This window comes from Onychostruthus taczanowskii, unplaced genomic scaffold (genome assembly GCF_017590055.1).
Source record: "Onychostruthus taczanowskii isolate IOZ18803 unplaced genomic scaffold, ASM1759005v1 scaffold1, whole genome shotgun sequence".
Classification (NCBI taxonomy): Eukaryota; Metazoa; Chordata; class Aves; order Passeriformes; family Passeridae; genus Onychostruthus; species Onychostruthus taczanowskii.
Window position 1 is genome coordinate 7533189 of NW_024496525.1, and position 140564 is coordinate 7673752.

General features: G+C 41.7%; 2 protein-coding genes and 1 pseudogene across 23 annotated transcripts; 1 reads left to right on the top strand and 2 right to left on the bottom strand.

The window, feature by feature from the left end:
- Nucleotides 1-5647: 5647 nt before the first annotated feature.
- On the bottom strand, nt 5648-37285 carry EXD2 (exonuclease 3'-5' domain containing 2). Of its 22 annotated transcripts, none has more exons than XM_041396069.1 (14): nt 36821-36954; nt 36277-36432; nt 33148-33205; nt 32804-32937; nt 25772-26177; nt 24609-24865; nt 23460-23586; nt 22389-22714; nt 19876-19982; nt 19535-19670; nt 18450-18806; nt 17556-17702; nt 13440-13574; nt 5670-5781 (listed from the first exon to the last, which is right to left on the bottom strand). In XM_041396069.1, exons 5-14 carry the CDS (start codon nt 26108-26110, stop codon nt 5748-5750), a joined length of 1965 nt encoding a protein of 654 aa, XP_041252003.1. In that variant the 5' UTR covers nt 26111-26177; nt 32804-32937; nt 33148-33205; nt 36277-36432; nt 36821-36954; the 3' UTR covers nt 5670-5747. The 22 variants fall into 22 exon arrangements, with proteins under 22 accessions (XP_041252046.1, XP_041252003.1, XP_041251983.1 ...); XM_041396049.1 differs by having other exon boundaries at nt 32804-33035; XM_041396042.1 differs by having other exon boundaries at nt 34530-36432.
- DCAF5 (DDB1 and CUL4 associated factor 5) lies at nt 37246-108189 on the top strand. Its single transcript, XM_041395949.1, has 9 exons — nt 37246-37835; nt 47553-47696; nt 51911-51947; nt 54137-54276; nt 56300-56429; nt 71692-71905; nt 89507-89573; nt 100348-100475; nt 106293-108189. The coding sequence occupies exons 1-9, from the start codon at nt 37250-37252 to the stop codon at nt 108099-108101; spliced, it is 3255 nt and encodes a 1084-aa protein (XP_041251883.1). The 5' UTR covers nt 37246-37249; the 3' UTR covers nt 108102-108189.
- On the bottom strand, nt 83480-84516 carry LOC121331588 (annotated as a pseudogene).
- Nucleotides 108190-140564: the final 32375 nt, after the last annotated feature.

The window sequence follows — 140564 nt, forward strand, 5'->3', positions numbered from 1 at the left end:
CAGGGATCTCTGACAATATAAATTGTCCTGTTCAGGTATAGCTATACTGTAAGCTGCAATGCTGCATGCAGATATTAGCACCCGCCCATCTGAGAAAAGAATGCCAGAAGCAGTCTGGCATGGAGATCTCTACATCATACAACTGGCAAAGTAGACACACAATGAATATTAACAGTGATAATAAATACTTCACTGACGATCATTGCAAAAGCATCAACTAATTCAAGAAATGCGCTAAGAGAAGTGACCTGAGAAACATAATAACATAAACTAAACAAATCAAGATTATTCGAACTCCATAGCAGAATTATGGGATCTTATCACCACATTTGTTCTTTTTCAGTTCCATTATAGAGATGTTAACTCTTTTCTTATTTTGTGACAAACTTCGTACAGTGGAATAAGGGACCTCGTGACAACCAGGTGGTTGCACTTTAGCATAAGCACAAACTAAGTATTTGGTGAATAAAAAAGAGAACAAGAGGAGGAGTATTACCAACTACAAGGAAAATTTTGTGTGGGGTTTGAGAACTTTTCTTTTTATAAACACCAAGGCCCTAACCAGCATTACCTTCAATGAAAAGAGATCTCCAAAGGCTATGAATATTAAAAGGTGCTCTTGAGAAGCCAGTTTTGTCTTTGGCTGACAGATTAGGTCACATCATCTAGGAGAACACACATGGTCTTTCAAATTGCCCAGATAAAATTGAGATGATCGTTATTGCAGGGGAAAGGACAAGCATCATCCAGATTTGTCTTCAGAAAAATGAAGTGTGGCTGCTTTATAGTTATGGTGAGACACAGTGCATGTTTTTGCAGTCATCTGACTTAAAACATGGCTTTCAACTATGAAACATCTGGAGAACACAGAAAGTGTTTTTCTTAGCACTACTCTGATCTGAGAAATCAGGTCTGCTAGATTTGTGGCCTCCAGGCAAGGAAGTGCCGTCTGAAACATGAACATAAGGTCTGTCTGGACTCTGGAAACTGTTTGAGTAAATTCATCCAGAGTCTAGCTAAGAACATTTGAAGAAAATTAGCATTAGAGTTCAGGGGCTGAAGCAGGTCATGCTCTAGAAAGAAATGAGAGTAGCATGTTATGATGATGAGGTGGGATGAGAAGACTTGTTCAGAGAGAGGCAGCTCTGCCTCCCCACAGCCAGCCAGGAGCTGAGCTCCACCTTGCATCTAGGGAAGAGTACTCCCAGTTCAGGGACTTTTCAGGGATTTTTCACAAAAGATCACTCTTCAGAGAGCTCCTCCTGCATGGGCAGAGCAGGGTGTAAAGGAGATGAGACATCTTAGGATGGTCTTCTCTGAACTTGCTGCTACCCAGTGACTCCTTCCTCTGGCCCACCCCTAGGCTGGACACACCCTCCCTGGTGAAGGTCCTGATCGTTTCCCAAGCAGGGGCAGTGGTTTGCTTCCAGGTCAGGAAGATGCTGGTAGGTGTAGGTGAAAGCAATTGAAGAGAGAGGACTCAAAACTCATTCCTGATTTCAATTAAAGAAAAAGAGGGAAAAGGGAAAATATTTGTTTCAATGGACAGAAAGAGCTGAAGCTCTTGCCCTGTAATAGAGGAGAAGCACCTCTGACAGTCTGACCATGACATCTCACCATGCTCTTCATCCAGATCCAGATCTTACCCCTATAAAACCTGAGACACATTCACCCATACTGTAATGCCAAGATGACAGTGTGTGCCATCATCCTCCACTACACTGCTGTTGAAGAGAAAAAGAAAAATGTAATCTTCATGACTCATCTACATTGGCCAAATTTCTAATGCCTGAAGTACTGCCTGAAGTACTCTCCTTGTCTGAAAAACCTTTCTTATAGTGGTCAGAGGGCATGGGTGTGTGTGTAGACTTTGGAAAATCCATATTGCTGTCATATATCACCCTCCACATCCCTGGCCTCAGACACCACTCGGAAACCACAAGGTGCACCAAAAGTCCAAAAGCTTGTCTTGATCATGTCCTGCCTAGAGCTAGACACTGTTCAAGTAATCTCCAGCCCTCTACTTCCACATGCACCATAAAAAGGCCAGTCAGATAAATTACTCCCCTAGGAGTGCCTCAATTTATCCTGATGCCCAGTCAGATAGATGCCAGTTAGTTCTGCATTTAAGAGAAGATAAGGTGTGTGGGGTGTCATATATGCTGACCAGGACACAAATGTCTTCTGGGCCCTTGTTTCTGGCCAGCATGTAAACAAGTAAGGTGGTGGAGGGTAGCAAAAGTTAAGGCAAGGAGCACAGAGTTAACTGGGAACCAGGATTTCAGTTGCTTTAAATTGTACAATTAAACATTGTCTTAAGTGCTGTTAAGGTCATTGTAATCTTAACAAACTTCTATGAGCATGTTTTTTAAAGGAAAATTAGAGCATAGAGAAGACTTCACAATAAGCTGCAATTAACAGTTTGTTGCACTCGTGCTCTTCAAGTATGAAGAGAAAAAATCTGCTAAAAGACTGATAGTGGCAAGATGAATCTGCTTTGACAGTGTGTAAGAGCCAGGAAAGCCTTCAGAGTGTTTGGCTGGGATTCAGGATGGGAGATGATGCCATTAATCCCCTCTAAGCCAGGTAACCCTCTGTCTGTCACCACAAGACAAGGGGGGGCCTTAGTAGAAGTGGAGTTATGGTAGAATCAGGCAGGAGTGATCAACAGCCCAGAAAAATGCTCGAAGTTCATATAACCTTTTAAAAGTGTAGAAACAAAATACATATTTAAGTCGTAATAATTACATCTTAATGCAACTTATTAATTTGAACATCCACATAGAATCAACCTGATTCATTTTAGGAGCCTGATACAAATTTTCGCTCTCCCTCCTACCTTTTTTATCTTCTTTTCTTACCTCAAGCCATTTGCTTCACTTTCTTGCTGCATCTTTTCTAGGACATAGATTTATTTCCCACCTTCATGGTAAAACACGTAGCACTTTTTCTGGTGCTCAGAATTAATTAACAATAAAAATCTTTTTATTACAATCTGAGGACAATTTGCTCTCCTTTACTGGCATCCCATCACAGCCCTGACTGTGACTTGAACTGCAATTTAATCCTCATAGAAATTCAAGGCTTTTACAGCTCAGTGCAGCTACCAGGTTAGTGCTTGTAACAGTCCTCTTGGCTGCAAAGGAGAAGCAGTTTGAAATGCTCATCTGGCAAAATGATGAAACTCCAGTCTTCCACTACAGAGGAATTTCATGTGAAAACACAACAATCTGGGAAATAACCTGTGAAAAACATCAAACCCAGTTTCTCACACATCCCATAAAAGGAGCTGGCACCCTGCACAGCAGACTGGGTTTGAATAGAGTGCAATGAGAAATGTTTAGCTTTCCTAAAAATCACAGCAATATATTTATTTTTGAAGCTCTATCACTGAAAATAGATTGGACAATTAATGGAAAAGTTTCCAAAACATTCCAGCCCTGGCACTAAGCATGAGAAACTCCAGGCTGAAGGATGGCCAGAAACAGGAGTCACGGATCGGTCAACTCCAGAGGCACTGCAGTGCTGTTTCAGTGAGCCTGATGCCATAATCTGCCTACTGGGATCCAGGTCCATCTCCAGGTGGAACCTGGAATGTGTAAAAAAGCCAGGAAAGGGGTTGGAGTTCAGAGGCCATCAGATATCCCTGAAATGTCAGGAGCACAGTCCAGGCAGATCAATGTAATATTAAATATTTATAAGTTTCTACCATTTCCATCTGTGTTCTGTTGGAACATCTTTACTTCCAGGAAGGTAGGTGAAGCAGACATCAAGGATGGCTAGAGTATTTATTGAAATGACAGCTGTGGTGGAATTGCAACCATTAAGAATGCTGACCTGCATCAGGCCAGCAAGCAGCTATGTCAATCTGGAAGGCCTCACAGGGCAGCACACAGACAGTGTGACACCACTTCTGGTTAAAGAATAAGGTACACAGTCTGAGCCTTGCAGCATTTCTCTCTATAAACAGCAATCCAGGTATTGGTAAGCTTCCACAAGTATGCTGCTGAATTCTTTTGAAGCTCATGCAGAAATGGAGCTGCTGTCCTTTTCCTGACTTTAGAAAATACTTCTTTAAATATTCACATTTTAGGACAAATATTTTTATCCCCCCCTAAAGGTAAATGCTTTAGATGTGCTGAACAAAATGGCCTCCACCATTTTGGCATAGAAGGGATGGCAATTATGAAGTAAAAAATTTTACTCTCTAAAAAATTACCCCTAATTTTTCCTTGTAATTATCTTCAGTACCTGAATGCATGGTTTGGCAATGAAGAGCTGTCACAGTGAAGCACAGCAGCCAGAAAAACGAGTGAAAAATGGCAGAAAATGCTTAAGCCACTGTGAATGGAAGTGGTACTCTGATTTGAATGAACACTTGCCTGTCTGCAGAGACCCTCAGCACATCCCTGCAGCATTTTCAGATGCAGAGATACATCCTGACATGCATATACAGACATGCATATGTGTTACACACCCTTAGATTTGTTTCAAGTCTAACTCAAGTTTGCAGCAGATACCACTTTCTCTGGTGCTGGCTGAAGACGAGGAAAATATCTCCCACAGGATTTAAGAGCCATTGCAAGCCTAACCATTTCTTTTTGAAGGTCACAGCAAGATCCAAGAAATGTGCCATATCTAGCAAACAAATAACTAATTCCTTTACAAATTTGGCCACTGCGGCATATCTTTCCCCACAGACAGAGGATGAAAAAGGCTCTGTGCAACAATTATAACCATATTGCTTAATGGCATACTGAAGTACACTTAATGGTTATTTTACTGCAGTAAAATCTATACAGACAAAAATAACCATATCAATATGTCCAAGTTTTAAATTCCCATGCACAGGACATGCAGTCTCAGCCTGCCAACAGTTATGCTGCCATGCATACATGTCATACTGGTCTTTCCTGCTTCACTGCCTGGCTTTGTTTCTGCTCCAAGCAGCCAGATCAGCCAGGCAGGCTTTGTCTGAACTCCAGCACAGAGCAAGCTCAGACTCCACCATCACAGCACTTCATGGGCTCTCTTATACACCGTGTTCCTGCCTCAGCTGGGCAGCATCAGCCCCTGCACCTGTGTCTCCAGAGAGGGAGGCAGCTGTTCTCTACTTGGCAGCCCCAGGGGCAGCTGAGTGCAGCAGACACAAGGAAGGAGGCACCAGGTTCTCTTTATCATCATGTACAGGGAGGAGCTCAACAGGACAGATGTGATTCACAGGGACGTTTGGCCCCCAACAAACTTTGAAGGATGAGTTTGCTTTGATACCTTTCCAGCCCTCAGGAACTTCTGCAACCTCCCTTAGCAGGGAGAAACACATGCTCCACATCTTTCCATCTCCCTCTGCCTGCCTTATCCTTCCTCATAGTCTTCATAAAAAAAAGCTTAGAATAATCCAATTGAGAGTGTGATCAACAGTGAAGGAAGAGATGTGTTTTCTGCTTGCTAGCAGAAAACCAGCCTCAGATAGAAAACTTACATATCACAGTTGAAGGCCCTCTGTGATGCAAGGAAGTGGGAAATCAAAGGTCTGAACCAGTAAAGCTGAGAATGTCAAATGGGAATCACAATGAAAAATATCAGTTGGATCTGGAAATTAAAGTCCAGCCTCACAGAGTCCCAGAGGGAGGTGCAAAAAGACACTGCTCACCAGAGGAGTGATTTTGGAGAAAACTAGGAATTCTTCAGTCAGATGTCCTGTAGCTTGCAAGGAAAATCTAGGAGGCTGTTCCTCTCCCAGGCACTCAGTACTGCATTGGCTGCTTCAGAACAAGTCTGCTGTAAAGAGGAAGGAGCCCAGTTACAAAAGCAAATAAATGTTAGTTGTATGGTAAGGAAGAAGAGGGAGAACAGAAAGTGGATTGCTCTTACTGCAAAAAAAAACCAGAATAAAGTGCCTTACAAAAACTTGGTGAATGTGGGGTCCCATGGAAGATGAAAAATAATGACAGACCACCTGATGTCTGGGGTACAACTAGCACCATATACATCTAAATCTGAAGTTGTTTTAAATCATCTGCAACAGAAATGATTTGTGATGACATCAGACTATTAGGTCATCGTCCATTCATCATGAGCTGGGGCTCACCCAAATTTCCATCCATAGTTAGACCACCAGCCACTACAGTATAAATAACAAAACCTGTAATTAATTTCTGGCTCATATGCAGTCCTTTCACTAATAAAACATTGATATCAGTGACCTAGCACTGTCTTCCATGAACTGAACTGAGGCAGACTGTGCATATTCATTTTTTGCCCCCAGACTGAGCAGAAGTCAATAAATGAGCTATAGCCAGTGCATTGAGATTTAGAAGGGTTTAATGGTACTTTTAATTTTACACCTTTGCTGAATTTGTAATTTATCGACCTCAGCCCATGCATCATGCTTTGGATGGAGATTTATTGAAGTCAAGATGTCACAGCTTTGAGCAAGATTCAGAATATAGTTTATGGATGCAAGAGAGGTCAGAAATGATGAAGTGGAGCACAAGAGGCACACCTTAAGGAAAGAATTTTCCTCCTGTCTCTGAAGACTGATCAGCTGTGGCTCCAAAAATTCTGTTCAGCAGCTTGGTCTCCTCAAAATGTCCCAATCTCACTCTATTTCTCCTTCCCAGCCCCTAAATATTCTGTTGCATTTGGGAATAATTTTTTCCAGGCCTGTTTCCAGCTGTGCTGCACTTGAGGTGCAATGCCCTACCACCACCCCACCTGCTGAAGTATGTGCTCAGCTACTGAGGCAGCACCCCTTTCCAAGAACTTGAGGTTTTAGAAATGACAAGAACAGCCTTCCCCATGGGAGCTTCCTGAAGGAGCAGTGATACATTTACTACATTCATTGTATGTGTTTCGGGCCTCCTTGATATGAAATTAACAGGGAACAGGAGCAACAGCTGAAATTTTGAGGTCTGCAATGATGGAAGTCAAGATGTCTATTCCCTGCTACTGCCTCTTACTCCTCTGCTCCTGCTGACCCCTGGTGATGTGACAACCTTCCACTTCAGTTCAGTGACACTCCAGTGCCCAATTCCCTAGCAGGCTCCTTTGTACCAGGCTGCTGTGTCTCAGCAGGAATCCAGGCTGCCAGCAGTGCATAAATGCACATAGCCCGGAGCCTGAGGTGGAGACACACAGATGTAATGCCTTTTATCCTCTTTTGTCAGAAAAATGTAATTTACTTACTACTGCTATTCACTGTTAATAGAGAGAGGAGCTTGTCGGTACAAAAGTAATACTGCTTTAGTATACTGATAGCATTAAACCAGCTTCCTCAGGACGGACCCAGCTGCTGGATTCAAGGTGTTTATAGCATGACATTGCCAGGGGAACGAGCTATAAACACCTAACAGGCCTTTGCACCCCTCTTGACAGCATCAGGTCACATTTCAGTTAGATAAACAAAAAGACCATCCAGAAATACACCTCCAATCAAAATAATAATGCTATGCAAGCAAGGTCTGAATTTCTGGCTATCATGGCAGAGACAGATGCATCCAGAGGATCCTCTCCAGAGGGTCTGTACTGGCTCAGAAAATAGGTCCCTTGGTGCATCTCAGTGAGCATTAACAGGCCATAGCCAGTGAAGACCATTGACATTCAGTATTTCACTGCTGAAGACACAGCCAGGATTTCCTCAAGCCTGAACAAATGGTACCTGTTCATCTGTCTCCTTGCCACTAATGTCCACTCAGAAAATAGGTCCCTTGATGCATCTCAGTGAGCATTAACAGGCCATAGCCAGTGAAGACCATTGACATTCAGTATTTCACTGCTGAAGACACAGCCAGGATTTCCTCAAGCCTGAACAAATGGTACCTGTTCATCTGTCTCCTTGCCACTAATGTCCATCTCCCCAGCTGGCTCATCATCCAGCTACCTTGTAAATGTCTCTTTCACACAGTGCTGCTGTTGATAGGCAGGCAGTTTCAGCAGGGGCCACAAAAGCAGATCTAATGCCTTTTTTGTCTCCTTCACGTCGAATCTGCAGAGCAGTGAGTTTAGCACACAGAGAATGAGTTTCTACTCCTTTGCCACACACTGAAATTGGGAAGTCTGGCTATGGGTTTCTGACAATGTTCCCCAACATCTTTTTATGTCACATCACCACAATTCACTGACAAATACAGGAGGGAGGGTGGAGAAGCCCTTCTCTTCCTTATCAAATCAACACACCTCGAGCACTGAATCTTTGGGATTAAAACATGCAGAATAGCTTGTTACCACCAAATCTGCCTGAACACCATAATTTCATCCACAGACTGTACATTTACTAATACTCTCTGCATCCACCCATCCTTAAAAGAAACAAAGTGTCAGCTAGAGCATAGAATACTTCAAAGTTCGCTCTGCGTGAAGACTTTGAAGTTCTTCCCTGTAAAACGCTCTGTTAACTCACCGACGGTTCCTCTGTGCAGGAGCCTTTCTGAAGCAAACTGAAGCAGTATTGTATCATCAAGGACTTTCTCCTCCCTCATCAAACCCTAAATGCAGATTGGGAATTTGTCTTGGCAGAAACAGTGCAGTCACTTTAGCTGACATTTTTCAGACAGGCAACTCATTGAGAGTCTGCTCACTACTGGGTATTTAGAGAGGGGAAGGTGAAATTAAATCCTGCTGGCCATACAGCTCAGCCCCAGCAAAGCAGGGACTGCCCCATGTCTTGGTGACTTGTTAAAAAAATTCTGCCTAGCTGTCCTCAAACTACCACAGGAACTATCCGTCAGTTTTCACACTGCAAACATGAAGTGTGAAAAACAAACTATCTGTGGAAAACTAAGCTCACACTACTGACTAGTAAGCTCAGTGAAACTGTCTTGAACTAACTAGACTTTGGGTTCAGTCCAGCACAGCAATTCCTACATGTCTATCCTTGCCCTCCTGGATCATATGGGATACTTTTCCTGTAGTGTGCCTAACACACCCCTTGGCTTTTGGAATTCTCTTCAAATTGATTGTATTTTTCAGGCTTTCCCCTTCATCTTTGTTCGGGATGCAAGTGAGAAAATCATGCTGGTTTTACTGGCATGTATTTCCCATCTTTATTCCAGTTCAACTTGTTTCTTTGTACAGCAGTTCCATTTAACTTCATGGGGTGGGGGTGGTTGTGAAATCTCCCCAGCAAACACTCAGGAATTTTATAGAAAAATAAGGCTGGTGAGGTTACTGACTCCATTGTCTCCCCTAAGTGAAGTTCTGAGATTTTAAAAAAATTAGCACATACTTGGGAAGAGGAAGTTCATTTAGGTCTGGAGGTCTGTTTTTGTAATTTTTCTCAAGGAAGCAGCGACTAAATTGCATTTAAAAAAAAATCCTCATTTGGCTTCCGTGTCCTTTTTTGAAGCATTTGACTGGAAGTGCCAAGTGTGGTGTTAACACAGTGTGAGGAGCGAAAGGGAGGGAACACGTGCCAAGGTCACCTCCACAGCAGTAGCCATGGCAAGCTTCACAGCAGTGATATAAAACCTCCCTCTGACACAAGATACCATTCACAGCTACTTTTTAAGAGCTATAAAAATACAGAGCAGGGACATATTAATTAAAGTAGTTCAGAGAGAAGCTCTGCGTGTCTATCTTGGCAGTGGATGACTGAAGGGCACATAGCATGTAGGGGAGCAGGACATCCATACACAGAGTTAGCAAAAATATTTTAGTTTTTATCACCTCTGGGTCTGTCAGTGGGCAGCACAGATGGTTTGCAGCTGGGGAGCCAGTCAGTGTGCTGCTAAGAAAGCAATGTGACCTGTGTTGTGAAGCAGTGCATACTGTAAGGAAGCTTTTCTTCATGACCAGCACAAATCTCCTTTGCTGCCATTTAAGTCCCTAACCTCCTGTCCTAGCTAGACTAGAAAGCACACCACAAAAATTCCCCTCCGCTTCAACACGTTTCTTATTCACCTCTTTGTCCCTCCATTGTTTTCCCTAAAAAAGACAAACTCAGTTCTTCAAGACTTTGCTCATTTCCACACTGATGTTCCCTGCAGAGCACTGGACTCACCTTCCAGAGTGATGAGTTTTCAGCAAAAGAGGCAGTGATGAGAGCAAGAACCCATTCAGGCTTCCCTCTGCTCCTTTCCCTTCCAGGTTAGGGCAATGCAGGCCAAGAAACAATCAAGGTTAGTAGCTGAGTGCCAACCCACTAGCTATGGCTATTTCTCTTCCTTGTCCCCTACTACAGCCCACCATGAGAATAAGCTTTTGCTGTGAACTCACTGACTGGACACAGCTGGCAGTGAAACACATCCAGCAAAATGTTGGTGGCTAGCAGGAAGTCTTTCTGGTTTTAATTGGTGATTACTCCAATTGAGTGAAATACAGATAACCCACCTTTTTTAGCTCTTGTGTTTATCTACTTGTATTTACCTCACCTCCTGCCTTCTTTATCCAAAATTGGAGCAGGCCTTACACTCTCCAATATTTCACTATACACTGGAAACCTTGAAAGCAGCAGAGCATAATTGGCATGGAGCCAATGTGGCCAGAACCTAGTGACATTAAGAGTCCCAATGCCCATCTGCAAGGCAGGGAAAAAAGGGGTATTTGGGTATTCTTGAGGATCTAACATTCACCATCACTACAGTGCACAGAAGATGCACTCAAAGGCAGTTTTCTCCCCCGTAAACACTTTGTCAAGAGACAGGCAGTCTAGTCTAATGTTTTCCAGAGCTCTGTAAGGATTTCTTAAGTTCCAGTTTTACTGCTTGGACCGGCTCTACTTCTAGTGTGGAGAAAATATCTGTAAAATGGAGCTGGTCTTTAAAACATCAGCACAGCGCTTTGAGAAATGCAGCTGAACAACATCTAGTCTTGCTACTCATATATCACAGGACAACCAGAGGGGGACAGGAGATAGCATAAAGCTTTTAAAACATATGGAAAACATTATCTAAATAGCAAAAATATGACATAAAACTATATACACATGCTTACAGCTCATATTTGAACTCTCCACAGCCCTTGCTAGATAAGTAGGGATAATGATTTTTTTATTCATAGCACACTGAAAAGGAGTCCCACTCATATTTTCACACGCCCCAGCAGTCAGACAGTCTCTCTGCTTTTATTTACAGCTAGAAGTCCTGGACAAAGTCATGGCACAGAGGAAAAAGGAAAAGCAACTGGCAGATCTCAGCTAATGCAAAGTACTGCCTGACATTTTTCAAAGAACAATCAATTGCAGAGGACTTGCTGTTAATCACTGTGAAACAGATACATTTCAGATCCCCACAGAGCATGATACAATGTGAAGCAGCTTCTTAGAGCAGCAGGGTTTTTTGTGAAGGGAGTTTGGACAGGCAGTTTTTCTTTTAAGCCTACATTTCTGACAGCTGCCTAGTACCCTTTTCACAGGCTTGTCACATTTGTACCGAGATATATAAATGCCTTCTCCTTTTTTCCTTCTTTTTTTGCACAATCTTTCACTTTTTTTAAGAAAAGAAAGATAGAAGCCGTATTTCCTATCATCTATAGATGAAGCCAAAATTTTTCCTGCCCAAGGAAATGGCTTCTTGTTATCTGAAGACGACATCTCTATTTTACAGTAAAAGCCTCCATCCTATTTTTTTTTCTGTTCTCCTTACTCCCTCCTCTCTCAAAGCTGAACTTATCCAATAGCTTGCAAAGGAAAGTAATAAGAGAAAGATGGTTTTGCTTTGTTTCCTGGCGACCAACACCACTGAGACCCCAGGTAGCATCACACTGGCTAATTCAAGATAGAAGCAAGTTCCATTACAGTTAAGTGGCAAGAGAGGATGCAGCAGTAACCTTGGCAGAGAAAATCCTTGCCAGAGCTGCCTGCTCTTCATGGTAGAATTCACAGTGATAGAGGAATATGTTTTGATTAAGAGAAATTATGTTCCATGTATGTTTATTTGGCTTTTGGGTTTTCTTTTCTCCCTCTATTAAGCTTAACCATGTTGGCTCACTTGCATTACCCTCTTTACCTGTAAAAGCCTTGAACAAAATCCCCTTGATGCAGGGCTAATACAAGAGGGCTCACTGTGGCTCCTTTAATAAGTCCCAGGGAAAGCTGGATCTATCTTCTTTGCATTTAGCTCAAACTGCCTCTGTCTTTCTCCAGAACAATGTACCCCTCAGGGTGAGGAAAAGTCCTTATACCAACAGTATGGCACTAAGTAGAAGAAAGTTCTTTGTAATGGCCCCTACTCCCAAAGAACATCAAAGGGGATAGCAGCCTGTGGGAATGAAGATCTTACAGGTCTGGACAATTGTGGGGGCTCAAAAGAAGGAGATCAAGGAGAGGTGATGAGAATTGACTTTCTGGTTCAGCCTAGAGGTTCCTCTAAACCCGTACAGAACATTGCAGACAGGCAGGTGACTCCTTGTTACAGAGGCTCCCTTTGAATGTGAAAAGATCTAGTTCCTCCAAGACATTCAGGCATGGGGCCAAGGCAGTGAGGTGCTTCTCAAGGCAACCACATTGCCTTCATGGAAAAACTCCCACCAAAACCATGTTACAGACTGTGCTGAGATCAGATACTCCCTAAGGAGCCAGAGCAATAGAAATGCAACAGGAAGAGAGCTTCCCATGCCTGCCATTACTGAACACCAAAGAGAGAATGCAAGCCCACAGGGATATGTTGTCTTCTGTCCTGTCAGTCACAGGTGTGACAGCTGGGACCTTTAGCAACTGTCAAAGGAGGAAAACCAAGGCACTCCAAATGCCAAGACCGTCAGCAGCATAATTAACATGTCATGTATGGTCTGCTCAAAAGAGCAACACCTACTGCACCTCCAACAGACAATGCTGCCCAGCTGGTAAATAATGTCTAAGTGACTGAAAAAATTAAGAAAAAACACAAACTGTAGAGTTTAGAAAGACAGAAATCAGTTTGTAGCCCATGGAGGAAGGGGCTTCAAGGGCATTGCTTCTCCCACTCCTGAGGCATGTCTCCGGAAATTCGTACCCAGTTGTATTCTTAAAGAACATCTGTTTCACATGGGCAGAACATATGAAACAAAAAGGATGGAAGTAAGTTCTGCAGGGAATTCAAAAGCCAATACAGGTTTGGGGATCTCAGCAGATGTGGTGTGCTCCCCACTAACCTGCAAGAACCAGTTTGAGGCAGGCGGCACCAAGCACCAGGTAAAAGGGAAAATTTCTCTCCCCCATCTCTGGCAGCATACTTTGGACAATCTTACCAATGTGAAGTGACAAGCAACAGAAAGAAAAACCCCATGTTGTGAAAGCCAGCCCATACAGAGAGCATTGCCAATTCTCCCCCTGCACAGATAAAATGGATGAGTGTGGTTAAGTGTAGGACTGTCCCAGTTAAGATAAAATACTTGGACAACCTAGATGAATGCTCAGGCTGAGGAAAATCTAAGATTTCATTTGAAAAAATGTAGATCTGTAGCCATGACTGACCAAAATGACCAGGCCAAGGACAGCACCTGAATCCACTGTTCAAACATACCTGAGCAAGCTCACTATCCCATTGCTTAGAAGTACAGGATTGGTGCCAGCATGGGCTCTTCCACAGCTGATCTCTGACACACAAATCAGGGAAGGCACTGGAAAGGGAAACTCGGAGGGTGAGGTCCAGGTGTTACTGTAGGGAACAATGGACCTGTAAGGACTGGGTAAGACACAAGGAAAGAAGAGAAAAAGCAAGCATGCAAGAAAGGAACAAGAGAACTTCAAAAGTGGTAAGTCTGGTAAAAGAGTAAATTTTTATGGAATGTAACAATTAGCAACGGAGACATACAAAGAAGTTTTATCTATAGACTAGTAGAAAATTTAAAATTATAATAAAATAAAGCCAATCTATTTCTGCATAATAAATATATTGCTTCCCCTCTTCTTTCAGATTGAATTAAAATTATGCAGGTTAAGGATATCTTACAAACAACAAAGAATCTTAGTTTAGAAAATATTTGTGAAGGAAGTTCTCCTTGCTAGTTTCTATTTCTGAACAAGTGACTTGGAAAAAATCCTCTTCAATGATACCACTGGCTCCACAAAAATAGAGGATGTGCAGTCCAGTTCTTGTCTCCACATTACTTTCTTGTCTCACAAACAGAAAAGACCTGACCCTGTGATCAGCCAATCGGTTCCATTTAAGAGTTTGATCAGGAGTTCCTATATCAGAACAAAGGGAGAAAAAACAAAGCAGAACAAAGAGGTGAAATGGACACCTTGTACTCCTGATGACAGAAAAGGAGTTTCTGAGTCATGCAGAGAGCTCTCAACACCTCGATCAGATGGAGACAGGATATAGCACTATCTGAACACATGCTCAAAATGCTTTGGAGAGAAAAAGTTATATCCAAACTGCTGCTGTAGGCAGGAAGGTCATGCTGGGATTATAATCAGCTGTGTGAATGAGCACAGAGACATATCACATTTGGCTAGATGATTTTTTCGTTAAGACTTGCCAGTGGTACAGGGAAAAAAAATTGCCCTTATAATGAAAATTATCTCATTTGCAGCTCTGTGATAAATAGTATTTATCATGAATCTTTGATTCCTCATGCTGCTATTGCAGCTCCTCTGGGATGGCATTAATGTACCATTTCTCTCCATGGCTCCTACTTATCTCAAACAGTCTCTGCTACAATCAGGGTTTTTACCCCTGGCCTGTGAAATTTCTTGAATTATCTGATAAGGGCCAGTTTCAGCCACAATCACAGCAGGTCCAGGATTCTGCCCAAATGTTATAAAAAAAATGTGGGTCAACTGCACTATACACAGCAGTGTGAAGATAAGGGTTTTACTGAAACTTCTTTACAGAGTCGCATAAAAGTTGAGCATAGCTTCATCATTCAGTAGAAGCACGCTCATCTCATGCAATCAAAATCATCAAAAGGGATTGTACAGAAAGGAGTGTGTATTTTTAAAAAGTTATCTTTAACTAAGGTCTAGCACCAGACAAAAAACGTGAATATTTAAGTAAGTTAGACAGCAGCACATTTTAAAAAACAACAATAATTAGCACACACTAGCTTATATTTTCAAAGCATTTTACAAAAACTTGAATTAATTAAGCCTCACAACATCCTTGTGAGATAGTTAAGTATTATTAGTCCCATTCTAGAGACAGAGAAACAGGTATGAAGAGAGTATAACCTGCTCACCACCACACATGTCAAATCCAAGTACAGAAGATCAGATTTTCCATTTTTTGCCATGTGTGGTCAGATCACTTAAAAGCTTCTCAAATTTAAATTGTTTCCTCTCATCCTTTTTAAGACCTGTCCTTATTTCAGTCTGATTTGAAAAGGTACTCACCAAGTGCTATTTAAAGAATCACTGAATGGTTTGGGTTGGAAGGGCCTCTAAAGAACATGCAGTTCCAACATCCCTGCCATGGACTGGGACACCTTCCACTAGACCAGGCTGTTCATAGCTCCATCCAACCTGGCTTTGAACACTTGCAGGGATGAGGCATACACAGCTTCTCTGGCAAGCTGTTCCAGTGCCTCACCCCCCTCACAGTAAAGAAGTTCTTCCCAATACCTAATTTAAATCCCAATACCTAGCCTCTTCCAGTTTAAAGCCATTAACCCTTGTTCTATCACTACATACTCTTGTAAAAAGTCATAAGAGAGGCGCTCCAGCCGTCTGATAATCTTTGTAGTCCTCCTCTGGACTTGCTCTATTATGTTGGGGGCCACAGAGCTGGACATAGTACTCTAGGTGGTCTCACAAGAGCAGAATAGAGGGGAAGAATCACCTCCCTTGACCTGCTGGTCGTGCCTCTTTTGATGCAGCCCATGATGCAGTTGGCTTTCTAGAAAAGTAATCAACGCATTCCAGGAACCTTCTGAATTGCTTACGCCCTGCTGTGCTGCCTCTCCAACAGGTATGAGCTGGCTCAAGTACCCCATGAAGACTAGGCCTTGTGAACACAAGGTTGCTCGAATCTATAGAGGGCTTCATCCACTCAGTCTTCCTGGCTGGGTTACCTGTAGCAGATCCCCTCTGTCACCTGTCCCTGCCCTCCCTTTAATCCTGACCCATAAGCTCTTGATGGACTCCTCCTCCATCCCTAGGCTGAGCTCCATGCGCTCCAGATGGAGCTCCGTGCACTCCAACCAATCATTGACACAGAAGGTGACACCTCCTCCTTGCCTGCAGTGCCTGTTCTTCCCAAAGGGCCTGCATCCTTCCATTCCAACACTCCAGTCACAGGAGTTATGCCACTCCATATCTGTAACAGCTCTGCACACGTGAGCACACTTGCAACAAACAAGCAGAATTAGGAAAAACATTTTTTATAAACTCTGTGTTAATGGAAGCTGTTTAACCACAGACTTGACATGGGTATTTCCATACTGCCAGTGTCACTTCTCATCAGGCACCTGCCACCAGGAAACTTGCTGAGGCCTATCTGCAATGCTGGGACAGCTCAGAATCTTCAAAAAAATAAGGTTTCTTTGCTTCTTCCAAATAAGGAATCTCTCTCTGTGGCAAGGGGTCTTCTTTAGAAAGAACTCTTATGAATACAACTGCACTGAAAACAAAGAAAGATTTTTATCAAGAAGACCCTCACTGAGACCTTCAAGATCATCATGTCCAACACAGCCCTAACACCTCAACTACACCATGGCACTGAGTGCCACATCCATCTTTTTTTAAACATATCCAGGGATGGTGACTCCACCACCACCCCAGGCAAACTATTCCAATACTTTATCACCATTTCTGTAAAAAACTTTTTCCCAATATCCAACCTACATTTCCCTTGGCACAGCTTAGGACTGTGACCTCTTGTTCTGTTGGTTGCTGCCTGGAGAAAGAGACCAACCCCCACCAGACTACAACCACCTTTCAGGGAGTTGCAGAGAAGTTGTAAGGTCACCTCTGAGACTCCTTTTCTCCAGGCTAAACACCCCCAGCTCCCTCAGTGGTTCCTCACAGGGCTTGTGTCCCCAGCCCCTCACCAGCCTCGTTGCCTCCTCTGGATGTGCTCCAGCGTCTCAAGGTTCTTCCCAAACTGAGGGGCCAGAATTGGACACAGCACTCAAGGTGCAGCCTCACCAGTGCTGAGTACATGGGAAGAATGACCTCCCTGCTACTGCTGGCCTAAAGGTAAAGCCAAGGGCACAAATTTATGTCAGAAAAATCTAAAAACTTTTATCTATTGTGCTTTTGTTGCCTTTCTCTGAACTCACTTTATTGTAAGAGATGGTCTGGAGGCATCAGACATCCTGGGAGCAAGAAAACAATTCTTCATAGTCACTCTGACAAGACCAGCTCCCTTATCATAAATCACTCTTGCCCTGAACTAGTAAGTGACAGACTAGGATTAAACTTCCAAACTACCTGAAAGTTCAAGTCAATGGATTTAATTCTATAAACTGCCAAATTAAACTTTAACTAGCAAATCTGGCAGATCTACTGCTGCCTTTTTACAAACCCAGGCCCCAGGTGTTAGTGGAGACATAGAAATAAAAACAGTCTTTCCATCTTCAGTTACACATGTCCATCAGACACTATCCAGAGTCCAGGAAGTTAGTTTCATGACAGCTTGATCTGAAGATCCTCCCCATATTTTTGGATCAACTTCACATGGTTATGGTCCACTGACCATTGCTCTGGGAGGTGTTTGGGCTTCATGCTGTCCAAGAAATGCTGCCTCCAGCGTCTTTCCAGCTGCATGAGAGAGCGCAGGCCTCCTTGAGCACAACACTGCACCACCTTCAGTCCATGTGGCACGTAGCTCTCATTGCAGATCCTGCCAGGACACAAGCACAATTTATTTTCACACAAGCCCGCTATCAGACTCCAGATCTGTCTCCAGTGAACAGCAAGACACTGAAGATACTTTCAGCTGCAGAGTTTAATTACAGACAAAGGGTAAGCTAACCAAGAGGGAGAGTTTTAAGCTTTGCTTCAGTGCCAGACTGTTTTCTGGAACATACTTATGCTGTAGAGCTGGTTTCTCTGAACGGAGAAAGTGTTCTTCTTTACAGCAACACTGAACAAAGCTCTTAAGGTCCATTACAAGCTCCTCAAGAAACTGCAAATTTCTCAAGGTAAGAATTATATGACCCTTCAGACTGCTGAGCCTGTCACTGAATTCCCTGCCTGGATGGGTTCTGTGTTACAACATCTGCACTTTGCAAACAACAGCGAGCATAACAAGGAGAAGATACTCATTTCAAGCAGAGATGAGACACTTATTAAGAAAAGATATTTGGGGAGACTTTGAGAAAGTGAAGAAGACGACTTCCAATATGACTATCCTTCAGACTCTTTTCCTGACCTGTCCTTCAGAAGTATAAAAATGTTGGAGGGGAAGATGGACAGCAAGAACAGAAGACTGGTGAGGAGGAAGAGAAAGAGGAAAAGAAACAAAAGCTGCAGTTCAGAGAGCAGTGGTGGGTTGAGGGGAGATGGGTATAAACAAAAACAAAACCAGTAAGAAATACAATATAAACAACCAAAAACCTTACATCCAACCTACGTGGGCTTGCTATACCTGGTTTCCAGACCAGCTGCTGCCTGGAGCATCTCTGGAGTGACTGTGTCTGTGTTATAGAAGTCCTTGATGCCTTGCAGCAGCTCTGCCCTGCGGGGGTCGGGCAGGCTGTCTGCATTCAGCAGGGCGCGCGCCCCCGAGCGCACTTGCCTGCGCAGAGGGTCCTCCAGGAGACGCACACCTTCCTCGGAGCCGATCGGAGCCCCAAACTCCTGGGCCAGCTGCTGCTTGAGGTGGTTGTCATAGTAATTGGAGATGGCATGGCAGGATGTGCAGAGTAGGAGCACATCATGTGAGTTGTGGTCCTTCATCTGGATGGGGAAGTGTCTTCTGTATTCATGAGGAACAACATTCTTCCTAGAGAAGACAAAACACACAGCTCACTGCATTTGTCTGGAGCTGCTGCTCCCCACTTCCTCCTCTTCCTGCCCCAGAAAGGGTCAGCTAAAACTAAAAGTCCAGGTGAGCAAAGATTACCAGGACAACACATAGTACAGAAAGTGATTATTTTTATTCTTTTCACTTGTAGTTCTCTCGCCAGATTTTCTGCATTTCTCTATTTTCCTTTACAAAAATTCACCACTTTCAATTAAAGATTCATACTGTAAAGAAAAAAAAAAATCAAGTAATGCGCTATGAGAAGTATACTTCTCAACTAATCAAAAAGAAAAAGAGAAAAATCTTGTTCTTTATGACCTCATGAGCTTTAGGCTCAACTAAACCTTTCAAAAATAAAGGATTAAGTAGTGGAAGGAACAGTACAGCTCTTTTTGGAAGGGTATGCCACCCACCCAGTGTGTGTCAGCACACTGCTGCCCCTGCCACTCAAACTGCAGCACATACATGTTCCATATGCTTTGGTCTCTCCTAGGATCAATATCTCCTGCCTCTGTAAGAGGAAAGGTTGGTCTCTTCAGTGCCTCACGCAGCCAAACAACTGCAGAGCACTCAAACAGTGTCCTATCCAGGACATGAACAAGCACAATGTTTCAGGTCACTAACCAAGCTTCTGGATGCTAAGCTTGATGCAGACCTCAGCCCTGTTTTAGAAGACGCATTTTTCTCCTACCCACTAAACAACTCACCGGATATAGGATTCTCGCTTGCCACATACAACACAGAGGTTTTCTTTGACTGTCAGATAATAATCAACCTGAGACTCGGGACGTCCTGAAGGCTCAAAACGCAGCTTCACAACAAAAGGGTCTGTGCTAACTAGCTCTAAAAGGATAAAGGCAAAGAGAAAATATTACAGACAAATTGTATTGGAGAGCGAAAATAACAATGCTACAATGTAAGAATCATCCTAGTGAATTCCCAACAGTACTTCCAATAAGAAAGGATACCAAAAAAATCATGCTCCGTTAGGAACAGGAGAGAGAGAGAGGAGCATTTCAAATACCAACAGGAAAACTGGTATGCCTACCTCCAATCCCCTTGTCCAAATACCACTGAGCCTTCTTGCGATCACAAGTGCACAGGGGCTGTCCATCTGGTGCATGCAGGAAGCAGTTGTCATACAGTGGAGATTTTCTATGAAACAAGGCCAGTATTACAGCAGCTACAATAGCATGCAAAAAAGCCCAGAGCTTTCCATAGCCCTGTGTGCCACACTGCAGTTCAGGCAGCTTCCTCCGAATCACAGGAGTACCCCTAGACACAAACTTGAGGCTGCTGAGTCTCCACAGTCTGCTGCTTAGGGTAACAACATATCTGAAAATTTATCCAGGGTTCACCAACTGACTCTAAGGAATCTTTGCTCTCCTGCTGTCAACAGAATTGTAACTCTTGAATCCCAATTTTGAAGAGATGCCATCACTGAAGACAGCATTTAAAAAAAAAATGAAATAGAAAACAAAAGAGAATTGAAGTCACAAAGGATGATGAGCTAAGAGTAAGCTCAAAGAGAGCATGAACTTACAGCAAGGTAGTTTCAAGAATTAGCTGCCTAAGCCTGGATTTTAATGATTTTTATGAAAGCTTTTCTAAAATTTAGTGTGAATAGCAATTACTTTATTCACCCAAGAGAAATGGTCCAAAACCACTCCTCCACTGGGAACTTGAACACATGAGTTCAGCACTGGGAACTTGAACAGATGAGTTCAGGAGAACAACAAAGCTGAGCTGACACCCTCAAACACAGGTCCCAACGTTTGGCAGTGACAAGAAGTCCTGTGTGAGCAGTCTCTGGCAGTTTTTGGCAGTGTGTGGAAGGGCTCTGTTTTGCAGAAAACATTTCTTTACTCTGCCAACCTCCTTCAAACAAAATTGAAGCATGGAGCAGGCTGGGCTCAGAGAGGACGTGGGAGGAGCTGGCCAGACATGGCACAATACACTGCAGGAAAGTTTCCTTTCCTCTCTGCAGTGAGATTGTACAAATTAGTTCTCAGCAGAGCTCTACCAGCTAAAAAGGTTGATTCATAGGCTATCTCCTTCCACTGAGCATCCACAGTTCAACTCAGCTACCATGATAATTTCAGTACTTCCCAACTCTAAATGAATAAACATTAAAACTAAACAGACTTAAACAGAAAGGAAAAGTGAAAAAGAACTTTTGAAACCACATCCAGTGTTACCACAGACCAGAGCCACACTGCAGGAAATACTGTAAAAAGCAGTGAGTCTACAGACCTGTCATGAAGTCAAGCACAGTTAAAAACAAAAAATAAATAAACAATTATGGGGAGATCTTATTTTATCTTGGAATGTAATTTTGTTTAAATTTTAACACCCATGAGATGCAGTCCTCCTGTTTTGTATTATACAGCCTCCAAAAAAAATTAAAGAGAAATATGAGGGACGTGCTCTGTAAAATATAATACTGTTAATCACTGCTAATGAACTCAATACTATTGACTACACTAAAATTTCTCCATTGCCAATCCAATAAACCTAAAAAGAAGAAAACAAATATAAACATTTATTTCTTTCCCAATTATATTTACATGTAATTTTAGTTATGTCCAATGACAAATTTTATTAGATTTTATCCTAACAAAAGCGAACATACAGATATCCCACACCTTCCATTGCACTGAGCCTAAAGCAACTTTTCAAACTTGTATTCCATTTAAAAACAACTGAACTCAGAAACAACTCAACTGAACAACAGAAAAGTGTAGAAATTAAGATACTGACAAACAAAAGCTAGCAAAAGCTCATAAGAATTTAGGATTCACTCCAAAAAATCGCCTGCAAGGATGGTAATCCTGAATCCAGCAATAGCTGCCTCTGCAAGGCTAAAGCAGCACTATTCTTTCCTCTCACCCCCTGGCCAACAAAGAAGGGCACTGCTTTGCTGCTACCACAGGCTGTTCCTTCCTGTGCCCTCTGGCACCTCACATAACATGTCTTACCCCTGCTAATCTCAGCTTTCAGCCTTGCCATCTCTGTGGCCATGGTGACATGGGACAGCAAAGGAAAAACAACAGTCCATGAGGCAGATCCTGATGAAAGGACAAGCTCTGTGCAGTTGCCCCTTTTCCTTGGAGAAGACAGGGCACAGCTGTTTGAGCAGCAGAATCACAGAATCATAGAACATGCCAAGTTGGAAGGGACCCTTCCAGGACCATTGAGTCCAACTCTTAGCCCTGCTCAGGACACCCTGGACACCCAAAAATTACACCTGGAAAGCCAACTGCCTCCTGCTAGGACTCTGCTCTCTGGCTAATGCTTCCACAGGGGAAGGAAGGGTAAAACTTAAAAGACAACACCTCAACTTGCTCATGATCTAAGCAGAGATCTAAGTGCTGCCCCTGCTTTCAATACTGCCTAGAGGAAAATGAGAAAACAGAAATAGGATCTGACCCCCATGACTGTTAGGTCCTGTGTTCCCTTTCTGAGCTCATATGAGCTACTTTGTTTAATGACTAGAGCATGAGGCAACACTCAGGGCTTTCCACATGAAATGCAAAGAGTAAGATGTGCTCATATACTCACCTTGCAGAATATCCCACACCCAGAGGCTTTCGCTTCTGCCTCCGTGGATCTCTCATCTGCTGATTGCCAGAGGGCTGGCCATTCACCCAAGATTTCCGATTCTTTGTTTTCTGAGGGGAACGCCCCTCTCCACTCTTCTCCTCTCCTATGCTGCCACTCTTTCTTCCTCTAAATGGGATATCCACCAAGCCCTGGCATTTACCCCGTGCTTTCTCCCAAGCAGTGACAGAGTTTTCACCTTCAGATGTAGCAGGGAGGCTGGTAAATCCCAGCAAATGGAAGAACAGAGCCACTGAGACCTGGGCATCCCTAGCAGCATAGAGAACCTGCAGAAAAGCACAGAAATTAAGATACTGACAAACAGCAAATACTCCCAACATCATCAGTCTTTAGCACATGGTACAGTAAAACCAGAAGCTGGATTCATTTCCTTTTGAAGTTCACATGAAGTTTTGCCAGTTGAGTGGCACTTTGATAACAACACCACATTCCACTACCTTGGTGTAGTGCCCCCAGGAACTGCAAGGGACTGAAAATATATTTAGGTTAGACATCCTCATATCCCACCAATCCCTCCCTCATAAAAAGTTCCCTTTTGGCCACTGGCTAAGAGTTTTCAGCATGGGGTTTTTTTGTCCTGTCACTCCCTCTGCTGGTCATTGCTTCTGCAGGCATGTGCAGTGTGACTAAAGAAACTCAGCGCTCTAAAGAAGGTGAACAAGATTTCTAGTGTCTCTCTAATATTGCACTGACTACTACAGACTGAAGAAAATAATAAAAAGGCGATGTTTTGGAAACACTTTTTCAAGGGATCTTGCCTCATAGATCTTTCAGGACTAAAACAAAACAAGGGTAAAGAATCCAAGGAGAATAGCAGAAAATTATCTTCAAGGAAAAGGAGGGAGATTAAATTAACTTTAACTTTTAACTGAAATTAACTTTAGGCCCTGTCACACATAAGATTTTGAGGTATAATCTGAAAAGGCTCAGATCTCCCTATAGTAAAGCCTCTTTGCAATGAAGAAGGTTCACTTTTCCTCCCAAAACAGTAAGTTGAAGTGGAGAACACACCTGATCTTGTGTCAGTTCTTCTGCTTCCCAGTTGCTGCAACGCACATGAGGAGATTTGTCAAGCGGGAAGTTCAGGACTTTTTCAGCTAAAGACTTAAGGCTAAGGCAGTTGTGAAGTAGATCCTTCCTTCAATTCAACAAAGTGAAACAAATATATTAAAAATGAAACTACACACTCATGCAAATTCAGATGGCCTCATACAGCCTGAACCTGCGAGAACACAATGCAAGACTCTAACAGCACACAGCTGTTTGCCTGTCAGCTTTACAGGCCCTCTCCTCCCCTATACTAAAATGTCCCTTCTAGATTTAGTAATTATCTCGTGTCTGCAATATGCAAAGCAGGCGAGGCTGGGAGTTAGTAACATTTAAGGCTGAAGTGTTTGGCTCTGAACTACTCCCTTCTGAACTAAAGAGGTCCATCATACAGTGATGGACTACTTGTCCGAGGGATTCAGGAGAAGCCCAAGAACCAGGAATGACTCAGAAGAATCCTGGCCACTAGAGACAAGAAGTCCATCCTCAGTGCTAAAAAGGCACTAATAGGTCAGCAAATGCACAGCCCAGATCCCTAACACCACACCCAGGCACACATATAATTGTACATGAGAATATTTGCAAGTAAAACATCTTGTTTCAGGAAGAGTGAAAGATAAGAAAATGGCATCACAAGTGTAACTATTCCATAGAAGAATTGTTATTAAAAGAGAAAACTGGAACTGGTTTATTTAGTAATTTTTCAAGAAATCTTGAAATTCAACAGTTCCACTTGCATGTCCTGTGCACACTTAACTCACACTTCTTGGCAGTGTATTCAAACACCTGCTGACACAGTGTTCATTCTTACTGCATTACATCACTGTGCCTGGACTTCTTAAAAGCTGAAGCATGGTACACAGAGAAGTCCACAAAGGTATCAGTCTGTGAGAGAAGACTAACGGACACAATTAGCAAACGAAATCCTCATTAAGATTTCATTTCCATTAAGATCACAGAATAGAAGCATGACATGCTCCCGGGCTGCAGCTATCAATGCCCATTTTCTAAAGCCACCCTAAGAATTCCAGACATACCAGCGTGATAGCATTCAGCTTATGCAAATCACCTAAGATATATTTCCAACTCAAATGATGCCTCAAAAGGACCTACCGCTGTCTCATGGCTAAATACCGAAGATCCATGCTCCCTTTGACTGGAAGACCATAATCATGAAGCAATTTGCAAGCATCTTCCCAGCATCCTACACCAACTTTGAACACAGCACTATCTGCCATGATGTCCACCAGGGTCTTTGGAAGAGTCTGGCCACTGGCAACAAGCCTGGGCAACCGAACAAGAATGCAGAGGCCACTGGAAGAAGCCATCTGTAACAGGGACACAGGATTTGCTTTTCCCTCCATAGATACCTGTAATGAAGTAAAAAATGAGAGTCCAGGTTACTGTATTATTAGTAATACCGGACCTGAAGCAAATTGCAAAAAAGGCCACTGAAAGCAAGGAATACTTATCAGTTTACACGGTCAAGTATTGTTACAAGTCTCTAAAAATTCACGGCAAATTACGTGGTCTTTTTCACAGTATTACTGTGCCCAAGCGACTTCTTGCCCCATTCCCACATGACAATCTTTCCCCTTTTCACCCTTCCCCTTCATAGCTGAGCTGGTGGAAGAAATCAGAACATTTTTGAATCCACATCAACACAAAGCCAGCCACTATATAAATGTGTATGGCAAATATATTGTTTAGCTGTGGCTTATACTGTGGGGTGAATAAATTTCCAGTCAAAACAATGGCAAAGCCAGGCTTTATAAATTACTTTAAGACTGTTTGAGATATCACACATGCAAATGTACAAGCAGAAGAGGAACACTTTGTTTTCTCATTTTCCCAGTGAATTTTATCTATGTATTAGTATTATCCTCCTTTTTGGACTTAACATTCTTAAGATATTGTTTCTTAAATGTAGCTGGACTTAAAATAGTGTAAGCCCAAGCTACTTCTAGTAAATCACCTTTAAAGAGATATTACACGAAACACATAGTGTTATATTTAGCCATACAACTGTTACTATATTTAGTAAAGTCGATTTATCACAGAAACTCAGTAAGCAAATACATCTAGTGAATTAAAAACCTAGCATATTTAAACGTAAGAGGAATCAAAATTAGCATCTGCTTCACTGCCATCATGACAATCACAGTTTCAATAGTCAACCCCTGGTATCTGTTTAAGCAACAAATTGCTCCACCCTCAATGATTTCCCCATGCAATTTGCAATCTAAAGGAAGGAGAGGCGCTTCTTGATCACTCACCCACTCACAATCAATTCCAAGAACCGGCCACTTCTCCAGCTCCTTCTTCAGCAATGGTTCAACATGATCCCACTCCTCCTGCTCTGAAACTATCACTATGTTTGCACCAAGGGTCCTCTCTATCCAGAAGAAGGTGGGAGATCCGAAGAAGGAAAGCACCTTCTTATCCTCTGCCTTAACGAGTTTCTCATCTCCTGACTTTACTGCTGCTTCCTCTTGCTGACTACGACAGCGTGTTTTTCCTTTCCGATGCTGGGTCGCTTTCCACAAAACCAGGCCCCCCAATGCAACACCCAGCAGGGTCGCCAAAGTAATCGTCACAGCTGTTTGCTTGGCCATTTTTTGTTGCCCTTTCTCCCCCTTCACCTCATCCTCTCAAAACGGCACTGTGGGATTTCATCATGGCCTGTGGAGAAAAATAAGAGGAAGAAATTAAAGACAACTTAATAAAATGTGTTTAGAGATATTAAATACATGCTATGCTATCATAACAAGGTTCTAGCCATAACTTGTAATCCTGACAGAAAAAAGGTCCGGGTCCCACTTTGATAGACTGGGGGCCTGGGTACAGACAGCTGCAGTGATGGATTGGGCAGGAAGAGGAGACTGAATGCTGCTGTTGATCACACCACTGAAAACCTTAAAGGAAAGCCATCCAGTTAAACTGGTGCAACTCGGTGCTTCCAAAAACCCTGCGATTCCAAAAAGAAACTAGTCACAGTTATTATCAACACCTTTTAGTTCGGTTTGTAACTAGATCAACCTAAACAAGGCTAAAATGAAATTGCTGCAGAATAAGCATGTCTGTTCACGCATTAGTAAACAACAGGCATTTATTTGTCCATTACATTCACATCCATACTAGGGTCAAATGGCCCTTCAGGCACTGGAAAGCCCTAGAACAGCAGCATCTTATTTTTAACACAGCTGTCCCTCTCTCATACAGAAGCTGAGTACCTCTTCAATAAACTGAAATCAATCCTGCTCCTCCATCCCAACCCACCGCGTTGTTTCTAAAGGGCTGTCCTTGCGCACACTTCCCCACCAGGAAAAGTTCGGGTGTGGATGTTACTCCAGCATGGATGCTGCACAGCCGCTCCCAACACCCCGAGCACAGCCGGGGCACCTGCCTGAGCACCCCCGAAGCAACAGGTCCTTCGCTGCCACCCCGTAAACTGAGCGCGAACGGGCCCGCCGGCAGCGACGGCCTCTCCCTAGGTCCAACAGCCACCACCTCTCTGGGAACCGGGGTGCCTGTGATCCCTGTGGGATCCCCCGCCGGGGCAGCATAAGCCCCGGTAAGGCACGCCGGCCCGGCTCAGCCCCGGCGGCAGCGGCGCGCCAAGGCCCGGGGGCGGGCCCGGGATGGATCCCAGCCGAGCGCTCCTCCGGGCCGCTGCCAGGCCCGCCGGGATGGGGGCAGGCGGGGGCGTCCGCGGCTCCGCTGGGCAGCAGGGGGAACGCGCTGCCCGCTTTCGGTTCGGTCGCGATTGTCTACCCTGGGAAGAGGCCCGAACGCCGGGAGCGAGCACGCGGGAGGCTGCGGGAGCACCGGCCCGCGCACCGGCCCGCCTGCAGCCCAGCCGCGGCCTCGTCGGGATGCGCGCAGCAGCCTCTCCCCCGCGCCCGGCCCCGCCGCCCGCCCGCGGCCCCGCCGGGCGCCCACCGATCCGCCCGCTGCCTGCGTCCCGCGGAACGGCTGCGTCCGGCTGCAGGAACGCCCCGCGGGGCAGTCGCCACACACACCGGGAGTCTTAGAGTGGCGGACGCTTCCTCTGTGCCGGCGGTGCGAGTGGGCGATGGGCGCCGCCATGTTGTACGGCAGCTAGTGGCGGGGCGGCTGTGTCGCTGGGCGAGCTCCAACGTGCCTTCAGCCGGGGCAAAATGCTGCCAAGAATACTGATGAGCTAGCTCTTTTTAAAGGAGATTTTTGGAGTGAAAAGTGCGGTTTGTTGTCTGCGACTAGGGAGGGCTTGAGGAGCGAGCCGCAGCGGGCGTGAAGTCACCCACACGCGGAGTACCGGGAGCCCCTAGGGCAGGAGAGACCAGACAGAATGGGAAGTAAAGAACAAAGGCAGCCGGGAAAATAAACAGCAAATCGCAGCCACCTACAAAGTGGCAAACTGGAAGAAAACAAAGAGGGAACTCATCAAGTGGAGAGTGTTAAGAAATTAACAGAGGAACATGTCTATCATAACAAGAGATTGCTCCCCCTGTGTGTGGGGAGAAATACGAACGTTAGAAGAGTGTGACACCACAAAACCTGGACAGTGAGTATGCAGGCAGCTGCTGTATCCAGAGCATCATCAAGGTGTGAGGTCATCAGTGTTAAAAATCAAACGCATTTCCAGCCCAAACTCTATTGCAAATGAGAGGATCTGAGCACTGAATTTCTTCAAATTCCTTTGTAATTCCCAGTATCTCCAAGATTTTGTGCTGTTAGCTTTCCACCTAGCTGCATCTATTTGAAGTAGAGACTCAACCCCCAGAAAATACTGTGTTAAATCAATTTAACAATTTGACAGTATCAAATTTTGTTTTGTTTTCTCTTTGCCACTTGTAGTCATCAGGGTAGGAGGATCTCCCTAGCAGAGATGTGGTATTTAGCAGACACATTGTCCAAAGAGTCTAACAAAGAGGCTAATGGATGGCACTGGCAAAAATCTTCTATAGAAGCAGTATTTTTTTCGGTCTGTAACTCATCTTTATTGTCCCCCTTCTTTTTTTCTTAACTCATGAATGAGGTACAGACATCTTGATAGCTCACAAAGAAAATAGGTGATTTCTAGAACAGTTTTTTTGAGCAAATAAGGCCCTCTCCTTATCAGAAATAAGATGACAAGGTTATTAATGGTTAAGCAGCTACTTGTTCTAATGACCTGATCTATGCCAGCATGGTGAGGCCATATCAGGGGTCACCGGTGCTGGGGTAGGATCAGAGTTGTTTTCCATTGACTTGCATATGTATTTTGAATGTACAAATGCTTTATACCTTATAGTTACAGCTTCTGTATCATAAGTGTTTCTGCAAGGCCTCTCAGTCTTGCTGTACAGTGATGAGACTTTTATCCATTTTTATATTAATTCACTGAGTTACGAAGCATTGCAATCTCACTGCAGTAACTCACACCTTGTCTCTGCTTCCTTCTCCTCTAGAGGGAAGGTCTGCATCTCCATTTCAGTCACAGCCTGGCCCCAGCTTCTCCATCCATCCCCTGTGCTCCAAGGCACCAGACACAGCTGACCAGCTGAATTGCAGGTCTCCAAGCAGGAGCTAGCACTGCTCTGAAGTTTCTCACATGACTTGTGCTCAGAGGAAAGGTGCATCAAGTGCATGCTCAGGGGAGAAACCTGGAGGGTTTCTGAGTTCCCACAGTCAGATGGACATGTTCTGCCTGTTTCTCTCCCTCTCTCTTCCCTTCACACATATGCCTCAAGGTATAGTGCTTTGTTTTGTATGGTCATTGGAATCTAGCATAAATCTGGGTTGCTACTTGGATGGATAGTCCCACATTTCCTGTTGTAGCTGTGACTGACTGCTCATTCCCTGCTTCCTTGCTCCAGCACCCACATATCTGTAATGACAGGGTCAGAAAATCATGGAACCGATCATGTAAACTAATTCAAGGACAAAAGGTAACACCTGGGGACACAACAGACATTTCAAGGCCCAAGAGATTAGAAAAAGAGCCAAGAAGATGATACAGCTGGGCTCCAGGATCCAGCTGCCCTACTGTAAGGTAGGCAAGGCATCCTTAAGAGAACTCTGTCAGAGCTCAAGATAACCACAAAATACTGAACAAATCTGCAAATGAATTGTTTCTTTTAGTTTCTAAAGTAATAGAAGTGTAAAGTTACCATAGAGAAAAATGCAATAAAATACCCCAATATTTACTTCACAGTGAAAATCTCACAGAGAAGATGCTAGCTTTTTACCAAGTAAGAGGATTTTATCCCTGCTTGCATTTAAAACCTTTATTTTTCATGGCATCACTGAAATTACAGAGTCCTGTAAGCCACAAGTCTCTTTAACAGCTTGTCTTATACCTACCTAGCCATTTATTCAACTATAAGGATTAAATTAAAAATAAATGAAATCAACTTATGCATGAATGCATTCTGGCAAAAAACAACAACAACAACAACAAACAAACAAAAAAAAACCAAACCAACAAACAAACACTCAAAAAACCAAAACAAAATGAAAAAGCCAAACCAAAACCAAACAAACCACAAGTTCCCAAAACCTGATAGGGACATTGCTGAAGATGAGAAGATAACCAAGTGAGTAAACACCAAGTGCTGGCTTAGCCTTACTTATAAGAAACCTGTTACAGCAGGTAACTGGAAGCATGGTAAATAGCAACATTTACTTTCTGTGTCTGTAGCCTGACATGAGATCTCTGCAGAGGTCTCTGTCAAAAGACTAATTTTTAGCCTGATTTCCCAAGGAAAGAAGGCTTATGAAATTACTCTATGTTGGTGTTGCTGCCTCTGGGTCCCATTACTTCCCCTGCTTTCCTTGCCAAAAAAGCATGTTTAAACCATTGCTAAATTCCATCTAAATTTGTACAAAGGTAACAAGTGAAATGCAAAGCCAAATGGACGAAACAGGTCCTGATAAAGCTGTCACTGATAAAATGCAGACACTGCTTAGTATACATATGAGAATCCACACAGCAATACCACATCAGGACAAATCCATAGGAAACCAGGCTTCACTTGTTCTGCTGATCACAGAAAAAAGAATTATTTTTATAATGACATTAGCTCATCCTTTAGGAGGGAGAAGACTAGGGTAAATGAGTCAGTGTTCAAAGGAAAATCAATGATTGTGGAATATCAAAGGAGAGAGGCTCCAGTGAAGACTTAAATTGCTGGTAGCAGACAATGAGCAGAGAGCTGCATGTAGTCCCCACTAGCTCATTAATAACACTCTCCTTGGGGCCCATCCCAAGCTACAGAAAAAAGCAAAACTCACATTTCAACTCCTAATGTGATTTATCTTCCTTCTGTCGGTGCTGGTAACACCATGACTACATATGCAAACAAGCCATTTTGAGCAGGGTTTGTTTCAACAGGGTTGATATCAGGAAGGCAGTAGAGTTTCTTTCCTCAAGAAGTCAGAATGAGAGCAGTTTCAATCTACTGAAGCCTCATCCTAAAGATGGGGTCTCACACTGCAACAAGGTGGATGGAAGGTTTAGCTTCTGTTGAAAAGGCAACTCTGCTTCCTCCTTCTCCCTGTCTGCATTCTTCTTCAGTCTCAATTCTGCAAATACTGGTGCCTGCTTGATTCAAGGAATTAAGTGAGCAGAAAGCTAGCACAGCAAAAAACTGGGTTTTCTTCTGGTTTAACTCCTGGTACTAACTCATCATACAGCCAGATCTCAGTGAAACTACATCTTAAGCCAAAAGATGAGTCAGTGGTAGCTCAGTGAAGGGATCTGACAGAGTTTGCAGGTTTTGCAAAGAATCTGAAAAAAACTCAGAGGTGTAAAATGCCAGATAATCCCATGAGGATGAGTTGTATTAACATCAATCATCATCAATGTAACCAACAAACAAACACTCAAAAAACCAAAACAAAATGAAAAAGCCAAACCAAAACCAAACAAACCACAAGTTCCCAAAACCTGATAGGGACATTGCTGAAGATGAGAAGATAACCAAGTGAGTAAACACCAAGTGCTGGCTTAGCCTTACTTATAAGAAACCTGTTACAGCAGGTAACTGGAAGCATGGTAAATAGCAACATTTACTTTCTGTGTCTGTAGCCTGACATGAGATCTCTGCAGAGGTCTCTGTCAAAAGACTAATTTTTAGCCTGATTTCCCAAGGAAAGAAGGCTTATGAAATTACTCTATGTTGGTGTTGCTGCCTCTGGGTCCCATTACTTCCCCTGCTTTCCTTGCCAAAAAAGCATGTTTAAACCATTGCTAAATTCCATCTAAATTTGTACAAAGGTAACAAGTGAAATGCAAAGCCAAATGGACGAAACAGGTCCTGATAAAATGGTAAGCATGTGCAGACACTGCTTAGTATACATATGAGAATCCACACAGCAATACCACATCAGGACAAATCCATAGGAAACCAGGCTTCACTTGTTCTGCTGATCACAGAAAAAAGAATTATTTTTATAATGACATTAGCTCATCCTTTAGGAGGGAGAAGACTAGGGTAAATGAGTCAGTGTTCAAAGGAAAATCAATGATTGTGGAATATCAAAGGAGAGAGGCTCCAGTGAAGACTTAAATTGCTGGTAGCAGACAATGAGCAGAGAGCTGCATGTAGTCCCCACTAGCTCATTAATAACACTCTCCTTGGGGCCCATCCCAAGCTACAGAAAAAAGCAAAACTCACATTTCAACTCCTAATGTGATTTATCTTCCTTCTGTCGGTGCTGGTAACACCATGACTACATATGCAAACAAGCCATTTTGAGCAGGGTTTGTTTCAAGAGGGTTGATATCAGGAAGGCAGTAGAGTTTCTTTCCTCAAGAAGTCAGAATGAGAGCATTTTCAATCTACTGAAGCCTCATCCTAAAGATGGGGTCTCACACTGCAACAAGGTGGATGGAAGGTTTAGCTTCTGTTGAAAAGGCAACTCTGCTTCCTCCTTCTCCCTGTCTGCATTCTTCTTCAGTCTCAATTCTGCAAATACTGGTGCCTGCTTGATTCAAGGAATTAAGTGAGCAGAAAGCTAGCACAGCAAAAAACTGGGTTTTCTTCTGGTTTAACTCCTGGTACTAACTCATCATACAGCCAGATCTCAGTGAAACTACATCTTAAGCCAAAAGATGAGTCAGTGGTAGCTCAGTGAAGGGATCTGACAGAGTTTGCAGGTTTTGCAAAGAATCTGAAAAAAACTCAGAGGTGTAAAATGCCAGATAATCCCATGAGGATGAGTTGTATTAACATCAATCATCATCAATGTATTTCTTCCTTAATTGCCAACTCTTTTCATTGCTTATATAGAAATAGAGATGAATTTCACAATTCCATTTCTTGGAGAGCTGCTTAGCTTACCCCGGTAGTTCAGTCCAGAAGGCACTCTGAGTCAGCCTCACTGTTTATGGCTGCTAAGAATATGACATCCCCCATCTCCAAAACTCATCTCCCAGCTGGGCACTCCAGACTAGCTTGTGCTGATTTTGGCATTCCTTGGGACATTTCCATGAGCCAAATAAACACATGGCAGACAAGCAGGTCCAGTAAGTAGCAGCATCAGCACAAAGAAAGGGACAGAACACAGAGCCACCTTTCAGTGGTCACAAATCATTAGATTGGCTTATCTGCATGTTAAACCTGCATAGCAGAACAGCAAGCCCCAAGGGGAGATATTTGAGAAAAAAAATCCTTGGTTTTCCTACCTTTCTGGTCCATTAAAGTAAGCAAAAGAAGAAAAGCCCAGCAGCCACCAAATTTTCACTAAAGCGAATAAATTACACAAGCAAAATTATTTTTTAAAAAATGATATGGCCAAAATATTATGTAGTCTTCTTGGTTTCCCCTTTCTATTGCCCCTCAAAAATAAAAAATATTGGTATAAATAAACAAATTAATAAAAGCCTTGACTCAGCTCCACTTTCCTAATTACACATTCACTCTCTCTGACTCACTCCATAGACATCCAACTACCAGTGTCCAAACTTCTCAGTTTCCACTCTGGATTAACCAAAGCCAATCAAAGGTTCAACAGTACCCCAAAAAGAGTGTTTAAATGTCATCCTTTCTCGCCTGACACAATCAATCATGCTTCACTTAAATACTTTTTACCTATTTAAGACTTCCTAGTGTTTGACAGACTCTCAGAGAACTGTATCCTTGGTCTTCTGTTACCCTCCTACATTATCTCTGAATTAGCACTCGGGAAGGAGCAGATCCATAAATCATCTGCAGAGAGATATTAATTTATTTGTATTTCAGATGAGATACCTCCCCCTGTCCAAACTCAAAACAGTCTTCTCTCTTCTGTGAATGACTAGCAGGAAATTAGAGCTCAGCAGAGCTAGAACTCTTCCCTGAAAGCCCTCTTATTATCTTCTTTGTGAGTATCCGTGGATAGCATCACCAGTTTATCTGCCACTCAAGCTTGTTTGTCAACCGTCAGGTCTGACTGAAATGTCTTTGTAGATCCTAGCACCTAGGGTATATACTTCCATGTGGCAGCTCCAAAACAGCCCTCCAAAACATCCTTGCAGCTAAGACCCTTGTTCTCTTGCTGATATATAAAGACTGCCCTAATACCTCTCCCTCCAGTATTAATCAACACAGCTCCTAACACAACAGCCATTGACCAATGGAAATGCCAAAGTCTGACAACAGAGCAAAGCTGACTGTAGGCCTCATATTAATGATCAAATTAATGACCACAGCCATCAAATGGAAACAACAAATGCAATTTAACTGATTCTCCCAATTCAATTTTTTTCACAAAAATGTTGAAGGGATAACTTTGTACCAGTAGACAGTAAACCCCAATCAGTTATTGTCAGTCCTTCCAGAGGCAGAACAAAAAATCTGTAGCATGGACAGAAGCTAATATGAGAGTAATGTGACACCATGGCCATATCTCATCCAGATCAATTTAGTACTGCTGAGAGACTGAGCTCTGCACAACCTTGGAATTAAGAACTCTGAAACTGCAACCCAAGATTGTTTACATAGATCATTACTCTAACCACATCGCTTCTCTATTTTAAGGATTCTTCTAGTTCCCTCTTCTGTATTGCATCAAACATTATTTACTTACCTTCATTTCCAAGGGCATCTACAGCAAGTCACTCCCCTGTTCATTATCTCCATTTCCTTTCCACTTAACTCCTCCACTCTGTTGCTTACTTGTTGAAATTCCAGGTAAAACATTTGTTGTGCTTGATTTCATGCTGCTTTTGAGACATGGAGGAGACTGTGAACACGCTACAGAATTAGGCAGCTCAAGCAGTGTGTGCAGACAGACTCTGGCTGCCTGTGCCCTTTGAGTCTGGCCAGGCTCGATCCAATTTGGTCTGTGACAACCAGTCTCGGTACAGCACCCCCATGCTAACATGTCCCCCAGAACAGCAACCTGATGAAGTTTGATCTGTTTGACTAACTACTGCCAGTACATCGATTCCATTGCAAGCTGCAGAATGTTCCCATTAAAGGAGACAAAGATGCTTCACTGATGCTACTTCAGTATGACTCAGGACAAGAGTGCATGTGCTTTGGAGAGATAACAGCACTCTGGCTTTATTAACATAGACACTGGTCATTTTCCAGGAAGATATTACCTGTACAGGCTATGGTAACTTCCTTAGGTGTTATACTCAAAATTAGTTGAAAGAAAGGAATCAAGAGAGTGAAAAGAATGCTTACCAGTACTGTTTTTTAACCTATATGGTCATGTCATTGAACAGAACAGATTGACAGTCTGCTATTATTTTTCTTTTAAATTCTGACTGCTTAGAAATGTGATTTTAAAAACACCACAAAAACAAACAAGCAGAAAAACCCCAACAAAACAAAAACAAACTCAGTTAAATATTTCTGAAAAATCCTGGAACTGGGGGCTTAGGAAATAGTTTTATTTCTATGCAAAACCATTTAAGTACACAGCTTTCCTAGAGACTGGATCCAGAATGTGAAGAAAAAGCAGTGGAGATTTATTATATTGCATAATTATTTCAGTACAGAAACAAAAGGTACTCAAAGGTATTCAACCTGAACAATATTTTAGGAAAGGGGAAAAAGTGAAATCTTGCTGAGTGAGCAACAGTTTCTGATATAATTGTAATAGTGCAGAATGTCATGGCATGCAAACAACAAAGATATAAAATATGATTTTATAGCAATGTCTGAAGCTTACCTGTGTCTGAATCTAAGACAATAAACACAAACCATGATGGACAGAGTCGTTGCCTCTCTATATTGGGGGTAACTAGATATGTTACATTGCAGTAGTTGGCCATCAACAACTCTAACTAGAAAACATCCTTATGTACAGTTCAGATGAGAAGAGATTAATTGCTTTGTTTTCACTTCAGTTGTGAAGCATTGTTAATTGCAAATGTTAATGATGTTAATGTAACTTTTTACATTCTTTTTTTATTCCCAATTAGAAGAGAAAGTTTTTATTTACTTTTGTTATATGTTAAAATTCAGGCTATATTGTTGTCAAATAAAAAGCTTGGTCTATGCAGGATTTGGTGCTCTTCCTATAATCTTAACCAAGAAGAAGCCCAAAGTACTTAACTGACTTTTTATAATGAAATAATTTCTATTTCTATGGAAAAGTGCCACCGGAATATGGCAGCAGTCTATGAGTACTCAGTCACCTTGCCACAGCACAGTTTATGTCAGGGAGGGTTTTCCTCCCCAGCTTATTTTAAAGTTTCAAGACTCCTAATTCCCAGCAGATGCAGTGCTACACAAAGATGGCCAGGATGGTCAGGCTAATTCCTCTCACCTTCTGAAAACTGTATCTTCCCTAGGTACTGATGCCATGAGGAAATACAGACCTGAAAGTTTCAAGCTGCTCATTTTGTGCACAGGCAGCATGCAGTCAGCTGCAAGGTGGCACTGGGGGTCTGTGCAGCACCTCAGGGACATCACCCTTTGAATGGCACTCCTGTCACCTGATGTGGTATCAGATGTTACCTGAGATGTACAGGGTCCTGTGAAAGAGAAAAGATATTCTTATTCCAGTAAGGTAAATGCTGGGGTATTGTTAAACAGTGAAAGACAACACAGGTCACTTCCACCTGGTTAGCCAGCAATGTTTTGGAGTTGACACTGCAGGGTAAGAGAAGAAAATTAATTTGTACTTTGAGCAGTCTTCCAAGGGCTGCAGAAGGGTCTACTGGCTCCCTTGTGATGGGGCAACCCTCCTGTTTTCAGTGTTACTCGGGAAGGAGCAGGAGAGAGGAAGCTATGAAACCCATAATAACTATCATAGAGAAAACAACCACAACAATAACAAAAAAAAAAAAAAAAAAAAAAAAAAAAAAAAAAAAAAAAAAAAAAAAAAAAAAAAAAAAAAACAACAACAAAAAACAAACAAACCCAAACTAAATTCTAAAGCCATAATGCTTTGAATTCCCGTAGAAATCACTCAGCATTTACAGAGGACAAGCCCCACTGCAAAACGCCCTCGCACTTGGGCTGTTTTTCCTCTCATCTTCCCTCCGGTGCGTCGCCCGTTGCCTCAAGGCGGGCCGGCCGCGGCTCCGGAGCGCTGCCTTCCCACTCACCGCTCCGCGGGAGCACCTGCCCGCCCGCCGCCGCCTCCCCGCCGGCCGCGGGGCTGCAGGCGGCACAGGCCACTCAGCCGGGCCGGCCGAGCGGTGGCGGGACGCGTCCTCCCGCGGCTCCTCCGAGTCACGGGCGTACCCGTTCCCCGGCAGGTCCTCCGAGTGGCGACCGTATCCTTCCCCCAAAAGGTCCCCGGAGCGGCGAGTGTGTCCGGCCCCCTGCAAGTTCCCGCGGCGGCGAATGTGTCCTTGCCCCAGGAAGTCTTTGGAGTGGCGAACGCGTCCGTCGGTCCCCGGAGTGGCGAACGTTACCGTCCCCGCAGGGGCGAGTGTGCCTGTCCCCCCGCGCCGCTCCAGCGGCGAGTTAACCGGCGGCGGCGCCACGCTAGAGCCGGGCCGGGAGGCGCGGGCTGCAGCTGAGGATCAGCTGCTGAGGGAAGCGGGGAGGAGCCAGCGGGATCAGGAAGCGGCGGAGTGTCTAACACCTCTCTGCCATGGCTGGCTAAAGAAAAATCATCATAACCATAACAAGGGGGGAAGCGGGGGAGGGGAGGCGGCGGCGGGGGAAGGGGCGGCGGGGGAAGGAGCGGCGGGGGGCGGCGCAGGCGGCAGCATGAGGAGGAGAGGCAGCCGGGGGGGCAGCATGCGGTCGGTGGTGGGGTTCCTGTCCCAGCGGGGCTTGGAGGGGGACCCCCTGCTCACCCAAGACTTCCAACGAAGACGCCTGCGGGGCTGCAGGAACCTCTACAAGAAGGACCTCCTGGGCCACTTCGGCTGTGTCAATGCCATTGAATTCTCCAACAATGGAGGCCAGTGGCTGGTCTCAGGTAAAGCGAACGCTCCCGTCCCTCGCCCCCTCCCGCCACCCCCTCCCCAGGAAGCATCTGCCTCCCCGGCCGCCTCCCCTGCGGCCCGGGGGAGGGAAGCCGCGGCAGCGCTGCTCAGAGCCGTTTGCCAAATCCACCGGTGCCCGGGAATGATGTTTTCTCAAGTAGGGATCTAAAATGGTTGACAGGTTTTAAATTCTACTATTATCGGGGGGGGGGAGCCTTGGTCAAAGTTTTTACGAGAGTGTTTCCCGGGCGCTGGGGGTGGGAGCTAGGGGTGCCCTTTTATTTGATGGCTCGCGTGTCTTTCCTCTTAAAAGAGGATTTTCTTATTTTGGGGGGACGACGAGGGGAGAAGAAGCATCCCCGCGGCGCTCATTGTGGGCACCGGGTGACATTTGTCAGCGCCTTGCCCCGGGCCGGGGGTCAGCAATCGCTGCCGGGGGCGGGCGGCGGCCCCGAGTTTGGCCGGGGGGGCTGCACTACCGCTCGGCATCGGGCGGGAACCGGATCGGTTTAATCGAGGGACTGGTCACTTTGGGGCCACCCCCGCCCCATCTTCTTTTGGGGGAGGGGAGTCGGGTTTTGTTTTGTTCCTCCTCCCTCCCCTTGTAGGGCGCGTTTGTGAAAGAGGGGGATATATTTGTGGTGACGGTTTTTGGCTTAAGGTCCCCTCTGTTGCCTGCCCGGGGCTGAGGGAGCCATAGGGGTGGGGGATGCTGTCAGGTGGGCGGGAGGCGAGGGCTTGACATCAGCTGCGACACCGAGGACGGGGAAAGGTTCTGCACCCCCAGCCAGGGAGGGGCTGCGGGGCTCGGCGGCCGGCTGACCGCCTCCCCCCACCCCAGCAGCGCTTGGCGCAGGTGCCTCTTCCTGCTTCCCCGCCTCCGGGCTCCGAGGGGTGGCAGGGGAAGGAGGCAACTTGAGGCCGGGGCCTGGCCGGGCGCTGCAGGCCGCGGTCTCCTCGGGCGGCTCTTAGCGACAGGCCGGGGAATCGCGGGCCGATCCCGCCCGCGGCGCCCCGGGGGCTCGGGCGCTGAGGGGTCGCGGCGCTCTTCTCCCGCCAAGCCCTGGGACCCCGCGCTCCTCTGCGAGGGGGCAGAGACCTTGGAGCGGCGAGGAGGGAGCTGCCGGCCCCGGAGGGACCGCTCGCATCGCGCCGCCCCGGGCCGGGCAGGGCCGCCGAGCGCGGTGTCCATTGCAGGCCGCGGTCGGGGGGCGTTGTGTCCCGGCCGCCCCTCGCCCCCGGGGAAAGGGGCTGGAGGGAGCGGTCCCCCCTTCCCGCGGCTGGGGCTGCCGACAGGGCCCTCCCCAGGGGCCGGGCAGCAGCGGGAAAAGCCCGTTCCCTCTCGTGTGGGGCAGCTGCCCTCGGGGGAATCGCAGAGGTCCTTGGAAGCTTTGTGGAGAGTGGTCTCGCTTGCCGGGGGGTTGCTGACCTGGTTATTAACCGAGGGCCTCGATTTTGCCTGTCCACCTCGTTAAGCAGCGATAGGGACTACCGAGGAATGTGATGGGGGCATGGCTGAGCAATGTACTGCCTTGCCGTGGTGTCTGGGCAGAGGTGAACTGTATCACACAATGGTATCAGTAATAACTTCAAAGGGAATTCAATAAAAAGTTTTTGTGACTGGTTACTTTTAAACAAGGGCAGAATAGAAACCCTGTATAAACATGGAGTGGAAGCCGATACACTGAAACCTTCCTAAATTTAACATTCTTACCTGAAGAAACTTCAAGCATATTTCCAGTGATTTCTGAAGTGTCAATGAAGGATCTCAGTGTTGCTGTTAGGGATTCTTGTATCTTTGTGCACATGCAGCTTCTGAGATATGCATCCATTTAGCTTATGAATATATGTGTGTATACCTACATACATACACACACATGTATATAAACATGAGTGTGTATTGGAAGGGAATGCTGATTCACCCATTCTGAAGTTCCTGTTTGTCCCACTTGTTAATTATACTGGTTTGTATTGGTCCTTCTCCAGTAGAAAGTAGAGGGATGTATTTTTACTTACAAAGTGCTACAGAGAGCTCAAGTGTGTCTGCTTTTTTTTATTTTCCATAATAAGTGATGGAAGCACCACTAGTATTTTCTGTTGTTCTTGCTCAAGAAGGCCTCAGGATATACTTTATGTCTTGCCATATCATCAATGCACTTACCTATGTTGACATCCATTCTTTAGGTGTAAGCATAAACAGTCCAGGACTGGAATGGACTTTTAATTCTTAATTTATTTAATTCTTAATTTAATATTATTCTTAATTTAATTAATTCTGTCCAAACTGCCTGAATCAAGGTAGGTGCAGTGAGAAAATGAAGGCAGAGTTCACATCTAGTGGATATCTAAAAAGTGCATGTAAAAGGAATGCTTTCAAGCAATGTCCAGTTTTCAATTTCCTAACTTGTTATAGAGCTTCAGAATGTTCAGGGAGAGGTGGCACTGTCACCCTCCAATCCACTGTCACCTTTGGAAAACTATAAATGTTGGAGTCAGAAAATAAAGTTATTCTTCTTCTTCCTTTTTGTTCCCCTCGAGAGCAGCAGTGTCTGTGTCATCATTTCGTGCCGTATCACAACAAGGGTAAGGTTTTCCTCCATTTACATGCTAATAGAGTTCTACCCTCCCAAAAAATATATTACATGTGCTAGGAGTGCACAACTTTGGGACAACCAAGAACAGATTACCTTAAGTCTGACCTTCTGCTGATGCCCTGAGAAAATGAAGAGCTCTAATTATGCTTTCTTCTTAAAAATTTTCATTTTTAAGGCCCATAATATCCAGAATGCTTTATGGGCCATAGCAACAGCTATGTGCTTCAGTCAAAAACAAGAAATTAAAAGTACAAATATTTATGGATACTCTGTTAATTTGCATGCCATTATAAGACTAAGGTTCATTAAAATTATACTCAAAGCACTCCTCTTAAAGGCCACACTTGATCCTAAAGCTCTGAGAAATAGCAACAGCAGGAAGAAAAGCAATGAGGAAAGGTAAAGGAAAGGTGGAAGTGGCCTCTACTCTGAAGTTTTGTAGAAAACTTGCTTCAAAAGACTTCCAAATGCAGATAAAGCCTTAGAATTGGTGGCATGAGGGTCTGTCATCCCTCAAAATAGTCAGTGTAGAGAAGGATGAGCTGTTGGGTGTTTCTAACTGCATGTATAGCACTAGGAGAGTTAACAGCTATTCTGGAGTGCATGAAAAGGGAGAGTGTGAGCAGTCTTTTCAGTTGTTCAGTCTTAAGTAATATGTATATTCTTAACCTAGAGAAGTCTGCTTTTGCTGATTGACTTGTTAACAACTTAAATATTGTTAAAACAGTTTTAAGTACAGCTGGTACAGTGCATTCATAGTGGCTACACCAACGCCATTGAAATACTAGCCTGCATCCAGGTTAGTGCTGTTCCCATCACTTGGCTGGAATACTTTCCTTGGGTATGTGTCCCACTTTTTTCTTTTTTTTTTTTTTTTTTTTTTAATGTGTCTCACAGAAGCAAGTCTGTTAAGGCTAATGATTACTGTTTCAGTAAACAATTCAAACTGCTTAAACAGGCTTTGTATTGCAGTTACAGATAATTTTCCTGTTAGGATTTTGGAGAGAACTTTGGTGTGGACAAGCCTCAGCAGGCCCTCCGAAAGCATGTTTGAAACTTTTTGGTATCTTAACTTCTTTAAATCTTGTGTTGGAAAGTACATGTTTAATAGTATTTATTTTTGTTCTTAAACATGTTTCAAAGTTAAAAAGTTGAGGTCCACAAATTGAATTGGAGGACAGTCTAGAGGTTCTTTCTGTGCCTGTGTGACACCTCAACAGTGTCACTTTATAGAGGGGAAGAAGGGCAGAGATTAATCTTTTGGAGCATGGCTGCTAGAAGAAGGGACTGACATAAGAACAAGAATTTTAAAAATTGACGTAATTGGAAGGAGGAGGTGGACACTCAGGAGAAGATGTAATGTGACAAGCATAAAAAAACTACCTGTAGAATGACACAAGGGAAGAGGAAATCTTAACATATAAAAATGTTTTAGTGGGTTGAAATTGGTTAAAACTTGCTTCTGGATGGAGTTGAAAGGTTCTATTGGGCAGAATGTGTCTTTGCAACACTTTATGTACTAGATAGTGGTTTTTTCTTTTAACAGTTTGAGAAACACGTGACTGTCCATGCATGGAAATTAAAATCACCATGCAATGGTATGCAACCAACTGCTTCCCTCACATTTGCCGAGTATCTCCTGCACTTTGACTTCTTAAAACTCAGCTTTACTTGGTCTGTGTAATAGACTTTCTCCATCCTTAGGTTTGGTGGATATGTTTTCCTGTTTGTTTATCTGACTGTCATTTTTCATGCCTGCTATCTTTTACAAACATGAGTATCTTTATCAGAACCTCCCACTTTTTTCTTTTTTTTTTTTTTTTTTCCCCATATTTTAATCTGCATGTTCCAGATAACTTCTGGGAAGTACTGTAATTTTCTCTTGGCTTTTTTTTTTTACCTCCTACCAGATAATGCAAGAGTTAATAGCTGCTCTAAGATCCTAAATTTCTGAGGGTGATAGAAAGTATTGGAAATGCATCTGTCATTCAGTTTTTACATAAATGTGAAGGAGCATGAGCGTAAAACAGGGGAATGAGGTGGCTTTAGCAAAAGTTGTGGAGCATTACTTCTGAATAAGGGGATTGTTTATTAAGTATGTTTTAAGGAGGGATGCTCTGATCTTAGTCTGTTTGTATCAAGTAGAATTCTGTGTGAGAAGGGATATTAGGTTCAGTTACTACACCATGTTTTAATTGTTTTAATTAATGTCTGAGAAATTATAAAATTTCTCAGGAAAGATAGGATCAGGCAGCAATAATTTCAGGGAATAGGAGTAGAATTTCAAGTTAATTAAGATATATTACATGGGAAAAAATGTCGTGTTTTGAGAGGGACAAGTACAATCTAAAGCACGTGAATAAAAATGGTTGACTGTACAAATACACCATGGAGACTAGCCCGTAGTCATGTAGAAAAGGATCCAAATCCATAAATATCATAACATAAACATGATCAGACATGACATAGCGTGTGACATCAACCTGCTGTGGTGCTGTTGGGGCCTCAAATGGAGTGCTGTGCTCAGTTTTGGTTGAGAAAGATGTGCCCAAATTTCTGAGAACATTCAGAGGAGGACATGAAGAATGATCAGAGGCCTAGAAAAATGAAATGGTGAAAGAAAGGGGTCCATTTAGTCTATAGAAAAAACAGCTGAGTAGAAATGCAAGTCCTGAGCTGCATAAAGGTGGTTTCAGTTATTATTATGTGAAGTTGTAAACTCTTTTTGTCTACTGGGAATAGGATGAAGAAATGGTCTCAAATTATAGGAAGAAAGATTTTAGGGTGCTGTTTGATCTTGCACATTCTTTTCATCCCGCAACTCATTCACTTATTTCTCTTCTCCATTGTTTGCACAGTGGCACTTTCGTTATTTAAAGCCTGAAACTGGTATGATGGAAGCATTTGATATGGGGGACAGAATAGGTGGAGAGGGGTTGTTTGTCTGTCAGGTGATTTTCTGTCAGGTCAACTTCTTTAATTTACCCTGTGCATAAACAGCCACTGAATCCAATGGAAGGAAAGTAGCAGGAGCACGTGGCAAGGGGGAGTGGGATTACATGTCATGTCAAACTGCACCCTCAGGCTTGGTATAATAGGGTAATCTGCCTAATGGCAAGGATAATGAAAAACTGAAATTGGCTGTCTTAGACAGGTATGAAATCTACCTCAGCAGTGTTTTTTTAAGAGCAAACTAGAGACTTGTCTTCTGGGAATAATTCTGACAGAGCCTGGCCTTTTGCCTTTGGCCAAGGCCAACTAAGTGATCAGCTTGAAATACCATCCAATCCTGCTTTCTGTGGTTCATGCAACTTTTGAAGTAGATACAAGCGATAAGACTGATCTTTCATATTATGATTTAGAAGTATTGCCCTCTTGCCATGGAAGTTCTTTTAGCAATGGACCTGGTATATGGGAGATAAAGGGGAATTGTGGTCTTGAGCTTTGTCCACAACCAGCAAGGTTAATGCACTTTAAAACTGTAGTTTTTCAGTACTGACTGGTATGAATTTGAAGTGCTTCTGTTAGTACACAGGAGCCTCAAGTGTGATGCATGAACTATACAGATACTGTTTGGACTAGATTTACTTTTGGCAAGTGTATGTTTTGGCCCCCTTCAAACTATTTTAGGTCTAAAACAAATAAATTTCTCTTACTGTGTCTCTTTGATTTTGAATGTTTCTACAGGTTTGACCCTGCTCCTTTAACAAGTACTGAAGTACTTGACTAATTAAATCTTTTTAAATGTGATTCCTTTCTGAAAAATAATTGTAGAATGGCATTGTGTAGTTCTAAGCTGGGTCACACAAACTTTTACTTTTCAAATTGTCAGTCATAAACAGAATCTGCAGAATAAGATGAAAGTGAAGCTATTTCCTCATTGTAGGTGTCAAACTTACTGTTTCTGACATCATGGACTGAAAAATTACAAATTCTCTGTGGATCTTCAATTTCCAGAAAATCCACATGTAGAGCTTTGCTAAGGTATTTGAATATTAAGCCATGTATCCAGGTTTTCCAGATATGATGAACCTGTTGCTGTTGGTATATGCTCTATATTATTTTAAGAATGTGGCTTCCGCTTCAGTTGTAGAGTTGATGTACATGCACAATGAATTCACCATAGCTTCAGAGCATTTTAATTAGTCTGCATTTGCCAATCTACTGCACAGAACAAATCCTACAGACCTGAAGTTTCCTGTAATTCTCAGACTTGTAACTTATGTTGCGTAATGTGTATGCAGTTTGTGTCTGATGAATCATTGTTCCTTTCTACAGAGCACAAAAACTATATATTCACATTTTCTTTACTTTCCCCCTGTATACCTGCTCATACATGTGCACCTCCTTCCTTTCTTCCCTCTTATGGTAAGAGTCAGGTTTGGGTGATGGAGATTGCATTTGCTGGTTTCTGTCACTTAAGATTTGCCTTTTCTTGGGTATTATTTTCCTGTGACTTAACACTGCTCACTGCTTGTTCTCTTGTGTGAGGGAGTAGGGATTGCTGAAGTGTCTTGTTTGCCACAAATCCTCTGTGGCTCAACACATTGGGTAACTTTTTCTTTCTGGTAGAACTGGCCTTGAGTTAGAAGCATTTCTAGAATAGCTAAATTGGAATTAGAAGGGAACACACTTTCAACACAGTAAAGTTATTATTTTGTTAAACTATTATGTCTCAGTGGGATATGACAGGAATAAAACTGAGGAGTGAGCAGGTGTAGAAGTTCCCAAAGACAATACATAGAGAATACATAGATGGAGGAGGGACAGCACTGCATGAGTGTGAGGAGCATTTAAAAGCTCCTAAGATATGGAATGTGCCACCACCAAAGTTTCATGGAAATCTAGGTGTCTGGGAAGAGGGAGACATTTGTATTCAATAGTAAAAGTAGTTTTGAAGGCAAACAGGCACTAAGGTATAGGAACTTATAAAATAGAAGGTCGTGGTAACAAATAAAATAGAAGGTCGTGGTAACAAATAAAATAGAAGGTAGTGGTAACAAATAAAATAGAAGGTAGTGGTAACAAATAAAATAGAAGGTAGTGGTAACAAATGTTTCACACTATCAAACATTTTCGGCCCAGGCTGCAAATTATCCTACTCCTACCATGCTGTATGTGTGTTGGGAACCACGGTAATGCTTGTTTTATATAGATTTTTTTTTTTTTTTTAATCTGGACAGTGGCTGGTGTAAATGATTATGAGTTTACTGTTAAAGTGAGACGCCTAGATGGCTGTGCTGTTAGGTAGGAGGATGTGTAGACTTTCTGCAGTGGTTTTGCAAATTACTTTGCTATGGTAACAAATAACAACAATATGTTACTATGTTTTGCCCTGAAATGTCTTTTACAGTAGGCAATAAACGAAGTCTGATAGAAGCAATGTTGGCATTCACCTGTGTTAAATGTTGCTTAAATTGTTTTTCAGGTAGTGATAACATTATGACATGGTGGTTGGCAGCTTTGGGAAGTAGTTATGCTCAGTGTGACAGTTACTTCTTAATCTTAACTTGCATCATGTGGTCATATGTTTCAACACTCATGTATTTCTATGCCTCCTTATTACAAGTTCATCTCTCCTATTTCTAGACAGAAAGGAATATAAGTTTCCATCAGTTTAGTTGACCATAAATTACTGTGAGATTTTGGATCCATCAAATTTGACTTGTTCTTAGTAGCTATCAAATGCATCACAAATCTTTGTATCATGTACTCTTGTTTGATGTGTGAAGCACAAAATCAGGAGGAGGAATGCGCAATTTCATGGAGCATGGGTAATCATAACATGCTGTTGTACTGTCTATCAAAGTGTCATAAAATCTGTTAGGAGACTCAAGGCCTGAGACACTGTTTACTTGTAGGATGTTGGACATAACTCAGTTCCACGGGAAAATTTCTTAATAGCAGCACGTGATGTGAAAATTCTAAGAAATCTGATTAACAGTAGTAATGAAATCTATTCATGCATTTACCTTTTTTGTAAGTAAACAGCAGGCAAAGTAATTTTGGTTTCTTTTTTTTTTTTTTTTTTTTTTTGTCTTTTGATGCCTTTGTCCTCTGGATAGCAGCTCAAAAGGCTCTGAGTTTAGGCTTTTGCTTGTGCAAAGAATAAGTAAAATGTTTTAACTGTAATCAGCATGTTTCTGGTGTCACTTTTCAATTGTGATGCCATTCTCTTTCATTTGTTATTAAAGACAGATACCAAAAATATTTTGAGTCTGACTTGGAGAAACCTTATTCAGATTTTGGTATTTAAAATTGCTGCTGAGAATGCTGACCAGTACAATAGTATCTTGATTTTTTTCTTTTACTAATAAATAATAACTTAATGCAGTTGAAGCACAAACAGTTTAACATTTATTTTATATATAGCTGTTTGCCATACAGAGAAGGAAACACTTAGAGCTCTGAACTGAGAACTGCATGTAGGCAAACAATTAGGAGTACAGCAAGATGTAAAGCAATAGATTTGAACCTCCTTTCTCCAGGTAGTGTCTTTGACAGCACTTCACATCACAGAAATATCTGTCTTAACCTTTACAGGTCAGGACACCTGGCATAACTGTGTGTGCTGAGACTTCTGAATGCTTCAGGAAAATTTTTTTATCTTTATCAGTCCTGAGCCAACCTATGCTATGAAGGCTTTGCAAAGACTACTGGAGGATATATAGTTGTCAGTGAAATGGGGAAGAAGTTCATGTTTCATGAATAACATAAGCAATGCTGGCAACAAGGAGTTCATGTAGAAGCATTTTGTTAACATGCATATGTGGTTTGGCATGTAATTCATCTACAGCTTGCCATGGAATTTTATGTAGCAGTAAATTTCTGAGTTTCCAGGTTGCTATAGGTTGTCACTATGTGTTGGCAGAATGGCAACTGTTTAATTCAGACTTTTCCTGCTGATTGCTCTGTTGTCATTAGTTTTAATTGAATGCCTGACTGCATGACATCTTAATGTAAATGTGTCTATATATCCAAGAAGGCATACATTGTTTTATGCTAATTAAGGTTTTAGCAAAGCTTTCTATGAATAGCTGCAGAGTTAAATAATTTGTCTATAATCAATTTACACATGGCTCAGGCAGTAATGTACATTTCCTTTATTTCTTCTAGGAGGAGATGACCGTCGAGTCTTACTTTGGCATATGGAAGAAGCCATCCACTCAAGAGTCAAACCAGTTCAGCTGAAAGGGGAGCATCACTCTAACATCTTCTGCCTAGCTTTTAACAGTGGCAATACAAAAGTGTTCTCTGGAGGTAAGGAAGGAAGAGCATCCTGATTTCACATGAATATGTATTGTGAATGCCTTGGAGTAGATGCCATGAGTGAGTGAGTGAGTGAGATCCTGCCCCACATGAGATCTGAAAGGTGTTCTTAATCAGCAATTGTAATTTTTTTTTGGAACAGGGAATCCTTTAGCTAGCACAACATTTTCAATTTTGTCATGCCTTTTTCCAAACCCTGGTGTAATCTCATCATGTCTCTTACCATCATGAGGATCCTGGGTCCAGTCTGCCTCTACTTGTGCTAAAGACTGTGGAAAACATTGTCTTTATTATTCCCTCTTAACTGTGCTAAGAGCAGACCCTGCATTCTCTCTGATGCTTGAAAATCTTTTCTGCTACTATCTGATTTCAATGCACCTTTAGAAGGCTCATGAAGGACTATTGCCATCTATTGGTGGATGATGTTTTCTTAGATCACGTTTCAGTTCTTACTGGTAAGGCTCTGCCTTTTAGAGCTGTTGGCACATTGGGCTCTGATAACCCTTGATGCTCTCATTTCTTTTTAATATAAATCTACTTTTTGATAGAAAGTTTAATTCGGTCTTAAAACTAAGGTAAGGGAAATGGACATTTACTTGTTCTGGGATAATAGTTTCTGTAATTTAGGTCCATTTCACCACTTGATTTTTGAAGTACTGAGGTAGGCAGGAAAATTGAATTGAGGGAAAAAAAGGCACAAAAGTGTCAGTGCCGTCAAGTGCCATTTTCTGCTGTACTTCATTTCCACGATCTAACGTGGTCACAGAATAGGTGAGAATTTGTGTCTTTCATCAGTATGTCCATTAACATACAGCTAGACTTATTTTAGGGTACTATGAGACTCCCAGGTCAAAGCCCTCCATTACCTTTTTGACCCAAGATTTGTGAACTGTAAATCAACGCTAGAGATTGATCCTGAGTGCATGTGAATGGTGGAAGCTTCTCATCCTTCAATGTTGTGTTAAAATGATAATGTCCCTTAGAAAAAAAGACATGACAAAGCTTAAGCTGGTGTCAAATTTCAAGGATGAAATGATTCAGTTATACTTCTCAGGTGGAGTAAACCCCTAGACTGACAAATAGCAATTCCTGTCTTCTTATTCTGGGGACTGCTATTTGTTTTATGAGAAAACTAACAGCACATGCTGTCTTCAAATGAATATATCTGCACAAGTGATTCTGGGGAATTTTGGGCCAGAGTCTCTTTTACTTTAGTTTGAATTCAGATGAAGAAACCTTACATGAATATTCAAGAAATTAAGTGTGCCAAATCTTGCTTGACCAGCTGGAATGGTATTTTCTCATGTCCAACTCGCTCTCTGTCCACTGGGATTTACTGTCAGAGGCTGCTGTTTTCACAGGAAAAGCAGAAGAGTGTCTTGATTGTACCTTGTTGCTGAAGTTAACACCTGCAGTTAAAGATTTATATAATCGATTATGGTGGATTTTTGCTAAGATGCCAGGTTAGATGAGCTGTGACAGTTGATGCACAGAAAACTGGCCATTCTCATATCTTTTTCCTCCTCCAGTTTGCATAAAAACACTGTGCCTCTGCCAGAAATTATTTCCATTGGAGGAGTCAGGAACCCTTTCAGTTCCTCCATCAAGATTCAGTGAGCTCATCTGCAAAGGCTATGAGTCTGACTCTTGGATCCCTTGTAGAGTCATTTTGCTGCATGGCCTAGATGTACCATCTGTTTTATCTCTGCTGGTAAAATGGGGCTAGCTATATTTATTCACTCAATGATGTTCTGGGAGATTCTTAAAAAGTCTGAAAGAATTGTGGGTTCTAAGATCTACTGGTTGTCACACAGTCACCCACACCTGAGTTTGGAGTTGTATTTAAATCACAGAAGTTGGAATACTTAAAAAATAATACTTTTAAAAACACCAAACCTAAAAATTAGCATATGTAGACTAGCACAAGTCACATGGAACTCAATTTTTTCTGTAAATAAGTGACTGCCAATGACTAATGACTTAGGATCTGATGACCTTTCTCTAAAGCAACTCTTGATAATAGAGGAGAAAGGATTTTCCACTTCAGTACAAATTGGATTGTATCCAAGGAATTTCAGAGCTCTTTGCTTTGAAGGAGCAAGCACCCCATGTAACCATTACAAAAATGGAAGGCAGGAACTGAGTGGACAATGTTTTGTGTGTAATCTCTGGAAGAAAAAAGCTGTCCCAGAAAAGTTCCCATCTCTGAAGAATATTTTTGCCCTTCTCTGTCAACACACACTGAGAGAACAGCAGCATTTGAAATGCAAGATCCCATCCTAGTAATCTTCATGTACTTTTTTTTTTGATTTGCACTTAATGTTATGTATATGAAAAGCTGAAATAAACCTACAGGAAATTGAATTTGTTTTTTTAGTGCTTATATGACAGATATGGGGTTTAAGCCACCTTAACTGTGCTCCCCTGTATGTGCTCTGTGGTATTTCATCTTAGAAGTTTAACTGAAGGGAATGGCAGATTCTTCCTGTCTTTCTGATTGTTGTGACTGCAGTTATCAAAACGAGAGCTTATAAAAGGCACAGTTGTGTACACAATTATGACCCAGTAAGTCTCAATGAAGAATGAAGTCTCCAGTGTTAAAGTAAAAACAGTTTAAGTGGGAATCCCCCTCTGGGCTGAACACCAGTGGTGTATTCTGCAGGGATGAATCCTTACCAGAAGCATCCAGTTTGTGGTTAAATTTTTGTCACCATTTTCTCCTCCCACACACAGAGCAGAGGAAAACAGTGGTTACTCCACTCTCATTCTTTCTTTCCCATTTTGGAGCTTGTGATGGAAGGGAATTTGATCCCATGATGACTAGATGCCTGAAATCAAGCAACTGGAATGATTCTTTTGTTCCTACTGGATGGAGACTGAAGAGCCAGGAGTGTCCGCTGGAGGAGGTTTTGTCATTGGAGAAACTGGGCTGTGTTTTTCATTGGTGAAATACGTAGGCACTAGAGTTGTTTACTAGGTATAAACAGTGTGTAATATATAATGGACAGTTCCAAATACAATTAATGACCAAAGGACACTTACACTTAAATGGCTTGTTTATTGTACCATGGAAAAGATGAGCTACTGCAGTAATCTGAGGCTGGCATGATTTTACTGGGGGTCTGGGCAAAGAGGAAATGGTTGTAGAAGATCTCATACCTCATTAGTCAAAGAGAAACTTTCTCATATTTCTCTGTTGAGACAGAATACAACTGAAATATGTATGGGACAAATGAAAACTGAGTCAATTGAACATTTAAGAATGTTCATAACATGAAACCCTGCTCCTTCTGAACCTCTGTCTTTAGTGTACATTAGGAAAGCGTCGCAACTCTACATCACAACTACAAAGATAGGCAGAGCATAATAACTTTGCTTTCTGGTTATGGTGGTTTTTTTTTTCTGAATTAAATATAAAAGTGTGTGTGTGTGTGTCCTTAAATATTTCTAAAGAGGAGGTGCCATATTTAGGTAATAAAATATTCAGCACATAGACAAAAAAATGATGTATTGTTATAGCTTGAAAAACTCTGCATGAGCTATTGGAATTACCTGGTGGCTGTGACCCTCTTAGCCTGTGCACATGTGGTTAGTTTCCATTGCATTCAATTGGTGTGATCAAAGAAAAGTGACATGATTGTCTGGTTACTTGTTTTGGTTTTTGTTAATACAGAAAAAATTACATTGGCTGCCACGTTCATGCCTTCTCAGTGGCTGCAAAACCTGGAGTGCTGACAGTGTTATCTGGCAGTAATTGATCAGGGAGCCACATGCATTTCATTTATGACATCTCTTTTCACCTTTCACAATCTTTTTATAGAGTATCCTTTGAGCTGGAAGAAAGATGTATTTTCATCAGAGTTTAAAGTGTTCTGCTGCTTTGTGTAATAGTCTCTATTGCAAATCTCCCAAAACTTAAGCTTAAACTGGACAAAGAATGATAAGTAGCATATTTAAATAGAATTATTTGTTGAGCAGTAGCAGATGAAACAGTTGGTGCATTTGGTCGTGACTGGTGATATCGCATGGAACCTTTCATATAACTGAGCAGAGGGTAACCACATAGCAACTGAGCTGGTCTTCTCTGTTTCAATATTGGTTTTGAAATTCTAAATTTTTTTTTAAAAAGTGGTTTGGGGTTTTTTCACAATAATGCTTTTTAACCACTAGAACATGGTGTTAATTGCTTATATTTCTCTTTTTAGGCAATGATGAGCAAGTTATACTTCATGATGTTGAAAGGTAAATACACTGTGTTTCCACTGCTTCAAGAACTCCTTTAATGTCAACTCACAGGAGTCATTTTCTGTTTTAAATTAATGGTTTAGGAGAACAGTGTTTTAATACTGAAATTTGTTTTTTATTTATCTAAATTCATAACTGGAATGAAGTATTTCCTCTCATCCCATTTTCTTTTTCAGCACTTAGGTTCTGTATTGTTTTGACCTCAGGAAAAGAATGGTTATTAAATATATATGTTCTCCTGCAGACAGCGCAGTAGGTTCTGAGTAGATTATTCTGGCACATAAACAACTGTTGGCACATGCAGACTCCTTGTTTTTCAGCAGACTCACCTGACCTGTGTTTAAGATGGCTAGTGCTTGGCCTACCTAACTTCCTTTTTAAACTTTGGATGCAGCTGCCTGATTCTCCATACTAACATGAAGAGTATTGCTTTTGGCACTTAACTTTCTACCAAAGCTGCAAAACAGTTGGGAATTGGGCTTTGTTGTGCTACATCAAGATTAGGCAGTTAGTCAAAGTATAATTAACACAGTAGCGGTAATATATTGAAATGGGCTTCTCTAGACATGATGTCTACTGAGCTTACTGCTTTTGAAGTAAAAAAACTTTAGAATTTTGGTCTGTACTAATAACTTCTACAGATTTAAGTGTTGACCATTCATTTAACATGACTCAAGAAAATTTGAAAAAAAGCAGGAAGAGATAAGTGTAAGAATGGAGAAATATAAAACCTTATATTTCTTTGAGTTTCCTGAATAACATATGGACATATTTCAGGATGTGTTTGTACAAAGCCCCTTGCATTGAATTGTTCAGTGTATATGTGTCTTCCATCATACCTTATGTCTGCTTCTTGCATAAATCATACATGCAACCTGGGTAAAGTAACTTTGTCTTCTGTTCTGATGGTTTCTCAGGAATATTGTGTTGCTTAATGATTGGAGTTTTTTGTTTTGGTTTGCTTTTTTGGTGTTTTTTTGTTTGTTTGTTTCTTGGGTTTTTGGTGTTTTTTTGTTTGGTTTGTTTTTTTGGTTTTTTTTTTTTTTTTTTTTTTTTTTTTTTTTTTTTTTTTTTTTTGTTTCTTGGTTTGTTTTTTTTGCATTTTTTTTTTCTTTTTTTGTTGGTTTTAACATTTTAGGCCTTTTGGGAGGGGTGTTTTGTTTGTTTTTTTTGCGGGGTGGGATGTGTGTGTGTGTGTTTGGTTTTGGGAGAGTTTTTTTTGTGTGGTGTTCTGTTTATCTTGTTTTAATTAAATGTGGGAATGTCAGTTTTAGAAGCTGATGTTTATTGTGTTCTGACTTTTCAAGATTCTACAAAATCTTTGTAATTGTTGCTTTTCTATATAACACATTTTTTCTTGCTGTGTCTTGTTTAGATGCTTTGACAAAATTCCTTCCTCTAAGGCTATTTTTTATGATCTTCTAAAAGAAACCTTAGTAGACCAAATTCTGATTGATTTCTATGGAAAGTTAATCTCTTTTTAATGATAACACTTGATCTGTCAACTGCTTTTTTGTAACTTTAAGTGACTTTTTCTATACTGCTTTTGTCCCCCTTTTTATTAATGATCCCTGAGACAGAGTTAGTAGATCTGCCACTAAGAACGTAATTTGCCATATGAGCAAAATGCTGATTTTATGTGGGATCTCTTTGGTGCTGCTTCCATGAGATATAGGGATTGTATATATAAAGTTTTTTTTTTCCCTAAAGAAATAAAGGGGCTTTTTAAAAGAAATAAAGCAATACCAGGATCTACTGATTTTCTGATTTAGTATTTCAGTTTTTGACCACCTGTATTAAAGAATGAACTTTTGTCTTGTTTTCCTTTTTACATTAAATAGTAAAAATTGACTCCAGAGGTCCCAAGGCTTCTTTCCCTTCTTTCCCTTTCCTATTACACCCTCCCAAACTTAAATCTAATGCATCATGTGTTCTCTAGCATCTTACAGCATCTGAAGTTTTTAATGCTTGGGTTTTATATTGAGATTTTTTAATTTCCTCATAGCATGATGCCACTGTACGTGGGTATTTTGTTTGGTTTTTACTCTAATTAAACACAAGGGTCTTCTTATGAAATTACAGAAACTTTGTCACAAAGTATTACTAGGTAGATAAGCAGTAAATACTTCAGTTTAAAAAACAATAGCAAAAGAAGGAAGAATGATAATGCTGTGTCTCTCTTCCAGCACCGAGACCTTGGATGTGTTTGCCCATGAAGATGCAGTGTATGGCCTTTCAGTGAGCCCAGTAAATGACAACATCTTTGCTAGCTCATCAGATGATGGCCGGGTTCTGATCTGGGACATCCGAGAGTCTTCCCATGGCGGTAAGATCTCTAGAAGGAAAATATAATTGACTTAGGAAGAATCCATTAAGGCAAGGAAGAAAAAAGTTATGTTTATCTGGGACAGTCGATACAGTGAGTCTTGGAGAAAGGTGAAAGTGAGGCACAATTCTTTTGGCCAATGATTGGCAAGGCCTGGTCTTTACAGTTCTGTTACTGTCTTAAATGACTAATAATTTTTATTGGTGTTGAGCTGCTCACTTCAGAAACACGTTCATACTCCAGTGTATAAGAGCTACAATTGTGAATGAGCATAAGGAACAATAGAAAAGTAATCCCCCTACTTTTCATTAAAATGACTTAGTGCCTCATTAGTTTAGCTCCTCTAATCTCTTTGACAGGCTGAAAGGCAACTTTTGATACCTTAGAAGAAAACCGTGATGCCAATCTATTTATAATAAAGGTAGGAAGGAAAGCACCAGTAATTAGTGACTGATTAGTGAATGATTTGACTAAGGAAATATACACAAATTTAAAGTTTATTTTAAAACCCAGCCCTTTGGCAATCTGATGTTTGTCTCCACTCAGCTGATGCAGGCCTTTGCTTCTCAGTGGGGGCTGCTGCCATTTTAATAACACAGCCTTTTATGTCCCAGCAGGATTCTGATTTGATGATGCAAACATAGAAGGTCAGTTTTGGTGTTAAACCTTATTTGGAGGCAGACTAGCAGAAAAAAAGTCTGCTTCTTTTCTTGTTTTTACTTTTGACTTATGACAATGAATAGCACCATGGAGCTTCATCTGTGGTCAGAGACCTTTCTTTTCATCACTGCTAAAGAAACACCAAAAAGGAAAATGACTGATGAAAAAACTTGTAATAGAGCATGGAAGGAGGGTACAGACAAGACAAATAAATGTTAATTCTGTCTCATTTGCTTGATAGGCAGTGGTTTATAAGGTATTGAGAATTTGAGAGGGTTGCCTGCTTAACCCTGTTTTATATGTGGTGATGAGGGAAGTGAGGAAAGAAAATGACATAGCTCTGGAGGTGCTTGTGGGGCTATAGGTGCTGCACTCGGTGGCTCAGATAGGGACAATAGCTGTCCCCCTAGCACGTGAGTGACACAGGAAAGCAAAGTGAATGGGAAAGCAAACAGTGAATGGGAAAGTCTGGCCGAATCCTTGGCTCAAAATAGAGATTGATTCTGGTTTCTTAGTTGATTTAAGGAGTGGCAGCATGCCACAAAAGATGCAAACAAGGAAGAGAAATATACTATGCTTAAAGCTGTAAAGCTCACAGAAGCAGAGAGAAGGTAACAGAGTCAAGGCTTTTCACCACTCTTCATGGAGACAGTATTTTGATGGAATAAATAAGGCACAGTAGCAGCCCAAACATAGTCTCAGTCTTATGAGATGGAGTCTGAGCATGTTTTCTACTCTGTGTGTGAGCAGCAAGAGCTAACTGTTAACTTTTTTTTTATGCAAGAGGAGCACCCTTCTTGTCTGCTAGTACAGCACTTAAGATGTGGTAAGCTTCTTTTCCCCAGAGTTAGCAGTTTGCTTTAAGCTGAGTTTCATACAAATTTATTTCATTCCTTGTAATATTATTTTCCCTTAGAGGCAATTGTTGCTACATTTATGGTTTGGGTAATCAGCAGAGGCTGTGGAAACTCTCAGGCATATAGTACTAGGAAGCTTTCAGAAGCTCCTCCATGTATAGCCCTTATCAGATGAGCATTTGGTCATGAACCTTAAAAAAATTCAAGTATTTGATCTTTGAATAGCTAGTTTTAAACTCTGATAACCTTCCATAAAGAAAATGGTGTCTTGAAATTCAGTGTGTGTCCTTTTCCATGTTTAGACAGAATTAATATACATGTGGGTGGATTTTAAAACTTCAGGTTTTATATTGCTTTGGATGTGTCAGCTTGAGAAGTGGTTTGAACATGTCTCCATATCTTCAGATCTTGTTATGCTGCTTCCATATTCAGCTGCCAAACTCCTTGCGTTGAACAGTTGAATGCATTGTTTGTTCTTATGTCTGAAATTTCAACTTTTTCAACAGAGCCCTTCTGCTTGGCACACTACCCATCAGCCTTTCACAGTGTGATGTTTAATCCAGTAGAACCCAGATTACTGGCTACTGCCAACTCGAAAGAAGGTGTGGGACTCTGGGATATTCGTAAGCCTCAGAGGTATGAGCTGGCTGTCCTTGTTTTATACTGTGTTATTTCTTTCCCTTGGGAGGTGATGGCGTGCTGCTTTTTTTGTTTTTTGTTTTTTGTTTTTTTTTAAATTTAAGTCAGTACATATGGTAGTAAGAAAAGATGCAGAACAAAGTTAATAGCAGTGTTGTTAATAGATTATTTTGCATAATTAATATTCTTCTTCATACTTATGATCTAATTTGATTTAAAATGGGGCTAGATCTTCAGTGTTAAGGTGAGTGATTTTTAAGGTAAGTCAAGATTCCAAAGCCTGCCTGGCCTCACCACTGCAGATAAGATTGGATTGTTGTGTCAAGTTCTCATCATTATATTTAACACTCTCTTGATACTACTGGAAGAATCTGTGGTGGGCACTGCCTGGTTTACAGTCTGTTTTTCCTGCCCAGCTCAGTTTTTATTGGCTGACTAGAGAGTGTGGTCAAGGCAGCTTTTTCCTCAGTGCTTATGAGTTTAACATGGCTTCCTAAGTAATACAGACATCTGTATAATCATTTGGCTGTCTAATGTGCTTCCAGATTTGCATAGAGTTAAAAGCAAGTTAAGAGAATTAGGTTGCAGTTTGAAATATGATTAGACTGGGTTCTAAAGTGGATGTATGCAATGTCTGGTACCAGACTTTGGCATGCACGAGAGATTAAGATTTTTCAGTCTTTCAGATTGTGAATGTTCATTTTTCCATGATAAAAATCTGTGGTGGGTTAAGTCTGGCTGCCTGTCAGCTGTAACATAAATGAATGCAGGTGTTAAGTCTGCTTTCAGCTACCATTTTTCTGGGACAGCCATTAGCTCTCCTCCTTTGCTTGATCAGAGATGTGTCCAAAACACAGTAAGAAGGGTGTATGCTTGGTTTAGGAAAAGAAAATGGCTCTAAAACACTCTGCTGCCACTGCAGATTTTTTCCCATGAAACTCTCAGGAAAGAGAACTCTTCAGAATGATATGTGTCCTGCTAGTGGGCTGCCAAAGTCAGAGTCTCTCATATTTAAATAAATTACACTGGATTTTTAGTCTATTTAAAGTAACAGAGCATTTGACAAAACTTCTACTTGTCTCCGTAGATCTAATTTGCTAATCTAGAAAGCTGGAACTTGTTTTTTAATGTATTTGTGGCCAATTCACTTTGTCATATGACAAAAAAAAAAATTAATTTCAGATCAGTAAAGATACAATCCTCACTCTGGCGAGGAAGTGGAAGCCAGAATTTACACATCTCTCTGTGTATTTCAGTTTGTTACAGTCTCTTCTGGGAAAATACACTTAATTATCAGGAGGTAAAAATTGTTCTTGTTAAAGATAAGTAAATCCACATAATGCTGTAAATACTTGTGGTAGACTGCATAAAACTGAAGTTGCTATGTGTGGGAGTGTGTGAATATTTTCCATATTCTTATTAATAATAAAGGAAGCTGTAGTTACAGGTAAGATCTGCCAAAAACACTTTGGTTGGTGAGTATTATAGGCCAAATTGGTTAAAGAGCCCTGAAATTCTCCATAATCTAGGGATAAACAGGATGCTGCCTGTGTAAGCATGCCACTAGCACAGCAAAGGAAGGCTACTGCACCAGATACTTTCCTCACTGTCAAAAAAGTTTGCTAACAGTAAAAATTCTTGCTTCCCTACATGTCCGTAGCTCTCTTTTATACTGTCTTTGGCATCCAAGAGAACGTATTACTTCCTGAAGTGTAGGTAGGGTGAAGGAATTGAGGTATTTGAGGGACAAGTATTGGTTTGATTGTTGAATTTTTGCTGGGATTGTTGAATAGCATAATGTATAAATAACAACAGTAAAAATTTGCTAGATCTGTCTTTTCTTCCCTAGTCTACATTTTTATTTACATTGCTGCACATGACATTCACCCGTGAGGGATTTTTATGCCTTAAGCCATCAAGGGAAATTCCTCCTTTCCTTCAGTATTGATGTAGTCCATCATAACACTGAGGCCACTGTGGAAGGTTTTCAGTCCTGTCATTCCACCCGTGGTGCCAATAGAAAATACTCAATCAGTTCAACTTCGGCTGCTTTGTCACATTGTGTGCTAGTGTGGTTTTGATTAGAGGTTGAATGGGTAGAAAGAAGGGGAAGAAGTGTAGATACTTTTAAATGTTCACTGTGGGTTGCTAAAATTTTAACTCCCAGTGGGGTAGGCTGGACCACAGCACTCTTCCAATGTGGGACATGGGAAATGGTTACATGTAGTTAATAATTTGCTGCTGGTATAACACTTGTTGTAAAACTGACTTCCCCAACTCCTGTCTGTTCTCAGAAGGAGGCAGAATTATATAATGCAGGCACTGGTTTTTGCTTCATAACTGGAGGCTGCTCTGGGGAACCTTGCTGCTGCTTGTCTGCAAAATCCAGCAAATGAGAAGCTTGGAATTCCAAAGACTAGCTGTTTGTGGCCAGTAGCAGTACTGTAGTTAGCAATACCTTCACACAGCACATATTGCAGCCAACAGCACTATGTGTGTTGAGACTTTTTACAGATATAGGTGAGGTTTGATAAAACTGACAGGAGTTGGCTGGCCTTTATTCATTTGAAGGGGATCAGGCTTGATGCTGAATTTCTTGTTTTAATAAGCAAAGGCTCCTCAGGGGAAGTATAGTTTTTCTTTGATGCTGTTCAGCTTGATAATGGACTATCAGAAAAGGGGAGATTTGCTGTGAACGTCTAAACTTGTATGTCAATCAGTGGAATAATGGCTAATTGTATAGTTTTAAACACATAGCTCTACATTTTCAAAACATTGAATAGAGCAGTAATGTCCTTGTAGGTTCGAGAATTCAGATATAGATTCCATTGCTTGACAGGAACAAATGAGCTGTGTCTACTTATTTATCCTGAAAATCCGAGGAGCTTTACAGCAGTGTATTTTTCTCCAAAATACATGGCTCTTCTCCAATTGAGTTATGGGAGAATTTGTCTCAGCTTGCTGTTGTATGCCTCCAGCCAGGAAAGTTGGTTTTGTCCACTTCTTTAGTCAGGCAACATTAATCTTCCCTAAAAATTTTAAATTGAATATTTTTGGGGCTAGGAAAGAAGTCCTGATTTTGAGTAGATTTTATTAATATACCATGGAATTGGTTAACTTTCTAATAGGAAGCTGGGAGTGCTTTATGCTTGGCTGCTATGGTGAAGGAGGTGATTGAAAAGCCAGCATTTCTTGGCATGCATGGAGAAATTTAGAGACAGTTGCACAGCTCTGGATTGTGGAAAGTTTAGCTCACTTCAAATGATTATAATTTGATTAGTCTTGCTGACTGAGTCAGGATACAGAGGCGGATTCATTTTGCTTTTTCCCAAAGTTCATTCACAGCTTGATATCTCTGCTGTCTCAGATTTACTGCAGCAATTGAGATTCTTTCCTTCTATCCCAGTATAGTAATAAGATCTGGATATGGTGGGTTGGCTCCTCAAAATAGCATATGAAGTGTTATAAATATAGAACTAATATAATTCTACAATTATAAGCTGACTAGTGAGTCTGCAAATCTTATTTTTCTATTTTTAGAATGTGTAAGTATTTCTATTCCTTCAGGTGGACGTTAAACTGAAATCATCTGTATTGTTTCTTTTTTAAAAAGAGGGCTTTTTGATTGAAAAGCTTTAAATGTGGTTTTGATTGGGGAGGCTGCTGTAAGGCATTCACACCACTAGATGGGGTCTGGAAGCTGTGCCTTTTTAAAAGAAAGTTCAAAAAGGGAGGTCTGTGCTTCTTCAACTATTTACAATAAAATATGTATTACAAATATTGTTACAGAATTGCTGGGGGAAACTCAGCAAGCCAGAGTACCTATATATTTCAAACAAAGACTACGTTACTTCAGCTGTTGTTAGGTACTCATGTTCTCCCTTCTCTTTTTCCACGCAGATCCTCCATGATCATCTCCTTTTTACTGAAATAAAAAGATTGCTTTTTGCCTTAAGAAAATATTATCATTGTCTCCTTAGTGCTTTCTTTTCCTATGTTCCCTCTGACCCACCACTTATGTCAACATATGTGGAAGTTTTTGAGATAAAAATTATATTGGTTTGTCCTATTAATGACCATCACATATTTTTAAACTGATCTTCATGCTGCAAAAAGGCTGTTCACAGAAGTGTGTCCTGCTTGTGATGGGAGCATTGAGCCAGTACTTTATGCACACTGGGATCCATTGGTGTGTCCAGTTCAAGGGTTAAGGTGCTTAGTCTTGTGTCATAAATATATATCTTGGGATATTTTAGGTGAGTCTGGGAGGGCTTATCTAAAAACTACCAGGCTCTCATTCCTATGTCTGTTGCATAGTTTTGTGTTTGACCTGTTTTTTGAGCCAGCTCATCATGTTTAGAAATTAGAAAAATAAGCTGGAAAGACTTTGTAGCTTTCTTATGCCCTAGCAAATTGAACTCTGTTCAGGGAGGCAACTGTAAACCATTGAGAAGAGGGCGTAAGGCCTGTAAGGCTGACAAGGGAACACAAGAAGGAAACATGTCCTCTTTTGAGGAGCAGTGAACAATTAGATATGTTCAGCTGTTTGTGGCATTCTGCTCATTCTGTTTTACTTGCTTTGGTTTCTTTTGCTGCACTAACCTTCCCCTTTTTTGCCTCCTCAGCATGTTCTTTACAAGATTTTTACAAAGTAGAAGTGGAACCTGACCAAAGCTGGGGATGATTTACCTTCCAAGTCTGCAAGTTTCAGAAGCATAAACTATAAGCAGGGAGTTTTTCTTTTTGTCATTTGACTTTTTGTGCTCCTGGAGTAAAACACTGTTCCAGAGCCTCAGACTTAGTTTTGGGATCTGGAAATGCATTTGTCCCCCTAATTCAATACTGCATTCAACTCGGAGTGAGGTAGAAATGCTTACACACAACAGACCTTTTTAAGATTCTTCTGAACGTTGAGGAGAGTTGTGCTGTCTGCATAGTTACAAGTCCATGTACTCAAAAAGCCCAATGATAAGTTAAAAAAATCCTTGAGCAACAGGGCAAACGTGGTATTCCTTGGTCATTGTAATCCTTATAGCATATTTCAAAAGCTAATTTTTTTTGGACCATAAAAATCATAATAAGCCTAAGTTAAAGGAATGTCAGTTTTGGTGTTTTCCATCAAGTCTTTACAGATAAATCCAAAAGGAACATTATTTCAGCTTTGAGTTCTTTCTTTGTCTTGGCTGACAGGTAACTGCAGTTCAGAGCTCACTGCAACAGACTTTTTTAGTTCACATGAAATGAATATTTGTGTATCAAAAAACACCAATCAAGAAGTCTTTCTTAGTGTACTCTAAACTAACATTAAATTTTCCTCCTTATCTGAGAATATGGAGAAGCAAACTCCTAAGCCGTGGACAAGTAACACATGTTGTTAGATAGTAGTGAATCATCTAGTGATCAGCTCATTAAACAGTAAGCAAAATATAGAGATATAGAAATTTTTTCCCTGTAGTAAACAAATTAGATTCAGGGGCATCTTGAGAGAGGACTCTTCTTAGCAGGTTTATGAATGTTGAGGTGTGTTGATCTTGCCAGTGTGTGGAGGACTTTGAAGATGTGGCTGCACTGTGCTGCTGGTCTTGAACTGACTGTATTTCCTAAAGTCTTTGTCTTGAACAGAGCTTTTCTGCCAAATGCTAATTACTAGGTGTTCAACTTAGCCATTGTACTGCAAGCAAACATGATGCAACTCTTAAAACAATCTATTACATACATAACTTCTGGTCCACATGTATTGGAGATCACAGGTACTTTTGCAAATCCAGTTCTTGACTCATGATTGTTTTGACTTGTAGTTTATCTTACTTCATTTAGTTCCCAGCCTTAAGTAATACTGATGAGTATTACTTTTTTTGGTTTTGTATCAGTGGCCTGATAGCAAGAGGGAAACAGTGTTGGACATAGAAATCTTGGAGGTTGTATTAAATTGACATGTAGCTGGAAAAGCTAGGTTTCAGGTTTAGGAGGCCTCTCTCAATATCAAAATAGGAGTGGTAGCTACCAGAACTACAGGAAATTTGAGAGCACTTCTTCATAGTTTGCTTAAATGCATGTCAAATAGACCAGCTTTGCAAGAGAGGACTGAATATTACCTCTGAATAAAGGCATGGTTAATTCTGTTGGGTTTTTTTGATGAGTGGATGTGCAATGGATAGGGAGGAAAGGGAGATGATGAGTATTTGCAGCTCTGTACCATAGGTGATATTTGTGGCCTGTTGCATAGAGAGGACTTTAGAAAATCTGTGTGGTGTTGTTGAAGGTATTCTAAGGTCATAAACACAGCATCATAACTGAGTACAAGCCCATAGATTGAGGTCTCCAATGGTTGCCAATTTTAGTTTCTAGGGTCATACCTTCAAGGTGTTTGATCCTTAGAGATCACAGAAGAAGAACAGAGATGGCAGTTATTTTCTGAGTAATGATTGCACATGTGCTGAATTTTTATCCTTTCTAGCTTTCCTTCCTGAGCTCACTCTACAAAGTAACTGTTGCCCTTTTTTATCTGTGTGTTACCAAGATGTCTGGTATGTTGGATGAAATACTGAGCTTCTGCAAGAGTGAGGGATCAGTATTGTTGGTGATTGTGTTGGGGATATTAATTCAGGGACCAGCCACAGGGTTTACTTCTGACCCTGAGCTTACCGAGGTTCAGGGCTCTTTCTTGAAAAGCTAGTGCTGGTGAACTGAGAATTTTCTTCATGTAGAATCTGTAGGTGATACATGATGGCAGGAATAGTATGAGGATATTTAAAATTTTACTTTAACTGTTTTACATTTTGACTTTTCATGTGAAGGAAAGAAGCTTCTGATTGTCATAATTTCCAGTGTGAATGCTTTGGGATTCCCAAAGCCCCTGCAGGTGGAACAGCTCACTACATCATTGAATTGACAAATACCTGTTTCAATTATTTCAGGGCAATAGAAGTGTTCTGCATGTTTCTGTTTGGAGAACTTTGTCAGTCCTGCTTTGAGCAGAGCACTGTATTAAGGACTGCAGGAGAAATGTGTGTATCTTGGCAACCACTTGTTCGTTGTCAGGTTTATAATTTCTTTCTCTTCCCAGTGGAATAATTTGTTGTGAATTTTGACTGACTTGATGTTACTTAAAGGAATCCACTTAGGCTACAGTTTAACAAATTTTAAGTGCTGTTTTGGAGCTCACCAATATGGGTCAACCATACCACCTCAAATAGTTCAAATAGCTATTTGTCTTCTCTTGCAGTTCAGGAAATAGAACTCATCCCACACATGTACCATCTTCATATGTTACACTTCTGTGCTACTGAGGCAGCTCAACTGATCAGTTTCTCGACCTAGAATTTAAAGATCTAACCAGATCCAACTTGGCATACTAGCCCTAAATTACACAGAACCTAAATGTAGATACTTTCCCTCCTATTTGTCTTCCATTATTTCTCAAGAGTTCCCTTTAGAACTTTTAGAAAGTGAACTGAATATTGCTTAAGTTCATGGGGATTGAATTTTTCTGAGAATCTTTGGGATGCATTGAAGGAACATTTGAATAGTAATGGCATCTGGGGGAGTAGTACTTTTCAGATGGCTTTTGGCCTTGATTTCCGTATTGTAAACATAAGTCTCAAAAATATTTGCCACAAACTTAGCCAAAATCAAGTACTTATTTAGAGTTAGAAATATCTAAGGTAGTTTACTCAGCCTTTCCCCCTTTCTTCTCACTGAGGGGAAAAAAGTGAGTACTTGCAAATGAGTCTTTTTTTTACTTTGGACAAGGAGAGATGGTGACAAGGCTTTAGTCATGTTGATGGCTTTCCTGCCTGAGGAGACTTTTTTTGGTCATTGCCAGCTTCAGTCATTTGATGCTTTTTTTTTTTTTACCTTTTTTTTTTCTTTAAAGACAGGAGTGCAGCCTAAAGTTTTGAAATATGTAAATCAGTGAATTTATTGTTAAACAATTTTTTTTTATTCTGAAGCAGTCATTTCTGTTGCTGGTGTGAACATTACCTGAGAGATAGTCTGGAAATACTTAAGTTTGCAAGTCTACCAAATACTGCCTGGTATTTACGTGTGTGAAACAGGTACTGTAGTCTCTTCTCACCCTTATGCCTTGTCCTTATTGTGGAGTTTACTGGGACGGTACTGTAGGAAGGACCCTCTCACTTAGCTTCTGTTCTAGATGTACACACTCCATATTTCATTTGCAGTCTTGCTTTATGCATGATCTTGTCAGGCCTCTTGGGATAGAGGGTTTAGCTTAGCTCTCTCTGTGTTTAGTCTGGTGTCCTTCTTGGAGTGGAGTGTATTTATAAAGATTTTTAACTTTCCTGTAGGATCCCTGGATTTGTTGAACAGACACAACTGAATTGTGGAGAAATGAGGTTCAAATTGTTTAACAGAGTGTTCTTTGTAGCTCAGCTTTTAATTCTTTGCTGTTCTCAGATAGGGTTTTGGTCATTCTTCTGTTCGGCCTCTCCTGTCTTGATTGTTCTCCATCATATGCACGGGGATTTTCTGATTTGAAGATGAAACTTCTTCACACCTATCAGCATCCTCACATTAGCACTCTTGGTTCTGGCAGGCACTTTAAGCTCAATGCTGTCCCTTTCCTCAGTGGGATCCAGCTTGCTCCTACAAGCAGAGGTGCTATTCAGGTTTTAGATATTCAGCACTGTGTTTAACTGTAAACAAGAAGTCAGGAAACCTGGTTTTGTTTCACAGTGTTGGTTAGGTCTGCTCGTTGACCTTTCTTGCCCTCAGTTTTTCCTGTACCAAGAAAAGGGAAAACTGCCTACTTCAAAACCTCATGGTGCTTAATCTTTTTGTTAGCTTTGAAGTACTTTAGCACCCAGGTCTTTCTAAAGCAAGAGCTTAAAGTGCAAAGCATTGTCCTTGTCCTTGTAATGCAAATTTTAAAAGCATAATCTGTTGCTCAAAAGAAGCTCAGATTGAATGGGTTTTTGTAGACTGCTTTCTTAAGGCAGTAATCATTGTAAATCTTGCCCTAATCACATCTATACCTCAGTTTAATATGGAGGAAATTAAAAAAGAAACTTTTTTTTTGTCTAAAAAGGGAGAAAGGAAAATTTTTAAAAATATTGGTGACTGAAATCAAAGGAGAAAGCCTCTTAGTGCATTTACTAGGAGAACATATGAAAAATTAGTTTAACCCTATTTTAAGAGAAGGGAATTAGTCTTTGAAACATCAGTCCAGGGGAAATTGTGATAGAACCTGATGAGTCCAAAGTTACGTCTGCAGTTGTATTCACTCAGCTTTAGGTGAAAATTGATGTTCATCTTTTACCTACTAGAGGCAAAATCTTTGCTAGTTCAAGACTGGACTCTTCTACTGCAGGAGCATTTTGGATCTTGGCAATTTTCCTGTCAAAAGAAAGGCCTACTTTCTTCTTGCTGCTATTTTCTTTAAAAGCTATTTGTGTAGTTTTTGTAAATTAAAAATTCTTGTAACTTAACTAGAGAAAAGCAGGGAAGTGAGTGTGTATATATATATATGTATATATATACATATAATGGGATAAGAGAATAAATGTGGGGCTGATGTTACTCATAAGCTTTCCTAATGCAAGACAACAATTGCAGCACAGAAATGTGCAGGAAAAATGTATTGTGGGACTGCAGCATTGACACGAGACTCATTTTGCATAAGGTATGAAAATGGCTTCATTCTTCAGGAGGAACTGCCAACTTTTACACTGAGAATATTTTTCTAAGGTAGCATTCTCTGATATCCATGTTCTTTGTGCTGTAAGGACTTTGGTGAAGGCTTGGTTTTGGGAACACATCCTTCTCCTTTATTTGGGCTAGAGGTCATCTTCCCATGCCATGTCTGGCTGTATTTGTATCTTCTCTGTCTGGTTATCTGATGGAACCTGCTCCTTTGTGTTTTGCTGGATTTAGCTGAGCAGTGTTCCCTGTCACAGTCTGTACTCCATCCTACAAGGTGCTATTTCTGAACAGACTGCATAATGGACTCTGATCAGAGAATTTGGGGATTAGAAAAGGATGGAAAAGATCAGTTGTTTCAGCTAGTTTGTTTGTGGCTGTTGGACAGTTGCTTTTTATGTTGTATTCTCAAGTTTCTTTTTTTTAAAATCAAGCTAAATTTTATAATTGTTTGGTTAGGTTTTCGGGGTATTTTTTCCCTGAAAAACTAATTGTCTACTTACTAGATCTCGTTTATTACTTACATTAGAGTAACACCTACATGATTCAAGCAGAGAGTGAGAATAGGACACTCTTGTGCCAGGTGACCCACAGAATGTTTGTGAATGAGTCTGTAATAAGACCTAAACAAATCTTGGCTAGAGCTGGAGGAGGATGTGAAGCATCCAAACAAAGAGGATCGTTTTGTTTTGTTTGCTGTCATTTGCTACTGTTCAGTCTTTGTAATGGCAGAGGTAACCTTAAATCCTGAAAGGATAAAAATAATACAGATGAGGGGAGAATTTAGTAAACTTTCCACCTCTGCTCTTGCCGTCTTCCTCAGAATACTGAAATTCCTGAGATATTTTCCTGTGAATAAAGGCAGAATACAGGAAATCATAATGCATTCTGGAGAGCTGCCTGAGATTACTGATGTAGCAACATTTTCATTCAGTGATGCAGTTGGGTTGTAAAGGCCAAACTAGGCAAGCCTTTGCTGTTACATTGTTGGGTTGCTGTGGGTACATAAATGGTTATGTTTGATGTTTTTAAGGCTCCAGTTTCTGAAGTCTGTTATCAGGTAAGAATCTCAGTTATTTTAAAAAAAAATTAAAATATTGCCCTTATGGTTTGGAGGGAACAGCAAAGCTTCTGTTCACCTTTGAGGTTGCCATGCATGAAAGTTCATTAATGATAGGGAGATTCCATTTTGAACTAGTTGATATGTTTCTGACCCTAACAGTAAAGAGCAAAGAAATGTCATGTTCTTGAACATGCTGAATCTTCACTCTGAATTCTGTACTTTTCATATCTTGGTGGATGGAATTGATTTTAATTGTACTTTCTTTTTGAAGGAGAGCAAAACTATTAGTTTTGCCAATAATGCACAGCCTTTATTTTATTTGGTTATTGTTTAATGTCCAAGCAAATACCCCTCACTTCTTGGTAAGGATTCTTGGAGACAGTTCTTGTGAGGGTAGTAACATAATAGTGATGACAGAATTTAGAAAAATGAGCTTGTTTCTGAAAAATTATAAAATCTTGAGTATGGCTTGTATACCTTCAGACATGGATGGACTTCCTTCACATTTGTTATCACTTATAATACTTATAGTGAAATGTCGTACTCTTAGACACAATTTATCTGCTTTTCAAAGAAACTATCTTGAGATTTCTGAGACTTATAATCTACTTTAAAAAGGTCTGCACGATCATTGAGCAGACTGTGCTCAATATTGTGCTGACTTTTCTGTTGTTGGTTAATTTGGCTCTTAAGTGTTTGCTTCAGACTCTGTATGAATTGTGTCCTTTTAAGCACGCAGTATTTTTCTTGAAAATAAACCCCCAAACTTTTCTGCAGTTTTCCAGGCCAAAGTTCTGTTTGCCAAGTTTCATTCCAGTTATTTTTTTGCACAGTTAGAAGTTTCTCAATTTTGTGGTTACAGAATTGCTAACAAACACAGTTGTATGCAATGGTGTGTATTAGTTACAAGCATTCAGTTCATTCTTTCCTTTTAAGGTCATTCTTTCATTAACTTAGTCTCACTCACTGCTGTTTATGACACCAACACTTTTCCCTTGCTTAATTAATTTCTTTTCTTAAATGACAGCCCTGTCCCAAGGACAGTGTCTGTACTGCAATGCAGTGATACTGCTCCTTCCTTTGCTGCACTAACTGCCAGTTAACCGAATTATTTAGGTTAGTGGTGCTGCTCGTGGCTTGAAAGCCTTCCATTGTTTGGCTGAGCTGTATTTAGTTAGCCCTTGCCCGCTGCCTGCGTATCCAGCTACGGAAATGACCATATTGCATAGAATCGTCCTTTCTCTCCCTCCTCAGCCTCCCTCCAGCTCCAGCATGTGTGTTTGGATTGCAATGTTCCATCTGTGGACTAAATATTTCTCTTAATCATACGATATGACTTTTTAAAAAACTCAGGAGTGCATGTGTCTCTCTCTATATTGCTTCCAGAGCTGGTAGGCAACATCAGCATTCCACAGCTGTCTGGGTGAGCCAAATTTGGAAGCAGAGTAAATCCGAGTAGTCTGGCTTTGGATTCATAAAAATAATGCCTCTGGCAGAAAGAGCAATCATCTTGTTCAGAAGTGTCCTTTTAATATTGCCTTCAGATTTCTCACTAGCTGTCATGGTCTGTGTCAAGATGAGAGTATTGTTTCTGGTGTGATGCATCAGTAAACTTTTAGTAACTGCAACAAGGTGTTGCCTCTGAAACTCCTTTGTTAGTGCATGCAGTAAGTGGCAGTTCTAACATGAGCAACGTATCCAAACATGTCTACCCTGCCCCACATAATCCTGTGAAAAAGTCCAAAAGTAACACTGACTAAAAGGACAGCACAACACCCTGGTGCAACTGAGAAAGGGAGTATAGTCATTTGAACATGCTTTAAACAGCACTTCTCTTCCCCTTCCCTCCCAACTCCTCAAAAAAAAGAAAGTACAAAAGCTCTCATTCTGATTAATTTGAAGGTCTTTAGAGCATCAGACATCCTTCATGTCCGTCACATGTGTGGCTGAATTGTGTGGAGTGAGGGTCAAAGGCAGGCAAAGCTGTAGATATTTTGAGAAGTATTAGCTGTGCAGCTCCTTAATTCTAGACTTTTCATGTGTGGATTTTTTTTCTGAAGTTCTAGTCTCTCTTGCTTCCTTTAATCTCTGAAGTAAAACATTCTTTTGGAGCTTTGTGACACTGAAGTTACTGCAACACAATACAGAATTCAATTCCAAGTGTTTGCTTTGGTACCTTTGACTGCTATAGGAGCTTAATGAAACATCTGTAAGCAGAATGGAAGCCAGTTTAATATTGCACTCCTATTGCTATAAAATATAATCTCAAATGATCTCAGGCAGGGTATAATACTAGTAACAATGAAAATTTTGCTTGAAGACTTGAAAGGATGGGGCATCTGGTAGGCTCACTCACTTGCAGGCAGGAGAGAATTCTGGGCTGTGATTTGGATTAAGGGGGAGACCTGGTAATGAGGAGAGAAGCTTGATCTTGGTGCAGCAGTGTTTGCACCTAAACATTAAGTCTGGTTGGTGCATATTTCTTATGACCTTCTTAATCATGTTGGACAACACATATATTTTTTATTAAAAATTAACTTTTCTTAGCCAAAAAAAATCTGGAATTGTTTCTTCTTCCTGTTTTTGTTTTGTTTTCGGGGTTTTTTTTTTTGTGTTGAGTTCTTCGTTGGGTTGGGGTTTTGGTGGGTTTAAGATGTTTTAACTTGTTTGTCCTTTTTGAAGAAAGTGGAAAATTCCATAGAAAAATAAATGGCTTGCTAAGACCTATCAGAAGAGGGAAGGCAAAAATATCATATGTGTTTTGGTTATCTTGTTTTGTTTTGATTTTTAATGACTGACTGAGTATTTTGAGGTGAGTGCTTTATTGATCTCAATTAACAGAAATTAACTGAGGCTCATGGGAGGGATCCTAAATCCTTGTCTCTAATCTTACAGTTTCTAGTATTAAATTCTCTCATGTTTTAATTAAATACCTTGAACATGATTAATAAAAGCTTGGCAACTTTGCCTTGGAGGAGGAGAACATGAGACACCAGGACTGTTCACGCTGATAGAAGTGTTCTGAAGTTTTGGTGCCCAGCCTTAAGAACTTACTAGTTAGTTGGCTTTGAAAATGTGACTTTTGGTGCCTTTGTGGCACCCTGGCTTTGACTGTTCAGTGCACAAAGAGTGTGTGTGTGAGAGAGCAGCATATTGCTAGGGCATTCATTATGTCTTATAGAGTCTTATATTTTGTGTTGGTTTTGTTTAACTCTGGCTTAGGAACAATGGTTTTTTTAACTTTACGGTATCTCAGGCAATGATGCATGTTTCGACCTGCATGGAATGTGGCTTCCCATCCATGTGGAGTGACTCATTCTTCACAGTTGTTGGGGCAAAGGGTTATATCAGAAGGTGGTATGCATTAAAATCTGTGAGTAAGCTTCCCTCTAGAATTTACAAATTCTTAGCTGGCATGCTTTTTCTGGTCCAGAAGGGCATAAAAGTCACAGCTCTCAACAAGATTTGATGGTTATTGCTCAAAACAGAAGTGTTAACAAAAAATTGAGCTTTAGTCCTGTTTAGGAAGGTTTCAGTGATCACTGAACAAAAAAGAGAAAAAATGTCTTCCATCTTTGTCTCGCTTTCCATATACATAATCACTTCAAGTACACAGATTGAATTAAGTCTTTGAAAAGAACAAAAAATCTGTACAAGTTGCATTTAAGGTGTGCTTTGATTAACTTTAGGTTCCTTTATGGAACAAATTCCATTTCTGTTACTTTTTTAAAGAGAGTATGGAAACGTGTGAACCTTTGGGTTTGTTTTGTGTATGTCAATAAGAATGGATACAAATACTCCAGCTCTGAATATACAGCCTTATATGGGACAAGGAAACCAGCTAATCCTGCCACATGAGAGTTTTAGGTAATAATGTCATGTGATAACATAATTGTCTTGCCTACTTGGCAGTATTTTTAGATGAAGCTAGTTCAAGATTAGCTAAGTGACTTATTTTAGCATTTCTTGCAATAACATGTTAGTAAGATGTCCTTTTATTTAAGACATCTGGAACTGATTGTGGAGTTTAAACATCCTCTGATGCCCTGTAGAGATATAAATAGAAGCAGAAGAGAGAGAACGGCCAGCCTGTCTACATTTGGAGAAAATGCCATCTGGTGCCAGAGCAAGGGTAAAAGACTGCTTGGTTCAAGAACCAGCTAACGAAAAGGGCTGAATGCTGGTAGGGTCAGTCTCAAAGGCAGACATCCCAGAAATAAAAGGACAGCCTTTTTAAGGCTAAGTGCTCTGCCCCACTTGGCTCCTATGCAGGAAATGTACTTTTTATTAACAAAACTATTTACAGTCTTTAACTTCTCTGTTCTGAAGACTTTAAAAACATAGCATTTTGATAGCTTGTCATTCAGGTTTCATATTAAGATTTTTCAGGAATTGAAAGCAGAAACTAAATAAGATTCTAGTTTTCTGGGCTTGTTTGTTTGAAAAGCCTCAGTAAGGTTAAAGAGTGTTCTGTCTTCAAGTAGTTGAGTTGGTTTGTGCAGCCCATCTCACCGACTCCCACTTGTCTTTCCCCAGTTCCCTGCTCCGCTATGGTGGGAACCTTTCCCTTCAGAGTGCCATGAGCGTGCGGTTCAACAGCAATGGCACCCAGCTGCTGGCCCTGCGGCGGCGCCTGCCCCCCGTGCTCTACGACATCCACTGCCGCCTGCCCGTCTTCCAGTTTGACAACCAGGGCTACTTCAACTCCTGCACCATGAAGAGCTGCTGTTTTGCAGGTGATCGTGATCAGGTAATAAGCAAGCAGTGCTGCCCGGAGTCTCCAGGGTTTCCATGACTGTTTGAGAACACCTTTGTGAGGGTGGCTTCTTTCTGAATCAGCAGATAACACAGGAAGCAGGACACGTACAGGCTTATTCAGAACTGTTTTGCAATGTGGGCTCTGAAAGAAGGAAAACATATACCAAAACACATGAGAGGTTTTACCTGTTGTTTGATGTGATCTAATACTTACTTGGAAGATTATATGCAGAAGAAAATATTTGCTGTCTTTTTAGGTCCAGTTAATACAATGTTATCTACTCACCTACATATGATAAGGAAGCATCTTCCTTGCATTTCAATTTTGTTACAGAGTGGTGTAGAGGCAACCCCACAAAATTTAAATATTGTGTATTTATGGGGTTATGAATTCTTATTTCAAATTATAGTGTTTCTCTTTCAATACTCGACTACTAGATCAGGTAGAATAAGGTATTGGTAGGTCAGTGTTCTGTAAATGGTGATGGCAGCTGGTTAGGAAGGGATAGTCTGTTACTTCACTGAGGCAGGGCTCTGTCCCTACTACTGATCACAAAGAAATAGGTCACACATAAAGTGGCTAACGGAAGTTCATATGATTCTAGAGCCAGATATTGTCTTTGGACAGCTGTATTTAATAACCAAAGGCGCTGTTTGAGGGCAAAAGATGTACTTTCAAGCTATGATAGTATCAAACTATGATCTGAAAATTTCTTAACTGTCATCAGCAAAATTCTTGCAGCCAGAATTTCATCACTAATTCTAATGCTGCTGCTGCAGGAGGCAGAGTTGAGCTTCTTTCAGATTGCAAGTAGGAAATACATTCATGTCATTGAACTTGAGCAGTCTTCCTTAGTTCTGAATATTATTTGACAAAAATGTGAAAATGTGATAATGAAACTCATTTAAAACAATTGAGTGGCTTACTATAAAGCATGGGAAAACACATGTGTTGGTTAAGAAGAAAACCACTGATAATTTGTGGTCCATTATTTAGTCAGCCTAAAGATAACACACTTTTCTCCTCTGGAACTCAGTGTAGAGCTTAAATTTTGTGTACACTCTGACACATAATTTAGCTTCTCATTTGTTACTAAAGATGTAGAGAAAAGTCTAAGTATATGTTGCTCTGCTTTCTAAGGCATTTTCTTCTGGGTATAGCAGGAGGAGTATGTCTGTTCTGTATAAGGCAGATTCGATACTTCAGGAGCCTGCATTTTTTAAAAACTTTATATTCTTGTGGCTTGACAGACTTTCTGTTTGGATAAGTAGCAGCAGGTAATGCTGCTAATAAGTTAGAAATCAGCAAAAGACAGTTATAGTCTCTCATAAAACTATACAGAGCTAATAGAGAAGATGAACTTTTCTGTGGAATGTTAGAGAGATGTGGAATTTGACATTTAGATACAAGCTCATAGCCATCTTCCAACTGGAAGGAAAAATGATAATGAATGCAGAAAATGCCAACACATGCTCCAGCTCTGTGTCTGAAACTGTCCAGTAATGTTCAAATTCAGTGGCTAAGATTGTCAACACTAGGGATAGCCCTTAGGGACTGCCTTTTACAGGGAACCCAATTCCAGTTGCAGGTGTATCTAGAAAAGAAGATTGGAGTTGGAACCTACTGTAAGATAGACAAGGTGAATAAAAAAACCAATTTTTTTGAGTTTTGCCCTTCTATACAACGAGTATGCTTTGTATAATGTATACAAGTCTTCACCCCTGCAAATCAGAATTCATCAAAAGAAGAAATAATTCTGTATCCAATTTAATCTAGCTCCAGTTGCCTCTCCCTTTTAATATTGCTGTTCTTAGCCTTTATAAAGAATGTCTTTCATTTGAGATCCATGCAAAGTAAGCATCACAGAACACCTTGCTTGTATTTCCTCATAGGATCAAAATTTTGTGTGGGCTAAGGCTCATTTGAAAGGACTTCATTTGAAAGTGGATAAGAAAGTTGCTTTCAAATTGTGGTAGGAAGGCTTCTTCAGCAGTTTTTTCACATTGAACCTCTGATTTTCTCTGTCTTCAATTCTTCTTTTCATCTTTATTAAACTGCCAACTTGATATTTTTTTCTTTTTTAATCTGAGGTTGTACCTTTCTTACAGAGCACAGTAAATTAAAAATGGAATCTCTTGTGTTCAGAAACTATTATTTGTTGTCTGCACAGGTAGTTCACTTCATAAAGTTGCATTTCTATACTACATTTTAATTCAAATAAGAGTTAAAGTTAAGGATAATAAGGATTATCCTTAGCTCATCACTGTTTAGAATGCAATTACATTGGGAAAAAAGTGAGCTGCTGAAAGGGGGAGGCCTTTCTTGTCCAGCAGAGGTAATGCAAGACCTTTCACTGCTACCACTTCCTAACTTGGCAGCAGCATTTACATATTTCCCTGGGTTAATGACTTGTACTGACACTCAGACAGCTCTGACAAGCATTTGGATGTGATATAGGGATCAGAAGATAGATGGGAGATGGAGAGATGGCCTTTCGGCTCTGTTAGACTCAGCTTCTCACAGAACTGTAGCCTTTGCTAATCTTCCTCTGAAGTTTGTACATAGCAAATGGTTTGCTCACAGGAAGTTTTCTTGTAAATTATGGCCACCAGGGTTTAAAACGCCATAACTGTTAGTTTTGGGTGGCCTTTGGAAATTTGTTTTAATACAGTGGTGAAAATCCACAGTAAAGGTAAATAGCACCCTGTTCCATATGGATTGCATTCTGGTATGGCAGAAATGAGCACATTCTGAGCTGCAAGCACACAAGAGTTCTCTTGAAGATTGCCCTTATATCTTAAGAACCCAAATGCTTGAGTTCCCAAAATGACCAGAAGTGTTGTTCTTACTTTGACAAGGTATGTGTGTTAAATCGATGAAATTTCTTTACAGAAACAAAACACAGACTACTAGCTAGGGAACAGTTTGATTGGTTTGTCTGTTGATGGGAGTTAGACTTTCTAATATTTTCTCAGTATTGCTTTTTTAGTGCTCACAGATTTTGATAGGTACTCAAAAGGACTTGGAGCCAGAACTCATGATGTGTCACTCTAGAGGGAAACCTCCTACCAGCAGGTGTGCAGTGATCTGTATACCCCCTTTTACTGGAGCATCTGAGATTGAAACCTCTTAGCAAAGAATGATATATCATTAATGATTTAAGATACCAAATCTGGGAAGATTTCCTTGTTAACTACAATGGGGTTTTTTTTGTTTTTTGGGGTTTTTTTAAGAACACATTCTGAAATGCTTATGTGATTTTGAATCATTGCAGGTATTGTGTGTTGCAGCACAAGCTAAGTGATGGGGATCTTAGAGGATGAACTGCTTTGTTTCTCTTTGTGGCCTTGCAAACTGTTGTTTGCCTCCAAAAGCATTATTGTCCTAGTCCTTGTGAGCCTGACTTCACAGTCAATGAGGAATGTGTGTACATATACACATAAAAATATATTTTTTTTAAATATACATGAGCATTTTTCCTAGAAATGCCACAATCATGCTTTTTTTGTTTCTTGCAACTACCAAAGTTTGAGAGGCATTGTTTAGCTGATATTTTATTTGCACCCATTTAAACTTACCTTCATGTGATCCTCTCAGAATTTTTTCTTTTGTCCTTGTCATTGGTGTAATGACCTATTCACGTGACACCCATTTTTCTACTTTTTGAGGAAGAGCTCTGATGTTGGTTGATGAACAGGCTCAAAGTGGTAAGGCGTTTGCATTATCCAGGAGCTCACTTGAGTCACACAGCTGTGAAAGAGAGGAAGGGTAATGTAGGCTGGATGGATTGAGCATGACTCTCAGCTTCCCATTGCCTTTGTTGGCTATAGAGATTTGTGTAAGAACATAATTTATCCATTCTTCTGGGCATCCAGGTCCACAATTTTAAAAACAGTTTTTTATACACCCAAGTCCCACTAACTTTAGTGTGCACAAGTGTTTGCTTATATACAAATAATAAATGTGTGACACTGTCTAGTCATGTCACGGTGCTGGGTGAGTTTCTATTCTTCTTGTCAGCATTAGAATTTGGGAAATGTTGATTAAATACTAAGGATTTTTAGTTGCTTGACTGGTATAGAGAAAATATTTTATATCTGAGGATACAGAAAGTATTGCAGGACTTTAGGTACACAACCAAATGTGTATTTAAGTGTAGGAGCCTCAGGGGCTATAGTGATGGGCAACAGCAAAAAAAAGGCCCAGAAAGAAACCACAAAACACAACCACTCTCCAAACTAAAATAGTCCAAAAAGTTTTCTTGCTTAAGAATTGTTGCCTGTGTCACAATGATGAATGCTATCAGTTCATTCCTGTTTTTCCCTGTGTAGATAATGTGAGGCTCTATAAGGCTTGTGGTTGTAAAATCAACTGCGTATTGCCTGTTTTAAAAAGGCGGGGGTGGGGAGAAATAACTTGTACCCTGTGAATCAAACAAAAAGTGTCTTGACTCTGGCATGCCCTCAGACATTACATCACCACTCAGCCTTTTCTGTTGACATTACACTGGTATAGGAGAGTTTCAGGAATGCACTGCTTACGGTACTGCAAGGCTGCTCCAACTCCCTATAAAGTTACAGCCCTCATTATGTTGACATTCGTGTTCTGAATAGCCCTGGTTAGGGACAAGCCAGCTTTTGCAGGACACAATTATTTCATTAATGTAACTCTTCCAAAAACAAAGTTAGCTGTATAGGTGCCAGGGGTCTTGTATGGTTGTATATTGTCTTTGTAAAGAAAGAGAACTTTTCTTCAGTGGTGTTCTTTGTGTCATCTAATTTGAAGGTCATTTATCACAGGAAGTAATGCTTATCAATGTCTAGGTTTAAGAACCAGCAAGATGAAAGGGAATTATTATTTTAGAGAATGCATTTTAAGTTTCCTGTGCACGGAAGACTTCCTAATGAATAGTAGCTTATTGCAGTCAGCATTTCTTATTATATGAAAAGCATTCAGTGTGCAAATATGTTGCTGTGTTTGGATAAAAAGAAAATCAATGTATGACTCTCTCTTAAATTTGGTTTCTTCCAAGAATTATTGATGACACTGTATTTTGGTTTTTGCTTTATCTAAATAGCAGTTTAAATTCTATCTATATACATACTACATACATATAAAGTCCATGCAAGAGATGTATCTAGCAGTGAAATTATTTATTAATTTTCCCCCATTATTTTTGGTAATTGACATTGGGAGAGTCATACTCAAAATGCCTCTTCCGAGTCAAGGTCTCAACAGCAGGAGCCATGAGTTTTCTTTAACCAGTTCTGATTGCCTCTTCCCCCATTCCTGGTGCATCCTGCCAGCCCCATTTCCTGTCTCCCTTTTCTGACTTCCTATAAGCCCTTGGGGGAGGATTTTGGACATCTGCACAGCAATACATAAGCCCAAAAGGACACATACTGAAATTAAATTCTGGTGGAGTGGAACTCAGACTCAGGAGACTTTGAATATTTCAGGCTTTGCGTTCCTCATAGTACATCATGGGAGATCTGTAGTTAGTAGCACCTCTCATATGCTCAGATAAACTTGTTGATTTCTTTGTAATGTAATAAAGATGTTTTCCCTGCCATAGAAATCCTCAGTAAGGATTTTTAAGTTGCTTTTGATCATTAATAGAATTCCTGTTATGGCCTTTCTGCATTACAAAAAGGCAGCTGTAAAAATGTTGATGGATTATCCTCAATGATGCTTCTGTAAGCATTTGAAACTGTCCCACACAGAGTTGGCTGCTTCTAGGAGTAGGGATTTAGGGAGTGGGAATACAAATTTTTGGCTTTGAAATTTATGTACTAGAAGGAATTTGTATTTCTCCAGTCTGCTGTGTCTCACAGCTTTACTTTTTCCAGTTCATGAGATAGGCATGCTTCTTACTGAGGAACAAAGCTTCTGTTGTTAAAAAGCCTTTTGGACTCACCTGTTTGAGTCTCTGGCTGAGATGGAAAACATTTAAGCTCTTTTTTGTGCCAGTTTCAGCCTCTTGAAAAACGGTCTCAAGGAGTACAGCGTAGTATGTGAAGAGTACAGGCTGTCCTGGCCGGTGTGAAAAACGATGTCTGTTTTCACAGTGCTGTGAGCTCTCTTTGAATTTGTTAAGTATTGAAAAAAAAAACCAAAACCAAACCATAATTTGTGCCCCAAAATTTATTATCAAGTAGAAGATAAAAGGTTGTCTGTGTAGATACCTTGTAGACAAATTCTTTTCTTAGCCGTAAGTTCTCCAAAACATATCTTAGAGAGAACTTCCTCAGTTATGTCTCCTCTTACTTTAAGTTTTTTCTTTGAAACACAGGAATAAGAGGTTAGTGGCTGACCCTATAGAATTTGGCTGAAATACAAAAATGGCAATACCATATTGATTGACTCATGACAATTTGTGTGAGGTTTTACTGCTGTAATTACTGAATCAGACCACTGCTGTTAGGGGTTCCAGTGTTAGCAGAAGACATGTGGGTGGGAACAGACCTGCTGGGGAAGTCAGCCAGTGATGATTACAGCAGTCTTTCAAGCTTTACTCAGTGGAAACTATACTAAAAATCTAGATTCATCAACACCTAGGTTCATCAACATAAAGGTACCAGCCTGACAGATCAAGAATTGCAAATAAATGGAAATACTTGACTAATTGGCTGTTGTACTTACTTGTTTTTCCTTGTTGTTTCCTTGCTTGTTTGTTTCTTGATTATTTTGGAAAATGTCTTTTCCTCCTCCATAGTTGTGTCCTTACTTTGTTTCCTGTCTGGTTAGTAGATAATCTAACAATAACAATGGATTGAAAGTAAATCTGTGGGTTTCCTACCTACAGAAAATGCAGACAACATGAAATTATGATCAAATTGTAAATTATCAGTCATTTTTAAAAATGGAAAAATAGCAGGGGAAGCTTTTTTTCATAAGATGTGTAGAGCAGTCTTGACACCACAAAAGGTCTAGAAGAAGCTCTAAAAAAATTTTGTTTCTCTTTTGTCAAATACTTCTCATACAAAATGTAATATATAACAAGGCTGGTGTTCATGGTTGTGGTTTTTATATACATACATTTATACATACACACATACACAATCACATACAGTGTGTATGAGGGCAGCTTTCTTACAGTTTGCTTCTTTTTGTTTATAGCTTGCTTATCCCCCTTGAAATAGCTCCATGAGAAGCAGATTGTCATGTTCACCCTGGGATTTTGTTGGGTTCAACCCTTTGGGGTTTCCTGATGTTTAGTTAGTAGGATGTACCTATGGTACTGCTTTGATTTCAGTGGCTACTTACAGGGTATCTCTCTCCTGTCTGTGTGACAGCTGCCCTTTTGTAAAAGAATATTTCTGTACAGTCCGTAATTCCAGAATCCTCAGCTTCTTTGTTAAATTTGAAATTGGCTGTTAGGCTTAGAAGTTCTCGGAGATCGAGAGCTGTCACAAAGAACAAAATGGCATAAACCTTGTTTACTTAGGAAACCTTTCCTCCTTGGATAAATATACAGTTTTTATATTCTTAATGTAAATGGGTTCCTTTTCCACAGCTGATTGCTGTCAATTCTAGTCTATTTTGGACAAACAATGTTTTTCAGACTTCAGTGATGCTTCATGTCAAGCTGTGTTTTCCTCAATGCTTATCAGTGCATATTCCACCACAGAAATGATGTGTGAGTCTCCAGGAATTACGACTTGAGCCTAGCAGACTGCCCCAAACCAGATTCTTTATCTGTTATCATAGGAAAAGAACCAAAAGTCTACACCACACCAATTAATTATGTTGTGTTACAGGTAAAATAAAGGGCCTGTACATCCTGTCTCTTAAAGGACGTATGCAAAGCACCACCAGCCTGTTTCAAATTTGAGTGCTTCTGTGCTTCTCTCCCAGCATGTGGGTTTTGCACTACTTGATGAAGCCAAGGGACAGCTCACTAAAACCCTGAGAGAAATTCTGTCTGCTCTGATCTTTTCTGCACCAAGTTCCATTGGCCCCTCTGAAGAAAGGGCAGACATGCCCAAGTGAGTGGGAATTGAGATTTAAGAAGTTTAGTCTCTTTCAAAGCTGTAAACAGCAGCACGAAATTCGAGTCTGACAAGCATTTTCCTGCTAGTAACTTAGCAGTACTTGCTTTTAAAATGGTTATAATTTCTGTGCCTTTATCTGTTGTTTGTGCATGCTTTTATAATTATATGGTGATGGTGCTTTTTGATTTGTGCATTTAAGACAGGCTCCTGTATTCTTCTTGTTCTCTCCTACATTGGTAGGGCCATTCAAGAGACTTGCTGATACTCTTGGAAAAATGACCCATGTCTGCTAGTCCTTTATCTAGGGCCAAAAGCTCAAAAATCTCTCTGATGTGGGTCATAAGCAATAGGACATTTTATGGGAGCAGAAAATGTGGGTATTGGAGACTAAAATAAGGTGCAATTTAGATAACATTTTATTGAAATAATCCATATTTAGTAGCACCTGAAGAAATGTAGCTTGTGGGATTTTGAAAGCTTTCAAATTGGCAGTGCTATGAACAAAAAATAAATTCCCTAGAGTGGTAGTACTCTGCAAAATGCAATGCTAATGCTACTGTTACTAGACTACAGAAGCAGATTAGATCTTCATTTATTTATATCAACTGCTGTAATTTCCTTAGGGAAAGAGAAAATGAGAAGAGTTACAGTGGAATGAGTGGGGAGTGCTAGTCCAACGTAATTCTTTCAGATTCCTGATGGTGGTTCATTTTAAGCATTTTTTGTGTACTTGAAACTCAGACTGAATTGGTGTTTTCTTCCCAGGAGCAGACTCTAACCATGCCTGAGAGTTTTCTTCCTTCTAAGGCAAACTTCTGAATCAGCAGCTCATAGTCATCTGGAAGCCTTTTCCTGTCATAGTTGCTAACAGCTAGGCATAGAAGCTGACTCTGTCCTTCCAAAAAAATTCCAGTATTAACAGCAAGTGTTTTTTCTGTCTAATCTTGTGGTTGCATGAATATCGTACATGTTGATTTCTGAAGTCCTGGTCAGATACAGCAGCAAAAAGGCAGACAGTGAAACAGGTGGGTTTAATATTGGTCTGTTCTCCCCAGACATCTGAGCTCCTCATGCAGGGTCTAACTCAGCACTGCAGTGGTTCTTGAGGTTATGTTCAGCTTGAGTTTGTCTTTAGGGGGGAAGGTGGAAGGAGGACAGTGCCTGATGTCTTAGCTATTTAGCTGTCTCTGTGAATGCACAGAGACAGTTTTTGCCTCCCCCTGGCTTGCCTCTGTGATTTGATTATCTGGGCTTTTGTTCTTAAAGTGAGTGAATATAAGGTACTCTGCTAGGAATCTATCCCCTCGGGACCAAAAATCCTTGTTCACAATTAAAGTGGAGCCTAACCGTATGCAGGATGACATTCTTTCATCTACCCTTCCTCAAGCCCTTATATTTTTTCCTTTCTGTTCCTTAATTTTAAGAAGTCTACTCCATTCTCTCAGGATTTGAGCCTTATTAACTCGAGTTTGGTGAACTTATTGGTAATTATTTCTTTTTCTAGTAATAGGGACTGATTTCTTTGTTTTCTTAATCCTTATTCTACAACTGTGAACTAGTGCAGTGAACTATTCGTTTATTGTTATATTAGTAATGAATATATCAAAGAAAAATTTTCACAAATGGTCCTGTAAATGTCCTAGTAACATCAGTCCAGCTGTGCTCTCTAGAGGCCTTAGGTTCTGATTGTCTTGTGCAGAGTACTAATTGGAATTGAGGATTGTTTTCCAAATGTCATGCAAGTGATATCAGGCATGTTTGTGACTTTGGTGGCTTGGGTGTCCACCCTTGAAGCTTCATGTGGCACGTTGTTCTTGCAATGGCTGCAGTCATGAGGTTCTTCTGGCAATGTCTTAGTCTTGACCAGAAAAGCTGCTTTCCACTTTTCAGACCCATATCACCTAGTCTTGCAGAAAAAGATAAATGCATTTGGGAATTCAATCCTATGTTGTGAGAACAGCAGGAAAACATGTACCCCAGAGGTATCCTTACAGGGAAAGAGAGTGGAAAACAATGCTGGCTGTTACAGTGGGGGCAGTGTAATGGCAGAGATACAAAATACTTGGATATTTTGTGAAATATGATCAATTTCTGGTGATTATTGGCAGACATATCCATCAAAATAAAATTTAATTTTCTATAAAAAGTTCACTACTCACAGCACATTGCTTACAACATCAAACTTGTGTACATGACTTTATCAGTTAATGCTTTTGGCATTTACTAATGGCTGGTTTATGTCAAGATTAAAGCCATAAGTAGTTTTTCAGCTCAGACCCGAGCTGAGCTTGTTCTGTGGCTGGACATAATTGCATTGCAGATGTTTAATTCATTCCTACTTGTTTTCTCTTAATTCACTGCAGAATACTTTAGCCAAGCGTAGAAAGATAGAAGAATTGTAAAGGAAAGGCTCCTTTTTTTTTTTTTTTTTTTTTTAAAAGGAATTTAGGACTCTTATTTTCCTGATACAAATATACAAGACATTTCTGCTGCTAGACTTAGAGGAACAAAAAAACCAAAAAAAACCTAGGAGAGCAAAAAACAAACAACCCACCTCTCAAAACCATTTTGTTTTCAAAAACATTTGAGAAAAAGAAGTTCTGGGAGATATATCTGTAAGTTGAAGCAAAGATAACCACCACCTAAGCAAAGCCTCCAAGCCCAGAGGTTAAAGCAAGCCATGTCATACTGCTGAAACAGAACAAAGTAAAATACTACAGGAGTTAAAACAAGGGCTTAATCTAGAACATTTCCATAAACATAAACATTTCAAATAAATTGAAAGATACATCCTTGTTACCACCTGTGTACATCCAGGGGTTCCAATCACTGCACCCCACTGCACTGATGCCTATGTATAACACAGGAGAAAAAGAAGCAAGCCACTTAGTTCTTCACCATGTGTTTCAGTGGACCAAAGCTCAGACCCTTCTATTACTGTTACTTTATTCCTCAGTTGTGATCTGCTTGCTCTAAAGTAACTGAAGCCCATCCATATTAAATTACAAACTCTTTTGCAAAATATTTACATCTGGTTTGAATCACAAACCAAACTCAACTGTTTTGGAGAAAAACCTAAATCTCTAAGACTTGTGAAATAATAGTGGACAGTTCTGGATCTTAAAACAGAAACTCAGGAGTTCCTTCATTTTTCCTACTGGTGCTGGTAGCTTGTTAAAGGTCTTTCCCAAGCTAAATGAGCCTATGATTAATAAAAATAAATGGAATTTAAAAAAATCATGCTTATTGGCATTAGGTAACAAAAACTTCCCATGGGATCCTTTGGCTTGTCTGATTCAAAGTGATCACAGAACATTGACACCTCTAATCTTCCCCGCCTGTTCCTGCCTTGTAGCCTTTCTCTTTACAGGGATTCCTTGTAGATGGTAAACAAACCATCCAAGAAAATCTGATGACAATAACTCTGTTTCCTTGACACAAGTAATCCACTCCTGAGGCTTGGCCCTGTTGGGTGAAAGGTGCTGCATCACCTGCAGCTTTTTTCAAATCACAGCTGGACACGGTTAGCTGCCACGTAGTGCAAGCTGTGGTGTACAGCTCAAATGAAGCATTATTTTTCCTCTTTGCCTTTAGTCTTTCTGTAGACCATCTCTTGAAAGCTTGCCAAGGATCTTATTCTCTCATTTCCTCCTCTCGTCCTGGTTGAAGGTTGCCAGAGCTCTCTTTTCTTCTGTGCTGTAGATCTGGTTCTCTTTACACAGACATGCAGCTTCCATGCAGCGATGTCTGCTGCCACTCATGATGTAACCAGAGCTCTCAAACGATGCAACCTCTTCACTTGTCAAGCCGAGTTCACCTCTGCAGGGAATGCGTTTCCCTGCTGTTATGTGCTCTGCCATGGCTGCACCTTCACTGGGCAGGAGGGCATGTCCATAGTTCAAAGGTCTAGCATCCTGAGATGTGTGAGTTTTGGGAGCCTCTGGTCCAATCAATCTGTCAGCTTTAGTGTTTTTTGACCTCTCAATCCAGAGATCATCCTCTTGAAGCATTTAATCACTGCAATCTTCACTACTTGAATCACTGGATTCCATCCTGCTCTTCTTAGCTTTCTTTATCTTATACTTATTTTTGTTATTCTCTTATCTCTTCTTGCTTTTCTTTTTATCTTCATCACTGGAGTTCTGCTCAGACTCTGAGTCATTTATGCTGTCCTCAGAATGTTTCCTGTGCTTTCTTTTGGATGCTTTGTGTTTTTTCTTGTGTCTTCTTCCTTTTCTTATTTTCCTCTTCTGAGCTGGACTCCAAAGAATTACTCTTAGATTTTACCTCTTTATCTTCTACCAGTGCATTCTCATCAGAATCTGGGTCAGGAACTTTTGATGACAGCCCCCAGACTTCAGGTGCTCCCAGCTCTCCAATTCTCTCTCTCATTGAGTCTCCTCTGCCACAGGATCTCCTCCTTCTCCTTCTGGTAGTTCTCTGGCCATTTGCCGTGGTGGCAGTGCCTGTGGTGTGTGGAGGTCTCTGGGACTGGCTGCAGCTGTGCTGGTGGCTCAGGCGCCTCAAGCCATGGCGCTCGTGGGACAGGGACCGCAAACGGCAGCTGTGGCGCTTGGGAGCAGGCGAGGAGCGGGACACGGGCGCCATGGGGACAGCAGAGCCACTTCCCCCACCACGGCTGCTATGGAGCCACTTCTGGCACCTTCCCCGTGCCCAGCCCGCGGCTCTCCTCTCCTCCCAAGATTATTTGCAGCAATTAATTTTAAGCTCTTAACTAAATCCTATAACCTCAAATTTTATCTGCAGCAGTTCTTTAAAGTTTAGAGATAATTAGCTTACAAAAAAAAATTTTACTGCTCAAGCAGACGAAGTCAGAATACCACCTGACACCCTATTGGTCATGGTGTTAGTAGCACTCCAAATAAATGGTGGCTGCAGTCCTCCTGGAGTGACAGATGTGGTTCTGTTGAAGCAGTGATCCTATAGAAGGGTGTAGTTTTCTTCTGAATGTCCAGTGGTGGCATAGAAGGGTCTGGGAACCCAGTGGAAAAAGGCTGCCTGTGTTGCTCCAAATCTCAGATTATATCCAGGTAGGAATGCTTGGCTCTTCCCCCTGGGTGGAACATGTCATAGTGGGATAATTTAATTGTATCAGTCATGCAGTGAGACCCAATGGCCCATTAACAGAAGATGTCTCCTGAAGGAAAGATGGGTCTGGAATAGCTAAAGAACACTGCCCACCTGGTTTTAACTGCTGGCCCTTTAACAGAAGATATCTCCCTGGAGTTCTGAGGGATGGGTCATGGAAGAGAAAAGAACACTTCCCCACCTGGTTTTAACAGATGGTGATAGAGCATATACTTCTGGTTACATCTTGCATTGCAATCCAAGACATTTAAATATTGTTTTTCTACATTGTAAGATACATAGTTGTTTTCTTCTAAGAAATAAGGTGGCTCTGATTCCACATTATGGCTGTTATTGATTGTAAGCTGTATTAGTGTTTTTCTTTGTTTCATTTTACTGTCATAGGTACATGAGTGTTTAGAAAGGTGTTATCTCAACTTCCTAAGGTGATTACTGCTGATATATTGATTACATGTTGTAATTTACTGATTTTATAATAGGCATTATTTGTAAGATGTTATTTTTTTATGTATCTTATCCCATATCTAATAGATAACCAGTGATAACCTTAATGAGATAATACCTTCACAAGAGCGAGCTGGTTTAACATCAGAACATATGAGCCTTTTTAAAATTAACAGAAAGGGTGGAAGAATTTTAAAAGAAAGGTCTTATGAAATCAGGTCTTGCTCTGCTAAAATTGCCAAAGCTGGCCTGTCACTTCTTCTAAGTGCAGCTAACAAGCCATTTGCAAGTTCCTATGTGAAGCTATTTTGAGGATGAGAAGTTTGTGCAACACAACAATCTATTCCGAGGGTGAAAAACAAATGCACCTCTGTAAACAATAAGATTTGTCCCATGACAAGCTGCAAAGGAAAAATGAAAACATATCTAGAGATGGGAAATTTGATAGACATATACAATAGCCCTTACTGACCAATGAACTGAGTTTCACTGTATTGCTGACCAATTAGGTTTAACACAGTGCCTTCTGATATATCCTACAAATATGAGCTTTGTGAATAAAGGATTGGCTTTCTGCATGAAGAAAATGGAGTCTTGGCTGATTTATTCCAACAGCCAAGTGTGTTTGATCAGTGTAAATGTCATTAGGCTTGAAAATGATAATGAAGGACTTCATGGTTCTTTTAAGTAGGTGGGATTGGATTGAATATCTCTGCCACTGGAGATACTCTAGAGCCATGTGGACATGGTCCTGGGAAGTCAGCTCCTAGGTGGCCCTGCTTGAGCGGTTGGATTGGACCAGATGACTTCCAAAGGTCCCTTCCAGCCTCATCCCTTCTATGATTCTGTAAACCATTTTAAGGTACTTCATCAATTTCTTCCTTTAAGTTCCCCAAATTGTGATCACTTTAATTTCTGCAAGTCCATGTGCTGAGCTGCAGATCCTGTCACTGTGGCCTGTCTTGCCATTAGTACTTTCATGGTGGAGCGTAAAGGTTTCAGGTGGGCATTTTCCTGACACTGTTCACTTCTCCCCTCCTTCTTCCCCTTGCCCCTGTGACCTAAAGCCCAACCCTAATCCACCAAGACAATTATTTCCCTTTTTATTTTGGCAATCTTTGAAAAAATCAGTCAGAAGAGAGCTCTGGAGATCACCTCAACTTTAGTTACTTCTCGGAGCAGAGCATCTTCAAAGTCAGATCCGATTGCTCAGGGAATTGTTCAGGTAAATTTTGGATTTGCAAGAGTGGAGGTTCCACCGTCTTTTTGGTGCTGAGTCGCAGTGTTTGTTATGCTCCTGAACTTGCTATTCCTTTGTGCTCAGCTGGAATTTCCCTTGCTGTGACTTTTGACTGTTGCTTCCTGGGTACCCACTGCATGACTCTGAGGAGAGTCTGTCCCTGGCTGCTCAGTATTCCTTTGAAGAATGGGAAACTGTTGAGGTCCACTCTGTCCCTTCCCTTTCTCCTGGCTAAACAAAACCAGTTCTCTTAAGTTTTCCCTGCAGGTCACAGGCCTTCAGCTGCAGCAGGCCTCTTGTCCACTCTCTGTCCAATTTGTTAGTAACACTCTTGTGTTGGGGGACCCAAGCCAGACACAATACCCCAGGTGTGGTTTCGAAAAATGCCAGATAAGGGGAAAAATCTCTTGTCTTGTCCTCTTGTTTACACCCTTGACAGTGCATCAAGTTGCTGTTACTACACATCACTGCACCGGCACTCTAAATATTGCTATCTCCAAAGCAAAAAAGAAAAGAAAAAAAAAAGCAATATACCCCCAGAGTATACTGGGGTCAATGGTCTTTGTTTGCAGGTAGTATATTGCTTTCTGTGAGCAATGACATGACATTTCCTGCACAATTGGTCATTGTGTCTTACAGGACACACAGAGTGTTCCTCTGCAAATAATTTTGGAAGCAGGTTTGAAGGGTCTCACAGACACTCCATTCCTGGCATGTACATGTTTTTTCTGTCCTGTGTGCCTCATGCAGGATATCTGAAATCTGTCACTTTGGGGCCCTATCATTGTTAGTTTATGATATGTGGGGAAAAAAGAAAAAGAAAAAAAAGATACGGTCATAAATTTAAGATGCTGAGTTTTCTAGGTGTTTTAATTACAAGAGTGTTTTTAGTCATGTGTCCTTGGCAATCTAGTTGCTGCTTCAACAACACAATTTGGAAACAAATAGTAACAACTGGCAACATTTCTATACAAATGAGACTTCTTTTTCCATGTAGCATTTCTTTAACAAAACATATTAGAGGTGCTTTCTTTCTAATTGCTGAGATGTTTCCTATATAAACCCTAATCCTTGGAGTTTTGGCACAGCAGCTCAGCCTGCTGTGGGCTAACATTTTATGAGCAGTCAAATGAAAGGGGAAGCACATATTCCTGGCACCGTCAGGTCAGCTTGGAAGGTAAATTGCCTAAGTGCTTGAACATGTTGGCTTGTAGAAATAACTTTCTGGCTTGGAAAGTATGGGTTTATGAGTGATTCTGAACTAGTGTGCACAAGCTTTTAAAGGAGCTTTTGTTTGATCAGTGCTTCTTACCTGTCAGAAAACGAGCAGAATTGCATTCATAAGTGCTTACTCACATCCTGCACTCTTAGAGATGAGGGAAAAAAGAATGGTTAGATTATGATAGCAGGGAACCAGAGAAGGGATTTTAGTGGTTCGTTATTGCATTTTTGTGATAGGAAGCATCCAAACACTGCACTAATGTAATTAGAATTGCAAACAGAATATGTGCAAATTGATAGCCATTTTTTCTGTGAAAGTGTATATTTTCTGTTTATTTGCTTCTGAGTCCTGTGTTATTCCAGAACTTGTCTCCTCACTGCTTGGTGTTACTTTGCCTGATGATTTTATGTTTCCCTGGAGAATGAAGGGCAGCAACCAGTTATATTTGAGCCAAGCAAAACAGAATTTGTCCCTCATCAAAAGTTAGGAAAGGGACAAACTGGGTCAATTTCTTTATTTTTCTCCCTTTCCCCTTACCTAATAATAATAATAAAATGAAAAACCCAGCTTCTTGGCTGTATTGATTAAACTGCAGCCTAACATTAGTGGAGGGATAGAGATTTATTTACTCTGTCTACACCGTATAACAGGAATTGGAATTTGCTATTGCCTCCACTACACATCATTTAATCTCTAATTTGGGAGAGAAATAAACTGTACTCCCTCCCATTTATAGTAGAATAAATATTTGGAGGCAAGGCACAGTTTGTGGCCTCTCAGAGCTGAGGCATAAGCTTTTTGCCACGTCAAATGTCACCTGTCATTCCAGTGCCTGCTTGTAGTGTATTAAGCTACTTTAAATTGCATATTGCCTGAAGTTCTGCACAATAAAGACATTGTTTATCATTTGTGTACTGCTGGAAAAGGACAGACTTCCGTCTCTTCAGTGTAACTATGACCAGGAAAAAAATAAATAGTGTGATAAATGGGCGGGAGGGGCATGGCTTTAAACCACATGAGACTTGCTGACGGTTTAGCTTTGTTTTTGTTTGCTGTTCAAGATTATTCTCAGTGACTGACTTTTGATGGTCTTGGTAGACAGGTCTGGCTTAATGAGTAATGGACATGCTTGTGTGTAATGGACATGGCAGCTCTCCTCTTAGGTTTGTGATGGAGTTTTCCTTGGTAGTTCTGGAGATGATAAAAAAACTATGAAAGGCTTCAACATCAAAAAAAGACCAGAGTTGCAGACTGAAAAATAGAGAGTGTGATCTAGACCTAGATATGCTTATATTAAAGCCAACCAAAATTCATAGCCTTATTTAGCAAAGCAAGCATACACTTTGGGCAGTAGGTATTAGATATGTGAAGTATGCTTTTCAATTTTGGTCCATTTATGCAGGCAACGTTTTTGTTCTGGTACTTCATCCCCATTTAAATGTAAACTGCTCAGTGAGGTGCAAAAAAATTATGCAAATTATTCTTTTTTCTCATTTTTGGTTTGGAGGAAGAAGTTCAATAGTAAAATAGCATCATTCAGGTAATACTTTGTTGTAAACTGCTTTTATTTTTATTCTTAACAGTACATCCTTTCGGGCTCTGATGACTTCAATTTGTATATGTGGAGGATTCCTCCAGATCCAGAAGCAGGTAAGTGCTGATGTTATTTTAGATGGGGAAGGAAGGGGGGGGGCAGGTGTCTGACAAATACTAAGCTGGTATTTAAAAAAAATTGCTGTTCTCACATTGTGAATCTAGAGCAACTCTGAGGAAAGCTGGGTAGGGAGAATTTACAAATGCCTTATCCAATGTCTAGATAACAGTAGTCAATGATATTTGAATGTTTTCTCATAATGATTTTCTAATTTTTTCCCTTCTCATGTAATGATCATTCCTCCCATAATAAAGCTTGCAGCATAAAATGGTGCTGGGTACACAGGGTGTTCCTTACAGCTGCAGTGCATTGACCTCTTTTCCCCTCTCATTCCTCTTATACCAAAATCTTCCCACTGATTTCCAATGCAGAGGAGTTATGCTTTTCTACTTTCTGGGTGGAGGAGCACTATCAGCTGGTGGAAATGTTCACTTTTGACTAAATTCTGACCCATTTCCATGCTGGGGCAGACATGGTAAGCAAACAGCAGTAGCACAGTTCCATATGGAAGTACAGGAGAGGGATGTTAAAGGAAAGCAGCAGTGTGGGGGCAGTGTAACAATCCCATTGAGAATGCCACTGTTGGCATTCAGTGTCTAATTTAATGTGGTCTACTCAGGTGTAGGGTTTGGCAGTATGACATTCTAAGCCATACAGCATCAGCATCTCTCTTCTGTTGAAACAGATCACTGCTCTTCTACAAGGGTGTTAAATCTTAATTGAAAGAGTCAAGACTTTCAAAACTTAATTTTTAGCAGCTCTGCCTCTTTAAACTGTACATTTTAGTGATACTAAGTACAACTGAGGGCTATCCTGTGGTCTCAGACGCTCTTAGCAATAGTGAGAGAAAATTACAAGCTATGTTAGAGGTAAAATGAAAATAGTTTGTTTCATTTTCAAAGGTTGTTAATCACAGCTGTATAATCCACAGCTGAGAGGATGAATAGCCTTCGGTTAATGGCAGGGTTTTGAGGAAAATTGCATTCTAATTTTGGGGTTTTTGCTTAGTTAACCAACATTTCATGTTGCAGTCCACAAGCCCTGAAGATGGTCCTGCTAAATACCAGTAGCTTGGCCTTCTATCTTTGTATGGAGTTTATAGAGATATCTCCCTGCTTTTTTTTTTTTTTTTTTTTTTTTTTTTTTTTTGGTTTTTTTTTTTATTTTTTCCCCCCCTTAGTTAAAGCAAAGATTACATACATTAATGTTAGTTATTTATTTGTAAATTTTATTGTGGGGACTGTAGAATTGTATTTTCTGCATGTATCACCATACTGTCCTGACTTCTTTTGTAAAATCTGGATTTAAGATTTTCTGTTTATATGCCTGTGATGCCCTTGAAAACTTTTTTCCCAGGCATCTGCACGTGACAAACTTTTTATCTGGGACTTTTTCACAAGGATGATAGCTAGTACTTGTTGCACCTGTAAGCAAAATAATTATTAAGCAAAATAATCTGTTTCAGAGTAGTCGTTAAGGATGCTACTCTGTAAAAAAGATATATGCTTGCAAAAATACTTGCTATTTACAAATAAGTGATACATTTTGATCAAACAAATTTACAATTTAATTTGTGATTACCACACAACAATGTCATATCTGTTTTAGTCAGGTTTCTTGTCTCTGGTCCTTGTAACTTCAGGAAGGATGTCAGTACACTTGCAACATTTCAGTTACAAAATTAATTACTTAATATCAATTGCCCTCAGTGGTTGCTTAATGAATCAGAAGATCCAGGAGCAGGAATGTGTATGTCTTAATGTTTCATAACTTGAGCAGTTCTCTTTTTGAAATATTTTAGCAAAACTCACAAGCTTGGTTTTGTTAGACCCAGAGGTCTGCTTCTGAGGCAAATAACTAATTGGGCATCCAGATCACCTGTGATGGGCTTATTGCAGCTTTGCTTTTCTTCATTCAGCTCTTCTTGAAGGGTTGTGCCCATTTTGAATGTGATGAAATGCCCTTTCTTAAATCTTATCCTGCTGTTCAGAATAATTGCCAGAGTGTGATGTTGCTGTGCTTCCTTCTTGGAGAATTAGTCTTGCCATAGGGATGTAAAGACTTTGGAAAACTTTTGCTTCAGTGGAAAACTCCTTGTTCTTATGTTCTAGCTAAAATAAGAGTGCCTTTGGGTTTGTGATCTGAGAGAGTGGAATGTGGTCTTTCACTTAAAATAGTGTGCAAACTAGACAGGATGATGTAATGTCCTGTACTGTTGGTTGGTATTTTAAGTAAAAATATCTCTCTAACTGATTTCTGCCTTCCGGTTGAACTTAGACATTGTGTTGCTATAAATATTTATGATACAACTCCCTTAAGTTGTATCAGTTATTTGAAAATAGGGACTTTTTAAAAAGTTTATGTATTTTTAAACAGCTGCATCCTTAACAATAGCTCTGAAATTATTTTGTTATAAGTGCATCAAGTACTGGTTATCCAATGTTAGCAACACTAGTGAACAAAAGATGAAGAAAAGTGTGAAGGAACACACCAGTCAGACAGCTGCAAACATATTTCAAGTTGGAGAAATGTGGTTACCTGTACTAGTATTTTGTCAGGAGAATAGAACAAATTCTGCTGGGTTTTTTTCAGATAGTCATAGTTTAGAAGTGTCCTTCTTGTAGGTTGCTTTAAATTAGTCCCATAATCAGCCGGAATCTGCAAGTGGTTTTGTTTGGTCCAATAATTAGACAGGATTTTTACCCCCTTTGCAGCAGGGAGGTATGTGAAAAAAGAAATGTGTATTTCTTAAATTGCTTAGGAAGCCATTCTGTTGAAGAGTTTTACTGACTGCCTCCCTCCATAGTCTTAGACTATTCTGAATAGGCTGGGATTTCCTATGCCAGAAGGTTGGTCGCTTTTTTACCACCTTTTGTGGTTTCTCAAAGATGGAATAGTTTGCTCATTTTTCCACTTTCATCTCCATCCAAGTACTATCCAGCTTTCCATTGTGCTTTAGAAGTAATTGCCAAATGTTTCATGAATTTGTTAGCCAGTTTCTTCTTTAAAGTAATCCATGGAAGTATCACAGTTTTTTTCAGAGGCAGCTTCTAGCAAAGTTAATACATAAGTTTGGCAGAAGAAAAGCAGTCCTGAGTTTCCACAGCTTTTACTTGACTCCAATGCAAGCTGGAAGTGAGAAGAGACATCAGTCCTACATGACTTGTCCAGCAAGCCTATTAACATATGAGGACTTAAGACATTATTAAACCTAACAGCAGTAAACATGGTAAAGAACCCCTGTTCAAGACAGAACCTGACATGCCTTGTGGAGTAATAGAGGGTTTAGTAGACTAAAAGTTTTCAAAATGGAATTTACATTCCTCACTCACTACTCTGAATCATCTATGCAATTCTTGCTTTTGAAATATTGCTCAAAGCTGCTGTGTGAGGGATATGGTATTATTTGTGATTGAGAAGACAGCTGGGAATCCTTCAGTTCATGTGAGCAAGCTGTCACCAGATTCTGGAAAACTTTACTAAATCAGAACTGCAAACTGCATTTCAAAACTTCTTTTTAATTCTGCCTTTGACTGTAACTGCAAGCAAGAAAGGGCCAGTCATTGTGGTCCAGTTACTAAACTAATTGCACAAATTTTCAGCAGAACTGATGCAATTTTTCTTCCTTTTTTAACTCCTCCTTGGTCTTTGTAAATGCTGGCACTTCTTCAGGCCTGAAGAATGCAGGAACAGATCTTTTCAGAATACCTGAACACAGCTATCTCATTGGAGACAGCTTGTGGTTTAAGTTCTCAAATTCTGGACTGATAAATGAAGATGAATAAGTGTTTCTTAATGTCTTTAGCTATTTTTGAGATATTTTCTGTATGGGTACATATGCATATATGCATACCACTTGGTTGGGGCAGGGGGGAGCCATGTGACCCAGTGGGGAGCATGCTCTGGAAGGTTTGTGGTTTTTTAAAAAAATTATTTTTCTGAGGTGTGGTCTTGGGATATAAACTGTTTTACATTTAGGACTGTAGTTTGTCTCTTTCTTCAGGTGAGTCAGTGTTGACCAAATTGTGCTATGGAACAGCTGTTTGATTAACACAGTGACTAAGTGCTGGGTGGTTGTAGAAAAGGTTTTATATTCAGGGGAATTGGGACTGGTTTCTGTGGCATTTGGATTGCAATAATAGCACAGACCTGTGGAATGTCCTGGCCAAGGGGCATCTATCAGAAAACAAGGCAGTGCTGGGTGCTTTGTAGTGCTGTAGACAAGTGAAAGAAGATTCAGCATCCAGGAGCGTTTCTCTCACCAGCTTTAGTTTGTTAAATGTCTAATTCAGGAATAGAAAGCTGAAGATAACACTGAGCGCTGGGAGAGGCTGGAGAAGCTTTAGTCCCTAGCAACTGGCCATCTAATTGTACAAATTCTCTTGGTTGGATTGAAAATGTTTGCAGCCACCAGTGCAAAACAAATGCACAGCCAAGCAGTTCACACTTCCATTAAAAAAACCCAAACCCAGCCACAGAAAAGCAAACAAAAAAAACCCCCAATCAGACAGCTATTGGTTGTGAGATAATTTCATTTACTTTATATCTGTTATGTTCAGAAAGCATAGTTGTTGGTGGTAATTTGCACAATTCCAATAACATTGTGAAACCTGTTGCAACCTATGCCATTAAGTACAGTACAAAAGAAGTGTCTCTCAGACCAGGAGGGGGAACAGAGTAGGAAGGGTGTGCTAAAGTTTATTTCTATAGTAATTTTGTCTTAGCTTTCATGTTGTTGTTCAGCTATACTGGTGATAACAACAGTGGGAGGGTTGGGATAGATAAGGTGTATGGCAGATATTTAGAAGCAACAAAAGAAGGGAGAAAATATACATCCAAAAATAGCCACTACCACTAGAATTTTATGCATAGTCTTTACATGTTTAAATATTACTTTTTGGCTTTTGGACCCTCCACAGAGATACAAGACCACTGTGGGGCTGGTTCTAGGCATAGGCCAGGCAAAGGAGTTGATTGCCTGGAAGAGCACGTTGTCTGAGGCACAGGCTGCTCCCAGCTGACTGCTCCCTGTGCTTTCACTTAAGCTCTGCAAGGCCATGCTGATCCTTTCACCTCACCTGGAAGCAGGAGGGGGTGTTCACAGGTGTCAAAGGAAGCAGTCTGCAAATGGAGTTGAAGCTGCTTTCTTATGAGGGGACACTTGGTACTTTGAGGTCTCCTTTTACCATGCTAGGAGGAGAAGGGATCTTGGCCACCCCTTCCTGTTCTCACCCCATATTTGATGGAACCAAAGTCACTTTTGCTTGTGCTGCTGAGAAACCTTTAGTAAGTCTGGCTGCTGCCAGAGCTGGAGTCAATTCCTGATCCCAGAAGAAGGGATGCTGCAGGACCCTGTGCTCTCGGGGAGAAAGTGCTTGTGTTAAATCTAGTTTCTCTGCAGATGGGTCTCTGAGGAGCAAAGCCATCTACTGGCATCCATTGTATGAAACAAATACAGGCATGTGAGTGACCAGAGAGACTTTTAAGGTACCTAAACCAAATCTGCTGCACTAAGGCAGAGGCCCTATATGCTATGCATATTTGCTTTTATTGTGCTGTGCATTTGCTTTCCAAACTATGGTATCTCTCTTTGTTAACACATAATGATCTCATAGGATTCAAATGCAAAGTAGTGGCCTACGGTCTAAATGTACCCTGGATGATTACTAATGAAAAATAAATTAACTTTAAATGAGCTACCACTGTAGTGCCAAGTACTGCAGTGGAATGGTATGCTATGGCACACTGGTAGCAGCTGCAAATATCTGGTTCTTCTCAGGAGTTTTCAGCACTTTGAGTAATTCACAAGGCTTGTATGAAGTTATGCTTTAGTCTGTGGAATGTCTTTCTACCTTATATGAGCAAACAGTAGGATTTCTTTTCCAGTGTCCTAGATAGAAAAGGCTTCTGAATGAGGTCATTTAACTCCTCTGTTACAAAGCCAGTGGAGAATAGTTCCTTATCCCAGCAAGTTCTCTGGCATTTTAACAGGTTTGTTTAATGTTTGGAACAATGCAGCTTCCATTAGTTTGGAGACTGTTCTACATTCCTGCAGGATTTCTGCACTAGAACGCTTTTCTCAGCAATCTATCACTTTCACTTTTTCTTTAGCCTTCAAATAATTTATTCTGGCTTTTTCTAAACATTGCTTCTTGTTGTAGAACTCATGCAGGGGAAGTCAGATTGATGTCTAAATCTGTCACTCTCCTTTGTTACAGTTTACTAGAGTTTTTAAAATGTATTGGGATGTACCATTCAGCATGTTTGTAATATGTCAAATGTCAAATCATTCACTTAAATATTTACAAACCCACATAATTAAGAAGTAGTTCATTAGCTTAACATTTAAAATATAAATTTATAAAGCAAACGAAGAAGATATCACTTTGGCCACTTAGAAGACATCAGCTACTACAAAACACTGTATCATTCCTTCCTCTGTACAGGAGCCTGTAGAGAGGCCTTGTGTTGCAAAGGTATTCTTGTCAAACATGTACAGGAAATCTGTTTTAAAATGTGCACATTAGATTTAGCCTTTTATAAGTTGTGTCTTTAAGCTGATCAGATATCATAGTAGGATATTATTTAAAGGACTTTTAAAGATTTTTTTATTGCTCTTCTTTGGAACACTTATTTGCAGGGTATAAATTAAGAGTGATTTTCTTGACATTTCACTTTGAGTATCAAATAAAAGCAGACCAAAAAAACCCCATTGACCAGCACAGCTAGAACACTAAACCACTACTCAGGACTGTCTCAAAGCAGGGCAATTTTTGGGTAGTATTGCAGAATCAGCTAGAACATATCCATCGCTTCCCTCCAGTACTTAGAGGTTATAAAATTATAATCCTTCTAAAATTGGCATAGTCAGCCTCTGAAGACTTTAGGATTTTTTTTTAATAAATATTATTGATAACAGATATGTAAGCTAATGACTTCTGTATGAACACTGCCTATACATGTTGGAGCTAGCTAAGAATATAAAAGCTGCCATGCTTAAAGAGTTGCAGAACTCATGCATGCTACTAAATTTACAAGGAAAAAAATAACATCCCCTTCCACTAAAACCTCAAAAGAAACCCCAAAAGAAAAATTTGAGTGGATTTGGGACAGCAGAAGTCAATTCTGCTGAAAGAATAGAAATAAAAATACCATTTCAAGGGAAGACAGCAAAAGGAAATGGAATTTATTGCATGGAAAAAAGGAAGATATCATCAGGAGTTTGAGCAGTTTATGGCTAGCCTCCACTTAATATACAAATGCACTTTTTTTTTTTGTTTTTTTTGTCAGCAGAGATGAGTAAACTTAACTCACACTCTGAGATGGCTAAAGGCTGTATGGCTGCAGCTAAGCCTCTGCTGAGAGACATGGGGATTCCAGACAAGTCTGGACACAGGCAGATTTCTGCCATGCAGATACTAAAGTAGTTGTAGTGGTTTTGGTGAACGCCTTTCAAGCAAAACTACCACATTAATATGATGGCAACTGTGGTGGGCTAGTATATAATAGAGGGGCTGCTTTCAAGATAAGGATGTAGAAGACTTGGCATTAAGAGCTTACTTAAAGGTGTTGCTTAAACACAAAGGAGTTGGTAGACTAAAATTGCATCGAGCAAGGGATTGTCCAAAAATGAGGTTCTGGGGCAGTCTATTATATTTGACACAAAGATTTAAGCAAGGGATGAGGGACAAAAATTGTTCAAAATTGAGGTTCAAAAATGAGGTTCTGGGGCAGTCTATTATATTTGACACAAAGATTTTCAGAGTATTGCTGGAGTCAGTACTTTCTGGTTTGAATTATTGAAACCTCCCGTAACACTGGTAAAAGCTCACTGCTAAGATTTGTACTTCTCCTGGGGCAATTTCATGTAACTGGGCGGTTTTTTTAAGGAGCCTTGTGGGGAAGTTCACCTTCATTTTAGGTGGAGGGAAGTATGTCCTATTACTGTGCCTTCTCTGAATTTACTGATAGCTGCTTAAAAGGAGTTCAGGGAACTTCAATATTAAATCAGAAAGCTTTGGAGTTCCTTCACAGAATTACAAAACCATAGAGTCATAGAATGGGTTGGGATGAAAGTGTCCAAAGGCAGGGACACCTTCCATGAGACCATCCAGCCTGGATTTGAATACTTCCAGGGATAGGGCAACCACAACTTCTCTGGGCAACCTATTCCAGTGTCTCATCATCCTCATTTGAAAAAATGCCTTCCTTACATCCAATATAATCCTACACTCTTTCAGCTTAAAACTGTTGCCCCTTCTTTTGTCACTACAGGTCTTGGTAAAAAGTGTCTGTCTTTCTTATAAGGCCCCTTTATTGAAAGCCTGCAATAAGTTCTCCTGGAGACTTCTTTTGTCCCAGCTGAACAACCCCAGCTCTCTCAGCTGTTCTTGTAGGAGAGGTGTTCCTTCACTGTGGTCATTTTTGTGGCCCTCCTCTGGACCCATTTCAACACCTCCAGGTATTTCTTGTGCAGGAGGTCCCAGAAGGCACTTCTGGCATTAAATGACTCTTCTCACTGTTCTACTAGGAAAATAACCATGGGTTAATTCACACTGCCAACAGTACCACAAAAGACCAACGAGTGACTTAGGAATGCAGCCCAAGATACTGGTATATGGTATTTGTTTCATCTCCATTATAATTCTTTCTTTGCTCATAGTCCCTCTGACTCTTTTGTTAGTGACTTGTAGGGCATATTTCTTGTTTTGTACAGAATTCACGCAGCTACAGTCCATGGATAGTTAAAACTTGTTTTAGACATCACTTACAGGCTTGGAAACATTTCCTAAGTGAACTCTCTCTTCATTCCCAAGGCCCTCTTTCTTGGAATATTTGTCTGCTAAGTCAAGATGTGTTGAGAACTGGTCTTGATGTAACCATCTACTGTTGGCTTGATAGATACAATTGGACTGACAGCTCTGATCTGGCTGGAAGGAATGCTGTGGGAGTATGGCAATTTACCATCAGCCATAAGTGTCTAGCAGGAGCAGCATGAAATGGAAATTCTAGCAGGAATCTCATGAAATGGAAAAGAAAATTAAAAGAGCTTAATTTGGCATTTAATGAACTTGCTCTCCAATCAGTTACTTCTCAGTCAAATTCGCTGACAGTGGTGAAATCTTGCTCCAGTGGCTGATGGCAGAACAAATCCCTGAATCTTTACAGAAAATACAAATGTACCCAAATAGGAGACCTTGATGCAGGTAACAGTCTCAGCGCAGTTTCAGTGTGGTGAGCCATGCATTTTGGTCCCTGGAGTTACTTGCCATCACTTTCCCCTTTCTCAGGAGCTTTATTTTTCTATGCCAAGGTGCTATGAGACAGCAGTTTGGTGTGCAAAAATTATGCAAAGCAGAACACTTTCCCAAAGCAGTAAAATATCTGTCTCTGGATTTTTAGGACTCAGATGACACCTTGTTTCTAGATCCTTCTCATGGTTTGTTCTCCATGTTAAACATCAGTCAGCTCTTTGGAATGCAGCTATAGTGAGTGAAAGGGCTAAAACACTTTCTAAGAGGAGAGGGGCTGTCTGTACACAAGGTCATTAGCTGCAGTTGTTTTCACAATTTGCGTAACCTAACAAATAGAAGGTGATATGAGAATGGTTTTTTCTTTTTAATTTTTTTTTCTTGACTCTTCTATCTTGCTACTCTTCAGTGGTATCGCAAGTTTTTCTTTAGGAAGTGTGAATTATAGGAGAACTCTGGCTATTTTAGAGCACAAATTGTTCAACACAGGGCTTAAACCAGCTGAAATAGTTCCTTTTGGGGTCAAAGGAAGATAGATAGCAAACATTTTCAACAAGAGGAACATAAAGTTTGTTTAGTGTAAAGATCACTGTAAGCAGCACACAAGCTAGTGAAATTATTTTAGTTTTCTGTAAGGTGTACTTACAGCACATTAACTTTTAAATAGCAAGTTGATTCTCATCTGAAGGGATTGTCAGTTTTTACTTCCTCGCATTTAAAAGTTTTGTTTTCTTTCACTGAAAATATTAAGTCATAGCATGTTGATGGACAAATGTTGCATGTTGATGGACACTTTAATCAAATACACAGCTGTGCTGTCTAACAAATTTGTAGTTTTAACTGTGTGAGTCTATGAATATTAAAAAAAAATACTGTGTGAGTGTTTCTTACTTTGGTGTGTAGAACTAGTAAGAGTCAATGACCAAGCAGAAAAGTTAATTGGCTTCTGTTTTGAGTTTTACTACTAGCACAAAAGCATTCCACTTTGGCTAATTCACTGCCTTGTGACAAAGAATGATATAACCCACTGTTCAGATGTGTTATTTCAGGTCCTTCCTATTCATCAGACTAGAGTCAACTGTAGCAGTAATAAACTGCTGATTTAAAAAATAAATTTGAAAAATAGTATTGCTGTTAAAAGCCAACCTCTTTATTTGTCTCTGCTTCAGATTTACAAACTGCCTGTGTCATGCCTTAGGTTTCACTGGTGATTTCATGATGTATGTTTTTCTCATTCGCATATTTGTCATATTAGGTCAAAAACCTTCATTGTTTGTTTAGATGAATCAAAGCAAGCCTCTAAGTCCTGATTTGCAGGAAGGATGCTTTTCATCAAACTTGCTGCTTCTCCTAGGGGCATTGCTCATAAAATTGGAATTCTGCAGCCAACACAGGCCTTAAAATACTGCAAGATAAAGCTGAAATGCATTGTCAGATATAATAGAACTTTAAATGACAATGACTGAAAGTAATATGAAGATTTAATTACTCATGTCCACGTGTGCTTGTTTTCCCCCAGGTGGCATTGGCAGGGTTGTCAATGGTGCTTTCATGGTATTGAAAGGTCATCGGTCAATTGTAAACCAAGTGCGGTTTAATCCTCACACCTACATGATCTGTTCTTCTGGCGTTGAAAAGATTATAAAGGTAAGATTACTTATCAGAAAATGTGTTCTTTCAATCTTTCAGGAAGAAATGCTTTGTTTTGCTTAGCATCATTCTGGTCCACTCTGTCTTCTCTTATTGTTTTATAAAATGTTTTGTCTCTTTTGCTCGGGTGAGTTTGGTTACACTTCTAATGTGATCTCCTACAATTTGTACTACTCTGGTCTAAAGTTTAATAAAAGTATCTCCAAATAGATGAACCTTAGCCTAGGCTGACCTGGCTGAATAATGCCTCAGAAGGCCTTCTATGTCTTTTGTATGTATTTGTGCATTGAATCAATTCAACGTACTGTGACTTCCAGAGGAAGAACTCTTAGTACCTTGTACAATATCTTTCTGAATCCTTTAACAATGTACAGTACTTTTAGGAAGTTTTTTACCTTTCTCTGTGGAACTGAAAGAGATAAGAAACTTTGTTAGGTTCAGAAATTTTCTTTCCTTAAGGAAAGACACTCAATATTGTGGGAGCAAGGCAAAACCAGTTTTGTTATTTCAGGGTTGGGAAGGCAGAGGATTATGCTACACTAATGTTATTTGCATTCTGCTGCCATAAATATTTTGCTACAATTTAGGTCTACCAACAGTGTAGAAAAAGCCACAACCATGTAATTTTGAAATAGGATAAAAAGAACTGCTGTTGTTCCTAACTATTTGTTGAATGTCTTCACGAAAGTCTTACCTGCATGTAGTTTTAAATAATGTTGTTAGAATACTGTAAAAGCTTTTGTCAGATACAAGCTGACAGCATGAACTTGTCCCACAAAGGAGTGTTTTAGTGATGTACAACTCATGGAGCAGAACTGACCCAAAATCCTGGAACCATGGCTCAATGCCCTGCGGCATTGCTTGCATTACAGCTACTGTCAGCATTTGGGTTCTGACTGTAGTTCAGCTTTCCTTCTCTTCTGTCTTTCCCCAGTACTTTAGTTCTTTTCTCTTCATCTGTGCTGCCTGCTTGACAGGTTTGATCACAAATATACTAAATACAGGCTTTGAACCAAAGTGCATTGAACAGTCTTAGCAGCTCACTGATTTTTCAATTTCCAAGCAGTCAAACTGCCACTGTTTAACAACAGTTTTGCCAGAGGCATATTTTTTTTGCTTTGGGAACTTGATTCATGCAGCCTGAATTTTCCCTTTTGGATTCTAGATCTGCTGACCCTTCACCCTGTGAATCCTTCTTGCATGAGTGTGCTTAGACTGTTGGATTAGCATTGGTATAAACATCCCCTGTGTTGCTTTTGTGTACTTCTGCTAGGGTTTTGGCAGGGCATTTTTTTTGCCTAGTGATTAAAAGGTTAGTTTGATTAAAGCTGCAGTCACAGGTTGTGTAACTTTTTCAAAGACACCTCTGCTTGAGCGCTTCCTTAGAAGAGAACTCCTGTTATGTGCAGTGGAACTTGTGCAGCTGCTCTGAAGGAACTGAATTCCCCAGACATTTCAAGCTAGAAACAAATTAAGGCAAAGGTATTTGATGTATTAAGTTTACTGGCCAGCCAGAACTTCTTACCCTTTTGTTGTGTGTCCTTTTGTCTCAGCTTGTAATGTGCCTTGTCTGGGGCTCAGTGCTCACGTCTTCACTCTCTACAGGTGACTTCACTCTCTAAAGGTACTGCTTTAGTGCACAGCAGTTTGCAGGTGACTGTGCAAAGGTGGTTTCTTCTTCATTCCAGCAACTCCTGTGGATAAGTTGGAGACTAGTAACTGCCACTAGCAGTAGGGCAAAACAGGAAAAACAGCACCAGCAGTTCTGAGGGGCCATTTATTGCATTAAAACAGCTGAAAACGCAAACCTTTCCTTTGCATGGCTGTCTTTCTTTCCCCTATATAAGTGTTTGATGTGCTTGCTCAGAGAAATTGAGATGACAGGAGAAGGAACAATAAATAAAAGACATAGTTACATTTTTTATGTTTTCTTATTTTATTCCTTTTTGTTTATTTGTTTTAATCACTTTCTTAAAAGGTGTCCCTCTTTTTATTATCCCTCAAAAAAACCCTTTCTGGAATTAAATCACAGAAGATAACTTCAATATGGTTGGTTGCAATTGTAGAAACGATTGTAGAGACATGGTGATGTGTTAAAAATTTGGATGCAGGTAGTTGTTTCTCTGAGCTCTTAATTTTTAGAGTAGCTGGCCTAAATTTAGTACTTCAGGAATGGAGGAACTGATAGCAGGACCATCAAGCCATTCAATTAGCCCCATGAGCTTCTGCCAACACATTTGCTGTTTTAATGCAAATGAGATACAAATTCATCTCAGGCCTAGCCCCACAGAAAAGAGTAGTATTCACAATAATTATTTTGATGTTCTGAACTTCAGTAAAATTGTATGAAAACGTGCAGCTGCAAACTAAAATAATCATTTGCATCAAGCACTCACCACAAGGGCTAAAGCAATATTAAACAGAAAAATACCACTTTCCCCTCAGTTAAGTGTGCAAGGCATTGGGATGTGCTGGCAGGAAAACAGATTACATTGCAGAAGAAATAAATGTGGCATTCCCTCTGATGTGTTTGGCTTAAAGGAGGGCCGCGGAGACAGTTAGGAGACAGTTCCAGGAAAGATGAAAATAGATGAAATACATAACAATTTTCAGGAAAAAAATTCTGATTTGTATTGAAAATGGAATATTGTGTAACAGAGAACAACTGTTGTGGGTCCCATTTGTTTAAAAATCATAAGTGTGTTGGAGATAACAAAGTCTATTTGCACATGTTGCTATGGTGACAGATTAATGTCATTGTGACTATCTGCCTCTGCCTAATCAGATAATCTCATATAAGTGGTTTTAATTATTCTCACGCTACAGGCATAACTACATTTTTGTTTTAAAATTTGGGGGTTTGCCACCCTGGAATACAAGCAATTCAAAGATGCTGTGAGTAGATATCACTGAACTAGAGAAGCAGTTTTGTATTTCCATTTTCTGTTATTGTTCCTATTTTTATATCTGTACTCAGGTCATCAGTGAGTAATATTCATCTCCTTAATCTTCTGACAGAGAAAGAACTTGATATATTGTTACTTCAGTGGGCTGATTTGCCAACTTATTTTCTCCCGTTTGATCACATTATTCCTCGACATGGCATCAGTCAAAGAATGAGAAATAGGCAAAGGCATTCCATTTACAAAGAAGTCCATTTCAGGTGCCACAGAGAGCACTGGATCAGTTGATACCAGTTTAAACACTTCCCTGTTCTGCCAATGATAGATTCTTAGTCTGATTTCTTTCTGTGACTCTGGCAGGCCTTCGCACTCCCTCATAACAAAATATCTAAAATTCAGGGATATCATTCTCCAGAGACAACTGGTCCCATACAAGCAAGGTATTCATCCTGAATTCCCTTGACTTTTCTTTATTACTTACTTCTCTGTGAACAAACCTCACTTGGAAGGGAAAAGCCTCACTGTGGATTCTTTGTAGCTATTTTTCCAATATTTTATACTGCTCTGTTTTTGCTGATGCTTGCAGAGAGAGCAGAAAGATGTGGTAGTGCTACCAAGGATGTAGAATATCTCTGTGCACACTTTACATACCTTTTTAGATTAATTTCATTGCAAACAGACCTTTCTCAGAGGGACTTCAGAGCAGACTACCTCTCCTCCACTTATATTGGTTCATACCAGATCTAAGCATTTTCCAATTCTCTTGCTTAAAAAATAAAAAAAAAAAGGCTTTATAAAACCTAGTGATCAGTCTAACACTGCTAAGATTATTTGAGAAAGGGGCATGCCAGCCTGCCTGTCTAAGCAAGTAGAGTTCTATTTTTCTATTTAAAAAACCATGATGTATCCACCAATCAATAATCTCTCTCATGGATTCATTGAGATAAAGCTCTTTCCTATGTTGTCTTTAGGAAGTGGTGCCTGGGAAATTGAGAATGGAGAGTGATTCTTTCTGTTCTCTTGAATAGTTCAAAAAGGTTAAGTTTGGTTACTGAAATTCTGTACATAGTAGGCTGAGATTGGGTTTTGTTATCTTCATCCAAACATGATGCTTGTCCTTTGGGCTATGTGTCTGGTAAGTGCAGTGCTGGAACCAAGCAACAGAGAACTGTCTTCATTCTGTTTCAAGTGTCATATTAAAGCACTGCACCGGGAATTTGGTGAAGTATTGCAAATAATAAAAAAGCAATTAAGTACCAATAACAGATATATCTTGATGTTGAGATCTTCCTTGAAACAGCCTGGTGTAACACAATATGAAGTTCCTTTCCCTTTTCTCTGAAAGGCAGCTTGATGATTGTCTGGAGAAGAAAGTATAACTACAGCACTTTAATTTTAGAATAGTGTTTCTTTTATCTATCTAGCCAGATCATATGTGGAAGCTGTGTTAACCATAAATTACAGAGAATGCAAAGTAAAAGCTTTCAAATTTGGGAGATTTTCACAATAAAGTTTATTTGTTCATCTTAAACACAGCTGTTCTGGACAAAACAAGTAGTTGCAAGGTAATTTATTTCATTTTGCTTCAATTATTAAAGGTGTAAGGTTTCTTTGTACACTGTTGAACATTTCAGTGAATACAGAGTAATTTGCCTTCTTGTGGGCTTTTCTAATGTTGCTTGTCATGGTAGTATCAGGTTATGTTCCATGTGTTAATTAGGCATCTGTAAGATGAGTGCTGATTATGTCATTTATACATGCAAACACTTTCTGTTAGCAGTTTTGTCTGTTTGGAACTTAATTAATTTCTGTTGGGAAAATTGTTAGATTTTTTTTTTTCCAAAGACGATCCCAAAAGTCCAACCTGGTATAGAGAGCTGGCATAGAATTTTTTCCCCTGAGCTTGTTAGCATGATAAAACCAAAGCATGGCTGAGATCAGATCTTTTCTGAGCAGAACATTAAGGCATTGTTGTAGATAGGATACATACTGGCTCTGCTCACAGTAAGGCATTGTTCATTCCATTAACCATTGATCCAAAGTGATAGTGGTTGTCCACACAATGTCATAATCACATTGCCCTCAAATCTGTGACTAAATCTGAGAAGGGTGAGGACATCCAACTATTGTGTTTGCTATGGATTACCAGTTTCATAGCGATATTGGTGGATCTTCTTTTGGAGCTTTTTTCCCCCCTTTTCCTCTCCATACCAGGGAAATTGACTGAAGGATAGATGGACAGCATAGTCAAGACTGTTGCTGTTGGTGAAATCAGTACACTTCAAAAGTAGCTTTCAGTAAATCTCTTCACCTATTAAAATTGCTGCTGTGTCTTCAGAGGATGTTGGAATATTTCTCTTCTTTGGAACTGTTTCCTGAAGGGAGTAGTGCAGCTCTACTTTTCACCTCCATGCATTCAACTCCCTGCCTGCTGATCAGGTGGGATTGACTACGTAGCTGGATGAAATGTTACTCTACACCACTAGCACCAGCAACTCTAGTTTCCTGGGAAACAAGTGCTTTCATTAGTGCTAAGACTGTATTGTAGGCAACAAACTATTCTTACTGTTAGTGAGTAAGCATTCCTTATTACATAAAAATAGAGCCCTGCAATTTGGGAGAAATTATCACACAATGAATTACCAAACTGATGGATAATTTGCAGTGTGAGAGCTTTTTTATTCTGTATGGGTGAAGTAAATGCAGAAAAAACACATTTGTGAAGGGGAAGAAAAAATCCCACAGCTCTGTAATCCTTGTAAGTATGGTACTGGGGGGTAAAAATTAATAAAAACAATCTGCAACCTGCAGCTATTCTACGTATTCAAGCTACTGTTCCATTTCAAGTGCTTATAATAGTTTATGAATTCAAAGATATATGTTTGGTTTTTTTTTTTATTTTCTGTTACAGATCTGGAGTCCTTACAAGCAGCCTGACTGCACAGGGGACCTGGATGGTAGAATTGAGGATGATTCACGTTGCCTCTACACTCATGAAGAGTACATCAGTCTTGTGCTGAACAGTGGTAGTGGTTTGTCCCATGATTATGCCAACCAATCAGTCCAGGAAGATCCAAGGATGATGGCCTTTTTTGACTCTCTGGTGCGCCGGGAGATTGAGGGCTGGAGTTCTGATTCAGACAGCGACCTCAGTGAGAGCACAATCCTGCAGCTCCACGCAGGAGTGAGTGAACGCTCCGCTTACAGCGAGTCGGAGTCCTCCACCTCTGTGCATCACTCCCCACCACACGGGGCTGAAGAGTCTGAAGAAACTGCCTATAACTTAAGGGCCTTGAGATCAACTGCATCCCCCCCAGCCAGAGAAGACGTGGCTTCCCGTCAGCAGAGGCTCTCTGCACTGAGAAAGTATCAGGACAAACGTCTCCTGGCCCTTTCCAATGAGTCTGACTCTGATGACAATACCTGTGAGGCAGAGCTAGATACAGACCTTTTCCCACGGCCACCATCTCCGAGTCCTGAGGAGAATGAATCCAGCAGTTCCAGCAGCAGCAGCAGTACAGAAGATGAGGAGGAGCTGAATGAAAGACGCACATCGATGAGGCAACGCAACGCACTGAGGCGCAGACAGAGGGTGCAAAAGGAGGAAAGGACTAGCACTAACACAGAGAATGTAACCCCTTACATAGGTGAGGACATATATGATTACCCCCAGATCAAAGTAGATGATCTTTCTTCCTCTCCAGCTTCTTCACCAGAAAGGAGTTCAGCCAACAAAGAAGTTCTTAAAGAAAGGACGTCCCCTTGTTCAGACAGTGAATCAGTGGAGAGAAAGATTTACAAAGCTTACAAATGGCTCCATTATTCTTACATATCATATTCAGCTAGTAAAGATGGTGAATCCTCCAGAGGAGATGGAGAAAATGATGAAGGGAAACCAGGAACCAGTGGAAGGCACAGTGCAACACGCTCGCTAACTAAGGAAGATGCTAGGAACTTAAGTTCTGTAGTTCCTCAGGGTTCCTCAGCTCTTTCTGCTGAAAACCACAACAGAGAAAATTTAAAAGAATGTGGTGGGATAGAAAATTCTAGTAATGGTCAAGCTCATGACTGTGACAATCAGCGGCGGACAGAGGGTCAAGAAAACACATCGGAAGACACGAGCAGTGGAGGTGTAGAGCATTCTTTCGAGACTAAAAAGCTCAATGGTAAAGCTAACTGCAAAGGGCTAAATAGCTGTACAGAAGAACCTTGCATTCAGACCACAGGACTTGTGGAACAGAAAAATAGCCAGAACTGTCAACCAGCACCAAGCCATCACTCAGTGGTCCCTCCGTTCTCCGCTGTTGCCATCTGTAGCATGTCAGGTCACTGCTCCAGAAACCAGACTGATGGCAGTGAGGAGAGGAGCTTCGACCCCTCCTGCGTTAACCACAATAATGGCCACTTGCATCTTCACCCTCCATGCTTCAACAATGGACAGAGTTTTGGAGAGCAGGAGTCTGTCACGCAAGGACTACAGGTGCACTCAAATGCTGATAATGGCAACCTTGTACAGGTGGGTGTGACCTTGCACAGAGACTGCTGCCTGTCTGAAACTGACTCCAACAGCTACAGTGTGAGCACAAGAGAGGATACTGCTGACCTGCATCCCGCGGGCAGTGAGAGCACTCAATCTCTTGGAGGACTGAAAAGACACAGAGCGGAGTTGGAAGATGCAGATTCAGAGAGTTCGTCTTTAGAAAAGAAGTTAAAAACATGATAAATGCAAATGTCTGTCGTAGTGTGCACTCTCTCAGAAAGAAAAGGAAAAAGAAAGTATTAAAGGCACATAGAGCTTGGGTCTGAAACATTGCGTTTGATTCTCCATTCCATTCTTCAGTGGGTCTGTTTTAGATTGCCAGTGGTTCATGCTGTACAAAAATCCAACTTGCTCCTTAATGAGACTGAGTCTAGTGTACCCATACAAGGTTCTGTTTAAAGTAAATCCTTATTAAGATGGTTGACTGAATAATTCTTGTGTGAACATGTGTCATTTGTTCAGCCAGCCAACCAGGATAACTCCTTTAAAGTTTAATTGTTCTTCTGAAGAGGAAGTTTTCCATACTGACACTACATATTGCAGGCTGAAGAATGGTGGAATTAGGTCACACTGCTGGTAGATCACACAATTAGGGTGTGTTTCTTATTGAGGAAAACAGGGAAGAAGTGTTTCTGGGTCCTTTATTCTGCTTCAGAAAGTAAAGAAATGCAACCATTAGGGAGGATATTTTCAGAACTGGATGGTATCTTCAGAGATGATTCTTCATAAAGCACTTACTTCTGATACAGTACAGTGACATTATTTTTATGCCAACAGAAAAGCTGTAGGAAATGAGCTTCTTTCCAAAACCAACTTTAGACTGTTCCCATGGTGACATTCGATTTTGTGGGCTTTTTTTAAAGAAAAGAGCTGAATAACACAGTGTCATCACTATATAGAAGTATGACTGTTGGCAAGAGGCAGGTATTATGCTGTAGACCTTATTCTAATCAAGGGCTTGTAAAAATCAGGCATTGAAACATGCCTTGCTGTGATCTTAACACATAGAGATTATTTTTCCTCATTACTATTATTATTATTATCATCATCATCATTATCATTATTATTATTATTAAGAGAATGGTTTTGGGTGTTGGGATATATCTTGATTGTGCCCACCCTTCCCCCATGTTCTTACATTTGGGAAGCAGTAAGCCAAACAGAAAATAGCTGAAGTATGGATAATGTAACTGATTCATGTTAACAGCAACATTTGGTAAAGTCTGAAAAATGCTTTTTTAGCAGTTTTTGCAGCCCAAACCAGGTTGGGATTGCAGATCAGGGTTGGTTTTCCACCACTGTGCTGCTAATATTTGAAATTGGAGATGGGTGGATGTATTCAGCAGAGTTCTGCATATAAGGGAGAGCTTCAGGGAACTGTCCCCAAATGTGGGGAGCCTGGGTGTTCAAGTCTGGCAACCAGAATTTGCACAGGAGCACAGCTCTTGCTGCCAAGAACTGGAGTACTCTGTGGTGGACACAGTTGTTTCTTGCCAGGGCTCTGTGAGTGGAGTATCTGGTGAGTCATCTCAGTTCTGGCATGCTGGAATTGGTGGAATTGCTCTTGCTTCCCTAGCAACAAGGTAAGAGGAGTCACTGTGTGAAGGGAAAACAAACCATCTATAAAGGACACAAAATCTACATCTATGTGCAACAGAAAAAGAGGCTTCTTTGAACCCCAATCATTTTCAAAGGCTTTCAAGCCCATTACTGAGGAAGGGTTAGTTTATTTTAAGGAATTGGAAATTTTTGCTTTCAATACAACTCTAGCAGTACCTTGCTGTAGAGCAGTGGCCTCAGAATAATTATTTCATATCCCCAACTCTCTTAGGTACCTTAGGAAAGTAGGAAAAAGCCCTGTTAAAACAGTGAAGGAGCACTTTGGAAAGGATGCTGTGGGGGATAGGTGTGGGAGGGAGAGTGAAGAACACGACCTGAAACATTGTCTTACAGCTACTGTAAGCAGTCTGTCATTGGCTGTCTGCCCACACTGGCTCTGCTTTTCTAGGTGAGAAAGGCAAAGGGATGTTTGCAAACACAGGCAAAAGTGGCATCAAGAGCAAGCTCTGATACATTGTTATCTTATTGAAAAAATTGTTCTGTACCTACTATATTGTACACCCCTGCAATCAAGATCACTATAGGGGTGTTTTCATTAGTTGTATAAACATTTTACTGTAAATTCTGGGGTTTAGCCAAGATCTTGGGGTTACTGAGTCAAAACTTTATTGGAAAATTTTCTCATCCCTCACTTCTAGTGAGTGAGCATCTCTACTCTTCTTTGACATGGTCATCTTTTGCTGGTGTTTTCCCAAATGCCTGGTGGTCTCACTTTCTGTTTCTTTTGTTTGTTCTAAAAAGCAGAATAAAAGCTCCCAGACTTGTTACAGAATCACAGAATGGGAAAGGTTGGAAGAGACCACTGGAGGTCATCTAATCCAACTCCCTGCTCCTGTACAGGCTCTGGGCTTAAAGGATTGCTGTGGTTTCCCCAAAGAAAACCTCCCATGCTGTCTGCATTCTTGTTATTTCTAGTTTCTGTCAGGCAGGAGGAGGAAGGCAAACTGCAATCTTAGCCTTTTGCTCACAGGAAATTTCAGTGCACGCAAGAACTGCAGCTTCTGAAGCAGTGCATTCACCTCCTCACGTAACTGAAGTTATCAGCATTAGGCAGCTCCATTATGTGGTAAAGTACCCCAAAAAAGCAAGCCAGGAGGCAGCAGCATGTCCCTTTCAGGTAGCCAACACTGAGAAGAGGTGCTCTGTGCAGGCTGCTTCACTCTGTCATTGATCCTATGCATTTGCTCTCCACCCCCACACTGGGTTGCTCGTCCTGCTGTGTGCCCACAGTTTCCATCTGAGTTCTGCTGTGTGCTTGGAATTGTCACTGCCTACTTCTGGGGAAAGAGTAAACTGTTGGGTGGAAAATCTTACTAATTTATCGGAAGAGATTTTACCTTTACTAATAATCTGCCATGCACTTAAAACCAAAAAGGCTGTGTAAATATTGAACTACCCTGTTAGTCACTATTTGCTTACCATGCAGCTTGTTATGGCAGGAAATTTGCTAGGCCACCTTGTACAGTTCATGTCCAGAGAACCTTATCAGTGGAGAAGAAAAACCCTCCCTTACATCTCCCCAGAACATGTTAGACAGAGAAATACTGATTCTTAATGAAGTTTTCTTATATTTCTACAAGGTCACAGACTGTATTTGCTTATTTCAGCTTTCTCTGTTTAAAGAGAGAGTCAAAGCTGACTCTTCCTCTGAAGAGCAAGCATGAGGCTTGTCTGACCTGGGGTATTAGCTGCTTGTAGAGATGCAGGAGGACATGAGATCTATCAGCCAAAGTTCATTTGAGATTTTCCCAGCTCTCCAGTGAACAGTTTACCAAAGCTGGTGAGTCTTCTCCAAGGTGAGTGGCTCAATGAAGATGACACTTTGCTGTTTAGAAGCAGCTCTCACAGACTAAGCATGAGCAGAAAGACACAGCTGTCTCGAGAAGGCAAGAGCACAGGTTTTTACCAGTTGCTTGCAGAAAATTCTGAAATCCAGCCTGCCTCAGCTGGAGTAACAAATGGGAAGGACAACTTATTTCAGAACCTTTCCTCCAAAATTTGCAGTGGATTTTTTCCTGCTAATTTTCATAACAGAATAAGTGACTGAAACCTAATCTCTGCTTATAACCTATGTCACTTGGTAGCTGGGAAATTACTGTTCCTCAAAGACATATAGCAGATAAATGTGGTTAGGTCCACTTCTGAGGTCTTGTACTTGCCTGCATTGTCACATCCTCGTGAACACATAGAGGTCTCTTGCTCACTGTGGCCATCACAAGCTGATGTGGCTTGATATTACTGAAATCTTGGGCTGCTTTCATTTGCAGTTAATTTATTTTGCTGTTTGTGGAAGAGAGCAGTACCAGATTGTTGTTACTACCCCATTGAGTTAAAATGCTCTGCATTAGTGAGTTTTCATCTCCTTTTTACAGGCACTGGTACTGGCAGAGGTACCCTGTCCACGTGATGTTTTCTCTCCTTTTCAGCCACTCAGATTATCTGTGTGTCTTTGTCAGACCTGGGAAGCTCAGGGCTGTGCTGCAGGATCTTGAGAGTACCAGAGAAATGCAAATGGTTGCAACAGCACATGCACATGGTTCTTCAGGAATTCTTCAATAAACTAATCCTAGCACATACATAATTTATAAAACACATCAGCACACTCCTGCAGCTGTGTCAGGATGCACTAATTAGCCCAGCTAATGCTCTACTCTTATGAGCAAGAACTCTGTTTCAAACATCTGAGAAAATGGCAATTCTCGAAGGGGAAAAAAAAGAGAAAAGAAAAACCACCACCACCCCCCTCTCAGTAAAAAAACCCAAACCAGCATCCCACTGGTTATTGGAGGCTCCAAGTTTGCCAAAGTTTTCTTCAGTGATTGTGTAGATCAAAAGCAGATAAATCCCAGATGTCAGTGTGTTCTGTGATCAGAGGAAATAATTTTAATTTGATGTTTCTACTTTGCCTGATTGAAGTCAAGGACTTGAACTTGGGCTTCCTACCTTTCACTTGGGCATCCAAAGCATCAGCCTACTGCATTATTCAGGATGGGGTTTGTTCCTCTTTTGTCTGAAATGCAAAGGGAAAAGAAAATAGAAGCAGTTCCTTCCACGGTTCCTGAGTTCCAACACACAAATACCTGGAGCAGAGCCTCTAGCCCAGCCCTGCTGGTTTATGGTTTGGTGAGAAAATGCTGGAGGACCTTTTCTCCCTTCTCCACCTTGTGTGATCTTTGTTCCAGAGAGCAGATGGAGATGCTGACACAGCTCGGTATGTTTACCACTGTCTTGAATGTGGGAGAATGATCCTTTCCAAATCGGGTGGTGTGGGTATGATTTTTTTTATATTATTATTTAGTTGTAGATACATAATACCTACCTCCTGAGTTGCCTGGCCAAGTCAGTGAGCTGTTTGTTCTGGGATATGGCTGGCAAGCTCAGCTTCTCTGTCTCAGGGATATTTTCCCATTAAGTTCTAGTCTTGCATGGTCTCATCAGCAGCTCTGGCATTGCTTTGCAGATGTAGGTTGGCACTGTTGCAGCGTCCAGAGCTGATCAGAGTTGTGCCTTTGCTGAAGCTGCCGTTTGCACTCTGGCTGCTTGGAGCTATGTGGAGCAAATGAGTAAAAATGCCCCTATAAGCATGCAAAAAATGCCAGTATTGGAACTTTTGAAGGGGGAGCAAGCAGGTCCATCGCAGCCGGATGGTGCCTCTGGCTATGTCTAGCACTTCTGTGACTGGATGCTACGGGAGTTGCAGGTTTCCAGGTGTAATGTAGTCCCAGCACTATTTTACTTCACAAACCACAGCTTCTTATTAGCAGCATTAACAGCTCCTAGGTACCTCCAGGGCTCACCTTCTGGCCATTCCTAAATGGTCAAACCACATGACCTTTGGGAAGGCCTTATGTGTCACTGTCCTGCTTCCAGAACAAAGGCTGAAAAAAAAGTTGCTTCAAGGAAAGCCTAATGCATATTTTCAAAGAGCTTTAGTTCAGCACTTAAAGGTTAAATACTCATGAGATACATTTTGAGCTCTTTAAAATGTGGCTGTGTGGCAGAAAAGGAAACAGCATGAGCTTCAGAATCGAATTCTGTCCGGAAATAGGAAAGGAGTTTAAATGTATTTAAAAACAAACAAACAAGCCCCTCATACCCATTAAATTTTGAATAGAAGTTCATTGCCTGCTTCAAAGAGTGACTTCTAAAAGCCTCAGCAGTAAGTTAACAGAATTGACTTCTCACTCTTGAAATTGACAGCTGAAACCCACTGATCTGAAGAAGCCAAAAAGCCACAGCAGGTCTCACATCACTCTCTTGACGGGCCTGCCACATGCTGTTACCCAGTTGGGGTCACTCTTCCATGGACAGCCAGCGTGGCTGTCAGCAGCAAGGCTGCCCCAGGCTCTGACCAGCTGATCCTGCCTTGTTTTTTTCTGCAGCTGACTGGTTTAGCTTCATATTGCCTGGGATGTGCTGAAGAAAACCCGAAGTGCTTTCCTCTAAGGACCTTAGTTGATGTCTGCCTTTGGATCTTGGAGGGAAGGCCTGGGGCTATGTTTCAGGGTGATCTTTTTGCAGCCTATTAAAATGAGGAAAATAAATGCATCCTTGCAGGAGGAACAGAGGAGTACAAGACATGAGCCTCCTCTGACTTACTCTTTCCCTTCCTGAGATTTCTACTTCTCCTCCAGGGGTCTTGTACATTTTTCTCGTCTCTAGAACCTGGAGAGACTTCCAGTGTTGGATTGCTAGAAAGCAAAAAATGAAACTTCATAATTCTGCTTTAGTGGCACTTCCAGTATATTACAGCCAGACCTGGCATTTCCTGGCTTGGAATTATATCCTTGAATACAATTTTCTCCAAAGCATAAACAAAGTCTGCTTCCCACATATCTAAGCTTTGGAGGGAGAGAAAGGAGAGATAGTCTAAGCTCCAACAGTCTGAATGAAAGGATGTACAAGTTTAAAGCTAGTTATAAGCCCCCTATTCCCAAAGTTTGTATTACACACATACCCCAACTCTGCAGTGCAGTGCACTTATCTGCATGCAGGGATGACAGCAGCAGAAGTCCTGCATCTCCTTTAATTCAGGGACTGAGGGTGCTTCAGTCTGTCTGACAGGGCAGATCTCTAGTCTCTCCATAAATAAGCTTTTTTTAGCTCTACATGTTTCTGATGATGTGGAAGATTTATTTTTGATCTGGGAAAGTCTGTAGCAATGTTTTGAATTCCTGAATGGCTGACTGAATGATCATCTATCTGAGGAACACTGGAAGCAATTTGCAGCCTTAGATGGAGATTTTTATTTACTTACACATTCTTTTAAAGTCAAAACTTTTGCAGTTCGTCATCCAACTCAAGGGCTCTTCAACTTTCATCTCCCTTCTGTTTTCCAGCTTTCTCCTTCCCTCTACTAATAACCTCCACTAATGATACAGATGCAAAAGGTACAGATCATTTGTGACCCATCTGCCCAACAGTTAATGAACATGCTGGGACAGTAGACCATCTTGCTAGAGACACACAAATTGCAGCAGACAGCAGGAAAAATGGCTCATTAATCTACGCTCTGAAGTTGAAAATCTGCAAAAACATGGGAAGGTCTCAGTCTGAGTGACACATCTTGAGGTCTCCTACAGCTAGGCCTGAAACATCTTTGATGTTTCTCCAGTTTTATGCTATCGTCTCCAAAGCCAGTGTTTGTTTCCAGTCCAAGGGTAAGCCTACTCTAATCTTACTCTTGCCAGATGAAAATTATTTCAGAACTTAAAGTCAGTGTATTGCTTAGCTGATTACATTTCTGAAGTTTAAACCAAATTAAATACTCAGCTGATCATACTATACAATTATAGTGCCTTAAGGAAAGGATTTAATTTGTCTACAGCTGGGAAACAAAAAAACCAAACCAACCAACCAAACAAAAAAAAAAAAATATCCCCAAATATTTTAAACTACAAATTCTGAGTAAAAAGGAAGCTGATGCTTGCATAAGCAGCTGAGATCTGCTACTATGAAACTGCTGCAGAGGGGAAACCTCCAGGACCTGCAGGCAGTCCTGTGCTGCTATGTGAACCAGTTCAGCTTCCAAAGTTCATGGAAAGCTGACAGGTTTGTGCTTGTTCACTCAAAAGGAAAGCCCCAAAAGGAGCATTTGCAGTGTTTGGTGGTAGCCAGGCTCAAAGAGGGGTGCTGTGACTCCTCCTGTCACCAGTAGCTACTGAGGGAACTCTTAGAATCACAGCATGGTTTGGATGGAAGGGACCTTAAAGATCATCTTGTTCCAACCCCCCTGCCACAGCCAAGGACACCTCCCACCAGACCAGGCTGCTCAAACCCCCATCCAATCTCGCCTTGAACACCTCCTGGGATGGGGAAACCACAAATTCTCTGGGTACCTGTTCCAGTGCCTCACTACCTTCACAGTAAACAATTTCTTCCTAATATCTAATCCAAACCTACCTTCCTTCAGTTGAAAGCCATTACCCCTTGTCCTATCACTACATACCCTTGTAGAAAGTCCCTCTCCACATTTCCTGTAGCCCCCTGAGGTCTCCTCAGACTTCCCAGACTGAACAACCCCAACTCTGAGAGTTTCAGCCTTTCCCGACAGGAGAGGTTCTCCATCCCCCTCAGCATCCTTGTGGCGCTCCTCTGGACTCATTCCAGCAGGTTGAGTCCTTATGCTCAGGGCCCCAGAGCTGGATGCAGCACTACAGGTGGGGTCTCACCAGAGCAGAGCAGGGTAGGGGGGGAGAATCCCCTTCCTCACCCTGCTGGCCACAGTACCTGGTAACTCTTCCACAAAAGCATTGCCCCATGGAGGAGTGATTCACTGGGAAAGGAGGGGCAGGGAGTTACCAGGACTTCAGTTCCCTGCCTCACCAATTCCACTTGTTATGGCATCTTTGCTTGTGATATCAGGATGTGAAGAGCTCGTTTCACTGCTGCTGATAGCAGCCTATCATGCAGCTGCCTGTGTAGCTGTGGCTTCCTTCCACCCAGCCCTGATTAAAAGCGGTTTTAGGATGTTGCCCAGCAAAGTCCAAATACCACACTGAGACAGCTGGGTACTGTGTGCAAATAACTAAATAACTGTTTAGTGCAATACAACAGGGTACTGGTGATTTGCAAATGCACTTGGGTTCAGGGGCAGTAAAAGCACAAATAAAGTACATATTTACAATTAGCAAACAGTGAAAAGGGGAAGTTCACTGCAATAAATATGAATTAGAAATGAGGAAATATGGGCAAGCAATGAGGGAAACACACATCCCAAGGAGCAAAAAAAAAAAGGAGTATAGGGCAAGTAAGACTATTTGGTCAAATTTGGATCAGAAGGAACCTGCTGTTTTCCCAAGAGCTGAAAGTGCAGTTTGTCTGCAGTAGCACAGGGTGGGCAGGACCCTGAGGTGAGCTGCCCTGCCCCCAGGAAAGCCAGTGAGCAGCTGTGGCTCCTGTTCCTTCAAACCAACAGGAATGATAGTTTGCACTTGGGAGTTTTCAGCTAACCACACCAGAGAGACCTCTGAACTGCTAATATAGTGTGGGGGGTATTAACAAGCCTTCCTGCTCAGGAAAGCTCTGGGGGTCTGGGAAGCAGCCATGGAAACAGGATGACCTAATTCCAGTCCCACTGGCTTGCTTTCAGTGCCAACAGAATGAAGATTTGACATGAAGCAAACGCTAAAAGAGAAGCAAGAAAATATCATCATGGCTAATTAAATAGTGCAAACTGATAGGGAATGGTGTAGGAAATGGGTTGTGTTGACTAAGCATATTTTCAGGTTCAGCTGATAAATGGAGAAGTTGCAATAATACTTGGGCTACTGGAGAGGTGTTTTCAGTGTCCTAGGGCCCAAGCATTGTCTATTAAACCAGAGCAATCCACATTCAGTGTATTCATCATTAATAAACATTAACCCCAAGCAGCAAATCATTAGTGACACTTTTAGTGGACAGCAGGGCCTCAAATGGGTACTGATACATCTATCAATGTCTTTATTAATGGCTGGGCAACACGCACAAGGGTGACTACGTCCTTTGCAGCCTGTATTACAAGCAGAAAAGATAGTCAGTGAGAACAACGTGGCTCAGCAGCCAAGCAGCCTGCCCCAGATCAGGCCCCAGATCAGGCCCTGATAAACCTGGGCCACTTGGGTATGGGAAAAAACCAGCCAGAAAAGCAAGGATTTGTATGGTTGAGGGATATAAAAAAGACGAGTCAATGCTACCTTTTCCTAACACCTTTTAGGATAATTAGGTGAAACCAGACGCCAAGCAGTTTCCACCCTCTGTGTGTTTCACTGCTGTCTGTTAATCGGCGCAGCACAAGTCAGAGCTGGGACTTCTCACAGAGGGAGCAGTTTTCCCACAGCGCTGTGCCTGGGTGGCTGTGTGATGCCAACACTTCTGCAGGTATTCCACTGACACGTGAGCAGTGCAGACATTTGTCCCTGTAATCTTGTACTGGACAGCCCCCACTTCCTTCTGGAAGTTAATGGTGCAGTGCATAATGCTCTGCAGAGGTAAATCTGCACCTACCTGATGTACTGGAGAGGCAAGCTGAGAAACTCCTGAAAAAGCATTTCAATTTTTTTTTTCAGGTAACTACTCTGCATGCATCCTTCAGAAGCTACATTAAGCCCACAGGTGCCATTCCTAAAGTACTGCAGCTGACTGGTCCAGTTTCCTGCTTTTTAACTAAAGTGAAAGCCATATTTGCCTTGTGTATAAAGACAAAAGCCCCTTTCAGCTCTTAGCTCTTTGCTAAGGCAAAGAGTGATTCTTTTTGCAGTTTAAGCAAAGGTTGTGATTCTTTTTGCAGTTTCTCTCCACTGTTCCCCTACCCCTTGTGCTGCTGAGCCCTGCTCTGCTGAGCAGCAGCTGGGCCATCCATGCCAGCAGCACCCTGCTGGGCAGCAGCAGAACCTCACCAATGCTAAATGACCAGACAAGGAGATGGGAGAGCCCAGCATCAGGGCTCTGATCTCATCATTGTGTCCTTCTCTGAGGAGCTGCTCAGAGCACTGTGCTGAGACCATTTCTTGTTAGCTCGATCATTAATGTTTCCAAGTTTATGAACACAAACAGCTCTTTGGAAAACAGGCATGGGGGCATCTAGTTCTGCATGGCAAGAGTAAGGAAGGATGGGATATACCGATAGTTTGGTTTCACAGTCTGTTCTCATATACTTATGAAGTGGTATTTGAGCTCTTTGAGAATTAACAAACTAATTCACTAAACAGTCATGCTGTTGTTCACTGGGTTTGTTATCTATGAAAAGTAGCAGCAGCTTGAGGATTTTGCTCCAAACACTTGGGTTTTGCTTAAGGTGGTTCTTGATTACCTTCAACAAAGTGAACTGATTTAAGTTCTCTTCTCGTGAAAAGTATGATGGGGGAGCTGATTTATTCAGTCAGAGAATTCATCATTGCATAAACAGAGGAAGAGGCTGAATTAGCATTAGTGAAAGATCTATGAATGTTCCTGGAGTAATGTTATTACTTTAACTCAGAGAGTTGACTCTGGGGCTTGGCTTTTTCTCTTTTGCTTTGTAGGAGTTTCCAGTGGATTGCTTTGTGATGAATAACATCTCAGTTGTTCTTCTTTTCTTAAATAAATCTAATTGTGCTTTTTCCATGCAGGAAATTGAATCAAATTACAGGTATCACTCATTCATCCTTTTATAACTCCTGTAATATTAGCAAGACAATGTCCTGCTGGTGAAGAAAGCAGTGTGCTTGGCCCTGGGCAGTTGGTAGAAGATAGAAGCATCTGATCAAATTACTCAGCTTCTCAAAGAAACAATTTTTAGAGGATGTCAATGATTATAATTTCCCTACCTGGTTCCATCCATCTTGTTCCTAGCCATGGAAAATCACCATGGCAGAGGAATGATGCTGGACAGGGGGATATGGCTGGTGCTTAGCACAAGGATGCCACCAAGACAGCCAGCTGGGATAACTCATCAAAGCAAGTGCTTGGTAGTCTCACACATTTCTTGGATTCTTCTACAGGGCTTAAAGCATGTCATCACATACGTCCTGAATTATGTATGAACCGCCGCTTGGACAGAGCATATCTGTATAACCACAGTGTTATCCCCCCGCCTCCGGGCTGCCGGCTGCGCCAGATGGGAAACGTCTGCTCTGCACAGCCCAGCTGCGCTTGTCTTCCTCCACACTGGGGTGGCCTCCATCCCACCAGAGGTGCTATAGAAGGGGGAAAACTCAGGTGTGAGCATCGCACCGGGACAAGTGTTTCCATCTCTCCATCCTGCCCTGGCCAGCTTCCCCTGGTGTTTAGTACCACACTGGCCCTGGGGCACAGGTGGCAGCCCCAGAGCATCAGGGAACTGCAGCGTGGTAGGTCTTGGACCACAATGGTCACAGGTAGCTGGTGAGGATGGTTCCTGACTCCCCCAGTGGGGGGCCTGGCTGAGGCCTGCTGAGAAGCTGCTGCTTGGGATTTTATGCAGCTGTGGTAGTAGGGAGGGGGAGAGGGCTGGACCACCAGCATGGTGAATTGGTAGCAGAGTGGGTGCAGATCCTGTGCTCAGTACTGAATTAGCAGTGATGGTCTCTTCTGTCCTTTGGGCAGGCAGGATTGGGGCTCCCGTCCCCAACACCTGCACTGGCATTCACCCCGGGCACTCTGCAGCCACAGTGCCATCTGCCACAGGCAGCTGGGAGCAGTGTGCTTGCACTCAGGCTGGAGCACACAGAGTCTCGGGAAACAAACCATCACTGGCCGAGGGCTGGGCCTGGTGTCTTTAGAAGTGGGTTTGTGGAGAAGCAATGCAGGGCTGCACCCATGGAAGTGGATTCCAGACAACAAATGTGGTCACAGTCCAAGCTCCTCTCCTCACCTCTCTGCAGGGGACACAGTCAAAAAACATCAAATCTCCTAGAGATCTCTACCTTTATTCCTTGTGCAATGCACCCTGGAAGTCTGTAAAGTATGTGCAGGTCTGGGGCTGCCCAACTTACCTGCAGGGCTGGTTACCCTCAGCTGTGCAGACTGACTCCAGCTCCATGTGTGCTCAGACAGAGCACATCGCCAGCAGACAGGCTCAGCACCCCCTTCCCAAGCAGGGGGCTCTTCCTTGCTAGTCCCCAGCCCTGGGGAACTGACCCAGCCTGCCCCCAGTTCTCTGTTTATTTCAAGTTTTATAGCTTTAGAAAAATTCCTGTCTGATGATCTAGGTCTATTTACACCCCACTGCTGTGTAGTAACATTCCACCAGTGCTAAGCAATATTTCATTCAGGGACTAAACTTGCTGTCTGAGTTCAGAAGCTCTTCATCACTGTGAGAGCAGATCTCTCAAAATCTATCTCAAATATTTATCTATTGCATCATGTCCAGAAAATTACAATCTGGACCTCTTTTTGGACTAGAGAACTGTGAAAAACACTGCCTGTTTCCCTGGGCCTCTTCTTCACATGCAGCTAAACTCTCTATCTATGTCCCTGGGAGCTGTGGAGAGTCTGGATAACGGTGATGATGGCAAAGAGTTACAGCTTTGTAAACAAGGACATGCAGGGAAAACAGTTAAAGGTAGTTCCACAGATCTGCCAAAAAAAGGAGGGATTGGAGTCCTGGGGCATTCCTGAGCCAGCTGCTATGGTTGTTCCCATCTCTGACTGTTATGTAGGTACTCTGGTGTCTGACCTCAGTCTCTGCTGGACAAATGTCTACAGCACTGGGCTAAGAAGAATCTTGTCTTCAGTAGGAGAGGAAAGAATGAAAAGTCTGGGACTGGTAACTTAGGCAAGAAGATTGAATACAACACGGGTCGTGGTAGCTTGAGAGTTTATGAGATTCAGGAAACCTTACAAAAGAACAAGAGTGACTTACAGTATGTGATGGTTTCACATCTGCCTGACTACACAGTTCTCCACTTCCCTCTGAGCTGCTGTGCTGGGACTGCTGCCAGACAAGGTAAACCTCAGGCTTCAACCAACATGGTAATTCCCTTGTCCCTTCTGCTAATCATTTTCCACAGCCCTCCTACCTCCCAGGCTATCACCCTTGTCAAGGAAGAGAGGCTAGATAACCTGCAAGAACTGAGTACCCATTCCCTGACTGCTGGTCCTCCCCCACCTCTGCCACCCTGGCTCCTGGTATCAAAGAAGTCTGAACTTGGCCAGATTCCTGCCTAAAGGGAAAATGCCTTTCTCCACAACCAGCTCGGACACCTCTTGTCAGCAGCAATTTCAAATTCACCAGGTAACAGCAATAACGAAAGTCCACACCCAAACTGCAGCCCTGTTTCGCAGGGTCTGGTGCAGGGATGAGCCCCTGGGGATGGAGCTGTGGCTGCAGGAGGGCAGGGTGTGCCCCGTGGGTGACTGTGAGGCTGCTGCTCCCACAGCCCTGCTGCAGGAATGCAGGCAGGCACACCCCCTGCGCTGCCTGGACTCTGGCCGGGGCGAGCTGCCAGCTGGTTCCACAGTCTCCCTCAGCTGAAAGGGTGTGAGGAAATCACAGAGGATCTCTGTGGCCTGTGCCTGAAAACTTTTTCTCTATCTGATGTTGCCTCCTAATAGAATTTGACTGGTCAATACCGGTTAGTATGCCTGGGGTGACAGCATTTTAAAATGGGTGTTGAAAACTCTTTTATGGAGAATTTCCAGCCTGCTTAATGCTCCAGGTGGGAGAAGCCTGGAGGAAAGCCACATGCATACAGCAGTCTAGACATGTTTGATTTCTTTTTGGAATTAAAGAACAGAAGTCCCATAATACCCTCTTTTTTTTTAGCATTCATACAAGTAGCCAATGTAAACAATTCTCTCACTGCCCTGAAATCTGGAGTTGCTCACAGGATGAAGCAGTGACCTACTGAACCTCTGGGAAGAGTAATATTAGCCTCTGTCTGGTGTGCTGCTGCCTTGGCCCAGTGCGCAGCCCCGCTGCCCGAGGCCCAGTGCAGGCGCTCCGGTGCCATGTGTCTCCAGGCTGCTCCCATCCAAGGAGAGGAGATGCACAACGAGGACACTGAACTTAAGGAACCCCCATTACTTAGGCACATAACAAACCATCTGTTCCTTAGATACAGCAGATTCTCCAGCTTTGCTTCAATCCACCTGGAGGGCTAGGCTACCGAGGCCTTGTCCTGGGATCTGGAAGCAGCATTAAATCCCATGTGTTGTATGCAGAGAACATTTTTCCATCACACCTGAGAGCTGCTGCTCATGATGGATTTTGAAGAGCCTACAGACACCTGGTCATGGCAGCAAGCCTCCAGGCTGGCTTGCAGGCAGATGACTGCCACTTAAAGTGGGGTCACTTCTGAGGTTGCCAGTGCCCTTGCTGCATATTGGCTTTCATGCACAAGTGATGGAGTTTCTTGTCACAACACGAACTATTAGGATAAGTGTCAAGGAGGCTCAATTATTGCACTTGCAATCAAACAAGAATGAGGGCTGCTTGTTCTTCTTGAGCTGGTGGTGGTGCTGCTCCTTTGGGCTTACCTAAGCCTTCTGGCTACAATAGTGTTGCCTGGAGTTCTGAGGCTGTCACTACTCCAGATTGTTTTATACAAATGGATATTTTTTCTGGGTTTTCTGTGCCTTTAACTTTGGTTCTGCCTACACACTCATGGTTGGAATTGCATTGAAGAGGCACACAACAAAGAACATGAAGCAGCTGCCCATACATCCTGCTCAGTTTCAAATGCAGTGGAGGAGACAACAGCTGTCCAGGCTAGACTCCTGAGTATGGAAATGGCTCAAAAACAGACAAAATCATATTGAGTGAAAAGATACACTCAGGAGTCAGCCTCTCTGACAGCACAAACAGCCAAAAATGGGGTGACCATATTTTCTCTGTAATGGTAGCATGAGTGTGAGGGACATAACAAATTATTAAATGTGATGAAGGCTGTGTTGCCTTTCAGCTAAGCTCTTGTCCTTTTAGGACTTCAAGATAAAGAACTGGCATTTGGATCTAATCAGGACTTAGAGAAACAGAGAAGCTGATAACATTTCAAGGCTTCAAGCCCTCTGGATTAATTTAATCCCTGTGTAGTTAATTTTACATCCCAAAGATGTTTTGCAGGCTTTTTTTGCAGGCTTTGTTTTTCTTCATGTCCCACCTCAGGCATACATGGTGCTGGTGCTGGTGGGTAGCTTTGCAGAGGTGCTGCATCCCACCACAAGCTTCTAAGTTGATTGACTTCCCTGTGCCCCATTAGCTTAAGAAGGCAACTTGGGGTCCCCTAGACCAAAGGTGCAACCCCAAAAAGAGCAGTTGCTGCAGTTATCATGACTGAAAATTCCTTAGGTATTTCTCTCTGTGCTTCGTTTCCTGCCTTACTCTGGCAAAGCTCCCCGTTTCCATGGTGATGATTTATTCCTCTAAATAGTTTCTATTCAAGAACAATATCATGGGTCCTTCTCTGTTGTTAGTTTAATTAAAAATAACCTACTCTTCTGCTGGCATCAGTTTTGGCTGAAGCAGTTGGAGTTGGACACTGACCTCCAACTTCTCTGACCCGCCCTTGCTCCCACCCAGAGACAACCTTTCTGCCTGCCTGCCCCTCAGTGTAACCCTTGAGGACTGTCCTACTGCTCCTGACCTGTCCTCCTGAGAAATCTCACAAGTGGAGCTAGAAGAAAACGCAGAGAGGAAGAAAGGAGAGAGCAGCTGAGTTCTTGCAGATCAGCCCTACACAGTCCCACATCTGCCCAGGAGTTAAGAGGAGCATGGCACCCTGTGCAACCCTGCTCTTGAGCTTTCCTTTCCACGAGCAAGGAGGCTTGTGATAAATAGGAAGCTTTGTGAGAACAGCATGGCCTGTGATGAAATGGCCTGTAGTGGATCACTCATCATCACAGCCTGGATTTTAAATGAACTGCCAAAGAGGGAGCCTCTCACCTCCTCCCCAGTCCTTGGCTTCCAAAACAGATTTTTTTTTTACTATGAGTGGAACAAGGACTTGTAGCCTGAAAACTGGAAAGAAAAATGTAAGAAAATTAAAAAGCTGAACTGCATATTTGGTAAATCTTAAAGTGTCCATTTTATTGCATAAATGTCTGAATAGGCAGCCTGGTCTCCATACAACAGGTGCCATTTGGTGTTTCTTGGGACACTTCCTTCTTTCTTTGCATAATGAACGAGACAGAGCATCTGGTTTCTCTGCTTCATTTTAAATGCCAGTGCTTATTGTGTTAATATATTTACATTCCAATTTTCTTCACATGTATTAAAAAGGAAATGCCTTGAGGCTCTTCTACATGGAAGCACATTAAAGTGCTTGATTTTTAGGCACCAGTAGCAGATGTACTCAGAGCCTGGAGTTCAACCATGGAGTGAGGAGAACAGACTTTAGGGAATGGAATTCTCTTCTAGGAAAGCAGTTCCTGAATCAATGAAGAAATTTTCTGACTTATTCCATTAAATGCAGCCAGCCTCGGCTTGTGTTGGGAGATGAAAATCTGCCTATAAAAAAGTATGGAATACAACCTTCCAAATGGTCTTTGCTCTGGAGCACAGAACAGCATCGCAGGAATGCCAGGATGCTGGCTAATCCAGAAGGGCAAGTACCAGGTACATTTTCCTCTGTAATACTCAGGCCGTGAAATCTTTTAAAGCAGTTGCAGCACCTTTCAAACATGCAGTGGAACCCATCCTTATAAGGTGGGAAAGCTCCATGTTCTGCTGTTAGAAGATAGGAATGTGAGCTCGGCAAGGATTACTTCACGTGAGCCCTTTATCTGAGCAACTGGTGATAAAACTCAAGAAGTTCACGTGACACAAGAAGAATTTTTCTCTTATCTAAAGGAAGCTGGAGATGTCAAGTCAGAGGTACAATACACAGGATGAGTTACGAGGAGGAAATGATGTAAAGGGGCCAGACAGTTTGGAAATCTGCCTGCTTGCCTGTGTCCTATTTTGTGCCTTAGAGGATTACACTGACATGAATACAATATCAATTTTAAAAATCATTGACTGGAAGCTTGAATCTGTCAGCTGTATGACAAAATTAAAAAATCCAAAGTCCTCAGGACCCTCAAGTGTGCCATCTCTATTTTTGACCTCATCTCTCTTTTGGCCTGTTTTTGTCTATCTTTGACATTGAACTGGGAGAAAGTGAGGGAAGATTTTGAGATAAGCCTTTCAATCTATCAGTTGTCATTTCCCTCATACAATTTTTTTCTGAAAGTAGCACCCTCTATGCCTCTGAAAGTACAGTGGGGGAAGATGCTGTACTATCAAAACAGTTCATTTGCCTCTTACCCGACACCCACAAAGTTTGCCCAGAAGAGATTTTTCAATCATTCAGACCTTGTTTTAAGATGGGTTGTCTCCTTTAAAACCGAAGAGGAAAATGTTATTTCTTGGTATAGAATATAAGCCAGGTGTTAAATTCCATCTATTTCCTCCACATTCTTTCCACAGCCTATCTAGAAACATCCTGTCCCATTTTAAGAGCCTGTGTGGTCCTCAGCTTCTCTTGACACGTCACTTCAGGCAGTGTCTCTCTGCACGCTCCCCGGTTCATCTTGCCATCAAAACCCTCTTGCTTCCATCCCTCATGCCACTGTTCCTGCCTACTTTGTGTTTTACCTCTTCACAGCCTCTCCTTCCCCATGTTTCCTTTTGCCTGGTCTCGGTGCTTGGCTGTAATGCTGCTTTTCAGCACAGTGTGATGGAAAGCCAGACATCAATCATCCCTTGTCTAGTCCGTGGACCCCAGAAAAAGCAGTTACAAGGCAGAGGACTCCCGGTGAAACCAGAGGGCTCTGAGGGAAGGGCCACATGCTCACCTGGTCCCCAGGAAGCATGGACCAAACACTCTCTGTTTGGCCAGGATATCTCCAAAACAAAACCCAGGTACCACAGGAAGAGGTCACCAGCAGTACTGTAGTTTGTGGTGCTGTGAAGCCATGCTATTCAGGCATGGCTTTTTATCGGGAAGCCTCATCCTTCATGAAAAGTTCAGACCATGTTTTTTTTAAAGAACAGCCCTGGGTTATTTTTATCAAAGACAATGTGGCCACTAGAAGTAGCATAACGGGGATCAGCATGATTTACTTTTTTCCAGGACAATGGCCATTGTTCTGGTAGAGCTGAGGACAGTTTGGGCTCTTACCACTTGCCATTTTCATATAAACCAGGGCAAAAAGCAAAACAGAACCTGACTCCTCAGCTGGGCAGAGCTGCAGTGGTTTCTCTATTGCTAGTGTAACTAAAATGTGGTAAAAACACAATCCAGTCTCTCAAGCCAGCAGATAGGATGAAAACGAGAGTTAGTGGAATCCTGCTTTTTTTGGCCTGAGTAGCCTGATGAAAACTGGCCCTGCTCTGAGCTGGCAGCTGGACCTGCTCTCCTCCCAGGGTCCCTTCCAAACTGGATCTCCTGACTGTGCTCAAGAATGACGGACTTCTACTGCCCTGCACAAAAATTTGACTTGAACTTCCACAGACAGTAAATCAGAGTGAGATTCAATATCTTAATTCTATTTTGAATTACAAGCCCAGAACTTGATGTGGTTTTCTGGTTTTGTTTTTCATCAAGCCCAGGGTACCCCTGGTGTGGAGCTCCCCAGCAGCCAGCTCCCTGGTCTAGAGGTTCAGGGAGTGCCTCCTATCTGGCAGTCCATGCATGTGCATGTCCTCCCTGAAGGCTACACCGTGCAGTGGTAGCTCTTTCCAAGACTTCTGTCAGAGCTGGAAGGAGTGAGAGATGTGTCTGTAGCTATATATCCAAATACAAGCCTTGAATTTTTCTCAGTGGGACTACACATAGAGTGAATGCTGCTTCTATTCTTAGAAGGAAGCTGGAAGGCAAGTACTAGTCCTGTTCCTTCTTCAGAGCATCCATCCCAGGCTAATCTGAAAATAGAGACCTTCGCTGGGACCAGGCTGGTCTGAATGCACCCAACAGAAGAGGATGGTACCGATGTGAAGAGTACATGCTCACACATGCAGTTCTGGGCTGTGCTCAGGGGAAACACCCAGGCCAGTAATGACCATGGAGGGCTGGAGATCTCTGGCTTGTGCAGGCAGAGACCAGGGGAAATGGACCTGCTGCCAGGAAGGATAAGTTTGCCCCAAGGAGATTGGTATTTCTGCTGAACCAGACTGGAGAACAGTGGCTGAAATTTTTCATTCATTTGTACCCATCTCTAATTTCTTCCACCAGTGCTCCAGCAGAACTGAAGTCAATTGATGTTTAAAAAGCCCTTGGAGCTGGCTTTTTCTCTCAGGGTGTTTTAGATGTATGCAATACACTGTGACTGTACTCCCAGAAACCTGTTGGATGGGCTGGATTTTGGAAACATGAATGTTAAGTCACAGATAAATGAACAAAGCAGATGAACAGGTACAAGAGAAAATATTGCTGTAAATCCAAGGTGTGCCTTCTCTGTAGCTTTATTTGGGAATCAGGAAGAAACCAGCATTCAGTCCCATTCAAGGTAATGCTAGATTTGGTATTGGGCATACACAATTTGGATCAGGCCCAGACCGTCTTTCTCCCTCCTTTTTTAATTGTTCTTGCCATAATTACCACTATTGTTGTATATAGTTGTGGTTTTTTCCCTTGTGTGCAAAAGCTATGATGCAAATGGGAGTCACTCCCAGAGAGTGCCCAAGGGCTGGGATGCAACTGCCCTGTGATGGGTCATGCTGCAAAATAATAAGGGTCAGGGATTCATTCCAAACCAGATGCCATTGGCAAACATGTTGTGCCATTGCTGTGCTCCAAAAGAAGTGCCAGAGCCCTAAGTCTTGGTCATGCCCCCCAAAAAAATCTGCACAGCTGGGCTGGGACTCACTTCTCTTCTGTTGGGGTCATACAGGAGGGGTTGGACTTTTCTCGCCATTTCTCTCCCTTTTCTCTCCCTCCCAGGGGCTGGATTTTTTCTCCCCTTGTCTTGGGCAAACAAGGAAACTGGCCCTGGACAGGAAACTCAGCAATTGCACAGTGCCGATAAATGTCCAGAGACTATAAACTGGAAAAGCATGGAGAAAACAGGGAGCCTTGTGCTCTGCACTCTGTTTTTCATGTGTAAGGATCTCAGGTGGCAGTCACAAAGAGACTAGATGTCTGCAGACAAGATATTTACATTTATTTTTAGCTAAGGCAATGTAATTTGTGGCTAATGTAATGGTTTACTAAAACAGAATCAGAAAGGAGTGCAGCTATTTATGTCTTTCAGCAAGACCCACACAGCCTGTTCCAGCTCTGCAGCCTCAGCCTAAGCCCCTGGGCAGAGGGTATGAGCACAGAGATGACACAGTGTTGTGAGCTCTGCTCAGCTTTACTGTAAGCAGACACTATTTGAGCATGTTATAAAGTGGCATTCCCATCACCTTAGCCTCATATACTCTCTGCTTTCCTCTCACTGAAGTGAGTGCTATGATGCTAAACTGAACGCAGCACAAGGGAGACCTGGGTATTTTCAAAGTCCAAAATGGAGTCTTACTTGAGTCAGGTGATGAAGAAATACTCATTGATTTTCTACTGTATCAACTGTGTACTTTTTGCTTGTCACACTGTGTGTCCTTCAAAGAATGATGGTTTAGGGATTCAGGGGGATTGAGGGAGATGTTTGGTTACTTTCTCTGCCTTAGCAAAAAACCATCCTTTAATAAAGATCCCAGAAACATTATTAACCCCAAAGCAGTACGTTCCAGAAATTATGAGTATGTGGAACAGAGTCTATGCACACATATGATGAAAATTATTTCCAAATTTTATCTTCTGTCCTGTCACAGGATACTACAATAAGATGCTGTCAGGACAGAACTTAACCATAACTTTTCAAACAACCTCCTCATCAACCAAGTTGATATATATTTGTGTAGTGCTAGGGCTGAATTTGGCACTGCCTTGGCAAAGGTTTGTAAAAGTGTAATTTGCATGTAAGTTCCCTTGTGTTCTTAGCCAAATATGCACACCTTTTTAGTTCTGATTTCCATTATTCTTCAGGGTACCACACACTTGAGGTACCTGAGGCGCACATATGTAGCTTGGGTCTGAAAGAAACAGGGATTAAAATATGCTTCATTAGCTGTAGGTAGAGGTCTATCAGCAGGGAACGAGAAATGTTTCTCATAGAGCATATTTCTGGCTCTGTGCCTGAGATGGCTATGACCATTAGTTCTGTGCATATCAGTAGTTATAATGATTTGTAGTAGAAAATAATATATTTCACTGTATTTCCCATACTAATATTGTCAGTTCATTTCACACAATTCACAGCTCTCTTAATTTTTTCCCATTTTTACCTTCAGAAAATACTTGCCATTCTAAAAGGAGCAAACCACCTTTATACACAGACAGGTAGACTATGCCACAAGAGTTTTTCTTTTATGTGGGTTTTGCTACTAAGAAAGATTATAATATAGGGCTCTTGCCTGGGGCTTATCTTGAGAATCGTCTAAGTTCACTCATACAAGTGGAGGATATAGAATGGAACTTCATAAGACATAACCAGGATATTTCACAAAGTCTCAATATCTTGGCATTTCAAACTCCTAGTCTGAAAGGCATTTTTTTCAGCTCAACCTTACAAGAGCACCTGTGTTTCTTTATCACAATGGTACAAGGAAGTTTTCTGAGGCTCATGCTTCATTAGCTTCATTAGCTTCATTAGCTCAGCTTCTCCATAACCAGTTGGGTACAATGTGCATAACCTACATAGTGATTATGGCAAGAGAAAAATCCTTGATGATTTTTTCTGCCGCATGGTCTGTGCACTGCCACCAAGAGTGGAAGGTCTTCTGCTGTCCCTGACTATAACTATTTCCCAATACCTGCAACCTCAGATATCACAGGAGTTACTGCAGTAAAAAACACTCAGTGAGATGAAAAAATTTTTTTTAAAAAAGTCAGAGATTAAATAATCAAGAGAAAGAGTCCAGAACACTGACCTTGTGGCTCATTCTCGTCATTTCTTTTTTCCCCAGATGGGGATGTCCTTAACTTCTTGTCCAAAAACTTTGAGGCAGTGGTGACTGCTTGGGATCAGCTTCTCAGACCTGTGGCTAGAAGCAAGATATACCAGGCTGCATATCACCAAAGATAACGCTAAGATGGAGAAGAAGACCATGGTAACAGGCATCTTAGCTGGGGAAAATGGCCTTCACTGAGTGGAAAAATGCTGGATGCACAACAGCCATAGGCCTGCTTCTGTGGGTGAGACTGGCCCCGTTCTTCCAAATGACAGCAATGACAGCCAGCTGCCACCTCTCTCTGTAAGGCTAATTCCTCTGGAAGATATGACTGCCATGAGGTAGAATATTGCTGCTTGGGATGGGGAGATAACACTTCAGCCTTTAGCCTTTCTCTGGGAATTTGCATGAAAATGGATTCCAACTCTTCTTTGCAGATTGAAGAAAGGCAGGTGATTGCCACCCAGTGTGTTTTCAGCCAAGGCCTGTGTGGGTCAGATGAGACAGGGCCAGTGATTCGGTGTCAGAGGAGACGTACTAGGTACATGCTGGGACTGAAACCACCTCTTCCCAAGTGGGAGTGGGCCCCACAGTGCCAGCCCCATCGCCAGAACCATTCTGCCTATGATCAGGCTCCCACTTACTCCAAAGCTGTCAAGCTCTCCTACAGCACTGCTTTCAGTAAATATATAGGGTCAGAGGCCAGACTGCTGCTGCTGTGGAAGCTGCCTCCCAGCCAGCTGAGAGTGCTGAAACCACATCTACTGCCCTGTGAAAGGGATGGGGCAGGGATGTTCAGGGTATTTTTGGAAGGAACAGTGATGGTGAGTTTGCTGTTGGCAGAACACAAGAAAAAAACACATCTTCTTTTATGTTAACAAGTGGATCTCCTTCTTCAGCGGGGGAAGACCCAGGGAAGCTGTGAGGGCAGCTTTGGCTTTCCAGAGAGGAGAGCACCACTGCTTTCGGCCTGTGTCCTGGAAGGCAGTATACGGCATCACATCTTTACCTAGACAGTCATTTAAACAGCGCACGTCTGAAGCAATGAGCCCAGCCCCAAATTCCCCATTCGGCGTTTCTCCCTCCATTTTCCAGCTCAGGCCCCGAGGGCCGCGGCTGTGGCGGGAGGCGGAGCCGGGCGCTGCGGCGGCCGCGGGAGGAGCAGCCCGGGGAGCCTGCACCCCCGGCGGGACCGCCTGGCCCCCGCTGCCGCTCCTCACGAGGCTGCACGGCTTCCACCTCTCCTGCAGGGCTGCGAGCCGGCCCGCGGGAACCAGCCTGGCCGCAGATGGCCGTGGAAACCTTCAAGCTCCCGGCCGACGCCGTGGGGCAAGGCACAGCCCAGGGTGGGAAAACCTGGCGGGGGCAGTGGCACGGCTCACCAGGGACTCTCGGCTTTTGTCCCTGCACAAGCAGCAGCCACCGCTGGGGCCCGGGAGACACAGAGTGATCAGAGGGGCGTCCATCCACCAGGGCTGCTGGGATCCAGCTTGTGTGCATCACTCATCCAGGGTCACCGACTGCTGGGCTGGACAGCAGCCACACTAATTCTGCTTAAAGCTGTCATGTAAAAGGCCTACAGTTTGATTCCCAGGCATCCCACATGGAAGTGCATCCATCCTTCCTGGGACAGGAGCACAACTAGAATGAAGGCCTTTGCTTGATGCCTGCCCTGCAAAAAATATTAAATAAATAAATAATTTTTAAAAGACAGGAAAGAAACATGTACCGATTCACTGGGGTTAATTTGTTGGTCCAACAAAAGACATGACAGACTGATGTCTTAACATGTGGACTTCAGGCTTCATGTGAGGTCTGCTCCACCACTCTATATTATTTATTACTTCTCAGCCACTTCATCTCCCTCTCTGCTATTGAAGAAATAGCTTAGGTTTTCTCACAGGAAAAAAAAAATATTTAAAAGTACAATATATAAATGGAGAGCAGGATGCCCTGGGAAAGGCCCCTAGGGATGGGAGAAGACCTGTTTATGGAATAAACTCTAAATGGTAAAGATGACCTCTGGCCCTGACTACTGTGCTACAGCCACAGAGAGCACAGATTGAACATGCACACAGGCAGCAGCCCAGCCTGAATGAGGTGGTGGCTGGGCTGCCCCGAGAGCCTCCTTGCTTTGGTCTGAAAGTGCCACTGTCTGCATTTCTCACATCCCTCTTTACTTGCTGTGTATCAAAGCTAATTTAATGAGAGGCTTGCAGGGAAGGCACAAACGGGTAGTCATGGCTCAGAGAGTCAGAGCACTACAGGGGAGTGCAGGGCTTGCACAGCTGGTTTGGAGCCTCCTCTTAGAGAAGAGATTAAAGGAAGCTGGGGAAGCAGCTCACCTAGTTTGCCTACTGAGTGGCTGCCCCTGCTGTATGCTGTTGGTGCTGCCCAGCAGCATCCTCCTCGCTTGTCTGACAGCACTGGGCATGCTGCTGCACAAGTGTCACCTTCCTCAAAGTGGAGCCACTGCAAATGTAAAGGTATGATGTCCTCTGCAGCTTTCCAAATAAGAAGCTTTCTGATACAAGAGGTAACTGCACTGTGCAGTTTGATTTCCAACAGCTGTGCAGAGTTGCTCCCACTGTACAGAGAAGAAACAGCCATGAGCTAGTTAGGAGACAAGAATAATAAACACAAGATGATTTTCTGTACAAAGGCATGCATAACCCATAGCTGCTTCTATGAGCAGTTTTTGCTTAAGGAGCACAGAACCTAACCTGTTTTGCACAGACAGGCAGGCTGCCAACCACACGGGTGCTCCCTGAAGCCTCTAGAGAAGTGGGGTGAAGGGATTTCTTCAAGCAAAGCCCATAGCTATGAAAGGGTAGCTTTAGGCTCCAGGAAGCAGGAAGTCTATTTTGGGAAGGCAAGCTAATGGAGCAATGACTTTAGGCTCAGTGTGTGGGTCCTGCTCCAATTCTGAGAAAAGTTTGGATCTGGATCCCAGCCTCACTGACTCAGTATCATGTTCCCCACTCACTGCTGGACCACTGTGTGCTGAGAACAAGCTGACATGCCAGGAAGGCTGTTGGTATGATTTTCAGCTGTACCAACTACTTTTCTAAAGGGAGTGAGTTCTTCCTCCACACCATGCTGTGCTAAGCTGTGCCACCTCTGCTACTGGTGGAGGCAGGTGGCTTGGCATTGTACAGAAAAAACTGAAAATCTCAGGTGTTTCTCCCAGACCTCCCAGGGCAGCCTTAGGAGCACTAGATGATACTACAAGAGCCTTGATTAGCATCCTGCAGACCACAGATAACAGGTAAGAATCAACCAACTTCCTCTGCACTTAGTTTTAGTTTAGAGCATTTTGGAGCATTCATGTCCTGTTGGTGCACTGTGATGAGGGTGTGCCTCTCTAGAGTGACATGGATCTGCATTTTCTTAGCCCTTTATGAACTATCTGTCATTGTGGCTCCATACCCAAGCATGGATTATGAATATAGTTTGCAGTTTGATGACACTGTGACCCATCTCACTATTGATATAAACAATTGATGCTACAAGCATGAGGAGATGGAGGGACCATGAGAGATGCACTTAAAAGCCAAAACCAGGAGTGAAGCATCTCCTGTCAGCATTTGGAGAGATGATGAGTTTTGCTGGTAGCTGTAATACAGAGAACTGCCACATCCTTTATGAGGCAGCTGGAAGTAGTAGGATTTAAAGTAGTTGTTGTCCATAAGGAAGTGTATAAAAATACATTTTTCCCACAGCCCCTTTCACCTTACTCACCTCTCTCAGCTGAGTCAAGATCCTGCAGCAGTTGTGCTGCAATGTGCTCTACACATGGGTGTCTGATCAGACTATCTAGGTCAGGTTCCATATGTCTGATTTTACATTTTTATTTTCCTGCAGCTGTAAAGACTTTTCTTCAATCATTAGTCTCTTTACAATCATGTTGCTTCATGATACTGTCAACCTCTGAAGCTGATGGTATTGCACAGTATGAAACCAAGTTGGAGGGTTCACCTTCCAAGCTCATGCTGGGGTTGATTGTCCCTAAGGTTTGGCCTTTCTTATAATTGTACTACTTGTTCTTTAAAATTTCCAGCAGTGGAAATTCAGCACCTTCCTTTGGTGGCCTCCTGAAGTACTTTGCTATCCTGACCATTCACAGATTCGCCAGTGGCCATGGCAAATGATGTAATGTTTTACTCTTTGCAGTAAACTTTGACATATTTGAGGACTGGTACTGTGTCTCACTTAAATTTTTTTCTTCCCTAGACTAAACAAAGCCTGCTTCTTCCAGTCTCCTTTCAAAGGTCGGGTTTTCTAGACCTCTGAGCCTTCTTGTTACTTCTCCTTTGGACTCTCTCCAACTGATGTGTATCTGTCTTTAAAACTGGCCCTCAGAGCTAGACACAGGACTCCATCCACAACCTTACAAATGCTGAGGGGGACAGAAGGTTTGCTTTTTGTGTTCTGCAAATGACAGTGCTTTGTACATGCACTTCTGGACATGGATTTCCTGGGGAAAGGCCTGAGAGAGCTGCAGCTCTGGCATTACCATCTGCCTGCCTAGCACTCATGCCTTGCCATGCTGCTGCAGTTGCACAGCATTCCCTGGCTGCTGACAGTACAGTCTGCTCCAGATCTGTTGATGTGTGCTCTTCTGTGTTTGCTCCACACATGTAACTCACATAGCCTCAACTCTCACACCACGCATTTCTCCACAAAGAATTAAAGACTGCAGTACATGCCTGGCCTGCTTGTGTCACAGTTTGCATTGTATCAAATGTCTTCCATCCATCACCCTCCATGGTTTCCGCTACAGGATTATCCCAGGCCTGCATCATTCGTGGAGCAGAAATTATGAGCAAGTGAACTTCATGCATGGTCAGGTCTTACATCAGCTCTCTGCAACCTGTCAGAGATGATGGGACTATGTGACCTCTGGTGATGCATTTCTGTGGAAGTATCCTTCAGATCTTGCCCCAGGAATGCTTCTTTTGTGCAAAACTGTCCCATGGATGGAGCCTGGGGTCTGCAGACAGCTACAGACCACTGCAGCATCATGCAAGATCTTGAGCAAGCATCCTTGAAGTGCTTTGCTATCAACATATCTGAGTGCAGTTGTGGGTTTGTTCAGGTAGGGATTGCTGACTCACTATTGAAACAACTGTGACCTACAGCTGCATGGCCTACCCATACTGGCTATATCTGTAAGGGACCCAGCACATCCCAGAGCAGTGATGGGTGTCATGGCAATGACTGTTGCTGCTCTGGTCAGCGTTAGACTCGCAGGTTTGTGGCAGAGCCATGTGGGAAAGAAGTCAGTGCAGTGTGTTGTAGCTGAAGTATGATGAGGCAGCTGCCTTGCTCAGAAGAAATGAAATTTTTGTTTGCTTTCTCTCTGGAAAGTGATTTCAAGCCATGGCCAGAAAAGGGTTCTGCTTGAAAATAGCCTGGGGATACCACTGTAATAGTGATATCCTTGAAGATGGGGGAGGGCTGTTTTTTTTTTTCAAGCACTGTACTACAAAATAGTAGACTTGCAATTATGGAGAACATCAAAGTGAATGGATTTTAAGTGAAGTTTTTAAGCTGGAGCTAAATAATGATAGGTCTGAGAGCTCAGTGACTCTTGCATAGGAAAAGGTTTTCTGTGAAGGCAAGGGTGGAGCCCTGTGCTTGCTATTCTCCTACCATGTTGCAGCTGTTCCCTCTCCAGAAAAATTTCACAATGTTTACCTCCAAAGCTTGTCACTCTTTTTCACATGGTCAGTTTTGGTGCCTGGAAAGTGAGAGAAACAACAAATTCTGCCTCTTGCCTCTTTAAGCCACAGGCACATCATCAGGCAAGTTCTGCTCAATCAGAGAGTGAGAACAAGAGACTCAAACCCAAGTCTCCCTCTTGGTGACAGCAGGAATGAGCTATCTTATATTTAATTTGCAGTCTCCAGAGGTAACCAGGTTCTCCTGCCTTCTTGCTACCATGCAGAAGGCACTGGTTGGCTTTGCCTTTCAGAGGTCTGCTCAAGGAGGTGTGTATCTTCTGCAGCAGCTGCTGCACCATAGCTTCCCCTGTGCCTCAGGGCAGCATCTTCCTCTGCTCCCACAAGGAGAGATGGCACTGAGCATGGCCTGGATCAAGCATTTGGTTTGTACATGGATACACCAGTTGTCAGCCATCTGTGTACTTATGGTGTCTTGAAGTGTGCTCTCTTCTAAACTTTAATCCTTCCCTGTCTCTTGTAGGAACATGGAAAATGTTATTGTCTTTATCTTCTCTGGTTCCTGAGCCTCTTTATTGTTTGGGCCAGACAGAGGTTCTGTGTCAGCATAGTGAAATGGAATGTCCTTTAAAGACTGACACAGAAAACCAAAAAGAGCAAAAAAAGCCTACACAAAGACCTGCCCCTCAGTAAAGGGCAATTTGCAGGCAAAACATGAGAAATACTAACCCTAGGTGACTGAAGGTCTCTATGCCCATATCATAGAATAAGGACAGTAACCCCAATGAGGTAGGCATTTTATTGTACAGTATGTTTCATGCTCATCTAACATGACTCTGTCAGTGCCACTGGATGGTTTTACTCCCTATGTGCCTCTGCAGAATGAGCTCAGCAGCTGCCCAAGTTGCTTTGGTTGCATGATGCTCTTTTCTGAGCAGCAAACACCTTTCCCTTCAGGGATAAAGTGAGGGAGCAAAGGGGGTGTTATATGGGCAATGTTGGTCAAGTAGTCCTTGAATGATGAGAGTAGATAGGGGTATGTGATAACAGGAATATAGGACTAGAGGTGTCATTCCTGATTCTGTTGTTTAAGTGACACTGTGAAAGCAAAGGGAGCAATCTAGGGTACTCTCTGCTAGAAAAAGTAAAATCAGGATTTTGACAGGGAAAAGAAAAAAAGCACTTTCACAAAATGGCCCGCATCAAACAATATAAGCAAATATATATGAAGACCCCTCTGTAAGTCACTGGTTTTAAAGCTCATGCTCTGAACAAGCGTGGTCGGCCTCCAGTCAACAGAAGGGGGAGATGACATCCTCTTAAGGTACTTGCACGATCCCACAGTTTAGGGTGAAGGACTGGGGAGCCAATTTTTGGAAGATCAGATAATTTGGTGGGGAAGTAAAGGAAAAGAGGACTTAGGATGTTAGGGTCCTAATAGAAGAGGAAGTGCAACTTGGGTGAAGAGGCCCTGAAGGACAGAAAATGTTTTGTACTTAGGAGCTTCATTTGGGCCTCTTTTTTCTTTTGTCAAAACACACTATACTTGGTTGTTCCTTTTTTCCCCCACCTATCCCTGGATGACCATGGCAGTTATTCCATGAAACTTCTTAAAAATGTAAATTCTACCCAATCCCTGGGCCCAAGCCCCCTCCTCCCTAAATTCCATGAAGCGTGGTATACCCACTGAGCTCAACCAAATTAATGCCTGCATTTCCCAGGACCTGAGCTCCTACCGGTATTCTATCCTGAATTGGTGACATAGAAATTAGGAAAAAGAATATAACTTGTTGAATTCTCTACTGTGATGGCCCAACATACGGTTCAAATTTAAGTGCCAAATCTCTGAGCAACAAAGTTTTTGTGCATCTGCAGAATATAAGTGCTGAAACTCGGCTGTGAGACTTCCCAAAACAAAAGTCAAGGGCCATTCCAACAGCCTTGTTCACTGTTGTACAGTGACTGAGCTCACCTGCCGGGCCTCATTACAGAAGCTTATGGATGTTCTTGGCAAGAAAACAAGATATGTCCCCAGGGAAGCTTGTGACCTGTAGCCAATATGCAAAGCACAAAGAGAATGAGCAGCAAACAGTAACCAGAAATACCCTCATGCCTTTGGGCTTGTTCCTCTTTTCATCGGTTGCAGGCTGAAGAAGTAGGATGTAGGTCCAGCTGTTCTCAGGGTGACTCTGTCCCCTGCCCTGTAGAAAGCCCACTCTCCCTTCATTGGATCAGAAAGACTTTACTGGAGACCCACTTGGTCCAGTGGGGCTGGAATAATGCCCAGGGAAATCAGCAGCAATCTTGTGCAGAGAAGAGAACTCTAGGAGTAATGACAGGAAGCAAGGAAGACCAGAGTACTGCTGGGCACCTCTCACATCAGTAGCACTGGGCTCTGTAGGTCCTGTTGCTGCTGTGCTTCCCTCTCCCATTGCAAGCTGGTCTCTTCCCCTTCGTGGTCCTGGTACTACTCTTTGCAAGGAAAGAGGTCAAGTGGATTCAGGAACTATCCCAAGTTTGGAAACAGTCTTTTTTCTCTCCCTTGCTATTGCTCGTAAGTTCATGAAACTGGCCAAGAACACTCCCTTCCTTTTGTTAAGGAGTTTGTAAAAAGCTAATACCTGGGATGGGCTTAGGAGTGAAAAACTAAGTATTTCCCAGAAATCCAAGAAAGAATTTTGAGAAGCAAGATGATGAAGTTAGAAAAACAAATGTCAGTGACAATTAGGAGAGAGGCACTAGAAAGCAGAGAGGCACTAGAAAGCTCACACTAGTTCTTGATTTTATAATAGTTTCTTGCATTTATGTTGTCTATTAAATTGTCTAATCTATCCTTTGTCCTGTGCAAGAAGAAATAGGTACATGAACAAAACATGTTTCTATTTATAGTATAATCAGTCTCTGTAAGAGATCACTGGGTGTATTTCACACAGGTAAGAATAGTTACTTTGTGAGTATGGGCACAGTTGCTTTGCAGCTCAACTCCAAGTAACCAAAGAGGCAGCATCTAGAAGATTCAGCCTCACAGAAACCCAGGGCATGTCTCAGGGCTTGGACCTCCACGGTGCTGAGCATTTCCTGGAAAATGCTGAGAATCCCCACTAACTAAAAGGCAGCTGAGACCTCTCACCACATTTGTGAAGGTCTGAAAAGTGGCTTTCAGTAATGGGCTCTTAAAATATAGGGGCGGTGAAGCGAGTAGGACCCCCTGCCTTAAAATACAAAGCTTAAGACTTCTCTCAAGGAATGTGTTTGTTTCCCTCCTCCTTTTTCCCCCCCAGATCTCTACCAATTCCCATACTCTTCCAGATTCCTCAGGTGGAAAGTATCTTCATAAATAATAAGGTACAAAATGTTTAGACATCTTTGTTGTTTCTCTATCATGTGATCAGGCTGTAGCTGTTGGGTCACAATTTCTGTTACTGGAGGTTCATCAAATGGGTGTAAGAAATAAAAATTGGCCCCTCCTCTTCAAAATTATTTATGTTACTGTACTTACATATTTAAATAATCTTTCTTCATCTGAGTGATGCATTCTTCATCTGAATGGTATAGAACCATTATAATTCTGATAATTATATTGGTGGTTTTCAAGTGTACATAAAGGAACATCATATGACACATCAAGACAGAGTACAGTACAGAGTTCATTATAGACTGCACAGTTATTTATGCCAAGAAGTAAAGAATATATCCAATTTCACCTCCAATGTTTGTTAAGAAGCTGGAGAAAAAATCCTCTTTTTTTTTTTTTTTTTTTTTTTTTGCAAGTGGAGCTCATTGGTATGACTTAGGACTAAATCTAGCTTGATGTGGAACATTTCAGCTCAATTGAACTTGGTGCTCTGCAACATCTTTCTAGTCCATTCTCAGCTACCCCCTGTGCCACATTCCTGGGTTCCAAACTCTCTGTTTCCGCTGTATCAGAGGAATTGGGACGCAAGCTCTGCCCTGCACGATGCTGTGGAACGGCGTTTCCTTGGGCTTCCTCTCACTTCTGTGAGAGATGCCACAGTGCTTCTCAGCGAGACGCCCAGGGGGAGCAAACAATGCTGCTGTCCTTTTCCCCCTCTACTTGTTTAACTGACGGAAGCCATGTCAAGTATTTGCGTGTTGGTACACTCCTTAACGCGTTGCGTTTCCCTTCTAGGAAGCTGCTCGACGAGCCAAACGCACTTTAGTGTAGTGTTTTCCTGTCAAACAGGATATTTGTGGGCAGACAGCAGCAGGTGCGTCTGGGAGGCCCCGGCGCGGCGCTGGCTGCCCCACACCCCTCCGGCCCTGGGCACTCCAGCCTGACCAGCGCCTACCGGCCAGGAACAGGACACACAGCCCTTTGTTTTTGCACCCTAGGTGCGGGCACCCCTGCACAGCCCCACAAGCTGTGTTTGAGTCGGGCAGCAGGGCTCTGGGGCTGTCACTGAGCACTCACGTGGGGGCCGGCAGGATGGGCTGTGCCGCACGAAAACATCCTCATAGCGACAGGATTTG

What these genes read in the sequence shown, in the direction of transcription:
- EXD2 (XM_041395998.1), bottom strand. Translation starts at nt 26,110, where the DNA reads ATGGCCAAGCAAACAGCTGTGACGATTACTTTGGCGACCCTGCTGGGT. An exon ending in AAGAACTGACACAAGATCAG is followed by an intron (nt 22,715 to 23,459) that starts GTGTGTTCTCCA and finishes GCTTTTCTGCAG; the next exon opens with GTTCTCTATGCTGCTAGGGA. An exon ending in AAACACCTCCCAGAGCAATG is followed by an intron (nt 13,575 to 17,555) that starts GTCAGTGGACCA and finishes TGTTCCCTACAG; the next exon opens with TAACACCTGGACCTCACCCT.
- DCAF5 (XM_041395949.1), top strand. Translation starts at nt 37,250, where the DNA reads ATGTGTCCTTGCCCCAGGAAGTCTTTGGAGTGGCGAACGCGTCCGTCG. An exon ending in CCGAGAGTCTTCCCATGGCG is followed by an intron (nt 54,277 to 56,299) that starts GTAAGATCTCTA and finishes CTTTTTCAACAG; the next exon opens with AGCCCTTCTGCTTGGCACAC. An exon ending in TCCTCCAGATCCAGAAGCAG is followed by an intron (nt 89,574 to 100,347) that starts GTAAGTGCTGAT and finishes GTTTTCCCCCAG; the next exon opens with GTGGCATTGGCAGGGTTGTC.